Source organism: Cervus canadensis, chromosome 22 (assembly GCF_019320065.1).
Source record: "Cervus canadensis isolate Bull #8, Minnesota chromosome 22, ASM1932006v1, whole genome shotgun sequence".
Taxonomy (NCBI): domain Eukaryota; kingdom Metazoa; phylum Chordata; class Mammalia; order Artiodactyla; family Cervidae; genus Cervus; species Cervus canadensis.
Window position 1 is genome coordinate 47,194,176 of NC_057407.1, and position 120,188 is coordinate 47,314,363.

Consider the following 120,188-nt stretch of genomic DNA (forward strand, 5'->3'; position numbering starts at 1 on the left):
GTAGATGAAGCATGGAGTCTCTCTCAGCCCACCCCCGCAGCAGCCTCTGTTCTGTCTCCTGCTTGGCCCGACGTTCGTTTGCAAGTTTGAACCTTCATTCTGGGGCTCCAGAAGCCTGGTGGAAAACCTCAGGGAGGACCTAGGTTCTGCTGCCCTCTCCTTCCACCTAGGAGGCATGGGGTCAGGTGGTGCTAAAAATTGACATTGTCTGCACTTCCCTCTCTGGCCGCTAGTGGGAGATGCTGGCCTACCTGAGACCCATCAAGGGACCAGAAGCAGGAGGCCGGAATGGGGTTTATCTGTCTGGCGCCAGCCACCCTATCAGACCCAGGGCCAGAAAGGGTCCTGTGTCCTGAACTTTCCTACAGACTGACTTTCTGTAGGGACAGATAGCTCGTCAGTATATAGGTAAGGCACCCAGTGATCCCTGGAGCCCCACACTGAGGTCCCAAATGGAGGATGGCCCCCTGGTGATGTCTCCAAGATCCCAAAAATGGAGAGGCAAGTCACAGCTTCTAAGCTCCCAAACACAGCACCTGGGTGCCCTCTGAAAGCGCTATTTACATTTAGGAGCGTTGAAAAAAAATGTCAGGAGAGATTAGAAGGCTGCTGGGGAAGAAGACAAAGACTGTGTATCTCTGTGTGTGTTTATGTGTGTGCTCCTGTGTTGACTCTGGGCAATAGCCCAGTCCCTTTCCAAAGATGTTTCTGGCCTGTGGGCAAAACCTGGTGGCCTGTTTCTTTTAAACAAGGATGTGTGTGTGTTCCTGGGCGTGTGTGTGAATGACCATACTAGTCAGTGTGCGGGTCTCTGCATCCGTGTGAGAGACAGTCTGTCCCAGTGTCGGCATGTGAGTGCCTACGGGTGCATCAAGGTGGAAGTTTCCTGTGGATCAACAGGGTGAAGTGAGTGTGTCTGTTTCAGGGTGGGTGTCCCCGTGCTGGCTGTGTCTGTTGTGCTGGTCGTTTCCGGCCTGGGTGTGTTTCTGTCAGTACCAATGTGTCAGTGTAAGTGTCCCCCGTCGTGCAGACTTCTGTGCTGTGTGTGTGCGTGTGTCTCCAGGAGACTCTGGTTTTCTGTGTGTGTCTCTGTGTCACTGTGTCAGTGGATGTGTGTCTCTGAGTCACGCAGGTGTCCCTGAGTCTGTCACAGGGTGTCTGCCTCAGTGTCTGTGTGTGTCAGTGATGTGTCTGCCTGTGTCCGTGTGGGTGTCTGTGTGCGTTTATGACAGCGGGTGTCTGCGAATGTCAGCGTCTGTCCGTGTCCACAGAGGCGAGGGCTGTGGTAGGGTCCCAGGGTCAGTGAGCATGTGTGAGTGCGTACCTCGCCTGTGCCAGGGTATCTCTGCCTGTCCGCGTAGGCGTAGGTGGCGGTGGCAAAGCGTCTCCGGGAAGCTATGTGTGTACCCCAGCGTGTGCCGGGTCTGCGCGCGTCTGTCGTGTCCGCGTGGGCCGCTTTCTGTGGCGGGGCGCCCCCGGGTCAGCGCGGGGGTGTGCGCCCCGGCGGGTGCCCAGGACTTCACCCTCAGAGCAGGCGGAGCGCCACGTGCGGAGTCCGGGGCGCGTCGCTCTGGGGCGGAGCCAGCCTGGGGCCCCAAGCCCCAGGCCGAGCCCAGGCGGGGCCCGCCCCCGACCCCGCCCCCAGCCCGAGCCCGCGCCGCCCGCCGAGCCCCGGAGCCTGAGCCGAGCGGCGGAGCCGAGACGGCGGCGGCGCCGGTGGGATGCGGGGATCGCGCCCCCGGGGCCGCTGAGCCTGCGCCCGGTGCCCGGAGCCCCGCGCCGAGCGAGTCCGTGCCGAGTCGCTGCCGCCCATCCCGGGACCCGGGCCGGGGGACCAGCAGGTGAGCGAGCGCCTCCTCCAGCAGCCCCGGCCCGGCCGGAATCCCCTCTGCCTGCCGCCGCCCAACTTTCCTCCCCGAGGGTTGGAGCCTCCAACCCCTGCGCGCCCCCTCCCCAACCCCGGGTCCGCCGGCAGGCTCCCTCCCCCATCTCTGCCCCCGAGGGTAGGGGAGGGAGAAGAAGGGGCGCAGAGCAGCCTGGCTGGAGGGTATCCCCGGGGGGGGGGTGCGTCTCTAGCCGGCGCGCGCCCCCTCCCCTTCCCTTTCCTTCCGGGTTTCCCAGTTCGCTGTCGAGGGCCGGGGGAGGGGGAGCTGCGGCCCCGGCTTCCCGGCCGATCCTGGCGCAGACTCCGGGAGGGTCTGGGATTGGGACCCGGATTCCGGAGGCCGGAGACCCCAAGGTCAGAACAGCGACTAGGAGCGCAGTGAGTGTGACTCCAGAGAGCGGGGGAACTGACCGCGCAGGGCTGGGAATGAAGGGGCCATGCACTCCCCTTTCTCTGGGCCCTGCGGAGCAGTCCGCCGGGGCTGTCCTTTCTGGGGTGAGATCTCTGCGGGTCCTGGCCGGGGATAGATCTCTGTGCACCCCGAAAGGAAAAGATGTATGTCGTGTGTCCTATGTCTGCGCGCTCCGACCATAAAAAGATCTCTGTGCCCTCTTGACGCCCTAGCGGGGACACATCTGGTCTCTGTGAGCCCTGACTGCGGAGAGATCTCCGTGGGCTCTCTCCAGGGGAGACTGTGCGCTGGGATCGGGCGAGTTCCTTGCCCTCTTCGCTCTGACCGGGCAGACCCAAGCGCCCTGACGGAAGGCCGTTTTCTACTTGTTATTTGATCGCCTTTGGTGGCGCCCTGGGAGGAAGCAGAGGTTCCTAACCTTGTGGGGGCTGGATGTGTGGAGAGTGCTCGTAGTGAGGGGAATGCTGGGGACCAGGCGCTGGCCTTAGGCCCGCCTTGCAAACACCTGTTGGAGGTCAGCGCACAGCCGAATCCGGAAGCCATGGCCGAGGTTGTGGCAGGAGTCATCTCTCCTTAGTGCTTAAGACCAGCAGGGGTGATGGGATCAGTCTCCTCTTGGGGTTCTAGGCTGGTATTCCATTCCCTCAGCTGTCTCCTCCCATCCTGCTGAGACCCCAGGCACCTCCACAGACAGCTTAGACCTTCCAGTGGAGACAGGCACTGCATATGAGCCCACCATGCCACAGCACATCTCCCCTCTCCGTGATTCCCACAGCCCTTCAGGATCCAGAGGACCCTGAGCGGCAGAGGCCCCCGCCATCAGAAGCCCAGGCCCCTACTGCTGCCATCAGCGTTTCCCCGTTAGCACTGGGCAAGTGCAAGAGAGTGGGAGGTAATGGAGCCGGAAGGTGGGACAGACTGATAGCTCAAGCATTGCTGCAGTCACAGGAGTGAGGGTCGGGTCGGGTCAGAGAACTGCCAGAGTCGGGAACATAGCTTTTATACCAGAATGTCCAGTCCTGTGCGGAAATGAGCCTCAGTGAAGTTTTAATCCAACCCTATCATCATCACCACATCGTGCCAGGGTGGGGAGAAACTGAGGCCGAGAGTGGGTCAAGGACTAATCCAAGGTCACCTGGAAAGTCAGTGGATTGGGGGCCCCACTGAGGGTGAAGATACCTTGAGATCTACTTTCTGAGAGCCGAATTGATCTAGGACTGATCCCAGAGAATCTGAGCAGAAAGGGAACTGGCCCTGGGGTGCCAAGGCCAGTGTGGTGCAGCCAGCTGCTGTGGCTTTGGGGGACTTGGTCCTGACTCGGTGGTGCTTGAAGGGCCTCTGGAAGATTTCCAGGACTGACTCACTCAACATGAAGATGGAACTCGGAGTAGTGGTGGGAAGTGCCAGAGGCGGGTGGGAGTTGGGGAGCACAGGAGGCTGGTGCTCAGGGAATCCAAGGAGGAGGGAATTCTGGGGCCAGCCTGGGACAGTGTGGTAAACAGCAGTCTCGGTTCTGCTCATAGGAAGCTGATTCCTGCTGACCCTTGGGAAGCTTACTGGAAAAGTGTGCAGCCATAGAAGTGTATCCCCACTCCACTCAAAAGAGGAGTGATTATCTTTGGCCAGGAAAGTCAAGGGTATCTCTCTAACAAAAATAACTCTCCAGCTGGATTTTGAAGGATGAATAGGAGTTTCTAGGTGGGGAAGGTGCAGTCTAGCCATCAGGTCTAGCATGTATAAAAGCATAGAGATGTGAAACAGTGCAATTGTTCAGTGACCCTACGGGTCCCATGGTATGAAGAAGACAAGAGTGGAAGCTAAAGCCAAGGTCACAGTCACGGGGGCCCTTGTGAGCTCTGCTCAGGAATTGGGAATTTATCCTCAGTAATGGTACTAAAAATAGCTAACATTCACTGAGTGCTTTCTGCCAGCCAGGCACGGCACTAAGCGCTTTATAAGACTCATCTTGCTGAATCGTTGAATCAACCCTGGAGGCAGAGACCATAATAAGGACCAATTTGCAGATGGTGAAACTGAAGGCCCAGAAAGGTGAAGTAACGTGCTCACCATCACACATCTACCAAGTAGTGGGACTTGAGTGTGAGCCCAGGTGTTGGTCTAACAGCTTTGCATTGTACTACCTGTCCAGTGCAGACCGTGGGCACCGTCGGAAGTTTTTTAGCTGAAGGAGAGGGACAGGAAGATGACCACAGGTGATAGAACTTGTGGTGTTCTAACTTCCTTCCCTGTTAATGGATATGCCACTCTCCCACCCCTAGCTTCAGTTGCTCACTAATGAGGTTCACTGTTGCCATATCACACTGTCAGGGGAGGATGGGTGAGTAGAATTTGGGTTGATCTGCCTGATGTAGAACCAAGGAGAAGGTGATGAATGTTTCAGGGTCCTGATCTGAACCTGTAGTACTTCCAGGGAGCTGCCAACATCCTACAGTCAGTTGGAGGGAAAGGTTGAGGGTCTAGGAAAAAAGATTTGGGCTGGAGGCAGAAACTTGGAATCATCCACAGAGGCTGGTCGTTGGGGCCGTGGCAGTATTAATTAGATTTTGTCCAGTGAGAATGCAGACCAGTGGTTCTCAACTCTGATGATATTAACATCACTTTGAAAGCTTTTTAAACAAAATCAATCTATGCCCAGGCTCCATCCCCAGAAATTTTAGTTCATTCCACTTAGAGGTGAGGCCCAGGCATCAGTAATTTTGGAAGCACCAGGGCAATCCTAATGTGGAGAAGAGGGTGGGAGAAAAGAGAGTTGAGTCCAGAGAGCCCTGAGGCCCTGCAACAGTTGAGGCTGGAGAAGTCTGCAGAGGAGGCTGGGACGGAGCAGTCAGAGAGGTGGGAGGGGAGCCAGCAGTGGGAGGTGTCACAGAAAGCGCGGAGGGCACATGTCCCGGGAGTCTCCTGATTCTGCCAGGGAGAGTTAAGATGCATTCTGAGAAGCTCGTGGATAGATGAAAAAGAATGCATAATTTAAAAACGGGTGTCCATTGGATTGAGCGACTGTGAGGGTGCTGGTGACCTTGACCACAGAAATGTCCCTCTTGGCACCCAGCGAATGTGGTGCTGGGTATGTTGTTGATGAGTGAATAAATGAATGAATGAATGAATGAATTGGTGAGAATGGAATTCAGTCTGGAGTAGGTTGAGGAGCAAGCAGAAGGTGAGGACGTGGAGAGAGCATGTGTAGACAGCTCTTTCAAAGAGTTTGATGGTTTAAGAGGGAGGAGATAGAGGGAACTGGCCCCGGGGGAGGTGGGCTCGGGGGAGGGCTGTGGGAGGGCCTGGAGTGGACGGGTAGGCGTGTGCGTCCGTGTGGCATGTCCGCATGCGCGAGCTTATGGGGAAGATGCCTGTCCCTCGCAGGGAGGGCGGGAGGTCTGTGAGTTGAAAGTGTGCCCATTGTGTTCTCAGTTGCTCTGGTTTGTCAGTGGGCTGATCAGGAAGGCCTAGGTGAAGTGATTCTTCCCATGCAGTTCTGAGAGGGTGATTTTAATGGCAGGAACTGTGATTCCTGCTGGGGGCAAGGGGCAGGAAGGAGAGGAAGATTTGCTGTGAGGAGAGAAAAGGGTTCCAGAAAGCCGATGTCTGGGGGATAAGATGAGGTTGTCGAGAGCAGATTTCCAGAAGTAGAGGGGCTGGGCTGAAAGTCTTATGGCTAAATGCACAAAGTAGACAGAGTCAAGAAGATGAAGCCAGGGCAGCCTGTGGAGAGAGGTTGGACGGTGCAGGGCACAGTCACAGGGAGGGTGGGGCTTCGAAGCGAGCCCGGGATTCGAAGCCCACTGCCCTCTGCCAGCCCAGACTTGCCCGTGGTGGTGGTCTGAGGCCTCAGGTGGTCGGAGAGTGCCTGGTTCGGGTGTCCAACACATAATCTCTGCCAGGGAACATTCTAGAAGCTGTACAATTCAGATATAATAACTGCTCTCATAAAATTTACATACTGTTGGAAAAGACAGGCTGGGTACCATGAAACAAATAGATACCAAAGATAATTTTAGACTGTGACCAGTGCTACGTGTATGTGTGTTAGTCACTCAGTCGTGTCCAATTCTTTGCAACCCTATGGGTTAGTTGTTCAGTTGTGTCTGATTTTCTGCAACCCTATGGAGCCCACCAGGCTCCTCTGTCCGTGGAATTCTCCAGGCCAGAATACTGGAGTGGGTAGCCTTTCCCTTCTCCAGGGGATCTTCCCAACCCAGGGATCGAACCCAGGTCTCCTGCATTGCAGGCAGATTCTTTACCGTCTGAGCCCCCAGGGAAGCCCAACCAGTGCTATAAAGGAAATAAAACTGGATGAGGTGGTGGAGAGATGGGAGTGACTCTAGACTGGCTGGTCAGGGAAGGCATCTTGAAGGAGGAGACTGAACTGAGATCTGAATAACATGAAAGAAGCAATCCTGAGGAGATCTGGGGCAAGAGTGTCTTGTAAAGAGAAGGCTGCCAGTGCAAAGGCCCGGGGGCAGGACGAAACTTCTGAGCAGGGTTGGCTTCTGTGCTGTAGCAGAGAGACTGGTGTGGGGATGGAGAAGTCCCTTGTGTCTGTCCCCCCACCCTTCCCAGTTCTCAGCCCCCTCAGACCGCCCCTGTGTTTATGCGCGGCTTATACCACTCACCTCGGAAAGGCAGCAGTTCCTGGGGATGACACTATATTTAGACTTTTCTCCTCTCTGTGGACCTGGAACATACTGTGTGTTTTTAAGATGATCAATATGGGATGGGTGCTATTTATAGAGACCCCAAGTCAATTCCTGGGACCTGGGGCCCTTAAATGGTGGAGGAGATCCAGGACTAGGCTTTTTGGGGCCGGCCACCACCGCTGGCAGAGTGTTGGAGCCATCTGATTCATGGGCTCTGAAAGTGGCATCACCTCTCGTGGCAGCCCCACTTCACTCATCTCTGCAGAGTCACCACAGCCTTGGTGTGGGGAGCTTGGATGTCCATAGTCTATCCATCTCCAACTCTGTTTTCTTTAAAAAAAAAAAAATATGGAAATGCTTCATGAATTTGTGTGTCCTCCTTGGGCAGGGGCCATGCTAATCTCTGTAGCGTTCCAATTTTAGTATATGTGCTGCCGACACAAGCACTCAACTCTTTTTTCTGGAGGAGTACCTGGTGTGCCCCAGGCCCAACAGAAAATTTTACTGTGATTGTCGAAACCAGAGTCTGGTGGAACAGCCTGTCAATCTCTTGTTCATTCCTCATTCTGTTTACTACTCTGGGTGAGCAGAAAAGGACCCTCGGGGCCTCCCAGGTTCACCCCCCAAGCCAGAGAGAGGTCTGCCCAGGAGTAACTGCCCGGTTGGAGTTGGGAGCTTAAGTCTCTCCAGCCGGAGGTCACTGTGGCCAAGAACAGCCAGGGGAGGCTGCCTGGAGAAGGTGGAATTGGAGCCCAGCCATGGAAAGCGCACAGCATTTGGAGAGGCAAAATAGAGCAGGTCAAGTTTTCAGCCTGTTTTCAGAAGAATGTTTATGGTCTGAGGCTGGAGTTCTTTCTCTTTCTCTCCTCTTCAGTTCTTCTCCTGATTAAATCTCCCAGGGAGACAGTGGAAAGTCACGTCCCCACAGAGATATTAGCTGAGTGGAAGGACAAAGCTGCTCTCACGGAGTCTGTGTGGGCTCGAGAAGATGCCTCACCCACTTGGAGATCCCGCTGCCCGTCATCTCCAAGGGCATTCACTTCCCTCCTTACAGCCCCAGAAGGCCAGGGCCGCTGCTGGTTACCCCCTAGACTCAAGGTCACACGGGCAGGCAGGTGGCTCTAAGCCCAGAGCGGTGTCTCCCTGGCCCCACCCAGGCCTTGCCCAGGCAGTCCCCGTGCTTTCTGGGAATGGATTTTGAACAGTAGAAAGGCTCTTGCTGGCATCAGGAGGGTAGGAAACACCTTTCTGGCTGGTATTGATTCCTCGAAGGCCTGTGTGAAGGAAGAACCTGGCTCAGGAGGCAGTTTTCAGAGGGACAGCAGGGTGGGGGGCAGGGTAATCTGGCTTGAAGTGCCAACTCAGTTCTCAGGCTACATTAGCATCCTTCCATCTGGACCGCGAGGTGCCCAGGAGGATCTAAGATGGGAGCAGGGGGAGATCAGACCATGGGAGGGACCAGCCCATCCCAGTCAATACCTCTCGCGTGGCCATCAAAGCCCCAGCCTCATCAACCTGGGCCGAGAGCAGGGAAGTGGTCCAGAGAGCCTCTAAGAGCCAAGGTGCCTGCTCTCTGCTGCCCAGCACTGCTGCCTGCTTCTGGGCCTCTTCCTGGGAAAAATCCCAGCCCTGGGCCCATTCCCTTTAGGGCCCAGGGCCCCACCCAAGGGACACCCAACTGGTGTAGCGGTGCAGAGAGGGTGAGCGACAGAGGCCTGCCCACCATGGCTAGACTTGAGCAGAAGAAGGCCCAGGAGCTCAGAAGCCCATTCCGGTGCCAGCCCTGCCACCGTGCTGGGTCACAGGCAGTGCAGACTGCCAGTTAAATAATGCGACAGCTAGTTGATAACGAAACTGGAAATGCAGGGGAAAGCCCCCACTCACCTGCTGGGCCTGGATGCTTATTATATGTGTAACTGCTGAGCTTCCATTTCAGGAAATGTCTGAGGGAAGGAGGGGAAAAAAAAAAAAAGCTCCATAAGAATCCCCCGGGGCCGATCATCCCCAGAGACAGCTGGACTTCGGGCCCCTTCCAGCCCTTGTGCTTTATGATTGAATTAAGGACTTGTCCCCAGATGGGTCACTTGTGTTCCTGTGAATTGCACAAGTAATTTAAATGGCACTCACCAGCAAATAAAACATAGAAGTCTCAAAAGCATTATGTTAAGCAAGAACACAACACAAGAGTCCATACATTGTGATCCCACGTATAAGAGGTCCTAGAACAGGCAAAGCTAATCTGCGGTGATAGAGGTCAGAGAAGCTGACTGGAAAGGGACAGTGGGGAACCATCTTCACTGGGGTAGCAGTTACACGTGCATGCCTGCTAACTCTCTTCCGTTGTGTCTGACTTTACGACTCTATGGACTGTAGCCCGCCTGGCTGCTCTGTCCATGGGATTCTCCAGGCAAGAATCCTGGAGTGGGATGCCATGTCCTTCTCCAGGGGATCTTCCTGACCCAGGGATCAAACCCAGGTCTCCTGCATTGGGGAAAGATTCTTTACCACTAGCGCCACCTGGGAAGCCCCCAGTAGTTACACAGGCATATATATACATTTGTTAAAGCTCAACCAACTGTACACCTAAAATCTGTGCATTTTTTGGTGTATATTATGCCTCAATTTCAAAGAGTGTCAAGAATCAAGGGTCGCATATTTGGCTCTGCTGGTTCCTGGACACTTTTGTGGCGTGAACTTTGTGGATTAGTGGATTGGCTTCTCCCTCTGGGGACTCCTAGGTTTCTCTGGGGGAATTTGTGTTTTCTTCAGTGCACACAGTAGGTGCCCCCATAAATGCCTAGGTTGCCATGGCATCTGTACACAGTTCCCCTGTGGAGCCTTTTTTTTTGACCTAGGTATTGAGGAAAGTGAGTTGGAAGGAACCGGGTCAGAGAGAGACTTGGGATGCTGATTGCTGTCTCGGGGGCACCTCTATGCCAGGAGGGCGTTTCCCGAGCCACAGTTGGGCACCTTTCTGGCCCAGTTGTATGTATTGTGTGGGTGTAGCTGCTACAGGGTCTGGGGCCGAAGTGCCCAGGGTGACTGAGCCAGCTCTCCAACTTCTGGTCTCTGAATAGTGGATGATCCAGGTCTCCACCCAGGAGACACAGGGCCGGAGGCAGTGCTGGGCCTTGAGTGAGAGCTCAGAGCTGCCCAGCACATTATGGATCCTTAGTCATGGGCATTGGAGGGGAGCTGGAGGAGGAGACTTGAGCTTGGGGCGAGGGGGTGCCGTGTGCCCAGTGGAGGGTTTGCGCTTCCCCTGACCTGTCACCAAAATACCACAGAACACTCAGATGAGATGAACTGCCACTTCCTAGCCCCCAGGCCCCACCCTTACTGTGGGGAAGGGGGGATGAAAAGGCAGGAGGCTTGGGCTGAATCCAGGGCTCGGCTCAAAAGTGCCCCTTTTGGACCTGAGCTCTCCCCACAGCTCCCAATCCAGAAGGGGGCCTGGTCTCAAGGATCCCCTTTTCATCCCTGCCTGGGGAATCACTTGGGCAGAGCAAGCTGGTGAGGTTTTGCTGTCAGCTGAATTAGCCTCAGCTTCTGCCTGAGTGTTGGAATAAATGAGATGCAAATGTATGTAAATGAGGGCATCCCCGGCTTCTGGGGTGGGCGTGTTCACCTCGGAGAGAGATGAGGATGATTCTGCAGGACTTCCCCAGATTGCTGGGGGCTGGGAGGGCAGCTGGGGAAGGAAAGCCCCTTCGAGACGCGCCACCCCTCCCCCCCTTCCCAAGGACCCAGCTCCAGACTGGACAGGGTTAATGCCTGTGCAGCCTCAACAGAATGGAGCCTGCAGGGAGCCGGTTAGCTGAGGCCCCGGCACGCACAAGGACGTGCCAATGTGCCTTTGATCTGGGAGCAGGGACCTGAATGCACAGGCCACGAGCACCAGCTGACACCCCCGCTGAGCCTTTGTCCAAGCTGTTACCCCGGGAGAGCCAGGACTGTGCAGATAATTGCCCGGGCAGGAGGGCTGGCCCGAAACACGCTGTTGACCCCTCCCCTTCTCCCTCCCCTCTCCCATCCCAACCTGTGGCTGGAGCCAGCACAGCCACCCACAGCCAAGACCAGAAACCCAGGTGGCCACTACCTGCTCCGCCTAGGATGGCTCGCTTCCCACCCATCCCCCGCCCCTCCATCCCTCCTCCCCTTCATTTCCAGCTCCCTCCCCTCCCCCACCCACAGGCCAAACAGAGGCCCAGCCCCAAAGCAGGTGGAGTTCTGTAAGGGTTTAGGGTCCCTTGGCTGGAACTCTATTGGGTGACAGTGCCTGCCACCCAATAGAGATATAATTTGAGCTACAAATGCGAAGTCCCAGAGGCAAGTAAAAATTTTCTAGTAGCTACATTTTCAAAAGTAAACAAGTGAAATTAATTTTAATATGTTTTATTTCCCCCAGTACATATATGCAACATATGATCAGTTTAAGTCATAATAGATGTTTTAAAGTTAATAATGAAATAGTTGACATTCTTTATCGTGCTAATCAGCTTTCCACACCGGTGTGGATGTAACAACAGCACATCTGGACAAGCACCAGGCACATGCCAAGTGCTCACGAGCCACGGGGTGGGGTGGCTTCCCCGTGGGACCAAGCAGCTCCACCGTGCCTGAGCTGAAGAGAAAACCGCTGTCAGAGAAAATGCTGACTCTGGTCAACGGCAGAAATCAGCCAGGTCTCCCTGGCCACGTGGGGGCACCTGGGGGGCCTGGCCATCTGGGCTGCGCCGGAGGAGGACCAGCCTCAGAGGAGGCTGATGGGCTGGCTCTTAGCTTTGGAGCCAGGATCACAGACATGCTCAGTCCAGAGGGGCAGGCCACAGATAGCCCTGACCCTTCCTCCCTGCTCTCCATGCCGCCAGAGGCAGGATGCAATGTCGTGCAATGGTTAGTCTCACGGGCCTGGCTTCACCACAGATGGCAGCAGCAGCTCTCCCATCTGTAAAATGGGGATAATAACCTCCTCTCGTCCTAGGAGTGTTTTAAGTGTGAAATTACTCCCAGGAAGGTAATGAGCAGGTGACGCTGCTGGGATGACCCACCTCAGCTCATGGCTGGGGAAACTGAGGTCCAGAAAGAATGAGGTGGGTAACATTGTCCAGGGTACAGTGTGGTGAGTGACTGGGCAATAGGAAGGTTACTCTGGCACTTATTCATTCACGCATCCAATCCGTCATTCACCAGGCCCTTATAGGCTCCTCTTGGGGGCCAGACTGTGCTTTGGGAGAGGGAGAGGCAGATGTGGAAGCAAATTATTCCACCCTGTGATGAAGCCAAGTATGGGAATGCAGTATGCCAGGAACACAGGGAAGGGAGGGTCCAGCCAGGCAGGGAGGACAGGTGTGGGACACAAGAAGGTTTTTCAGAGAGGGGTCTTCTGAGCTGGACTTCTTGGGAGAAAAAAGAATGGCAACAATAACCACAATGATTATAGCAAATGACACTCACTGAACGCTTTCTGTGGGCTGAGCATGTGCAAATATTAATATACTTATGCCTCAGAATGGCCCCGTGAAATAGGTACTGTTATTAACCCCACTTTACCTATGGGAAAAGTGAGGTAGAGAACCATCAATTGATGGTTGCCCAAGAACTTGCCCAAGAACATACAAGTGGCCAGGACCCAGGTTCACACGGGCAGTCTTGCTTCCAAGCCACAGCCCTGACTTTGCTACTGTCCCGCATTGGACTTGGAAGTCTTTCAGAGAGAGGCAACAGACCTGGATGCAAGGCTGGGTTCTCTGGCCCAGGGCATTTCCTCATGCCAGTCTCAACAACACCCAGTGGAAATATCCTTACAAGCTACCACAGTGGGTAGTCACCAGCTGGTGACTCTTCTCCCTTTCTCATCATTGCACCTGTTGATTTGGAATCCATCACCTGAGGAAGAAGAGTATTCTAAGAAGTCATTTGTACAGTGGGTGCCGATTAAATGTTCACTGAGTCATTCAGTTAATAAAATGAGTCTGTGTTGAGGTATTGATTAGTTTCAACAGATTCTCCTCAAGGAAGAAATGAAGTGGCTCCTGGTACCCCTACCTCTGCCTAGGAGTGAGCTCCTACCTCCTGAGCTCGCTGGGCCCCCGGGACTGAGGGGCAGGCATAGGTCAGGGGTGAAACTAGTGCCCAGGGCGATGGGTGCTCCGGCCTGAGGTCACCTGGGCTGCAGGGCAGGAAGGAGGCGCCCAGAGCCAAGGAAGCCAGCGGAGATTTTCTAGGAAGCCAGGGAACCACTTCCACAGAGCACTTTGCATAAATTTACATGGCAAAGGATACTCTTTGCCTGTTGTGTTCCAGAGGCTTCGATTCCAAGGCGACCAAAACGCCAGACGTGACTCAGGAACTGCCTTCAGGATCCCGGAGGAGAGTGGGCAGGAAGGGCTGCAAGGAGGGGTTAGGCTGGAGTCGGGTCCCTCCTCACCCCAGGGAACGGCCAGCTGGCCGAATTTTCCCAGGACTGAGGGGCATCTGGGGATTCAGGAATTTCAGTGCTGACACCCTGCATGTCTGCGTGTCCCTCCACCCCGATACTACGCGGCTGCACTGCGGGCTGCCAGGCTGTCGTGTCCCATGTCCTGGCATCATAACCACCATTGACTGAGCACCAGCTGTGTGCCCTGTGCATCCAGGAAACCTTTCAGGAGGTGTAGAAGGATGAGATCGTCTAGGGAGGTCCCGCTTCTGGTGTGAACAGTCAGTACTCGCCCCCTACAGCATCTCCTCCCTGATGTGAATTCCTGTACCTACAGGCCAGTGACTCAGAGGAGGGAGGGACCCAGCCTTGCCCTAAGAAGAGGTTTCCAACACGCCTGGGGAGACCGGACCCGCTCCACCGACTGTCAGAGGGCAGCTGAGGCCAGAAAGGGCTCCAGGACAGGATGCGGGCTCAGCCTCCTGGCCCAGAGGAGGGAGGTCAGTGTGGGTGGGGACAGTCAGAGAGGGCCTCCTGGAGGACGTGGGGCAGTGAGAGGAGCCTGCGGTGACTCATGCTCAGACCATCGCACAGGCCAGCAGCAGTGCTGGGAATGTCTGAGCCAAGGAGTGGTGGGAGCCACACGTGGCGGGTGGAAGGAAAGAGGGAGGAGGCGGTGGCAGTGGGATCAGACGAGTCCCAGTTGGAGCCAGGAAGCCCATCCCAGGGCAGTGGCTGTGGAGATGGAGGCCTGATGCTTGGTGGAGCTAGGGGATTGTGGCCAGTGTCCGAGGAAATGATGTCAGGAGGAGCCGGTTTGAGAACCCCCAAGAACTCTCAGGAGCCAGCAGAACTTAGGGAGAGATGCACGTGGTAATCTGCTGATGGACTTGGAACAGGGTGGAGTAAGGGCTCCTTAGAGCTTAAGTGACAGGACAGCAGAAACTGGCCCAGGAAGAGGGATCAACTGGAAGAGGCTGACCCAGCCTAGGGAGCAGGTGAAGATGTTGGTGCAGATGGAGAATTTGGTACAAATGGAGAAGCTGGTATAAACAGAGTTGTTGTTATTGTTTAGTCTCTCTTGTCATGTCCACCTCTTTGAGACCCCGTGAACTACAGCATGGCAGGCCTCCCTGTCCTTTACCATATCCCAGAGCTTGCTCAAACTTATGTCCATTGAGTCGGTGATGCCATCCAACCATCTCATCCTCTGTCATCCCCTTCTCCTCCTGCCTTCAGTCTTTCCCAGCATCAGGGTCTTTTCCAGTTGAGTCGGCTCTTTGCATCAGGCGACTGAAGTATTGGAGCTTCGGCTGTGGTCCTTCCAATGAATATTCAGGATTGATTTCCTTTAGGATTGACTGATGTTATCTCCTGGCAGTCCAAAATGGAGAGACTGGTTCAAGCAGAGAGACGAGTACAGGTGGAGAGACTGTTGCCAGGGGAGAAGTTGGTGCAGATGGAGAGGCTGTCCTGGGTGAGGGTGCAAGTCATGAAATGCTGGCATCTAGAAGAGTACGACCTTTGTGTAATCTTTGAATCAAATCTGGCACCGGCCTCCCCACATGATGGAGTTGTGAGAGAGGCCCCCTGTACTTCCCCAGCCAGAGGTGGGTTCTTCCCACAAAGCTGAGGGCCTGTGCACCTATGCCAGAAGGGTATGGATTCTGGGGTGTCCTCAGATCTACCCTCACGTCTCCTTACCCTGGTGTCACCAGAAAGCTTGCAGCCAGGGCTCAGCCAGCTCAGCCTCAGGCTCAGCAGGGCGTGGGCCCCGAGCTTCTGAGGGAAGGGCAGGGCCAGAGGCAGGTGCGGGCAGTGGAGAACAAGGGAGAAAACGGATCCCACCCGCCCACAGTGGGCCGCCTGTGGGGACCCAGAGACAAAGCACGCTCTTGGCAGGTTTACTTTGGAACCTGAAGCTTCCCTGCTGCTTGGGAGCCGGGAACTTCCTCTGGAATCTGGTTTCACAAACCACCAAGCTCCAGGGGTTTGGTTCCCTGCTGGAAGCCAGCTGGGGAAAGATCCTTCCCAGGACCCAGGGCCCCGTTGCTGGGGCTTCGTGGTTACTTTATTAGATGATATCTAACAATGGTTCGAATACATGTGCATGCTCAGTTGCTCAGTCGTGTCTGATTCTTTGCGACCCCATGGACTGTAACCAGGCTGTCTGTCCATGGGATTGCCCAAGCAAGAATACTGGAGTGGATTGCCATGCCCTCCTCCAGGGGATCTTCCGACCCAGGAATCGAACACGCATCTCTTGCATTGCAGGTGAATTCTTTACCACCGAACCACCTGGGAAGCCTCAGTTTTAAAGTGGCTATGGCAGTAATGATATTTGAGATATTGCAGCCCCTGTCATGGACAGGGAAATAGCTGCATTTCTGTTGGTCACTGGTAATGCTGGTCCTTCCATTTTGCTGCCTATATTCATAATGGAAGGAGATGTTAAGTTTCAGGTAGAGGTTAATTTGAGAATGAGATGCAATCCCCTCCCCCGAATTTTTTCCCCACCACTCCAAGAGGTCTGTTAGGTGCCTCTGAACACAGAGACAGAGCTGGTCTCCTGACTGTTAGCAGTTGGTTATTCAGTTGGGGAGTGAAGGGGAACTAGAAATTACCTATTTCAGAGAAACTAGAAATTACCTATTTCCTGACCTGATGCTAGATACTGGGTGAGTTCACTTTGTGGAAATTCATCCACATGTGTGTACTCTTAGGATATGGACACCAATCTGTACGAAAAGTTGATTTCAATACAAATTTTACAAACACTTTTACTGGAACAGATGTATATGCAGGTGCAAGCTTGCACGCACACACACACACACACACATACACGGGTATGTGCTGGTAAAGACTCCATAGGTCCATGGGCATCCACGTGTCTCCAGAAACCTTGCAGGCGTGTGGACACAGATGGATACAGTGAGACAGAGAACACTATTTTTAGGAAATAATTCCAGGCAAGAAAGGAGGTTTCCTGATTTACAGGACTAGGGATTGCTCAGAGTGAAGAGGATTGCCCTGCAAGGAAGGGCTGCTGGCATCCAGGCTGGCTTCTTTTTTTAAAAAAATAAAAAGAATAATGAGTTTATTGTTTTTGTAAAAGTAGCACAGAATCATCATAAATATTTCAAGAACTGAAGAAGAGCACAAAGAAGAAAGTTTAAAATTACCTAAATTCCCACCAGCCAGGGGAAAAAAATCACCATTCACGTTTGGTGATAAGTATTACATACAGTTGCCTGTCTTTGTGCTTGCAAAGACGGAGGTAGAGAGGGACGGCCTTTGATTAAAGGGGGACCTACTCCTTCACCTGCTCTTTTCAACAAGGACGTTCCTTTAACTTTACTGGAGGGAAAGAGAAGAGCAAGTAGCTGAAGGACGGATGGTTCTGACAGTATCCTGGGACCTCTCTCCTCTGGCTTCCCTTCACACATTCCACGCCATGCCTCCCCCGGGACCAGAGGCGCCCTTTTGAGACCTGGCTGTGTTGTGTTTGCTCACTGTTTACCTGTCACCTGGCCAGGCGCCTACTTCACGGTGCATGGGGCCCCGGCCCTCGGCGGGGTATGCGCAGGGGTCAGGGTGGCGGCCGCTCGTTGGGGTCAGCAGTGACGTGTGTCAGGAGTCAGATCAAGGCCAAGCCGATCTTTGACGGAAAGGGATTTTGTCCTGGCAGAGACCTCCAACAGGTGCCCGGCCCTGCCTGGGTTTGATGTGGTCATTAGCGACGCGGCCTCCCCTGCCCATTGGCTGAGGTGTCCCCCTGGGGAGCTGGGCTGACCACATCCTGTTTTGGTGGGGCGGTCGGGCACACTTTGTCCAGCCTTGGTGTCGGAGTCAGAGCCTGTTCACACCAGCTCCTGGATCATCTGAGGCCACTGGGGGCCACATTCTCCCCCCATGGCGTCACATGCTGGACATCCTAGCAGAGGCGGGGTCACCGTTTTCTGGTTCTGCTATCTCTCGGGGTTTGTTCAGACTCAGGGGGAGGGGAGCGAGTGGAGGCGTGGGGGAGTCTGGGATGCTCCGTCAGCATTTCCCACCTTTGAAAGGCTGTCTCCCTCGGGGATTTCCTTGAGATCCTCTGGGGGGGTGGGCTCTGAGGCAGCTGTGTACGCCAGGTTGCCAACATCTGGATGGCAGCTGCCAAATTGTTACCCAGCTGTTTCCCCAAACCTGCAGGACTTTCCTGGGCCTCGGTCAGCAGATCCAGATGCCCCAGCCATTGCCAGATGTTGGCACCTCCGTGCCCCAGGTGAAGTCTGGGCACCCTCCCCCGCACAGGTACACGGTGGGAAGACCAGACAAACTGCCCCCCGCCCTCTGGTCCCACCACTCAGGCCAGAGAGCTGCCCGGAAAAGAAGCCCAGAGTCTGTACACTGGCCCGGAAGGCTTCTAATCACTCTCGCAGGGCCCCAGGGTGTCCTGTAGAAGAGGCAAACTGAGGAAGGGCAGCACCGGGTACCTCTAATGCACCTGCCCTTCGCCTGCATATTCATCATTCATTCCCTCATTCATTTGTTCAGGACCAGTCCTGCCAGAGATCTGGGAGGAAAAGATGACCAGCCCCTTCCCGTGGAGTGCACCCCTCAGCCCAGAGTGTTGGGGGGCACCAGTTGTGAGAAGCGTGTCAAAGTGGGCTTGGTCAGGGAACCCACAGGTGTGAGGGTTTCCTTTTGTATTGAATAGGGCAGAATGAAGGGTCACTGGTGACCCAGTTTCTCATGAGTACTTGCTTTCAAAGTTGCTCCTTGGGATGGGGAAGGGACGAGTGCCCCTCCTGCAGATCCCCTTGCATTCCCTGCAGCCCGGAGGATTCCGGGTTTCCCCTGGTCGGCATCTGCCGGGTGTGCCTGTGGAGAGGTGGGGGGCATCTCTGCAAGCATGCGGGTCCTTGCCTCCAGCAGGCCCAGACGCTCCCCCCAGGTCTGACCACCGTGCCCCCAGGCCCTGGGTGCAGCATCAGCCCCATGTCTGTGTGTCTTTCAGCTTCCCTACAGGCAGCGTGAGGACAGCCTGTGCCCCAGAAGCAGGATGAGAAGATGGCAGACTTCCTGTTACCTCGGGGCACCAGCAGCTTCCGCAGGTTCACCCGGGAGTCTCTGTCGGCCATCGAGAAGCGCATGGCGGAGAAGCAGGCCCGGAGCTCCGCCGCCTCGCAGGAGAGCCGCGACGGGCTGCCCGAGGAGGAGGCTCCCCGGCCCCAGCTGGACCTGCAGGCCTCCAAAAAGCTGCCGGATCTCTACGGCAACCCACCCCGAGAGCTCATCGGGGAGCCCCTGGAGGACCTGGACCCCTTCTATAGCACTCAAAAGGTGACTGCCACCCACCCCCACCCCGCCTCCCCGCAGCATCTCAGTCGACCAGGCAGACAGGGAGAGGGTCTCGCCTGCATACGGGGCTCTCTTTGGGGCTAGCTCCTTTGGGCCTCGGGGAAGTAAGTCATTAGTAATCTATATTCCAATCGCCTTAACTTTGGAGTTCCAGAAAAAAAAGCCCAGAATTATGCAGCCTGAGATGGTTCGGTGCTATGAAGGAAAGAGCAGGCAACCACTCTGGAAATCTTGCCTCCTGGTGGAGTGTCTACTCAGGGACTAGTCCGTGGTCAGATTTCCAGCCCTGGAGGACTCCTGATCCCATGGTGTGTGTGCCACTCGGAGTCGGGCCCTGAGTCCTGTCCTGAGTTGAGTTTGGGCCCCAGAGCACAGCATGGGATCCCTCCCCCAACCAGGGACAGCATGTAGCCCCCGCCGCCCCGCCCCAGAGAATTTGCTGGGCATTGGCTGTGCCAGCGCGGCTCGGGCTGGGGGCCGCAGCAGCAGCATCTGGGCCTTGTGGACTGGTGATGGGACTGTGGGAAATCTGAGAGGAGTGGGAAGCCGGTGGCTCTGCCATTGTCCCTTCAGAGTGTAGGGAGAGGAAGGGACTTTGGTCCACTGTTTGTGTGTCTTGGTCACTCAGTCATGTCCGACCCCATGGACTGTAGCCCGCCAGGCTCCTCCATTCATGGAATTCTCCAGGCAAGAATACTGGAGTGGATTGCCATTCCCTTCTCCAGGGGATCTTCCCGACCCAGGGATTAAACCTGGGTTTCCCACATTGCAGGCAGATTCTTTACCATCAGAGCCACCAGGGAAGCCCTTTGTCCACGTGGATGGGGTAACTCAAGCTTCCTCCAGCATGAATTTCTACCCAGGAGATAAATTCCCCCATCTGGGGCCCCTGCCCTGGCCTCACCTCTCAAGACCGTGTGCCCAGGCCTGTACCTGGCCAGACCGTGGGCACCCAGGGCTCCTGCAGAGGCCTGAATCCCACCCCAGCTGCCCACACTTTGGGCTACATGGCCAGGGGAAGGTGGGTTTCAATTTGGTGGAGGCCTCTCCCCAGAAGGCTGGGTGCCGAGGAAGATGGGTCCTGCGCACGTCACTGCAGTCATCCCCGGGCTGAGGAAGCACTGGGGGCAGACAGGTTGGTGCTCCCAGGGCAAGCGTCAGCACCTGGTATTTGTGAGTGTTGTGGTCAGTGTTACCAGGCATCTGACGGGGTGTCACTCTGCACTGAGACTGCGTTCAGGAGACCAGGGGTCTGAGAGTGGGAGTGATGCACGACTGTCTCCCTGTGTGCACACACGTGTGCATGGGTGGAGGTAAAGCCCACCCAGGCTATGTGCACATGTGGGAGAAGAGACCTTGAATTTGGTCTCACTCCCCACCCCCCAATTCAGGTGACTCAGGCTGGGTGAAGGTGAGGGCTGTGGCTGCATTGGGATTAGTCAGGTGGGAGGGCCTAGATCCTGGTTGGTCCGAGCTGGAATTAGGGCTGGGGTTAAGGCCACAGCTGGGACAAGTCATGGTTTGAGTGGTGCATCAAAGTAGTGATGGAGTTGGAGTTCGAGCCTGGAGTCATGGCAGAGGGACCCAGCTGAGAGTGGGCCAGAGCTGGGCTGGGCTTTGGGGGCTGGTGGCAGCTGAGCCTGGGGGCAGTCAGGGGCTCTCTCCTGTCCCTGTGACCGGGGGCACTTGAGCAGTGGCCCCAGGTAGGATTCTGGTCTCTAACCTCCTGTCTTGCCTTGCTGATGCCTGGTCACACTGCCTGCAACCCCATGGGGTGACGCAGGTACCACAGCAGAACTTTCAGTCCCGATCTTTCTGGACAGCTTGTCTCCCTAGCCCAGATTAAATAGAACCTTATCTCACCAGCTCAGCCCTTGGGAGAAGCCCAGCCCTAGGCCTTGCCACCTCCGCAGTGCCTGCTGTAGCCAACGGGGATGGGCCGCTGTCCTCAAAGACGGCATTGGGCCCAGATGCCCACTCCATGTGCTATGGTGCAGCCTCCAGCACCCGTTGTCCACTCCCATGCCTCATTGTGCTGTGTAGATAGAATCTTCCGGAAACGTGAAGTTTACCCTGGGCAACACATGACCCTCGTGAGGAAGACTCCAGGTCGTGGCCTTTGGTGTCAGCTGGGGCTGCCATCTGCCTGGACTCCAGGAGACAGGGTCCCAGGGAAAGATTCTATCTCCTGGGCTGAGTTCTGCATTTTCCTCGTCCCTCTTTGGTTGTCCCTGCTGACCCAGCTCCCTCATCGCACGCTCAGTCTTCAGTGGGCCCAGTGGGGAAGCACAGAGGGGTGAGAGGGAGAGGGGAACCGGGGGCATCAGCTGGGTCCTGGCCTCTGCTATGATGGCAGCTCAGCTAGGATCATGAAAGGCCCCTTCTCATTGAAACGAAACTAAATCTACCCAACCTGACAATCCCCTGAACTTGATCTTGTCCCAGCCCAGCCGTAGGTATGAGGGTCCACTTACCTTCCAGCCGCTGGTACCCCTACCCCTCTGTCAGGCCCTCTCCTCTTCCTCTCACCCTACCCGTCTGCCAGACTTCTAGGCCTCTGAGCCCACAGCTGCCCCCCAAGAGCTCCTCTCCATAAGGACCTAGGGCTGCCACCCTACCTAAAGTGGCTCTCTGTCCACAGACCTTCATCGTCCTGAACAAAGGCAAGACCATCTTCCGGTTCAGTGCCACCAACGCCTTGTATGTCCTCAGCCCCTTCCACCCCATCCGGAGAGCGGCTGTGAAGATCTTGGTTCATTCATATCCTTTGCAATCCATCCCTGCTGTGTGGGCCCCACCCGGGGAAAGAGGGTGGACAGGGCGTTTAGGACTGAGGGCGATGTTGATTCCTGGTCAGTCCTCACCTGGGAGCCGGTTGGACATCAGTCTCTCAGACCCCACCCTAGACCTACCGATTCAGCATCTGCATTTTAACAAGATCCTGGGGGATAGTGGACACATGAAGGCTTGGGAGATTCGGCTGATTCTTCAGGAGAGAAGCGTCCTAGAAGCTGAGCTATCAAGGAAACCAGAAGAAATGAGGCCGGTCAGTGTCCCCTGATTCTGGTCTTGGCTCCCCATGTCCCCTCGCATTGCACCCCACCCCACCCCACCCTGCCACGCCCTGCACCTCCCCACCCACTGGCAGGGACCTCCGGCAGGTCACCAGGGCTCAGCCAAGGAGAAACTGCTTCCCAATCAGGAGGCCTCTGGTTTAGTCACATGTGGGCCTCTTTCAAGGGAGGCAACACTTGCTTTTTGATTAGGTGTTGACAAAACGTTTGCAGTTTCAGAGTATCTCAGAGAACTCTGGTTAGCGTTAAACTATGTAAACCACAGCCTGAAAAAGCTTCAGGCTGTGGAGGAGACCGATGGGTGGGCTGTGGTGTGATGAGGGATGGGTAGTGGTCTTTGAGTCCTAGAAGGGTCCCATTCAGACCGAGCATGGAACAGGGAAATGACTGTTCTTTGGACTTCAGAAAAGGGATCCCACACGCAGAGCCTCTTGGGGAGGGCGGGTGTCTGGTTATGAAGTCAGAGGCACCTAACGTTTCAGCATGAGGGCCGGGGCAGCTTTGCTTTAGCTGCAGCTGGCTTGGCTGTTAATTGATCAACGCCGCTGGGCTCAGCAGTGTGATTAGTTGTGGGGTTGGCAGGTTGGGCCCGAGGGAGCTCCCCAAAGTCCCCTCTCCATTCCCCTTCTGGATGGAAGGCCAAGGCCTCTGGGCAGGGCAGGAGGCTTGGGGAAAATGGCTGTCTAGTGGGGAACTGAGTCACCAAATGCTGACTACTCAGGGGGCCTTTCCTATCCAGGCAGGGATGAGAGGCGCTCCTTCCTGGCTCCGCGGTCTGCCCACCTGTGCCCCAACGCTGATCCCAAACTCAGGGGCCACTCAGAGGGCCTTAGGGCCCGTTCGTTTTCTGCGGGCAGATGCTCTCTGGCCCCCTCCAGCTTGCTCTGGCCTTTCTCCTGGGGATCCTGAGACGTGTACATCCAGGGAACTCCAGCCCCCCATTTAGGCGTGGCTGTGGCATCAGCAGGGCGGTCTCCAGGGTGGGCAGACACTGTGGGGAGGGACTATATCCATGGAGCAGCCTACTACTCACAGCTGCATCCTACTTTGTGAGGCATGGGTGGTTCTGGATTTAATTTTGAGCTGTTCCCAAGCTCCCTGGAGGTGCTACACACTTTGCCTGGCACTCTGGGGTGCTTATCAAACTGGATAAGTCCCTGTCCTTGCCCCCTTGGGAATTTTACATCCCACCCCCCCAGCCCCCGCCCAAGAGTGATTAGACAACCACATGAGGAGTTGTCATTCCTGCCGGCGTGTGGGCATAGCCTGGTGAGAGCAGTGCGGTAGGAGGCAACGCCAGCCGTCTTGCGCTGAGCCTCTCTCCGGGCTCACTGCAAGGGCGTGGCCTCTCTGCGCTCTGGCTCCCTCCTGGGGCTTCTCCTCCAGGTATCTAACCAACCAGCTCTCTCTAGCAGTCAGCTCAGCCCCTGCGGATGCACCTGCAGCGCCGGGGTCCCTGCAAGGCTGGGCCATGGGGCGGCTGAGGCCAGGGAGGCAGGTGGGCCAGGGGGACAGCAGGGACAATGCAGTCCCCAAACTGGCCAGAGGGTCCGCCAAGTGCTGGCTCCGAGGCTGTGAGGAGCTGGCTCCGCCCGGCAGGGCTGGCCCTGAGGGCTCCAAGGGAGGCCTCGTCTCCCAGGGCAGCTGCCCTAGGGAAGCGGCTCAGCAGCTGGGAGGCCCCGTGCTGGGCTCTTAGCGGCTCCTTGATGCTCTGCTACCTGGGGATGGAAGCGCCCCTTAGCGGGCTCGGGAGGCACTGAGGGAGACGAGGGGCCTGGGTTGTGGGGTTGGGGAGCAGCCCTCCTGTGTCCTTGGGTCTTGCCCTCAAAATGTGGCCCAGAACCTCTGTTTTAGGAAAGTCTCTGTGATCTGTAGCTTCCCTGGTGGCTCACTGGTAAGGAATCTGCAGTGCAGAAGATGGGGGTTCAATCCCTGGGTCAGGAAGATCCCCTGGAGAAGGAAGTGGCAACTCACTTCCAGTATTTTTGCTTGCGAAAGCCCATGGACGGAGGAGCCTGGCGGGCTACAGTCCACGGGGTTGCAAAGGGTCAGGCACAGCAGCAATAAACAACTATGATTTGTGCCCTCACTGCTCAAAGGCAGTCACTTCTAAATGTCAGTCTGAGCGGCACCAGGGAAGTTTGTTAAAAATGAAGACTCCTAACCCCTTCCAGACCAGAACCACCAGTGTGAGACCTCAAATCTACAAGCTCTTCATGCATTTTTCAATCAAGATAAAATTCACATACCATAAAATTTACCATTTAAAGTGTACAGTTCAGTACACTGTATATTCAGTACAGTATATTCATAAGTTTGTGCAACCATTACCACTAGTTCCAAAACATTTTTATCACCAAAAAGGAGCCCCATGCCCATCAGCAGTCACCATGCATTTCTAAGGCATACTGATTTCAGGTCTTGAATTACAAAATTTCCCCCTCTCTCTCTGTGTATAGATAGATAGATTTACAAAATTTCCCCCTCTCTCTCTGTGTATAGATAGATAGATATGACTGTATATAGATAGGCTTCCCTGGTAGCTCAGCTGGTAAAGAATTCACCTGCAATGCCAAAGTCCCTGGTTCTATTCCTGGGTTGGGAAGATCCCCTAGAGAAGGGATAGGCTACCGACTCCAGTGTTCTTGAGCTTCCCTGGTGACTCAGAGAGTTAAGAATCCGCCTGCAGTGCGGGACCTGGGTTCAGTCCTGGGTTGGGAAGATCCCCTGGCGGAGGGCATGGTAACCCACTGGAGAATCCCCAAGAACATAGGAACCTGATGGGCTACAGTCCATGGGGTCACAGAGTCGGACATGACTGAGTGACTCAGCACAACACAGAATATACGTATGTATACGCACACATGCGCCGGCGTCCCTGGTGGCTCAGCAGCAAGGAATCTGCCTGCAGGGCAAGAGACACAGGAGATGTGGGATTGATCCCTGGACTGGAAAAATCCCCTGGAGAAGGAGATGGCAAACCACTCCAGTGTTCTTGGCTGGAGACTCTCATGGACAGAAGAGCCTGGTGGGCCGCAGTCCATGGGGTCACAGAGTCAGACAGGACTGAAGTGACTGAGTGCACGCGCACGCACACACACACACACACACACACACTTTGTGTGGTAGAAAACATATAACATGAAATTGACCATCTTAACCATTCTTAAGTGTCCAGAGCAGTCATGCTGTGCCACAGATCTCTAGTAACTTTTTCATGTTGCAAAACTGAAGCTAATTGTCTGCTTACATTTCTAAAAATATTCAAACATCTCAGCCCCCAATGTGCAAAGTTTTGTGCCAGGCCCTTTGGAAAGGGCAGTAGGGACAAAGACTGACTTGAAAGGGGGCAGGAACACAGGCCCTGCTCTCCAGAAAGAAATTCCTCTCACTTGTGACAATCCAGGCATTCCCAGTGACAGGCTGGCAAGCGCACCGTAACTCCGTTCAGCTTTGCTCTGGGCTCCACGCTCGCAGTGCGTCCCTGGGAAGTTGCCTAAAAAGTAAATATGGGCATGGAGAACTTTTTTTCCCGATGTATTTTTGTTATAATCCTGCAGAATGTGTTCCTGCCAGGATTAAATAAAAGAAACCAACAGAACTCCAAATTCCACTGCAGTCACATTCAGAGACGCTGCACGTTCATGGCGAGCAGCATTTTGCCTTCCTGGGTGCACAGGATCTGTTCACAAAATCCTCCCACGTTCTTCTAGATTCAAATGGGCAATCAAACCGTGTGTGTGTGTGTGTGTGTGTGTGTGTGTGTGGTGTGTTCATTTAATAGAACAAATATATGAAAATACGCCAACTGTTAATTCCCTTCTCATTGGGAGTTTTTTGACTCCTTAGCATCTGAAGACAGGCAGCCCCAGTTTTAGGCATTCCCCACAACCCAGGCTGGCAGTCCTTGCTGGCGTTTTAATTATGAGGCTGGGAGTGGGTGTTTAGGGACAATGACATGACAGGATTGAAGATGTTCGGCTCAGCTCAGCCCTGGAGAACTGGCCTCTGCCACTGCCCACGCATGAAACCAGCTCCGTCATCGGCCTGAAGCCACCAGGCAGTGCCAACAGCTGTGCCCTGGCCAGGAGCACACCTGACTTCTCCGGGATTGGCTGTGTGGTGGCTCCGTGGGAACTCAGGGATGCCTGGGCAGAGTCACGTGGACCAGAGGCTCCGTCTGCGTAGGAAAAGATCACACACACACACCTCCCCGAACATGACTGAGAGCAATGGAAGGGCCGTCCTCAAGAACTGGAGAGCCAGGCAGGGTTTTGAGCAGTCAAGTGGCAGAGACTGGAGTCCAGGCAACTCACGCTAAGGCACTGCTGTGTCTAGAGAAGCCAAAATTACTTTCCTTCCCCCCTGTGCAGTGCAGGCCGTGGCTGGCAGGGCTCAGAAGACTTGTCTGCTCTGGCTGTTCCCGAGGTCTTGATATTAGACTGCAGTTCACCTCTGTCTGTGTCCAGCCAAGTCCTCTGGTCCAAGGCAGCCTGTCCACACTGCTGCTCTCTGCCAAGCTGCCTTTTCTCCGCTCTGATGAGAGCCGTGAGTGGTAAGACCACAGCGGGGAGAGGCGTGGCTCCTCAGACAGGCATCTCTCTAGTCCTGAGCTTCCCCAGGAACAGCTGGACTGACTGTTTGCTGGAGGAACCCTAACCAGCCTCCAGGGCCTATGTGAATGCCTCCTCCAGGAAGCCTCCCTGCTCAGCGTTGCCAGAGACAAGTCTGATTTCTCATAATCTCCTATCTCGGAGCAGCTCAATGGCTTGGAGGTCTCCCTATCTCCCACACAGAGCCATGCCCATGTGCTCATGTGAGGTGGGTTCTTAAAAATGACAAAGAATTCAGTTCGTCTTCCTGGATGGCTGTCTGCGCACAATTTACAGAGCCCTTCACCCCGTGGTTTTCATCGTGCCGTGTAGGTGTCAGAGTCCAAGTGTGGTACAGCACTCCCACTTGGCAGCTGAGGGCCTGAAACAATGTGACTCCCACAGGCCCTTCAATCTGGAGGTGAGGGAAGGGGCCAGGGGACTTTGCTGTCATCGTGTAGAGATGGTGAGGCAGCAGCAGATGGTGAGTTCAGAGTGGAGCCTGCATCAGGACGGCCAGGTCTCAGATCTGGGCTCTGCCATTGACCAGGGTCGGACCCACAGTCATTTTCTGCGGCTACTACAACAAATTACCAGAGACTTAGCAGCTTGAAACAATGCAGACTTGTCATCTTATGGTTCTTTTTTTTTTTTTCATCTTATGGTTCTTGAGGTCAGAAGTCCAAAAAAGATCTCACTGGGCTAAAAACAAGGTATCCGCAGGGCCGCAGTTCTTTCTGGAGGTTCTCAGAGAGAATCCATTTTCTAGGTTTTTCTGTTTTCCAGGGGCTGCGGAAAATCCTCAGCTCTGGCCCCCTTCCATTTCCAAAGTCAGCAACAGCTGGTGGAGTCTTTCTCACGAACATCATGCTGATGCCTGCCTCTTTCTCTTTTATAAGGACCCTGTGATGACATTGGGCCCACCCAGATAATCCAGGATAATCTCCCGATCCTTAATTTAATCACATCTGCAAAGTCCCCTTTGCCATCTACATGCGTGTTTATATCCAGGGATTAGGACTTGATTTTCTCTGCTGGGGGGCATTATTCTACCTACTAGAGTATCCTTCAAGGTAACCTCTTTGTGCCTCAGTCTTCTCATCTCTAGAATGGAGAAGAAGTTTCCACCTCCTGCATTCTTGGGAGAAGAGAAATAGTCAGTGGATGCAGAGAGCAGAGCCTGACACCTAAGAAGGGCTCAATAAATACTTGCTGTTAGCATCAGTACTTTCACATGTCAGGAATCATCTGATCCTCAGTAGGCAGTTAAGCAATGGATCTTTGGGGATGAATAAAGGCTGGTTAAGGGGCTTGTTAACTCCCTGCCCAGTGAGGAAAGCCTTGTCAGGGAGCCGGGGTGTGAGGAATGTGTGTGTGTGTGTAGGGGAGACGGGCTATTGAGATGATTATCTAACCTGCCCTTGAATGCTGGAGAAGGAGCTAGGCCCAGTGGTGAAGACCCTCCCCCAGGCAGAGGGAGGGACCCCAGTGTCTGGGGAGGCACCCCCTAGCTGGGGAGAAGTCAGGGCTCCCTGCAGCCCCGGCCTCTGAGCTGAGCTACCAGCTTTCCAGAAGTCGTATGACTTTCCAGTGGTCATGTATGGATGTGAGAGTTGGGCTATCAAGAAAGCTGAGTGCCAAAGAATTGATGCTTTTGGACTGTCGTGTTGGAGAAGACTCTTGAGAGTCCCTTGGACTGCAAAGAGATCCAACCAGTCAATCCTAAAGGAAATCAGTCCTGAATATTCATTGGAAGGACTGATGCTGAAGCTGAAACTCCAAAACTTTGGGTACCTTATGCGAAGAACTGACTCCTTGGAAAAGACCCTGATGCTGGGAAAGATTGAAGGCAGGAGGAGAAGATGATGACAGAGGATGAGACAGTTGGATGGCATCACCAACTTGATGGACCTGAGTTTGAGCAAGCTCCGGGAGTTGGTGATGGACAGGGAAGCCTGATGTGCTAGAGTCCATGGGGTCACAAAGAGTCGGACATGACTGAGCAACTGAACTGAACTTAACCCTGGTTTGACTAAGGGTGAGGGTCCCCAAACCTGACCCCTGTCATCTCAGATGAGAAATTGGAGAATTCGCTATAAAACTGGGGGCTGGATCTGACATGCTATTGCCTGATTCCCTGGATTCTCTCGAAGGAGCACTGGAGGTGTGGAAGACATCCCACCTCTCTCCCCAGCTGGGCCAGCCCCCCCCTTTAGAAATCAAAACCCTAGCTCAGCCCCATCTCCGGTCTGACTGCACCGGACTCCGCACTGGGCCTGAGGTTGGGCAGGCCATGCGAAAGGGTGGAACTGTGATGGGGAGGGAAAAGGCAGGCCCCGGAGTTCAATTACTGCAGCACCTGGGGCGTCCATGCGAGTCGCCCCACGGGCCGATGCCAAGGCAAGATGGTGACCCTGGGAGCAGCTGCAGGGGGCGGGAGGCCCAATTTCCCCAGTCGAACTTGGGAGAAGATTCCTGAGGGCAGCAGAGTGTCCTTGTTCAGGGCCGGGACTCTCAGGGGTGTCCCCGCCCACAGGAGGCCCAGGGTCTGACCTGTGTTCCTCCGCAGTTCTGGTAGAAGTGAGGGAGGCCATGGCGGTCAGTCAGAGCTTCATCCAGTCTGAAGCAGCGTCTGGGACTTGGAGCCAAGGAGTCAGGGATCAGACAAGGCCTGGAGCAGTTCGGTTCGAGGCCAAGGGCCCCAAAGATGCCCAAGACACAGTCGTGGCATTTAAAGAGCTCCCCTTGTGGTGGGAACAGAGGGACGCTGTCATTCAGGGAGGCAGCCATGCTAACAGAGGGGTGCCTGGTGCCCTGGGGATGCAACAAGCAAGGAGTCGGGGCAGACCGCCCTGAGGGGGAGCTCCTTGAAGGAGAGGAGCAGGGTGCTAGGTGGAGCAGAGGCCAAGAGTGAAGAGCCTGCGCAAAAGAAGCAACGGCCAGAGAAGTGGTGTCCTGCTTCCCCCAGCTCACTGTGTCCTGACAGGGCATATACGTTTTGGCAGAAGTCCTGACTCAAAGGTCAGCCTGGGCCACTCCCGTAGAAGTGGAGGAGGGCACTCAGAGCCCTGCCATCATGACCTCCCTCTCCCCAAAACAGTGGCCTCCGAGCAGCCGTTTATAAATGCCCGTCTCCCTCCAATGTGGCCATGGGTAAAAACCTCTGAGGTCTGGGAGGTTCCTACCTTCCATCCATCCCTGTGGGATGGGCCCTACAAGGGACTCTGCTAATAGCTCAGACTCAAGGGTCTGGTCCCTGTCAGAGGCTGTGGAGCAGGGCAGGTGTCCGGCCCCAAAGGGGAGGGATTGGCAAGGACTAGGCAGAGCCCCGGTGTGTCTCCTGGGAGCCCTCGTCTCGTCGACCTGGCAGCCTTGGCCTGGTGGTGTGGAGCCCAGGGGTGGGCCCGCTGGTGGTGGCCCCTGCAGGTGACTTTCCTTGACACTGCGCCACGCTCTTCAGCATGCTCATCATGTGTACCATCCTGACCAACTGCGTGTTCATGACCCAGCACGACCCTCCACCCTGGACCAAATATGTCGAGTGAGTATCCCCAGGGCCTCTCCAGCAGGCCCTGCCCCCTCTGCCTTTCCCATTCGAGACTCTGGGCCTCAAGGTCACCTGAGCAGAGCCCCAGGTCTCACCCACCTGGGGCGCCCTTGGCCCAGCCCTTCCCTCTCTTGCTGCTTCCAGTCCTGCCAAATTTGTGCTTTGATTTGTGGCCTCAGGAGAGGAAGCTCTCTGGGTTGGCAAAGGAGGGCTTTCTCCCTGACCCACCCGATGGTTTTGGAGAAGACACAGAGATGATACTAATAATTGAATGAACACTTAGTGCACGCCAGGCACTGTCCTAGAACTGTATGCATCATGTCCTGTAACCCTCACGGCAACCCCATAGGGCAGGCACAGCCTCTGGGCCCATTTGACAGATGAGAGAGAACTGGAGAAGTAACCGCTTCAAACTGTGCAGCTGGGGGCTGTGGGCACCACGAAAGGCCCCGGACTCTCCCTAGCTCAGTACCACACTCTGCTGCCTTTTTTCTCTTAAGTCCTACTTTCTATAACCAGTTTTAGAAAGCTGCCTAGCTCTTCCTTCCCAAATGAAAGTACCTGACCCATGGGCTCTAGGAGGACCCAACACCCCTGGTGCGTTTGGCCCTCAACAAAAGGCTAGGGAAGCCTCTCTTCCCTAGGCAGCTTGCCTTGTTCATGCAGGACCCAGCAGCATCACTGATGCTGCGCTCTGCATCCAACTGCTAAGACCCGGGGAGCAGCAGGGCTGTGACCCTTTCCTCGTCTGGCCCTGTGGGCTGCAGTCCCAGCATCCGAGCATTTGGGATTGCTCAGCTGGCCCTGAGCACAGAGATAGCCCTTTTCTAGTCTCAGGTGTTAGAACATCAACCCCCTTTCAAAGCCCAAGGTAGACACCTGTACCCACCTACCTGTAGGTGGTTGACGATAGACCAGGCTATCCTCTGAGAAACCACAAAGAAAAGTGCAGGGCCGTGACTCTGAGTGTCCTGACAGTCCTACAGTGGCCGCAGCGGTACCTCAACCCCCAGGGCTGAGGGGAGGAGATAGGTGGAGGGTCTTCTTACATCAAGACAACCGAGAGATAGAAGATAGAGAGTTCACATGGGAACGTGCGAGCCCTGTGCACGATGCTGAGTAAACAGGATGATGCATTAGCCTACCAGGTTTTTGGAACAAAGCTCCAGCTCCCAACTCCAGCTCTGCCGTGGGGGCTTTGCAGAGAGCCTGGCGTGAGGGCCCTCGAGAGGGGGAAAGATGCATAGGGCTCATGCCAACCTGGCCTGCAGGCTTCACCCTCCCGCTGATCTCTCCTCCCCAGGTACACCTTCACTGCCATCTACACCTTTGAGTCTCTGGTCAAGATTCTGGCTCGAGGCTTCTGCCTGCACGCGTTCACCTTCCTTCGGGACCCGTGGAACTGGCTGGACTTCAGTGTGATCATCATGGCGTAAGTACCTTGTCGCTGCGCTGTTCTGGGAGAGGCCACGCTGAGGGGCGTGGGCGCCTCCTGGCCCCAGGCTGAGGCCACGTCAACTCTGCACGTGGCTAGAGAGCAACCCACTTTCCTGCTATGGAGGCGGGAGATGGCATGGAGGCCCTCGGCTCATCCTGGTGGGGAGAGATGGGTTCAGAGTAGCTCAGGCTTGCTTAGGGGTCAGGGCCACTGGCTCACCTGTGGCTCCATGGCAGCCTTGTGCTCAAAGGGGGCTTCATTAAGATTCTGGTTTCGCATCCTCTGCACTTTCCATCAAGGGAAACCAGTGTTACAACCTGGAATCTCTGGACCACTATGAAAAGTGACCTGGATCCCAAGGTGACTTAAACTGCAGGAGAGAGAGCAAAGGAGCCCAGAGAAGTGGCCAAACACCCCCAGGAGCTCCTGCCAGGCACCCTGGCGTGGCTCCAGTCTCCACTCACAGACCCCACGCCTGGCACATTGCGAGACCCCTAGTCACCGACACGATCCACTGGGTCCTCACACCAGCCAGAGAGGTAGACGGGATTGGGGTCCCTTATCTCCATTTCACAGATGAGCAGACATGACCCTAGGCCTGCTGCTCCACCGGCTGAAGCCCCACTTCCTTGCCTGGGAGGAGACCTCTTGCTGAGGGGTTGGACTGAGGCATGCCACTCTGGATATCTCAGACAACGGATGCTGGGTTCTGGCGGGGTTGAGGGATCAGGGCAGGCCTCTCATGCAGGAGCTGTGGTCAGGGGCTTAGCCGTCAAACCCTTTCTGAAAGACCGATGTGTGTGGAGAGCCCAGGGTGTGCAGGGCTGGGCACTACACCTTGGCCACAGCAGAGCCCGTGTGGATTATGCTCCCTGCCCCTTCAGAGCCTCGCTTTCCCCACTGGTGAAGGGGTGGTGTTGAACTGGGTGCTATCTGAGGTGCAGTTCTGCTGCTGCTTTCTAGGTTTCTCAGATTGACTAAATCCGCCTGTTCATGACAAAGTCTTTATTGGCCCTTGGCTGTGAGCGGCTCTGAGCTCAGCCATACGCTGGAGGACAGAGGGAAAGAGAGAAGCTGGACCTTGATGATGGGGCGCTTTCTGTCTGCCGGTCAGAACAGGCAGCAGAGCCCCTGTTTCTAGGCACACTACTGGTCAGCTGACTCCAGCCCACCCTTTTACAGGTGGGGAAACTGAGGCTCGGAGAGGGGCTACCACTCGCCCGGGGTCCAGTGTCGATTTAGGCCTGGACAGAGCTGAGCTAACAAGGGCAAGAGCCCTGGGCTGTGGGAGACAGACTTCACCCTACAGGCTGAGAAAAGAGTCGAGTGTGATGAGAACTGATGGGGGTTAAAAGCAGGGCGGGGCGCACTCTGCTTTACCTTCGAGGAGGTGGCCTGGCTGCTCTGTGGGTGGGACTCTGGGGAAGGGTAAGCGCAGGTGCTGTTTTGGTAGCCAGGAGAGAGAGGATGGTGGCTGGGACCAGGGTCCCCGTGGAGAAGGTGTGAGATACGGTCAGATTCTGGGGGTATTTGAAAGTAGGGCTGACAGGAGACCTCGAGGCAGCTTTTGGCGTGAGCAGCTGGGTGGCTGCTGTGACCATGTGTCGGCCTGGAGAACGGAGGGAGGAGAAGACTCGAATATCCGGTCTGGAATATGTTAAGTATGAAAGCATCCAGGGTGAGATACCGAATCAGCAACTGGATCTTCCAGCCTGGAGTTCAGGAAAGAGGTCCACTCGGAGGTATAAATTTAGAAGCCATCGGGATACGGATGGTATTTAAAGCCAGGAGACCGGATGAGATCATCTGGGAGAGTCGCCAGGGAAGGGAAGCCGCCTGGGGACTGTACCCTGGGACGCTCCGACATCGTGAAGTCAGGAAGAAGGAGGATGGAGCAGAGAGACTGGCAGGAACCCCCGGGGAGGGCTGAGGAAAACCAGGAGAGAGCAGTGTCCTGAAAGCCAACGAGGGGACGTGACTCGAAGGAAACCACAAGGAGGCTCGTGAGACCCGAGGTGCACTGTTGGAGTCAACAACATAAAAATGGCAGATGCCCTTGACCTTAACAAGACGGGGGACACACACCTGATTAGAGAGGGCTCGAGGGAGGGTGGGAGGAGAGTGGAGGAGGGCAGGTGTACCCATCTGGTCTGTGGGGTTTACTCTAAAAGAAGACCCAAGGTAAGATGGTGATCAGAGGGGAGGATGGGTGAAGGGAGGACCCTTAAAGAAGGGAGCATCTGTGCAGGTTGATGGGAGCGATCCAGGAGAGAGGGCAAGTCGGTGATGGTGAAAGGGGCCGACTGCAGGAGCAAGGCCCTTGAGCTGGCCCCGAGGTGTCGGGAACCCAGGATCTGGGGGGAGTGTTGGCCGTAAGAGCAGGGAAGACAGAATTCCCAGTGGCAGTGGGGGTGGATTGATAGAGCCGATGATGAGAGCAAGAATTTCTCTTCTGATTGCTTCTGTTTTCTCTGTGGTGAGAGGCAGGGTCATCAACTGAGAACCCAGAGCTGGGAGGTGAGTCCAAGGTGTGAGGAGGGAGGTAGCGTTCTCTGTGTCTCATCATCCAGGATTGATGAGAGCGGGGTAGGATCGCTAGGCCCCGGCTCTCAGGTGCCTGCGGGAGGTGGGCGGTGATCCACAGACCCCTGAGGGCCTGAAGTCACAGGAGGAGGATACAGCGTCTGCCTCAGCCTCCCCTACCTTCCCGTCCTGGAGCCTGAGCAGAGAACTGGGTTATTGCAACAACATGCCCAGAACCCTGGGCCCCTTGTCTGATGTCAGGAGCCAAGTTTTAACTTGTCTTCAGCCCGTGACTCTGGGCGGTGCTCTGAGTCCTCTCCATCTCACTCCTAGGAAGTCCTCCTGTCCTGTCTCGTGAGAGAATCCCAGTCAGCCACCCCACGGAATCCCAAGGGAAACTACTCCCTTCATTCAGAATCGCAGAGCAGGAGTGCCTTGCTCACCAAGGCCTCCTGTCCTCATTCTATACTGACCCTGGGCTGAAAAAGCAGAGCAAAACCTCCAAGGCCACCAGACTGCTTCCACGTTTCTGAGTGTCTCACAAGAAATGGCCTGCTCACTTCCCCTGGGGCTGCCTGGAATGCCAGATTTGCTCTCTGGGCTAGATTGGCCCAGCACGTTGATTGACAGTGCTCCTGCTTTGTGAAAACAATGAATTACTGCTGTGGTGATGCAGTGAAAAGCGTTCTGCTATAACCAAAGTGATTCAGTAATGTGGGGCTCCTAGGATAATCAAAGTGGCAGGAAAGTTCTGTTCAGTGACATTCCCCCACCTCCCCTCAGTTTTAACGACGGAGAAACTGAGGCTCAAAGAGAGCCTACTCCTTGCCTCAAATTGTAGGATGAATCAGCAGCAACGCAGGGACTCAAACCAGGTCTCCTAACTCGTAACCTTGAGAAGCACCCCTAATCTGATGTTTCTGACTTAGGCTTCCACCTGATCCCCAGTCCCACCCACTTTAGAGATTGTGGAGGGTCAGAGGAGGGTGCCAGGAAGCCTGTCAGGCTCCACTTGCAACCCTCCAGCCAGAGCTCTTCCTGTGGCCCCCCTTTCAGCTGGGCATTACCAGCTGCCTCCCACCTTCTGGGGTTGTTATGGAAACCAAACCTGGAGGGGAAGGGAGGGAGGGCAGAGAGGAGAGGGTGGCAATCACTGCAGTAGCTAACGTGCTGGCTGCACCTCTGCCTCGCAGCCCAGGAGGGGCCGTCTGCCTGGAATGGGCTGCATGCCCGGATGGGGGCCGAGCAGGAGGAAGGCCGGGCTCTGCCTTCCTCACGGCTCCTCAGCCTCCAGAAGCCTTCCTCTCGCACTGGGGCTGGTGTGATGGGGTAGAACTCTACCCCACCACCGTCTGCTCTTTCTGTGTCAGGGCCCGCGATCCCACCCCAGCTGTCTGCCCCTGCCCTGAGACTTGGCCACTGCAGAAAGAGTAGAACGGCTTGATGGAGCATTTGGGCAGCACGGATCTCTGCTCCACCCCACTCTGGGCCACTGTTGAAGCTGCCCCTTTGCTAGATATAGGGTCTCTCCTGCCTTGCCGTACCCCAGGGCCCCACGAGAGGCTTCGCTGAGGGTCTCGGGCCCCGAGATGGGAAGCAGCCAGGCACCAGGTGCTGGGCTGAGTGAAAGAGGCAGCAGGCCCCCATGTCACAGACGTGCTCACAGACACACCTTGCCCTCACCCTTTCCTGCACCCACCTTCCAGGCTTCTTCCTCCTCAGTATTTTGACCGCTGGCCCCGCCCCGTTCTCAGCCACGCCACTGGCCTGGAAGGCTATGGGGCGCATACCCCTTGGGGTCTTGGCTTCCCTGTGCCCAGCAGGTGTTGACTAGGGACCCTGAGGGGATGGAGGAGGCAGGGTCTACGCTGGGATGGGCACAGACTGGCTAAATCCAAGCAGGAGATGGGCAGGGCTTCCCTGGAGACCCAAGGGGACAGGCAGGGCCTGGAAGGGATAAGAGACTGAAGTAGTGGGATCCCTCTCTGGCACAGCTCTCTGCCCATTCCCTATACCCAGGAGACACAGCCTTGACGCCAGCGTCCTCAGCAAGAAAACTCTGTTCTGGGGCACACCCACTGGAGTAGCCACAGAAAATGGACCCAGAGCCTCCTGCAGGCTAGAACCATGGCTTCCATGTAACAGCGACATTGGCAATGGCCCAGGCTCCTCCTGACAATCCCATGGCCACACCATGTCAGGACAGAGTCCAAGCCTGAGAGGAGAATGTGTGACCCTCAGAGGCCTAAGGGTCAGAGCCCTCACAGAAAGTGGACTAGCCATCCAAAGTTGAGAGGGAGCTTCAACCAAATCAACAGATGAGGTGATGTTTACCTCCCATCGGAAGCCAAGGCTGTATCTGACTGTTGCGCCCAAGAAAGATTTTCAGGCTGCCGTGAGTCCAGTGGAAGAAATGGAAGAAATGGACCACACCATAGAAAGGACCTGGGGTAGACAGAAGTAAAGCTCTGCTGAGAATGAGTCTGCTGACTTCCCATCCCTGAAGGGATATGGAGAATGAGGAGGGAGCAGGCTTGGTCCACAGCGCCCCATGAGGATGGAGGAGCCCCACGAGTGGACGGACAGGAAGCTGGTGTCAGCGCTGGACCAGGCTGGACCCGACCAACCTCAGGTCACCGAGTCCCTTGGTGCAGCCTGCCAGGTCCCTCCCTGAAGACCCCCAGAGCTTGAAGGCAGATTCAGAAGCTCTAAGCAGAGTGGAAGGGCCTGGAGGGCCACAATGACTGGCAGAGTGAGTCCATCAGCCCTGTCAACCCACCCTCAACACTCACCCAGTGTCCCTGGGCTGACGTCACTCAGACACCGGGTCAGACACACTTGGTTACACATGAGCCATCCAGAGTCCGCTGTTCTTTGTCAAACATCAGACACCTTCGGTTAAATGTCAGACACCCTGGATGTGAAACCTTTGATTAAATATCACCAGTCACTTGCCACTCTCCCAACGGCCCCGGGCACACACTATCCATCCATGCTCAGACATCCTGGTCATGGGACCCATCCACGCGTGTCCTTGTGTTCTGCTTGGGTGGGCCCAGCCCCCCAGAGACCAACGCCTTCCTTCTGGGCCTATGGAATCTGTTGTCCAAGTTGTGCCCATGGCCACTCAGCCCAGCTAAGCACCACTCAGGCCTGAGAAGGACACATCCCCAGGAGGGCTGCTCACTTCCCAAGGCGACTCCTCCCATGGAGACCCATCATAAGGGGACACCAAGACAGAGGTGGACTCATGGGAGAGGGGTTGGCACATGCCTAGGACTCCACAACCTGCTTTTTTCCTCTTCTTGTGTTGGTCATTGCCTGTGGTCAAAGAGCTCACTGTCTGGGCAAGCTCCCGTCTCACCTTCCAAAGCATCTTCTTGGGAAGTCTTCTCCCTCTGAGTTCTCAGGTCACCGCCACCCTCTGACTTCAGGGACTCCTGAATCAGCCCTTGCACAGAGATTTGTGGTTGGAAGGAGCAAGCAGGCTGCCTTCAGACACCCCGCCTTGCCTCCACAGTGGTCTCTGGGGCTTCTGAGTCCCACAGGTCAGAGCTTCAAGGCATGAGCCCGTGACACTGCAGAAAATGCAGAGCACAGCTAGGACCAGACACCCGCTTGCTTCCTTTATCACTTTCCCCCTGGAAAATGGAGTTTCCCTCTTGGCCATGTCCCCAGCCTCAGACCCCACCATGTGGCCGTGCATCACAGTCTCCAGTGGCGTGGAGCATGTGGCAGGGTAGCCACCTCTTAGCGCCGGTTGTTCACGGGACCGTCACCAAGAGAGCTGCCTGGGAGCTTGCTCTGTGGACCCTCTTAAGGCATCCTCGCTGAGGTCCCCATGGCAGGAGGGATTGAGAGCAGGAATAAGACCTGGGGGAGGCCGTGGGTCATGACCAGCCCTCCCGTGGGAGCGGGAGGAGAGAGAGGGCTGGTCGGGGAGGGTGGGCTGAGGTGCTGCTTTGTAATTCCCAATAACTGTGGTTTGATTCTGCAGGTATGTATCAGAAAATATAAAACTAGGCAATTTGTCGGCTCTTCGAACTTTCAGAGTCCTGAGAGCTCTAAAAACTATTTCAGTTATCCCAGGTAAGATGCTCAGGTTTGCCTCCCAGATCTCAGCTACAAGTGACTCTCTCTCTGTTTCCCCCACCCCCCTCCTCTGACCGTGTGTCCTCCTGGTGTGTTGTCACTGTTTTGTGTGTGAATTTCCCCTGTTACAGATACACCACTGAATTTGTGGACCTGGGCAATGTCTCAGCTTTACGTACCTTCCGAGTCCTCCGGGCCCTGAAAACTATATCAGTCATTTCAGGTGAAAATCAGGTTAAACGCCAAGGCTGGAGGGATACGCTTGGGCCTTTCCAGCCACCTGGGGGCCAAGGCAACCCTTGGAAAGGTCCCCCCGAATATGCCTGTCCCCAGAGTACCTTTCCCAGAGCTCAGATGTGGGGGCTATTGGCAGTGGACACGGTTGTCCCCTCAGTGCCTTGAAGGGGCTCCAGACCCACCCCAGCAAAGCCCACCACTGCAGACCCCTGGGGGCCCAGAGGACACCGTGGAAGGGCCTGGGTTGGACCCAAATTCTTCCCAGGACAGTGATTGCTTTCCCAAACTGAACTCAACTGTCGGAAGAGGTGAAAGCTTATGTGTGTGTGGCTTCCCCTCGAAGCATCATCCTGCAACCAGAAAACTAAAAGAACTGTTTGTAGGGAAACCACCCCCTCGGGTGACACAGGTATGGCTGGCACTCCCGCCCCATTCTGTGATAGAGTGTACTCTGTGGACAGGTGTCGCCGGGCCTTGGCGTCTAACAGCCCTCGCTGCATGTGCGGTAGACGTTTAGCAAACCGTGCATGGTAGCCTCGGGAAGAAATTCTCCTTGGCAACATGTTGGCAATTGTCCCCGGGAAACCTGCCGAGGCCCAAGTGGCCTCTCTAGAAAGCCAGCTGACCCCATCCGCCTAGGAAAGTTCTCTAAGACTTCTGACGTTGTCCGAGCCCAGAGGCCCCTCCCAGCACATCCACACTCAGAACCGGAGCAGGCACTTCTTTTGAACAGGCAGCTGGAAACAGGTTGTACGCCAACCAGTCTGGAGAGGTGGCAGAACCAGATGGTGGTACCCACTCCTGATGCGGAAAGTGGATGGGTCCTGGGCCCTCTGCCTGCTTCTGGCTGTTGCTGCCTCCAGGGAGCCAGGGGCCCTGCTCTGAGCTCCCTGAAGTTCTGCCTCCCCTGGTGGGGCTCACTTACCATTTAAGGGGAGCCCCCATTCATGCTGACTTCACCCTGAGCCTCAGAATGCCCCTTTCTGGCTCTGATCCCACCATGGGCTGATCACAGGAGCCACTTGCAGCCACACTTCCCACAAGGGGCCCAGGCCTGCTAAGAGGTCACAGCGAGTGAGACAGGACGCTCCAGTTCCCATGAAGCCTTCCCCAGCCCACAGTCGCAACAGGTGTCATTGGCCTTGGTACACACCCATCCTCAGATCCCTCGGGGTCTGTCCTCTAGGGCCCCGGGGACCTCACAGCACACACCCGGCAAAGGTAGGCATGCACATTGACCAGAGCCATCAGGAAAAGGCATGTGCCAGTTTGTTTTATTTAAAAAAAGGCTGACAAGAAACGCCTTCTCTGTCTGGAGTTAAAGGAGAGGGAGCCCGCCATTCCCAGCCCAGTCCCACTGGGTCTCTTCAAAGCTGCCAGACAGCAGCTCTTGAAAGTGAGCATCAGGAAAATGCTGTGGTCAGCATTACAGAAGTCTCCCTGGAGGAGGTGTCCCCTGCACTGAGGCTTAATAGCCGTGGCTCTCTCCAGACCTCAGTCTCCTTTCCTTTAAAATGGGAAGGAATCAGAATTTTGATCCGCCAGGACCCAGCCCTTCCTGGGTCTTTTCAGAGAGAACCCCTCTCCCTAGTTGGAATCCTCCTGGCCAGAAGCAGACTCTGTCATCAATCTGAGAAATGGTTAAAGGGATGGGTCACCAACTGATTGTTCCCAAGAACACTATCCCCATAGATTAGGAGGTGTTCAGAGCCTTGAACTGAGTGCCTCAGGCCAAAGATGCTGTGGAGGCAGAGTCCAGTTTGGAATTGTGAGCTGCTGCCCACTGCCCCTCACTTTGCCCCCTTCCCCATGCCTCTTTCAGTGGGCATGGTGAGGAGAACCAGAAGGCTACCACAGGGTCCCAGAAGCTCCGCTAGCGATGAAGCATAGTCCTGGACTAGAGGGCTCGTGAATCCCATCCCCACCACCTCTCCGGGCCCAGACCCCTGCGAGGTGCTCTCACTGCCCAGGCAGTTGCCAACATCTGCCAGGACGATTTCAGAGAGGACGCTGAGTGCCTCCGAGCCCCGGGCAGGCAGCAGCGTTGCTGGCGCTGTGGGGAGGACTTCCTCTCCCCTCTCCCGGGTTTGCCCAGCGCTGCCTCCTTGTCTCTGAGTCATGGGCACTGCCACGCGGGTGCTCCTAACACATTAACCGGCTGGACGATGGATGGATGGGGCTTAATCTGAGATCTGGCGGCTCTGATGGAGGGAGGAGGGCGGGGAGGAGGAGGGGTGGGGGGGTGAGTCCCCGCTGCTGGCAGAGAGGTTCCCTTGCTCCCCATGCTCTGCTCGAACTTGTGAACTTGTCACAGGACCGCAGCCAAGTGTCACACCCAAGGTGTCTACACGTGCTGTTCTGTGTGGTGCTGGCTTCTGCAGGGAACTGGGCCGTGCAACTAACACATCACGGCCTCTCAGCTCTGGGGCGCAGAATGGACGGGGACGAGTCCCCAGGGTGCAGGGCAGAGGAGGAAAATGCAAAATAGGTGCCCCTGAGCCTTTCCCAAAAGGTGTGACCTGAGGCAGAACAGGCTCCGTGGGACATCACCCACCACGGCCTTGCCGGATCCTACACGCCCCCACACACACCTCCCTGGCACACACATTCCCCTGCTGAGAATGGCTGTGTCTCTTCCCATCTCAGGATCAAGGCCAAGGCTCTCCATTGCCCTGGAACGGGCCTGGCCCTCTGTCTCCTTCCCAGGGGCTGCATTTAAAGGGACCAGTGAGAGAGGGACAAGCTTTGAGTGTTCTGTCCCTCAAGGAAACAGCACTTTCCAGACTTATATCAGGTATCTGGCTGCGGGAGAGCTAAGAGAATGAGGCCCCTCTGAAAATACACAGAGGCACTCCAGGCTGGACTCCCGCTGCAGGGGATCAGGACAGAATCTCGGCAGCAGAGGAAAGGGGGAGCTTTGGTCTGAAAAACCCAAGAGAGGCCGCCCTCCCCTGCCCCCAGCTCATGATCGCCCACCCAGTCCAGCACCCCTCAGGCCCAGCCCCTGCTCACCGGAGCAGGGGACATGGTGCCGTGGGTGACCCTGCGCTCCGCCTCACCTCCCCCAGGCCTGAAGACCATCGTGGGGGCCCTGATCCAGTCTGTGAAGAAGCTGGCCGACGTGATGGTCCTCACGGTCTTCTGCCTCAGCGTCTTCGCCCTCATCGGCCTGCAGCTCTTCATGGGCAACCTGAGGCACAAGTGCGTTCGCAACTTCACGATGCTCAACGGCACCAACGGCACCAGTGGCTCCGTGGAGGCCGACGGCCTGATCTGGGAATCGCTGGACCGCTACCTCAACGCCCCAGGTGCCAACTTGGCCCTGTGGCCCCCGGCAGGGTTCTGACATCCCCACCAGGGCTGGGCGTCTCCCACCCAGGGCCAGGCATCTCCCACAGAAGCCTCCTTCCGGGGACATCCAAGACCTACCTGCAGCACCCCCCGAGACCTGGCTGGGTGTCAGGGATCCCCGCCCCTGCCCTCTGGGGCTCTGGGAGAGAGGTCAGGAGAGGAGCAGTCTTAGCACTGAGTTCTCAGGCTGAGTTCTCCTGAGGTCTCAGGCTGTACGGGGAGATGACCCTTGAAGGACAGGAGGATGGAGAGGTAGATAGGGGAACAGCAGTTACAATGTTTGCAGGGTCGGGAGTGATGAAGAAACCAGCCTGCCTGCTGGTTTCCAGGGGGAGGGGTTTCCCTTGGGAATGGGTCGGGGAACAGAGCTGGGACAGTTTTTGAGGCTTCGGAGTGGAGAGCCCATCTGCTTGGCCTGGGCTTTGTCACTTGACGTCAGTGATCCTTGTCAGGACGTTAATTCCATCCGCGTGCAGCCCAGGACAAGTTCTGTGATGGTGCAAAGCCATACAGGCCCCTCAGGTTCTTTCACTGCCCTGTGGGTTACACTTCCATCCTCCAGGCTGATGGCCAGCACCCTCCTTGTCTAGAGCGATCAGTCTGGACCAAAGGTTGATGGTAGATGCTGGTACAAGGCCACGTGCTAGTCGACAAGGGCCCCGATGGCCATTCTGAAGTCAAGGCCTCTAACCTACACCAGCAGTCCACTTTAGAAAAATGAAATAGATGGAAACTCTGTGAGTGAATCTGCTTGTGATTCAGCTGTGGCCATGTAGCAGCAGTTCTAAAACTTTCATGCTTGCAAGAGTCACCTGGAAGGTTCCGGGAAACACAGACTGCTAGGCTGCACCTCCCGGGTTTCTGAGTCAGTATCTCTGGGAAGTTGCCTTTCTAACCAGCTCCCAGCTGGTGCTTGATGCTGCTGGTCTTGGAAAACTGCTGCCTAAGACTGAGGCAGGTAGTGGGGCGGGAGGGGGACTGATAGATGGCCACAGATGGAGGCGACATGATTGGTGCCCCATGTCTCACCTGGTCCAACCCTAGCCCTGTCTGAACAGACCCCTGCCTCCTAGTTCGTGGCCTCTCATGACCGAGGTTGGCCCCTGAGTGACTGGAGCAGGTGTAGAAGTTCCCTGTGGGGACTTCCTGAGTCCACTGGGGACACTGACAGCTGACTGTCTGAGGAGGGGCAAGCGGAAGGCCAGAGAAGTGGCCAGCTTCTCAAACCTGGCCAGGCAGAGGGCAGAGGTCAGGGCCGGGGTAGAGAAGCGGACGGAAGACACCCAGCGGTGCCTCTTACCCCTCCCCACGCCCAGGATGTAGGTTGGAAACCCCAGGAGTCTGGGCCCCACATGCCCCTCATTATCAGATGCTTCTCTTCCAGAAAATTACCTACTCAAGAATGGCACCTCTGACGTGTTACTCTGTGGGAACAGCTCCGACGCTGGGTACGTACCACCCACCACCCCAGGGCCGCCTCACCCAGCCAGGGGGATCTCCTTCCAATGCTTTCTGTTTATGCCCTGATGCCAGGGACCACAAGACCTTTCCCTGGCTCTCTTCCCTGCCAGGTCTCTGGAAGATGCCCCCCTACCCCCACAGGGATACACCTGGGAGAGGTAAAGAAAGAGAAGGGGGCTCACCTCTGCAGGGAGGGCAGACAGAATGATGAAGAGAGGACCCAGGAAGCACTGCAGGGCCCCCCACCAGTCCAACCCTGGCTCCATTCCCTTCCCAAAGCCCCCCAGGGTGGCACCCTCCCCTTCCTGTCTTCGCTTTCTCCATCTTGAACTGTCCATCAGGTTAAGAGTAAGTATGGCCTCCCCTGGCAGCCTAGACTCTCCTCCAGGGCAAGCAGGGTGCGGTTCCCAGAGATGCCCAGTCGCCACGTGCATCTTCCAGGGCCCGTGCACACCGCACCTGGGTCAGGGTACCTGTCCCGCAGGGTCACACAGGCTCCCCGAGGGGAGGTGCTCTGCGGGACAACAGGCCTGCATGTCTGAATATGAAGTTCCGGAGCCCTTCCTGTTGCCAAAGAGAAAGTCTTCTTTTCTTAATTTAGCACATTAGCAAGGTGCAGAGGCCCCTTGGTTGCATCCTCCTACTTGCCAAGTTTCCCTTGTCTCCATCCTCTGTCTCACACTCCTCTCATGGCTCCAGCCCAGTGCTCCCTTTTGGAAGAGAGACTGTCCCCTCCAGACATGGCCGGCCCCCAGACTGTCTCCCCCAGAATCATCCCACAACCCCATGGTCTGGCCTTTGCCCGGGTCTCTTCTATTCAACTCAGCCTCAGTGCTCCCCCACGGTGTCTGCCTTATGCCCAGCTCCCCTGGGGTAGGCAGACAGGGAAGAAACCTGAGCCAGGCCCTTGACACTTCCCCTGGGAGGGGAGAGGCAATGCAGACACCAGCTGGGATGGCATGTCGTGTGGACAGAGGGAGCTGGATTTAGGCCTCACAGCAGACAGATGAAGGGAAAAGGAGAAGACAGTGTCCCGGGTGGGAGGCACAACATGAAAAATCAGCACAGCAGGACCCCGCTGTGTGGGGCTAGAGTCTCGGGGACAGAGGCCCCCTCACAGCATGGAACAGAGTCGGTGTGTCTGGCCACAGGACATGTCCCGAGGGCTATACGTGCCTGAAGGCAGGCGAGAACCCTGACCATGGCTACACCAGCTTCGACTCCTTCGCCTGGGCCTTCCTTGCCCTCTTCCGACTGATGACGCAAGATTGCTGGGAGCGCCTCTACCAGCAGGTACGTGGGTGCGCAAGGCCACCAGGAGGGGCTGAGAGCCCAGCGCCAGCGCCCAGGCTGCACAGGTGACCAGCCACGGGCGGCCCCAGCAGCCTCCCCACTGGCCAGAGCAGAGTGGGCACAGAGGGGCAGGGGCCCAGCAAGCAAAGAAACTTTCCTTTTGTTGGTGACCAAGGACCCAGCCCTCTATATAAGACACTCTGTGCTCTGTGAGTGGGACCCTAGTTCACCCTATGTGATGCAACACTTTCTCTGTCAACTGGAGGATTCTGCCTCCTCCCATGAGTGGGGCACCGCCCCACGCATGTAGGTCCCTCTCTTCTGTAGGTTAAGATGCTTCTGTCTATAGGCGGGACATGTTCTACTGCCGCCCCACGCTGTGGCCATTTGAACCCCTGGCGCAGCCAGGCTGGGCAGTGTGGAATCTACGACCATGCGTGACCCAGAAGGAACCCCAGTGAAGATGACCTCTGCCCCCTTGCTCCTCCAGACCCTGAGGTCTGCAGGGAAGATCTACATGATCTTCTTCATGCTGGTCATCTTCCTGGGCTCCTTCTACTTGGTGAACTTGATCCTGGCTGTGGTCGCCATGGCCTACGAGGAGCAAAACCAAGCCACCATCGCGGAGACAGAGGAGAAGGAAAAGCGATTCCAGGAAGCCATGGAGTTGCTCAAGAAAGAGCAGGAGGTGAGTGAGCAGTACAGCCAAGGAACCTCCAGAACAAGCCTTCACCTGACCATGGGTGCCTACAAGCGTGAGACCTGCTGGGTCACACTGGTATCTGGGGGTGTGGTGCATGCTGGGTAAAGCTGGTACCTGCTGTGTAAAACCAGTGTCTGGAGGTATGGTGCATGTTGGGTACAGCTGGTGGCTGTAAGTGATGCATGCTGGGTAAAGCTGGTACGTGCTGGATAAAGCAAGTGCCTGGTGGGTTATATTTCCTGTAAATGCATTGTCATCTGCTGAATAAAAATTTGTTAGCTGCTGAGTGAAGACAGAGCTTGTTCATGAGGTGGGTATAAGTGGTGCCTTCTGAGTAAAGGTGGGCCTTGTGAGGATGGTGCCTGCTGGGGAAAGCTCTTCCCTATGACCGTGGTATCTTCCGGGTGATGGTGGTGCCAGGTGGATAAAGGTGGTGGCTCCTGGCTAAAAGTAGTCACTGTGAGCCCAGTGCATGCTGGGTAAAAGAGAATCTTGTGTCCATAGGCATAGTTTATCCTGGTCAAGGGATACCTTCTGTTGGGATAGGGAGACCCCAGGTCAAAGGCTCAGGCTCAGCAAGCGAGGACTGGTATCGCTGCCGTGGCGGTCCCCACAGTCCCACACATGGGTGCTGGCAGCTAACTGCAGAACAAACCTTTTAGAAGCCAGGCCAAGGACATCCACTTCCTTCTCACTGCCCAATGTCACCTCCTCCAGCACCCATTTTGGCCAGCCAAACCTTCTAGACGGTCCCCTGCCCTCTAGTTCTATCACTTCTGCTCATCATCACCCCCAGTTGCACCTACCCAACACTCTACTCTTTCGTGAGCTGTCCACTTTAGCCACTACTTTCCCCCTCCCTGGATCTGGATCTTTCTCAAAACATCCGGGGTCTGTCTGTGCACCCCTCTCCATGATGCCCTCCTTTGGGGTGAGTGGGCAAGTCCACTTACTGTTGGGGAAAACCAAGGTGCTGACAGTTGCCTGGACGGCCTTGGCCTGAGTCTGCACCCTGTCTCCATGACCATGACATCCCTTCTTCCACCGTTTTTTAGGCCCTCGCCATCAGGGGTGTGGACACCGTGTCCCGCAGCTCCTTGGAGATGTCCCCATTGGCCCCAGTAACCACCCACGAGAGAAGGAGCAAGAGAAGAAAACGAATGTCTTCAGGGATGGAGGAGTGTGGGGATGACAAGTTCCCCAAGTCCGACTCGGAGGATGGTCCCCGAGCAGTGGTAACCCCCAGCTGCGGCTCTGCCCCTTTCAGGATGGATCTGGCATCAAAAAGCCGTCATGATAAGCCTGGTGCTGTCAGAGCCCCCACGGTTGCTCCCCAAGGAAAATATTCCTTGAGCCCCCTCCCAGTCCCTCCTGTCTCCCATGGCCACTCTTAGAGTGGAGAATCCCTGGGCAGAGGGATAGGGTAGGTTTGGGTGTTAGCATATCCCCAACCTCAGCTAAGTCCCCAGCAGTGGAGCTGGGGGGCACCCCCATCGTGTGGATTGGTAGGAGCTCACAGACATGCCCAGATGAGCAAGGGACATGGCTGATTGCCGAGGTCCTGCTCGGGCCAGGCCTGTCTATACCATCAGGAGCCTTCTGCCTGCTTCTTTCACATATAAGCGTCAATCTCAGAGCCCCAGGAGCAGAGGCCTCAGGTGCGCAGAGATCCCAGAAAATGCAGGATTGCCTCTAATCCTGCACCCCTCTTCGGAGCACCCCTAGTTCAGCCCACTCAGTTCCTGTGTGGCAGACAGAAGCCCTCAGTGCTCCAAGTTGAGCCGGGGCTGATACCGTGAGTGACAGGCCGGGAGCATGTGAAACGCTGTCCCAGTCACGTTCTCTCTCCGTGCCTTCAGAATCGTTTCAGCATCACCCACAGCCTCAGCAGGACCTCCATGAAGCCGCGCTCCAGCCACGGGAGCATTTTCACCTTCCGCCGACGGGACCTGGGCTCCGAGACAGATTTTGCGGACGATGAAAACAGCACCGCCGGGGACAGCGAGAGCCACCGCACATCCCTGCTGGTGCCTTGGCCCCTGCGGCGGCCTAGTACCCAGGGACAGCCCAGTCCTGGAACCTCAACTCCCGGCCACGTGCTCAACGGCAAGAGGAACAGCACTGTGGACTGTAACGGGGTGGTCTCCTTGTTGGGGGCAGGCGACCCTGAGGCCACCTCCCCCGGGAGTCACCTCCTCCACCCTATGAAGCTGGAGCGCCCCCCGGACACGGTGAGCCCGCCCCACCACTCAGCACCAGGCACATCCCATCTCCCAGGCTGCTCGCCACAGCCAGGTCTAAAACCACTTGCCAAGTATTTACTGAGCACCTACTGTGTGCTGGGCTCAGGGATAAATAAGCCTACCAAAAAAAATCTCTCCTTCCTAGACTTCCCAGACAGACACAAATCAAAGAAAGAAGAAGAAGAAGAAGGGGCGGGGGAATATATATATATATATATATATATATACACACACACATGCATATCAGGGCTTCCCTGATGGCTCAGTGGTAAAGAATCTGCCTGCCAAAGCAGGAGACCTGGGTTTGATCCCCGGGTCGGGAAGATCCCTTGGAGGAGGAAATGGCAACCCACTCCAGTATTCTTGCCTGGACAATCCCATGGACAGAGGAGCCTGGTGGGCTACAGTCCAGGGGGTCGCGAAAGAGTCGGACACTACTTAGTGACTAAACAACAAACGAATGAATATATGCATATAATGGTGATAAACAGGGATGATAGTTAAATATTTAGCAACTAGTAAGGCACTGAGGCTCTAGTGGCCAAGGACCAGTGCTCTGGAGGCCCTGTGTGTGCTCGGGGCGGGCCCTGCAGGGTTGTGGATCTTGGACAGTCTGCAGAAGGGCCAGAGTGGCAAGGGAACATTTCTGAGGTTCTCGGCAACAAGAACCTCATCAAGTTTGAAATATTTTGGCACTTTACAAACCAGTAAATGTCGGGGAATGCTAGCCCAAACTCTGAGTATTATGGGAGAACAAAGGTAGGAAAGAGAGAACAGGAAACCTCCTTACTACAGGGTGTTAAAACAACAGCCTGAAGGAGGCAAGTGGAGGGGGTATTATGGCAAACAGGTTAGCACTCAGATTCTGGAGACAAACTGGGTTTGAATCTCGCCTCATTGCTTACCAGCTGCATGGCTGTGAGCAAGTATTTTATATCTCTGTGCCTCAGATCTCTTGTCTGTAAAATGGATTTAAAACAGCCACCTCAGGGACTTCCCTGGTGGTCCAGTGGTTAAGACTCCAGGCTTCCATTGCAGGGGGAATGAGTTTGATTCCTGCTGGGGGACTAAGGTCCTCATGCTGCACGGTTTGGCCGAAAATAAATAAAATACCCACCTCAGGGTTGACGTCCGGATGAAGGGCTAATATGCGTAATCAGGACATGCACTCATATGTTGATGTGGTGATAACGACATAGTAACATACTGCCTTTGCTTCATCTGGGGGAAGCATGTTCTAGGCCTAAAGAACAGCAAGTGCCAAGGCCCTGAGGCAGAAGCATGCCTAGTGTATTGGAGGACATATGAGGGCAGTGTCCTGGAAACCAGGGCGTAAAGGGAAGAGGTGTTGGAGCAACTGTCAGAAAGGTGACGGGGAGGGAGGTGCCAGATAGTGAGAGGCTAGTCAGAGCTTTGATCAGTCAGCTGGTCCCATGACAGGCTGGTGACCGCCCAACCAGTCATTGAGTGCCCTTGCTGACCGCTGCCCCCCAACAAAGGCCTCGGAGCAGCCCACCCAGGAAAAGGGCAAACGTGCGGCTCAGACCCTGAGGCCGGCAGGAGGTAGAGGAGGGCAGACTTTCTGAGGAAGCAGGACGAGACGGGGAACCCTGAGCAGGAAGGTGAGGGCAGGCTGAAGAGAGAGACTGTGTTGCTCCAGCTCAGATAGGCGCTGCAGCTGTGGGACTTTGCATGGGTTAATGAATTTCTCTGTGCCTCCGTGTCCTCACCTACTGGTGGTGATGGTTTAGTCGCCAAGTCATGTCCCACTCTTGCGACCCCATGGGCTATAGCCTGCCAAGCTCCTCTTGCCATGGGATTCTCCAGGCAACAATACTGGAGTGGGTTGCCATTTCCTTCTCCAGGGAATCTTCCCAACCCAGGAATCGAACCGAGGTCTCCTGCATTGCAGGCAGATTCTTTACCGACTGAGCTACTAGGGAAGCCCTGTCACCTGTTACAGAAATAAAGTTAATATCCACATCAGCAGGTTTTGGTGAGCTGAGTATGTACCATCCAGATGAAGAAATAGAAACTTTACCAACACCTCAGATGCTCCCCCAGCATCCCTCTTCCCAGTTTCCTCCCACCGTCCCACCCAAAGTTAACCATTATCCCAACTTCTAACACCAGAATTTCATTTGGCCTGTTTTTTGTATGTTATATAAATGGAATCATAGAGCATTAAAAAAAAAAAAAAGTTGTGGCAAGGACTGAAAGAGTTAAAACCTGTCTGGTGCTTAGACCAGTACTTGCCTCATATTCAAGGAATTATTATTATTAGCTATTATTGTTATTAGAGAGCAAGAAGGAGTGAAGACTCCAGGAGCACCTCCCGAGTGCCTTGGGCCCTCACACTGCTCTGGAGTGGGGAGTCAAGGAGAGGGTCCTGGGAACACACTGGGGGAGACCGTAGCTTCTGGGTGGGTCTGGGGAGGCCCCTGGCCATCACCTGGAGGTTGGGGTGTCCGACTTCCCAGGAACACAGATTTCCAGGGCCATGGGTCCAGCCCTGGAGCCTCAGCCTTGTGGAATCAGGTCAGCAGCTGGAGCGCTAATAGAATTTCCTAATCTCATTAGGGAGAAAATCATCTCATTGTACTGCACATGTCGGGAGGAATCCAAGTTCAAACACTTCATTACCAGGAACTCTGACTTCACCCATTCTCACTTCTGTGGGGCCCATTTGTAACCTTAAAGGGATTAGCAGGCCAAGGGGGTTATTTGAAAAGTTAAAGAGATTAGCGGGCTGTAGGCCCCTGAGGAGGCCCTCCCTGTTTCTGCTGGGCCCCTGGTAACACTCCTGCCCAGTTTTAGTCTGAAAAAAAGGGCACAGTGTCGGACACATAGTGGGTGCTTCATCAACAGGGAGAGAGCTGACCCGACCGACAGCTGGCTTTAATTGGGAGCAGAGGGTGAAGGTTTGCTTTGCTTGCTATCTGAATATGTGCCTGGCCCCAAAGGCAGAGGGGGTGTTAGAGGCACCTTGAACAGACTCTTCTCCCTCCTCCCCTCCCCACCCCCACAGTCATCTTAAGGACAGAGCTAGAATTTAACCCAGGCCCCTGGCTGCCAAGTGTTTATCCATCCATCCAACATCTACCCAGGACCAGCCCTCTGTGTTGAGTGCCAACCAGTGTTTAAGGCACCAAGGGTATGAACAGGGCAGACAAGAGCTCTGACCTCGTGGAGTTGGCATCAGAGTCAGAAAGACAGAGAGTAAACTGATCATTATTTCTAGGGGCCAATAAGGGTCATGTGATAGAAAGTTGCTAGGGGGAGGGCTGGGAATGGGAAGCTATAGGTTAGAATACACAGGGAAGTCCTTCCCGTGAAGGTAATATTAAAATCGACCAGTAGAAGATTTTAGGGAGCCAGCCACAGATATGTTGAAGAATAGTGTTTTAGGCAGAGGAAACAGAGAGTGTAAAGGCATTGAAGGAAAATAAGCTTGACATGTTTAAGGGATGAGAGGGCTGGGCAGGGCTAGTTGTGGTGGAAACAGAAAGGAATATAAAATAAGTTGGAGCAGTTAGGGTGTAGACCGTGCAGGGCCTTGTAAGCTATAGAGAAGTTTGGATTTGCTACGAATAAGATGGGGGAGAGTTGTTATTCAAAGGATTATCATGAACTGATTTACTTTTTAAGGGTATCTTTTTCAGCTGTGTAGAGAATAGAGGAGAGAGAAGAGTCCAGTTAGGAGGCTGTTGTAGTATTTTGGGGAAAGAGATGATGATAGCATGCACTAGAACAGTGTGTTAGTCAGGTTATTTCCACAATACTGCTGTGTAACAGACTACCCCCAAAGCCAATGACTAACAGCGAGTGAGAATTCACGCTCACTTCTCTGCAGGTCGACCACGGTTTGCCTGGTCGAGGTTGACCTTGGCCAGACAGCTGTGCCTCAGACTGCACATGGCCTGGCTCCATACTATGGGTTAGGCTCAGGGATGCTCCCCTTGTATTTGTCCTGAGCTGAAAGGGTGACAGCTACTTGGGGAAACTGTTTTCCTGGAGGATTACTGGAACACAAGAGCAAGGTGAATGGCACAAGGACAATTAAAGCTTCTGTTCACATCATATCCGCTGACATTCCCTTGGCCAAAAGCAAATGTGTCACCAACAGGACAGGGAATTTTGCTTCAGTCACAGTGGGAGAGGAAAGAGTAAAATCTGCTGAATGAAAACCCGAACTATCACAGATGGTAGAGGAGAGAAGTTGGGAAAATTTAAGACATGTTTGTGAGTTAAGCTGGCAGGATTTGTGGATGCACTGGACCCAGGTTACTGCTGTTCCACCAGCTATGCCAACCCTCTCAGGCACCTCTGCTTGAAGACTTCCATGACTGGGAGCTCACTGCCTCCCTAGGCAACACTTTAGGGCAATTCCACGGATCACAAAAGCTGACCTTAACTTGAGCTCAGATCAATTTATTACCCCACCCCAGGCCCTGACCCTCCCACCCTGCGCTGTGATGCCTAGGCCCATCTTCCCTCTGACCCACAGAGATTGTAGTGCCTCACTCTTGCACGCTGAACAGCCCAGTGTCTTCATCAGCCCGACCTTGGGCTCACAGACTGTGGCCATGTGCGGCCATGCTGAAATGAAGCCTTTGTGAGCCCTGCTTGTTTCTGTGGGAGGCTCTGAGTAAGCCCAGGGATGTATGTTGCCCCTCTTTTCATCAGGACACACGCCATCTCCATTCACAGGCCTGGTCCTTTTACTTACAAAATTGGTGTAAGCTTGTTGAAAACAAATCTAACAGTGCAGAAGTCAAAGTCCCTGCCCTCCCCACACAATCCGATTCCCCGGATATAGCCACTTTAACAATTTAGTGTGTTATCTTCCAGATCTTTTTCCTGTTTTCTCATCAAACTGTCCTGGAAGTGCTCCCGCGGGGACACGCATGCAAAACGCTTGCTCTCCTTATTGTCTGTGTCAGAGTCCAGAGTTGGATTGTGTCCCTAACTGATTTTAACATTCTTCCTATTGATCAGTTGTTTTGTTTTTATGGTATTAGGAACAATGCTGCAGTGAGCGGCGTTGCATGCGTATTTTTGGTTGCATGTGTATAATTATTTATGAAGTTCGATTATTAGGCAAGAAACTCAGAGCCAATTGAAAATTTTCTTAGTAGATATAGCTAAGTTACCTCCACAAAAGCTCCGACCAGCTATGTCAAAGCATTGTACTTTATGCTTCCATTAATGTCACCTTAGAGCATGGTACATATTTTTTTTCAGCTTCTTTATGCTCTTGACTCTAGGGAGCTTGGGATCAATTAAGACTCCCAGATCGTTTTCATATGTACTAATGTATATGACAGCATCTGGTTAAAGAACTCGGTACATGTAGTCTCCCACCCAGGAGTCACCACTCATGAGAGATAGTGCAGGAAGAAAGAAAACGAAGGAGATAATGATTGGCCAGAGGGAAAGTGTTAACTGGGAGGGAGCTGGGAGCAGAGAAGCCCAGTGCCCAGTGTCACATCAAGACCCCTGTGGTGGCCCCCTGGGACCTCCCCAGCCTGAGTCTGGGGCAACTGCCCCAGGTCCAGGTGGACCCCCATCCATCCCCAGGCTGATGCAGATCTCCTGGTTACACCCAGACCACGCCATCGGAGGAGCCAGGCAGGCCCCAGACGCTGACGCCGCAGGCTCCATGTGTGGACGGCTTTGAGGAGCCAGGAGAGCGGCAGCGAGCCCTCAGTGCAGTGAGCGTCCTCACCAGTGCCCTGGAAGGTCAGCACCCCAGCGTCATCCAAACACCCTCCCCACCCTGCTTCTGGTCTCAGCCATTATCCGGACCTGAGCCTGGCTCGCCCCAGCTGCTGAGCCTGCCTTGAACATCCCCACAGCTGTCCCAGACTTTTCAGTCTCTGTCGCCTGTCCTGGGTGTCTGTTCATCTGTGCCAGCTTGTTTTGTCCTGGGCATCATCACGAGCCATGCCCGTGTTTCTTCCAAACGTCCTTGCAGCTGCCCTGGCCCATCCCAGGTGATCACTGGTCTCATCCTGTCCTCTGCCGAGTATCCCCAGGTCTTCTGGGGCCATCCCCACCCCAAGCAGGCCTGTTCTAGCCTATTCCCCATCATTCCCCAGGCTAGTCCAAGCATCCCACATCTGTCTCAGCTAGTCCCACTTTAGGCAAGCCCACATCTCTTTCATCCTGAGCCCCCTGATTTGTTCCCTCCTGTCCCATATGACTCCTGTCCCAGGCACCACCCCCGCCCCACATCTGTCGTGACACGTCCCAGATATCTGCATCTATTCCTACCTCTTGGGTCCTGAGTGTCCTTATATCTGCACTTGCCCATCTCAGATGTTGTCTCTGCCTGACCTCCCCCGAGGGGCCCCACATCTGTGTGGCAGTGTTGTCTCCAGAGAGCTCACACCTGTCCTAAGCTGTCTTGTCCCCATTTTCCCCATACCCATCCTGGCTTTCTGTCCCCGTGGCTCCCTTTTCCCACATTCCAAGAGGAAGAAGTCAGGACGCGGCCCCGCTTCCCCTTAGCCTTCCCTGGCCCGTTCTCTGTCCCCCTGTCATGTAACAGCCCTGTCATCTGCTGGGTACGTCATACAGCTTTTCTGGAAAGTTATGTGACGCAGTCAACAGAAACAAGCCAGCTCACTGGCTCTCCCCACCCCCTGCCCCCAGAGTTGGAGGAGTCTCAGCGCAAGTGTCCACCGTGCTGGATCCGTTTCACCCAGCACTACCTGATCTGGGAGTGCTGCCCGCTGTGGATGTCCATTAAGCAGAAAGTGAAGTTCATGGTCATGGACCCATTTGCTGACCTCGCCATCACCATGTGCATCGTGCTTAACACGCTCTTCATGGCCCTGGAGCACTACAACATGACGACCGAATTTGAGGAGATGCTGCAGGTGGGGAACCTGGTGAGTACCGCTGGCAGCTCCCTCTCAAATGGGCATCGTGGCGTCAAGGGCTCTTGGCCAGCCCGCACAGCCTTCGTGGGTGAGGGAGGGGGGACTCCGAGCACAAAAGCGTCTTCTGAAGATAGACATCTTTATGGAAGGCATTCTGGTAGGAGCCTCAGGATCAGTTTTCGAGGAGCTGGGCGATGCAGTTGGGAGTGAGAGGTTAGGGATAAAGATGCCCAAAGGCTAGAAAACAAAAGCGAGTTGAGGGGAACCTGAAATGTGTGGGGACATGGGGTGTGGCAGTAATGGAGGAGGAGAATGTGCCAAAAAGAGGCAGTTCTCTTAGGGAAAGGATGGATGGATGGTAGGGTGGAGAGAAAGGAGGAAGGGAAGGATAGAGATGGATGGCTGGCTGGCTGGGTGAATGGAGTGAGTGACTAAATCAGGCAGAGACAGATTTGATTTCTGACTCAGTCTTACTATATGACCTCAAGCAAATTACTTAGTCTCAGTAACTGGTACAGTAAGTATTTGTTGAATTTAATAAATGTAAAATTAGTATGACAATATCAAACTCAGGAAGCTAATGAGGATTGAATAAGATAATGTGTGTAATGTGCTTGGCTCAGAGTTTGGTAAACAATAAGCACTCAAAATAAATGATGGCTGTGGTTATTATCTTTGTTGTTATTGAAGAGACTATCCCTGGAAGTCAGAATGTGTCAGTTCTAATTCTGATTTTTTTTTTCTTTACACCAAATCAAGTCCTAGCTCTTCACTCTAAACATGGAAAACTGAGGCCAGAGAGGTGACATAGTGGTGGCAGGGCTGGGCGTGTGGCTATTGTCTCCTGACCCTAGGGTCCTGCTGGCTCTGTCCAGGTAAATGCAGGGTTGGCCCTTCTGCAGCAGATCCCAGGGCAGGGCTGCAGAGAGCCCGCTGGCTTCTGGAAGGAGCTCCTGGGGTCATTGCTGAGGTCGAGTGGGCAGAGGGCTCATTCAGTCCAAGCTCTCTCCTCTTGCAGACCCAGCCCAGTCTGTCTCAGTCCCAGCTCCACAGTGGCCCCCACGGGCAGGGAGGTCTCCTACACTGTGGAGTGTGAGGCTCGTTTTCCCTCATTACTTTCCATATCCAGGGCTCTAGGTAATTCTCTACAGGGTCTATTCACATTTTTTCACAAATGTGAGTCTGTTCTACTTTCCTTTCCTTCTTCTGTATATAAACAGAAGGAAAAGCTAGCTCTCAGTCTGTAGGAGTCTCTTTGCACAATTGTGCCTGCCTTGTATTGGGTGGTCTCCAAGTGGTGGTTATGTAGGGTTTCAGCTGAATGCAGTTTTAATGGAATGTGACCATTGGGTTGGACTGAGCCATAAGTCAAAGTGATGAAGAGCACCGGTGGCTTCCCTGGACCACTAAGTTGTGATTGAATTGCGATTGTGTTAAACTTGTGGTTAGTTTATTAGTAATAGGCCATGTCTTTGGATTACAGCTATTCTTTTCTGTTTGGATAGCTTTATTATTAGTATGTAAGGTTTTAATTGTCTTGCAGTTAATATATTCTAGATGGTTTAAATATTCAATATAAAGGGAAAAAACCACAAATATAAGCATGAGTAAATAATCTTGGTGTGAAAAAAGCCTTTCTAAGCATGTCGCTAAAGACAAATTCCATAAAGGAGAAGATTGATAGATTTAACTAGCCCATGATATAAACAAAGGTAAAAGGCAAATGAAACATCTGTTTTTAGCAATACTGTGGACAAGAAAACCTGAGATGTCTCCAACTACAAAACAATTTAAAATATAGCAAATATTCTTTGACACGCATAGCAAAGTTCATGAGAAAGAAACAAAAATCCCCAAGTGCCAAAAACAAAGAGGGACTTAAAAACCGTAGCAGTAAACATGTGAGATCGTTATGTAGTTTGCTTTAGGGGGTGGGACAGGTGCTGATCGAGTAATTTTGGGAGCTTGGATTTCAGTAATCATGCAGAGGCAAGACTTGTGTTTGGGACAGTGCAAGTAGGGTTTGGAACCGAGTAGCCCCATAGGAATATGACCCTACATTCAATACAATGGTGAACTATTAAAAATTGACATGCTGGCCCTGGGAAATGATAAAGAAGGAAGGTTGTCAGTCTCAGGCAGGGCTGGAGAGAGGGGCTGAAAAAAGTAACCCTTGGAAGCTTGTGACTATGAATTTGGCTTTATACAGATTTGGGAGTTCAAATTTATACCTGACTGTTCCTGGAACCTGTTTAAAAAATTAACACACAAAGAGATTCTAGTAAGCATAGTTAACACTTGTTGAACACCTAATTTTTTATAACAACCAGTAAGGGAAGTGCTATTATTATTACCCCTATTTTACTGATGGGGCTTCCCAAGTGGCTCAGTGGTAAAGAACCCACCTGCCAATGCAGGAGACGCGGGTTCAATCCCTGGGTCAGGAAGATCCCCTGGAGAAGAAAGTGGCTACCCACTCCAGTATTCTTGCCTGGGAAATCCCATGAATGAGGGGGCCTGGCAGGATACAGTCCATGGGGTCGCAAAAGAATTGGACACGACTCAGTGACTAAACAAAAACAACATTTTACTGATAAGGTAACAGAGGCACAGAGTGGTCACACAGCCGGGAAGTGAAAGCCCCAAGTTTAAACCCAAGCCTTTCGTTTCTAGAGCCCATGCTTTTCCCTAGTAGCTTACACGGCTGTGCCGCGGCTCTGGCTTTGTTCCCGTCTCCCTGCTTCCAGTCCAAATTATACTGGAGTCCTTATCAGTGTAGTAAGAGAAGAAAAAGAAGAAAGAATGGAAGAAAACAGATCCAATGTTATTTCCTAGATTATGTTGTCGTCTAGAGAAATAATCCAAGAAAATCTACAGAAAGAATATTAGAACTAGTAAGAGAGTTCAACAATGCTGGTAGGTACAGACTCAGTTCAGTTCAGTTCAGTTCAGTTGCTCAGTCGTGTCCGACTCTTTGCGACCCCATGAATCGCAGCTCAATATATTAAAATTAATTATGCTCCAAGCCACCATGAGTGATCATTTGGAGAGAGGAATTTATGAGTTAACACAATAGCAATAAAAACTGAGGGATATAGGAATAAACATAGCAGAAGATTATAAATTTGATATGAAAAATTATAAAACCATTGAAAAACAGTTCATTTAGTGCAGCAATATGCGATTTTCATGGAGGAAAGTCTGAATATTGTAGAAATATAAGTTCTTACCAAATTACACCTAGATGCTTGGTGTAATTCTGATAAAACTCCTAACATACTTTTACCCGTGGTATTTGACAAGGCAATCCTATAATTCATATGGAAAAGTAAAGTCTGTCAAGATAAATTTAGGAATTAGGTGAGGAGTTTACCCTGCATGCGTGCATGCTAAGTTGCTTTAGTCGTGTCCGACTCTCTGTGACCCTATGTACTGTAGCCTGCTAGGCTCCTCTGTCCATGGGGATTTTCCATGCAAGAATAGTGGAGTGAGTTGCCGTGTCCTCCTCCAGGGGATCTTCCTGAACCAGGTATCAAACCCACATCTCCCACATTGCAGGCAGATTCTTTATTGCTGAGCTACCGGGGAAGCCTGAGCTTACCTCCCATGTATAAAATATATTGTGGTATTTTCATGCAGTGAAACACTATGCACAATTAGAAGGAATACATATATGTCTTTCAATATGGATAAATCTCACAAACATGATGTGAAGAATAAAAGGAACTTGCAAAAAAAAGAACACATATGGCATGGCCCCTTTATATAAACCTTAAAACCAGGCAAAAATACTACATATCAAAACTGTAGAAACACGCATGATAGCGATTACCTTGGAGTCAGTGTAGTTCTGTGGAGTGGGTTGCCATTTCCTTCTCCAGGGGATTTTCCCGACCCAGGGATTGAACTCAGGTCTCTCGCATTGCAGGCAGACGCTTGACCATCTGAGCCCCCAGGGAAGCCCACATAGATACCTGCAAGACTCAGTTAGGTGTTTGGCTTTGTTGCTCTAGAAGTGAAGTGAAGTTGCTCAGTTGCGTCTGACTCTGTGTGACCCCATGGACTAGCCTACCAGGCTCCTTAGCTTTACCATCTGAGCCACCAGGGAAGCCCTTCCCGTGACTAACGATGCAGCAAAGAAGCTTCCTTGGACATGCCTCCTTGTACAGACATGTGAGACTTTCTTAAGAATATACATATCTGACATTGATACAGCTTAGGGTATGCATAGCTGTGACTTACCAGATACTGTACAACTGTTCCCTAAAACGGTTGTACCAAATCCATGCTCTTACAGGGTGTGAGTTCCCACTGTTTCGTATCGTTGCCAACACACAGTTTATTTTTGATTCTCTTATGGGTGAGAAATAGTAACTCAATGTTGATTTAATTTGCATTCTTCTGTGTTTTATTTGTTTATAACCACCTGAATTTCCTCTTCTGTCATTTCCTCCATCCATTCTTGTGGTTGTGTTTTTGCCACTGAGTTGTCCCTCTTCTCCTTACTGATGTGTAAACATTCAGTATATATTCTGGATTCCATGTCTTTCCAGTTAAATACTTTTCATAACTTCAACTTCCAGTTTGTGGTAGTGATTTCACTTTGTTTACTGTATCATTTATTATACAGATATAAATTTTAATATATGTAAATTTAGCAGTCTTTTCTTTCATGGTACAAACTTTCTGTGTTGTTAGAGAAAGCCTTCCCAACCTCCAAATTTTAAATATATCCCCCCATTTTTATTCTAGAAAGTTTAAATTTTTATTCTATTTAGGTACTGAATCCATTTCCCTGCAACTAATTAATTAATATAGTGTGAGGTAGGAATCTAAACTTATTTTCTTCCATAGAGGTAACCATTCTTCTCAACATTGTTTACTGAATAGTCTGTCCTTTTCTTACTGATTTAAAATGTCATCTCTGTTATTTATCAAGCCTCCAAATATGCATTTCCTATTTCTGAGTTCTTAATTCTTTAGCTCTAGTCTGTTTTTCTATATTTGCACCAATATTATAAGAAAATCACAATGTATACAATGCATTTATTGCAAGGCATAAAGTACATTTATTTATGAACAACACCCAAAAAAGGCAAACACCCTAACAGGAAAATAAGTAAAGGATACAAAGAGGTAACTTTTACAAAAGGAGAAATTTAAAAAATTGAAGAAATGTCCAACAAAACAACAATAAAAAATGGCCTTTGTCCTGTTGGACTGGAGAGGTGAGTGAGACAGGAATTAGCATCTTTATAAGGAAAACAGTTTTCCCACGTGGTTCATGGAATTGGTTAAAACCTATCTCTGAGGATCATTTAGCACCTATGTGTCAGAATCTCTAAAAATGCTTGTTGACTGTGCAATTCCGTTTCCAGAAATTTACAACAAGAAATGAATTGGACCAAGGATCATCGCTGGTATTGTAAGAGTGTGGAAGCAAAGCTGGATAGTTTAAGATGTGCAGAGAACAGCAGCCAGGCCTGGGTTCCAAAGCAGGGTCTGCCATGGGGGAATCTTGGGCCAGTTTCTGCATCTCTCTGAGCCTTGAGTGTCCTCATATGTAAAATGGGGAGAATAATAACTCCATAGGCTGTTTATAAGAGTTAGAGTTCACAGTTGTCAACTGGATGCTACTTATGAGAGAGTGGTTATTGTTCTCTTTGGCCTCATTTATTATGACTGCTGAGATCTCCAGGCCCCAGCAGGGGCTTGAGATACAAACAGCTCTTCATGTTTTACAAGCTCACTGGGATCTGACAGACAGGCTGTGAGTGTGGGCACCCACCTCCCCTGACTCCCAGCAGATGGTTCACAGAGCCCTCAGTGCTAATAGTGGCTTCCCAGAAAGTGGGAATATTTTGCCTACAAAGGTGTGTCTAGTCAAAGCTATGGTTTTTCCAATAGTCATGTAAGGATGTGAGAGCTGGACAATAAAAAAGACTGCGTGCTGAAGAACTGATGCCTTCAAACTGTGGTGCTGGAGAAGACTCTTGAGAGTCCCTTGGACTGCAAGGAGATCAAACCAGTCAACCTTAAAGGAAATCAACCCTGAATATTCATTAGAAGGACTGATGCTAAAGCAGAAGCTCCAATACTTTGGCCACCTGATGTGAGGAGCCGACTCATTGGAAAAGACCCTGATGCTGGGAAAGATTGAAGGCAGGAAGAGAAGCAGATGACAGAGAATGAGATGGTGGGAGGGCATCACTGATTCAATGGACATGAGTTTGAGCAAACTCTGGGAGATGGTGAAGGACAGGGAAGCCTGGCGCGCTGCAGTCAATGGGGTCGCAAAGAGTCGGACACAACTGAGTGAGTGAACAACAACAAAACTCTCTAACTTTGGCTTATGTCTATAATGGGATCATTCTGTACGCATTATAGACTTACTTTTGAAACATAACACCTTGTGAATGTCCTTCCATGCCAATTAAACATCATCTACAGCATCTTTTTTTTTCCTGTAAGAAAAATATTTGTGGGATATTCTACTGTACAGATGAGCCATAAGGAGTTTAACCATTTCCTTGTGATGGACATTCTTTTGTCCCTATTAAAAACGTTGCCATAATGTTCTTCTCCTGGTTCTCAAATTTATGAGCTACTTGACTCCAAGCACATTACTTAACCTCTCAGTGCCTCAATTTCCTTACCTGTAAAATGGGTTTAATGCTACTTTTCTTGCCAGGTTGTTAGGCAGGTTAAAAGAAACGACTTAGTCTAAGCATTCTAGCCCAGCTCTAGGCACATAGTCAAGCCCAGGAAATGGTGGCTGATTGTTGTTACAGTGAGAAAAGTCATCACATGGACAGGGAGGAAGTAGGAACAGCATGGGCAAAGGTGCTGAGCCATGGAAGCATGAGTGCTTGTGGAAATGTGTGAATTTGGTGTGTGTGAAGCCGGGAAAATTTCCTGTGGCAACATGGGCTTGAACAAGTCTGGAGCTGGGTGGTGTCGAGGTCCACCCCAGCCTCCCCTGATCCCAGGTGCCTCCCAGAACTGTCAGTCTTTCAAGCCGGCAGTGGGCTTGGCTGTTTTTGAGGCCCAGGCTGGTGGGTCATGTCTGGGAAACAGCAGAGTTGGCTGGAGGCATCGGGTTGGAGGTGTCCTCAAGGAAGTGGGCCAGGCCCAAGCAAGCACCCACTGGGATTCTGGGCACAGTCAGAGCTGGCAGCCCTGGAGGGGGACCCTCCTGGAACAAGAGTTAGGAGGTAGGGAGACCCTGCTGCCAGAGGTTCTTGCCAGCCTAAAATGTTGGGAACTCCTCATTCCCACTCCTTCCCAGGTCTTCACAGGGATCTTCACAGCAGAGATGACCTTCAAGATCATCGCCTTGGACCCCTACTACTACTTCCAGCAGGGCTGGAACATCTTCGACAGCATCATCGTCATCCTCAGCCTCATGGAGCTGGGCCTGTCCCGCATGGGCAACCTGTCGGTGCTTCGCTCCTTCCGCCTGGTACCCGCCTGGGCCTGGCAGGGATGGGTGGGTGGGGCCCTGGGGCCACTGAGGCATGTCCTCTCTGAGGCCATCATCAGTCACCCCTGCTCTGATCCTTCATACCTTCACCCAGAGGCTGTTCGCTAGGTACAGCGTAGGCTAGTGTGGGCAATGTGGGAGACACAGAGGTGGGCGAGGGAGATATCCCTCCCTCCAGAGGGCCATTTGGGGTGGTATCCATCCTGATGAGTTGCAAAGCCCTTTGTGGTTCACCATGCTCCCTTTAGTCCTCACAGCATCCCAGGAGAGGAGCTAGTGTTACTGCATTCCCATTCTACACATGAGGAGACTAACACTGAAGGGCCAGACGGTTTTCCAAAGCCGCATGGCAGGTAACAGGTGGAACCAAGTCTCCTGACAGCTCACCTGGGGCTCTACCTGCTGGTTTTAAAATCTGCATTTTTGAAACTTTATTGTGCACACAAATTGCCTGGTGATCTTGCTAAAGTTCCAATGTGGATTCAGCAGGTCTCAGATAATGTCAAAGCCATGAGTCTCTGGACCATGCTCTGAGTTCACACTGTCTAAGAGGTCCAGGCATGGGGCCGGAAATAGGTCAGGGAAGGCTTCCTGGAGGAGGTGGCTTCAACTTGGGCCAGGAAAGCAGAATGGTTGGGGCAAAGGAGGAAGCCCAGGCTGTGGATTCTAATCCCAACTCCACTGCCAAGATCCAAGGGATTTAGACAAGTTACTCCACCTCTGAGGTTGACTTCTTCACCTGTCAAATAAGATAATAATAGCGCCATCTTCATGTAGTTATTTAGAGTTCCTAATTAGCTGATCCAAGCATTAGGCCTGGCACAGCAGGTGTTCAATAACTGCTAAGCACTGGCTACCTTTCTGTATGATGACTGAGAGGAGGGATATATGGAGTTGACTGGGCAAGTCAGGGATGGTTTGAGCTTGCTTGGAAGGACCCCTGATGAGGAAAGTTCTGGAAGGGGGACATTCCATGATGGGAGAATCTACTGGGTGGTTCCTGGAAGTGAGACCAAGATGAGTAGAAGGCTGGTGTGGGGACAAATAGAAGGGGCGGTTGGGGAGGAGTCTGGAGCTGTTGGCCTGACTCCCAGATCAGAGCCCAGTGAAACTGCCCTCAGGCTCTGGAGAGAAACAGTAGTGTGTGCTCTTGGAGAAAGGGGAGAAACAGGTGTTGGTGACCTCCAGGGGAGCCCTGGGTTTTCAGGCAGGAGCCAGGGGCATGAGGGTGTCCATGGGCAGTGGGAGCCAGAGGCCCTCACAAGGACCCCTCCCTCCCTAGCTTCGGGTCTTCAAGCTGGCCAAATCCTGGCCCACCCTGAACACACTCATCAAGATCATTGGGAACTCGGTGGGCGCGCTGGGCAACCTGACGCTGGTGCTGGCCATCATCGTGTTCATCTTCGCTGTGGTGGGCATGCAGCTCTTCGGCAAGAACTACTCAGAGCTGAGGCACCGCATCAGTGACTCAGGCCTCCTGCCGCGCTGGCACATGATGGACTTCTTCCACGCCTTCCTCATCATCTTCCGCATCCTCTGTGGAGAGTGGATCGAGACCATGTGGGACTGCATGGAGGTGTCTGGGCAGTCACTATGCCTGCTGGTCTTCCTGCTTGTTATGGTCATTGGTAACCTTGTGGTAAGTTGGCCAGAGGCCTCTCTCATACTCACTCACCTACCCGTCCATTCATCTACCTAGCCACCCATCCACCCAATCATCCATCTGTCCATTCACTTACCCTTCCTTCCATCCATCCACTCCCTCTGTCGGTTTTCTATCAAATCACCCATCCACCCATCAATGTCATCCATCCATCTACTCATTTACCCATCCTTCCACCTCTTCATTCATTCATGGGCTTCCTTGGTGGCTCAGTGATAAAGAATCTGCATGCCAATGCAGGAGACACACAATCAATCCCTGGGTTAGGAAGATCCCCTGGAGAAGGAAATGGCAACCCACTCCAGTATTCTTGCCTGGGAAATCCCATGGACAGAGAGCCTGGTGGGCTATAGTCCATGTGGTCACAAAAGAGTCAGACATGACTTAGCAACTAAACAACAACAGCAATACTCATTCATTCACCCATTTACCCATCCATGTATGTATCCATGTATTACCCATTCATTCTTTTCCTCTCTCTACTCATCCATTTACTCTACCTATCTAGCTATCTATCCACTCATCAATAACCCACCCGTGCATCTGTCTACCTCTCTTAACAATCTATTAAGTTACCAATCTGCCTATCCATTTATCCACCCCCTCACCCAGCCATCCACCCATCAACCCCATCTACTCATTCACTTACCCACCCATTCATCTATCCATCAGCTATCCATCTATCAATTCCCATTCATTCACACACACGTGCACCTGTTCACCCATCCATTTGTCCATCTATCTACACACCCATTCACTCACCCACGCATCCATCCATTCATTCATCCATCACCCATCTTTCCAGTCACTCATCTATCCCTCCGCTCATTCATCCATCTCTACATCCATCTATCAATCCGCTCATCTATTCATTCATTTGTCAATCCCATCCATCTACTCATTTATCCAGCCAGTTATCACTCATTAAGCTATCCATTCATCCACATCACTCTTTATTTGCTCATTTATTCATTTACCCATCTATTTACCTATTTATTCTTTATGTATTCAGTTTATATCCATTAATTAATTATTTGCTCAGCTACTCATTACTTTATTAGCTATTCACTATCTGATTTATCACCTGATTCAATTCAGCTTAACAAACATTTGCTGAGCCCCTGGTGCATGCAAAATATTGTGCCAGATGCTGTTGGGTATACAGAGGTGAATGTGGCCCTGACTTTGCTCGTCACCTTCAGAGAGTGAGCAGGTGGAGAGTTCAAACAGGCCTGAATGAAGCTGGTCAGAATGATCAGAACCATTAAGGGGGAGACCATGGGTACTGATTCCTTTCAGCTAGGGAAATCAAGGAGGCCTTTCTGGTAGAGGAGACCTGCTGACCTGAAAGACAAGTGCTGCTAGAGAGGGAAGAAGCAGGTTAAGCAAAGCATAGGTGCAGGCAGGTGGTGGTCCAGGTGAGGTGGGGCCTGAGGGAGCCTTGTATGTCACCCTGGGTAGCTGTGGTGAGAGGCCCTGCCGTCCTGTCCTAAGGAGCCAGGTCTTTGCCCTCTTGGTCACCTGTCTGTCCCAGGGCGAGTGCATCTTGCCTTGTGTCTTTACAACGTGGGAAATTTTTATAGTTGAGAGAGATCAAAATCTAAATGCCAGAGATGGAGCCTTTGGAAGAAGCAAGGTTGAGAGGGGTGAGTGGTTCAGGGAGAAGTCAGTGTCCACTGCGGACATGCAGCCTTCTTCCTGGGCGTACAGCGGGACCACACACGGTCCACCGTCACAGCTGCAGGGTCTGGCTCCCACTGCCCATGGTGTAGGCAGCGCAGGCTCCGCAGCAGCTCACAAAGAGGTTTTGGGTGATGTGAGTACCATGGGCTGCAGGTTCCAAAGCCCTTCTCAGGCTTGCCTGCTTTCTCCTCCCATGTGCCTTAAGCAGGCCAGGGTGGGCTCAGGCTGAGTTGAGGTCCATCTCCCTCGGGCTCAGTGGGTGGAGCCCAGAGAGAAGCAGGGTGCTCAGTGCCCATGGAATCCATCTCTTTCTTTGGCTGGCCCCGCAACCCCCTCCCATCCCTTCAAACCCGCTGCCGCCACTCGGGGTGCCCCTCACTCAGCTCCCGGCCCAGCCCCAGGGTGCCAGACTCTTGTGTGTTCCAAGGAAGATGTGAGTGCACAGAGCTATCAGTCCAGGGCCAGGCTGAGCTGCCCTCACGCACACACAGCCTGCGATTTCCAAGCGGATCTGCCTGGGGATGAGAAGATTAGAGGCTGCTGGAGGAGGGAAGCAAACGCAGCCCACGCGGCCCCCTCCCTGGCCGCCTCAGGAATTGGGCCGCTGCCTGGCGTGGGTGGAAGCAAGATTGCCATTGAAATGGGAAGTGATGATCAGGCAGGGGCCAGGGAGCAGCAGCGTGTGATTGACGGGGAAAGCACCGGAAGCTGCTGAACTTCCGAAGCCGGCAGCAAGGAAGGCCCTGGCACACTCTGTGGGCGGAGGAGGCTACCCAGGCACCCCCTGCCCCACCCCCAGCCTGGCCCCAGACGCCTGGTGATCAGGTGTTAAGCCAGGCGTGAGCGAGGGCTGTGGTGGGTGTATCCAGGGTGGGCTACCAGGAACAGAGGCAGGTCAGGTCTGGGCCAGTGTGGACAGAGGCCAGGGGCCTGGCCAGGGGTCAGTGTAGACAGCAGCTCTGAATCCCATCACATGCTTCACCGCCCCAGTGACGACATAAAAAAAAAAAAAAAAAAGGCTGCCAGGTGTCACAAGCGATCATCTCTCTGTGGATATAGGACAGGAGAGACCACTTCTTAACCTTTTCATACTGTCCACATGAATGAGTGTTACTTTTGAAACCAAAGGCAGCTTTCTGAGACCTGGCACGCCAGTCTTGCCCACTGCCTTCGCCAGAATTCTCCTTCCCAGCTTGCTGACAGGTGTGTCTCAGGGGCTTGTAAGAAGCCAGGGCAGGAGGGATTCAGATTGGGTGTCCACCTTCACACACCACCCTGCTTATAGGCCCCCATCCGACTGGACTCCCTTCTGGGAGTGGCTGGGGGGGAGAACAAGCCCAAGGTGGGGGAGGTTGCTTCTCTAGCCCATTGGCCTGGTGGTGCCCGGGAGCCAGTCTGCCCCCTGTGTGGAACAAGCCCGCTGCCATCTTCAGTTACCCTCCCCAAGACCCAAGCCCAGTCGCTTGTCACTCAACAGAAGTTTGCTTTTTCAACCAAAACTAAAGCTTCAGACTTGCAGGATGGTTTAGCAACAAGCAGTAGTTGAGAACCATCCAAAGACAGAGGGATTGTGCAACCCCTCCTTAGGGATCTCAGATCCATAACAGTAAGTCTGTGTCTTTTGGCACCTCTGAGGCCTCAGCGCCTCCCCTGACTCCCTGCAGCATATGGGCACTGGAGCCAAGGCTGGCCCCTGGCACCAGCCCCAGGTCTCTCCACTCCATCCCAGTGGTCTAGTGTTACACAGCACCCACCCAAGCACCCTTCACCACCTGGACACGACAACCCCCTCTCAGTGGCTTGGCCCTGCAGTTAGTCCCGAGAGCTGCCACCTGGCCTCTTCTCCTGCCGTCGCCCTCTTCTATGCTCGGTATCCCATGTCCTTCCCCTGGGGAGCATCGTAAGATCGGGGTACACCAGTGGAGTGTGCTCCACAGCAGGAGCCCCCAGACGTTTGAGTGGGGAACTAGCTTCAGTGGGGAACTCAGAGGCACATCACGGTCCCTCCTTCACCAACAGATGCACAGGCCCCTTCCCAGGAGGGCCCCAAGAGCAGAGGAGCGATGGATGGGTGGGCAGATGAATGGATGCCCTGGGTTGCTTCTGGGTTGGGAGTCTGTCTTTTCCCTGGTAATCCCAGCTTGGATCCCGCTTCCCAGGGAGCCGTCCTGTGCTCACCATGACTGTGTGTGTACATGCTAAGCTGCTTCAGTCATGTCTGACTCTTTGCAACCCCATGGACTGTAGCCCCTCCAGGCTCCTCTGTCCATGGGACTTTCCAGGCAAGAATACTGGAGTGGGTTGCAATGTCCTCCTCTAGGGGATCTTCCCAACCCAGAGATAGAACCCCTCTCTCCTGCACCGCAGGCGGGTTCTTTACTGCCGAGCCACTAGGGAAGCCCTAGTGGCCATGACTACATGGCCCCCCATTATTCCCAAGACAGCATGGCAGTATCTGAAGGCTTTGACATCAGAGGAACCCACGGTTCTCCCATTGAATGTGCACCAACACCCAAGAAACCTGGGTCTGAATGCCCTCAATTCAGACTGTATCTGAACCCTTGGGAGGAGGGGTTGATTCTGGTGGTGAAAAGCTGGAAGAAGGACCTCGGTTCTTCTTTGAAGAGAGGATTCAGCAAAGAGACCAAGACTGTGAAAAAGATAAAAGCATTTATTAGAAGCAAAGTGCGTGTGGAAGAGCAGACAGGCAAGTTAGGAGGGAGCAGCTTAGGTTGCTTAAATCGGGCAGTTTTCCATTGTATTTTTTTTCTAGCCAGTCATCTCCACATCTGTCCCTAGTGTGGACACGCGTCTCTCAGCCAAGATGCAGTCTAGCTGGCCTATTCTCACTCCTTCTGTCCTTCCCTTAGATCGAGGGCCTTCTCTGCCCGCGTGTTGGGCGGGGACCCCCATGAGAACACACCCAGTCAGGACCCAGCGCTCCTGCTGGTCTCCCAGCTCACAGCATCAGCAGGAGACCAGCCGCAGCTGCTCAGTCCAGGGTCTGTGTATCTCCCACCTCAGGAGGAGAACTCGTCTTTCCTTTTAAAGCCACGCTCTCTATACTGAAGGGAGTGGGTGCTCAGAATGAGGCCCCGGTCCGAGCCTGGCACTCTTTGCCTCCGGCCCTCCTCGAGCGCTCTCCGTTCTGAGCGCCCCGGGCTTGGCGTTGCCTCCGCAGGTCCTAAACCTCTTCCTGGCTCTACTGCTCAGCTCCTTCAGCGCCGACAACCTCACAGCCCCCGACGACGACGGGGAGATGAACAACCTCCAGCTGGCCCTGGCCCGCATCCAGCGGGGCCTGCGCTTCGTCAAGCGGACCACCTGGGACTTCTGCTGCGGGCTCTTGCAGCGGCCGCCTCAGAAGCCCGCGGCCCTCGCCTCCCAGGGCCAGCTGCCGGGCTGCATCGCCACCTCCAGCCCCCCGCCCCCACCAGAGGCCGAGAAGGCGCCCCCAGCCCGCAAGGAGACGCGGTTTGAGGAAGGCCAGCGGCCAGGTCAGGGCGCGTCCGGGGAGGCCGCGCCCGTGTGTGTGCCCATCGCCGTGGCCGAGTCAGACACGGAGGACCCCGAGGAGGATGAGAACAGCCTGAGCACAGAGGAAGAGTCCAGCAAGCAGGTGAGCCCCCAAGCCCCGCCCCTCGTGCGCGTGAGCGCCACCTCCTGTCGGGGGGGCCCAACTTCACTGGAGGGAGAACTCAGGCCATCCCCCCAGAACCAGCCTCTTGGAGGCATGCTGAGCCAGCCCTCAATGCTGTCTCCCCAGCCCCGCCCAGGAGGGCATCTTCAGAGGGACTGCTGTCTATCTTTCAGCCCCTGGCTGCTCACGGGCAGCCAGTTGTTCAGAGAGGGAAACCAAGGCACGACAAGAGAGACAGACGTGCTAGGAGTTCCTCACACGTCTAGGACAGAGCCAGGAACCCTGGCTCCCAGACCCAACCCTGACCTTATCCCCTCCAAGACTAACAAGGAGGAATATCTTGGTGAGTGGGGGAGTGCGGCCTCCTGACCTCACCACGGCCCCCTCCCCTCCCCCCAGGCCCAGGGCTCATTCTGAGGTTTAAAAATAAGCATCCCTAAGATGGCAGGTGTCAGAGACAGCTCTATCTTATCTCCCAACCTGTTATTTTTAACACTTAGGACAGGAGTCTGAACAAAAGGGACAGCGCACCCCACCCCCACCCCGGCTCCCTCAGTGTTCTCACGGCCTGAGCCCAGCTCAGGTGGCGTCTCCCAAGGTCCTTGACAGTGAGGACTGGGTCTCTCGGTTTCATTGGGCCCATGCTGGCCACCTCCTTGGGGCCTGCACTGGGTGGGTCTGGCTGAGAAGAGCAGCTGCTCCCCTGCACGGAATTTGATCTGCGGCTCCAGGCTTGATTCCACAAACTCCTGCCTTCCTGTTGTCCCAGAGGCCAGCTCCTGCCCTTTCAGGCAGGCGGCGGGACAGCCACCGTGTCGGTTGGGGGAGGAGAAGGGTTGGTGTTGCCAGAACCACGGCTTAGAATTAGCCCCAGGACGCTTCCAGCATAGGAGTGCAATTCCGGCTGCCCCTCCTTGTCCTCCTCCTTTCCTTCTCTTGAGCCTGTTGGCCCTGAGACCTGTGTGTGTCTATGTGTGTGTGTGTGTTTATAAGCAAGCAAGCAAGCTGAGGTGCCATGGGAACTCCTGGGGAAAGCCTGTCCTTCCGAAGTGGAGCTGCCAGCACCTGGGAGCTGGACATCACGGCCCACTGACACCTTTCAGGAAGTGAGAGGAGGGGGAGATTTGTGCCAGCCAGGCCAGGGGCTTTGTTTAGCCTCAGGCCCTTTGCCTGGTCCTCCCAGGAGCTTCCGCCAGCCTTAGAATGCCTGAGGGAGGGTCTTCAGTGAGCTGACGCCTCACGAAGAGAGTCGTGAAGCAGAGCCAGGATCCTGGAAACACTGGCTGGGCAGCTCACGGGCTGGGGGTCTCTTCAGCAGGAATCCCAGCCTGCGTCCGGCAGCCCAGAGGCCCTCCCGGAGCCAAGGGTCTGGAGCCAGGTGTCAGAGACCACCTCCTCTGGGGCCGAGGCCAGTGAGGCTCAGGCAGACTTGCGGCAGCAGCAGCGAGCAGAGGCCCCGGCCCCAGGGCGCAGTGAGGTAACGCACACCTTTGTCCCCGAAGCCGCGAGAGGCCAGGACACCAACCTGCTGCTGCCGGCGGAGGCCACAGCCGCCGTCACAGCCAGTGTGGGAGACCCGTCTGCGGAGTGGCCCCATCCTGACAGGGGAGGGATGGCTTGGGGCCCAGAGCCACATGGAAATTCAGGAAGCAGCCCCCCAGGAGCATGCCACAGGACTAACCCCAAACCCCTGCGTGTTCACCCCTTCCTCACTGGGCTCCTGTGCTTTGGTCCTTTTGGTGAACGTCTGTCCTATGAGTCAGCCCATCCTGGGGGACTGGGGGAGCTCTGAGCGCAGGCTCTCAACACACGAGCCACTAGCCGCGTCTCACCTGGACAGAAGCTGAGGCGGCGAATACAAGGCCTGTCAGAGGAATTTGTTCTGGAAACAAAAGAGTTTTAATTTGAGCTCATTACCAATACTTTGGCCACTTGATGTGAGGAGCCGACTCATTGGAAAAGACCCTGATGCTGGGAAAGATTGAAGGCAGGAGAAGGGGATGACAGAGGATGAGATGGCTGGATGGCATCACTCAATGGATATGAGTTTGAGCAAGCTCCAGGAGATGGTGAAGGACAGGGAAGCCTGGTGTGCTGCAGTCCATGGGGTCGCAGAGTCAGACACAACTGAGCTGCTGAATAACAAAACAACAACGACCAACATTTAAAACCCAGAGGCTTTTCTGTAAAAAGTCTGCATTCTGGCTTGTCTTGAAAAAAAAACATTGGAAGAAGCATTTGGGCTTGCAGGCCCTGAGCTAACCGGACTGTGGCACTACTGGCTACACCCCACCCCTGCTCCGCCAAGCACCCAGGAAGGTGGAGGTCATGTGCTCAGAGGCCGTGCCCAGGGCCCTTGTCCTGCAGCCTGACTGCGGCTGCTGTCTAGCAGCTGTGACTTGCTCCAAGGCGACATTTCTCCTTTGTCTTGTTCCTTTCATGGGGTGGGCCCATGGGAAGCTTTGTTTTCACGGCCAGTTTGAGGGTACAAGGGCCTAGTGGAATCATCGCCCTGACTGTGCAGGTTACACTTGTCCTCTTGGACGGTTTCACACACCAAGGAGGGGGGAACAGGAAGACATGGGAGGGACAGAAGGTCACGGACAGAAGGGGCTCCCGTACTGGAATGCTGACCTTTGAGCAAGTCTGGTACCTTCATCACCTTTTCAGATCAAGTCACATGGGAAATGAGGAGACAGCCAGGTGGGCTGGGACTTTCCTAGGAGAAGGACCCCTGATCTCACTTGCCCGGGGAATCCTGAAAACTTGTCGTCCCGTGGGAAAGCCCTAGTGTCTGAAAAGAGAAGGCTCACAGAGACCCTTGACTGTGCCTTTCCCAGTTCAGCACTGCACAACGAACCTGGAGTAAGGACGTGACCCTCAAAGCCACAGAAACTGCCCTGCACCCAGGAGCACTCTACATTTTCACCGGGATCCATTCACTCCTTACGGCCAGCCTCAAGGTTAAAGAGGACTCTGAGACAGCAGTGGATTGAGTTGTGGTAGGAAGAGAAAAGAAGGCAGCTTTGAGAGTCAAGGCTCAAAACAGCTCTCCCCAAAGTGGAGTGGAGCCTGAGCAGCGTGAGGTGGACTGAACTTGGTGTGGCAGACGTGATCGGAAGCAAATGAAGGCCGCCCTCCTCCCCAGAACCCTCTTCCCTGCCATACTTGTCATTAAGGTGGATTCCCAGAGGCAGAGCCAGAGCCTGGCTTCCTGTGCAAATGATTCATTGAGAGGGTGCCCTCAGGAGAGACCCATAAGGAAGTGAGAAAAACAGGATAAGGCAAAAGCAGCAGGTCCAGACGTTATGCTGGCTGGATTCCAGCCTCAGCTGGGTCTCTCCCATATCAGTCAGTCACTGGGTGTCAGCCACCCTGGACTTGGGTTGTAACCCCCAAACTATTTCCAAGGATGGGCAGGTCCCTGGCTAAAGACACTTTTCTGGAGATGGGGTCAGAGAAACAGTATTCGCAGCAGCTGGAGACAGGTGCCCTGGCCCAAGGAGGGAAACTGGGCAGAACTACAGCACACCTATACACTGGTACCCACACATGACACCCAGAGATGCTCATAAGGGCACCTGCACATACCTGTCATAATCAGATTATGCGGGATCAGGGCAGCAGAAACCTGCGTGGCCAGGCAGGGACGGTTCCAGCACCTTCTTGCGCTAGGCTGTATGCCTCACACCCGCGCCCGTATGAACTGAGTGAGCAGTGTGGGCTGAGGTCACTGGCCTGTTCGCTGCATGTCTGACCCGTGCCTCTGTGTGCCTCTGAGCCTGGCGCTGACGCTGCTCTGGGTGTGGCCTGCCTGTTTCCTCCGCGTGTGCTGGGCTGCCACTGTGTGTCCATGTCCCACTGTGTGTCCCTGTTGCACCTCATGCCTGTTTTACTTCCACCTGGATGCCTTCCCCATTCCTGGGGTTTTTCCAGAACCCTTGTCCCACCCCTGCACCCCTTCCCTAGACACCAGCAGCCCAGAATCACAGACCCAGGGGCCCTGAGTTCCAGTCTCGGTGACCTTCGTGGTAGGCTCCCACGCCCCTGGGCTCAGATTCCCCAGGTGTGCCGTGGGGGATGGCCTAGGCACCCCCACTCTGGGAGCCCCAGGCTGGAGGCTGCTACAGAGACCACACTCATGCGCTCACCCACCCACCTCACGATCCTGCCTGCAGCTGCCCGAAGACAGTTACTCTGAGGGGAGCACAGCAGATATGACCAACACCGCTGACCTCCTGGAGCAGATCCCTGACCTCGGAGAGGACGTCAAAGATCCGGAGGACTGCTTCACTGAAGGTACGGCCCCGGCTGGCACTGCGGCCCAGCCTCAGCCCTGCGCAGAGGGGCAGGGGGACCCACAGCTCCTGTGTCACATCCCGCTCTGACCCGCATGCGTGTTATCCTTTCCCCATTCCTCAAGACCCTGGGGGCCTCCCCCCATGCCGTGACGTGAGTTACGGCAGGTGTGCCTTCAGACGTGTTTGGCTGGACCGCTGTGGGTCGGCTGCATTTGTGGAGTGGTACTATGACTGGGGGCCCCCAGAGCGGCAGGGGCTGGCCTAATTCCCCCATCCCCGCGGGCTATGGCACAGCGCTTGGCAGGTAGTAGGCCCTCTGTAAACAGTCAAGGTGGCTGTGACATGCGGCCATGTTGGTGACAGCATCTGGAGCTTTTACGAGTCCATGCTATATTTGGAGGGCAGCTGGGGATAGAATGAGGGTTTGCCCTCCGTGTGGCACACCCTTTGGGACTGTCAGTGAGGCGTCTGCCCTTCCCAAGGCTCAGAAACTGCAAACATGGAGAAAGTCCAGGGACCGAGCACCCCAGGGGATTCTGGAGCATTCCCCCAGGGGGTGAGTTGCCCAGGTGAGCGCGGGACAAGCTGGAGCCCAAGCCAACCCCAGCGTTGCCCCGGCCCAGACCTGCCAGGCCCTTCATCTACTTACTGGTAGCCTAGTCCATCCACCCTCTCCACGGAGTACCTGCTGCGTGTAGCCTCCTGAGGGCGGTTCCCGCAGTCATCACCCTGCACCACGGCCCCAGCCACCCCATGGCCCAGCCCATTATCCATCACGCTAACCTCCTTCAGTCATTCCTTCGAGTGTCCAGCTTCTTGCTATCAGATGTGGGCATTGGCGGGTGCCGGGCTGGGTCTGAGCCCTCCCCCTCCCCCACAGGCTGTGTCCGACGCTGTCCCTGCTGTACTGTGGACACCACCCAGGCCCCCGGGAAGGTCTGGTGGAGGCTGCGCAAGACCTGCTACCGCATCGTGGAGCACAGCTGGTTCGAGACGTTCATCATCTTCATGATCCTGCTCAGCAGTGGCGCGCTGGTACCCTCCTGGGGATACAGGGTGGGCAGGGAGGCATGAAGGAGAAGGGGTAGGCAGAGAAAGGTGATCTCCAGCTGGAAAGCCAGGTTAGAAACTGGGGCAGAGCCCTCTGCTGAAAATGAACCCCCCCCCACCGACAGGGCCCCAGATGAGGACCAACTCACAAACTGTCAACGCCCAGAGCACATACGGAGGTCAGAGCAGAAAGGGATCATGGCAGAGGTCATCTGTCCAGGCCTCCTTGTTCCACAAAGGGAAGCGATTTTCCCAGATCCCAGTGCTCAGCTGGTGTAGGTCTCGGGTCACCAGCTACCTACACCTAAGCCCCGGTGACATACCCACCTGCACACAGCATCAGACACTCCATCAGACTGGGTCAAAGCAGTTAACAATGCAGGCTGATAGTACACTGGTAGCTCCACTCATTCCATGTCTTCTAGGGCTAGAGGCCAAGCTATGTAGTTCACACATTATCACGTTTAATCCCCATAGCAACCCTTTGTAGAAACATTAAGTAACTTGCCCAAAGCCCCACCACTCACAAGCAGCAGATGTGGCATTTGAGCCCAGGGAGTCAGATTCCAAGTCCTTTGTCTTCACTTTCCATTTGTTCAATAGATCTTTACTAAGCTCTCCTTGTATCTACTGGTCCTGTGATGCGTGGAGGAGCAATAGAAGGAAGAGACCCTGGCTCTGGCCTCAGGGACTCCTAGTCTAGTTGGGGAAACCAGATTCAGCAGGTTTGAGATAGTCAGACGAGATCAGCTCCAAAGAGAGGAGAACAAGAATGGAGTAGATGACTCAGAGTGATGGAAGGTCAGGGGAACTGGAACAATCAGGAAGACTCCTTAAAGGAAGCAGATGGAGCCGGACTGTGGAAAACAGGGAGGTTTGGTGAGGCCAGGAGGAGCAGCGAGGCCCTCTGGAGATGCCCCAGCCGGTTCCCAAGCACTCTACTCATGTCTCGGAGCCCTTCTAGAAGGAGATGAAACAGCCCTGGAGAGGGCTGTAAAGGGTACTTGTGAACAGGGAGAGGGGTGATCAAGAAGGCAGAAGAAACATAAACTTCACTAGCCCAGAAGGAGCAAGAACCCAATATTGTTGGGGAGATGAGGGCCCCATGAATGAGCGACTAACAAGGAATGCTTTGGACTTAAGACAGGGAGAATGAGAGGGCTACTCTGATCCCAGGCTGTCTGCCTCCAGCTCATGCTGCCTCTGAGACTTCCCTGTAGCTCAAATTGTAAAAAATCTGCCTGCGAGGTAGGAGACCCATGTTCAATCCCCGGGCTGGGAAGTTCCCCTGGAGAAGGGAATGGCAATCCACTCCAGTATTCTTGCCTGGAGAATTCCATGGACAGAGAAGCCTGGCGGGCTACAGTCCGTGGGGTCGCAAAGAGTCGGACACAACCCAGCAACTAACACAGTCCACAGTCCACATGCTGCCTCCGATGGGGCCAGGCCATGGGGAGACACTGCAGCTGTCACTTCTAAACCTCTGGGCCTCCCGCCCGCTCTGTGCTATCCTGCCCCTGTTCCAGAGTGGGCCTGGAGTGGCTGCTTGCAGGCTACATGCTGTTTTACCATCGGCTAGAGCCAAATCTCTGTAGGCTTCAGAGGAGGATTTGACAATATGTTAACAAGTTTTGTTTTTAAACAGCCACAAACAAGGGCAGCCAGAGCCATTTAGTCTGGGCTGTGGAGGAAAAGCTCAGCCTGGCATAAGTGAGGAGGTGTTTTGGCAAGCAAATGGTGAATCTCATCAGGGTAGACAGCCAAGCACTGTTTAAAAAAAAAAAAAAAAACAGAAACCCACATCAATGATATATTGAGAAAAATAAGTCAGAGAGGTGTTATTTAAAGTTATAAACTCGTTTAACAGAAAGCAGACTATGTATCACTTTGAAATTGCTGAAGGGAAAAAAATTTATTTTGAGAACACAGATTTTATAGCAAAAGATAGGGAGAAAAGAAGGAACCAGGAAGCATTAAATCAGGAAACAAAATAATATGGCAAAGGCAAGATCAGACATGTGTTTTACTAATAAATGTAATTGGATAAAATTCATCATTTTAAAAGGAAAGGATTTAAGTGGATCAGAAAAAAATAAAACTACAGCTGTGTGTTCTCAAAGGACAACCCTGAAACTCTGTGACTCAGAAATATTAAAAGTGAAATAATAAGATATAGCAGGAAAGTGTAAACAGTGACAACAAAAATCAGAGTGCTTTTATTTATGTTAAACAAGGTTGAACTCAAGGTAAAAATCTTGAGCTAAAAAAAGAAGGTCCAACCTATAAGAAAAACACAACTATTATGAATATATTTACTTGGGCACTTTATAAAGTAAAATCAGAAAAAAAGTAGCAACAGTACAATAATACAGTGAGATTTTACCTCATTTGTTTAGTACTTGGCCAATCAAGTATTAATAGAAAGAATAAGACTATAAGATATCTTAAAAGATACAGTTAATAAATTTGATCTAACCTAATACGGACAGGGAGCCCCGGCATGCTGCAGTCCATGGGGTCACAAAGAGTTGGACACAACTGAGTGACTGAACTGAGCTGAACTGAATAATAATAATAGCTAACACTTAAATAGTACTGACTATGTGCTAGGCTCTGTTACTGTAACATTTTACAAGCATTAATACATTTAGTTCGCATAATAGCCCTGTGAGGTAGGTACTATATTACAGATAAGAAAACTGCTGGATGTAGCAAAAATAGAAAGATTAACAACAAACCTGTAGAAACATAAAATGTATTCTTAAACTTTGGATTAAACAAAATAGTTTCATGGAGGGTTCATGGGTGTTCATTATATTATTAATAAGAAGTAAATAAGTAAAGAAATTATTCATGAAACAAATATGGCAGTGTGTCATAAATCAAAGATTATGATTCAGCCAGTTTTGTCCTGATATCTAGAAAAATAAGAAAGGAAAAATAGAGGTAGAGAAAAAACTTTGACTTGGGGCAGGGGAAGAAACTGGAAAGTAACAGTATTGCTAATACTTTATGTGGGATGTAGCCAAAGCTGTAATGACTAAAATTCATAGACATAAACATTTTATTTGTTAAATAGAAAGAATAAATTTATTAACTCAAGAAATTAGAAATATAACAACAAAATAATTGTAAAGAAAGCAAAGGATATAATTAATAAAGTAAAAACACAAATTAATGAATTAGAAAATAAATAGTAAAATTGATATAATTCCAAAGCTGATTCCTTGAAAAATTAAAGTGATTAATAAACCACTAGCTAATCTAATCTCTTACATCTCCAAGAGTGGATTCTTTCATACTTTCAAGGAAAAAAATAATTTAAATTCTGTTTTAAAATCTTCTGGAGTATGAAAAAGGATGGAAAATCTATAAATTATTTTTATGAAAGCTAACAGTGCTGATTTTTAAAACGTTAAGTATACCAAAAGTAAAACAACACACTAGTTTTCATACTCTATACTTGTGAGTAGTGATGCAAAAATATTAAAATACATGCAAATAGGATTCAGTAAAATATTTAAAAGATTAAATGAGTCACAGCGAGGTATATCCTAAAAAGTCAGAAGGATGCCCTCTTAGGAAATCTATTTATATGAATCAGACAAAGATGAAAAGCCATATAATTATCTCAGTGAATGTTTGATTTTTAAAACTTTGGTAAGAATAGAAATAAAATAGATTTCCTTTACTTAATGAAAAAATTTCAAGTTAACTTCTACATCGTCATTAGTAGTAAAGCACTAGAAACATTTTATTAAAGTCAAGAATAAGAAAAAGATGATTTAACTACCTTTTAGCTGTTTTTCATTATTTAGTAATAACTTTGAAGTACTAGCCTGTGCAGTTAATCAAGAAAACTAAACATACAGCATAAAAATAGGAAAATAGAAGAATTGAAGTTAATATGATCAAGTGTAAAATGAGTTTAAAATAATACAAGTATATCATTACTTGTAGATAATGATTGCTTAGAGAAAAATTTAAAACTCATTAAAAACATTTTATGGCTAGTTATAAAACAAATGTACGAATAATTGTTGCTGTTGTAATAGAAACATTAACATTTCTCCAATAGTCCTTAGATGCCAGGCATTGTAACCATAAAATAACTGAGAATAAATATAACATGCAATGTATAATAGATACATGAAGAAAACTATTAAACTTTGCTTTGGAGTGTAAGGGAAGACAAACAGATAAACATACTACAAATATACTCCAGCCTTGAGCAGAAAGACTGTTATTAGTTCCTAAAACAGTTGATGAACTCAATGCAGTAATAAATTTCTAATGTTTTAAAGAGAATTTGACAAAACATTGTTTAAATGTATCTTAAAAATTATGAAAAGTGACCAGGAAAATTCGTGTGACACTAATTCAGGAATAGACCAGGAAAGCAGTAGGACCAGATTCTAGTGCAGATTCTAGTAGCAGATTCTAGTGTTCACTTCTACCCTGTGGATTTAGAGTGGGTTCTTTAATAAAGTGTTAGGACACTTGACAAGTCACTCTGCAAAAAATACTGAAATAGATATTTACTCCTTACCAAAATATATTAGATTTTTAAATTTCTGATATAAAACAATGAAACAAGAAGGAAAGAAATAGAAAGAAAAGAAAGGTCTTTTTTTTTCCCTAGCCTTTGGAATAGGCAAGGGCTTTCTTTTTTCTTTTACTTTCTTTCACATGTGCACCTCATTATTTTTGTTTTTAACTTTTTGCAGTCTTTTTAAAATTTTTATTTTATATTGGAATATAGTTCATTTACAATGTTGTGTTAGTTTCAGATGTACAGCAAAGTGATTCAGCTCTAAATGTACATATATCCGTATTCTTTTTCAGATTCTCTTCTCATGTAGCTTATTACAGAGCATTGAGTAGAGTCCCCTCTGCTCTACAGCTGGTTCTTGCTGATTATCTGTTTTTATGGAATAGTGTGTACATGTCAATCCCACACTCCTAATTTATCCCTCCCCGCCGCCTTTCCCTTTGGCAACATAAGTTCTTTTTTTGTGTCTGAATCTGTTTTGTAAATAATTGATTTGTATCATTTTTTTTTAGATTCCACATTTAAGTGATATTATATGATATTTGTCTTTCTCTGCCTTAACCTACTGTGATAATCTCCATGGTCCATCCATAATGCAAATAGAATCTTTATTCTTTTTTATGGCTAAGTAATATTCCATTGTATATATGTATTCCTCTGTCACTTAACATTTAGGTTGTTTCCATGTCTTGGCTGTTGTAAATAGTGCTGCAGTGAACGTTGGGGGTGCTTGCATCTTTTCAAATTACAGTTTTCTTCAGCTATATGCCCAAGAGTGGAATTGCTGGATTATGTGGTAGTTCTGCTGTTACTTTTTAAGTAACCTCAATACTGAATACATAGTTGTTGTACCAATTTATATTCCCACCAACAGCGTAGGAGGGTCCCCTTTCCTCTACACCCTCTCCAGCATTTATTGTTTGTAGACTTTTTGGTAATGGCCCTTCTGACCAGTGTGAGGTGATCCCTCACTGTGGTTTCTGTTTGCATTACTCTAATAATTAGTGATGTGGAGCCGCCTTTCATGTGCATTTTGGCCATCTGTGTGCTTTTTTTGGAAGTGTCTATTTCAGTCTTCTGCCCATTTTCCTTTGGGGTGTTTGGCTTTTTATTGGGTATTGAGCTACATGAGCTGTTTGTATATTTTGGAGATGAATCCCTTGTTGGTCACTTTGTTTGCAAATATTTTCTCCCATCCTGCGGGTTGCCTTTTTGCTTTGTTTATGGTTTCCTTTGCTGTGCAAATCCTTTTGTGTATAATTAGGTCCCATTTGTTTATTTTTGTTTTGTTTTCATTACTCTAAAAGGTGGATCCAAAAATATATTGCCATGATTTATGTCAAAAAGAGTTCAGCCTGTTATCCTCTAAGAGTTTTAATGTATCTGATCCTACATTTAGGTCTTTAATACATTTTTAGTTTATTTTTGTGCATGGTGTTAGAGAATGTTCTAAATTTCATTCTTTGACATGTCGCTGTCTGGTTTTCCCAGCATCACTTACGGAAGAGACTGTCTTTTCTCCATTGTATACTATTGCCTCTTTTGTCATAGATTAATTGACCACAGGTGTGTGAGTTTATTTCTGGGCTATATTGTTCTATTGATCTATATTCCTATTTTTGTGTTAGTACCATACCGTTTTGATTACTGTAGCTTTGTAATATAGCCTGAAGTCAGGCAGCTTGATTGCACCAGCTGTTTTTCTTTCTTAGATTGCTTTGGCTATCTGTTTTACACATGGTAGTGTATATATGTCAACGCTATATATGTATATATGTCTCCCAATTCATTCCACCGTTCCCTTACCCCCACCACCACCTGTCCACATGTCCATTCTCTACATCTGCATCTCTGTTACTGCCCTGCAAATAGTACTGCCCTGCACCATTTTTCTAGATTCCATACATATCGTTAATATATGACATTTGTTTTTCTGATTTAGTTCATTCTGTGTGACAGACGCAGGGTCCATCCACATCTCTACAGATGACCCAGTTTCATTCCTTTTTCTGAGTACTATCCTACTGTAAACATGCATCACATCTTTTTATATGCTCCTCTGTTGGACATTTAGGTTGTTTCTGTGTCTGGGCTGTTGTAAATAGTGCTGCTACACACATAGAGGGTACATTTATCTTTTTGGATTAGCGTTTTGTCTGGCTATTTGCCCGGGAGTGGGATTGCTGGATCCTATGACAGATCTATTTTTAGTTTTCTGAGGAACCTCTGCATTGTTCTCCACAGCGGCTGCACCAACTTATGGTCCCACCAAGGGTGTAGGAGGGTTTCCTTTTCTCCATACTCTCTCCAGCATTTGTTATTGGTACACTTTTTAATGATGGCCATTCTGATTGGTGTGAGGTGGTACCTCATTGTAGTTTTAATTTGCATTCTAACCAGTCCATCCTAAAGATCAGTCCTGGGTGTTCATTGGAAGGACTGATGCTAAAGCTGAAACTCCAATACTTTGGCCACCTCATGCAAAGAGTTGACTCATTGGAAAAGACCCTGATGCTGGGAGGGATTGGGGGCAGGAGGAGAAGGGGATGACAGAGAATGAGATGGCTGGATGGCTTCACCAACTTCATGGACATGAGTTTGAGTAGACTCCTGGAGTTGGTGATGGACAGGGAGGCCTGGCGTGCTGTGATCCATGGAGTTGCAAAGAGTCGGACACAACTGAGCAACTGAACTGAACTGAACTGAATAATGAGTGATGTTGAGCATCTTTTCAAGTATTTGTTAGCCTGTGGTATGTCTTCTTTGGAGAAATGTCTATTTATGTCTTCTGCCCATTTTTTGATTGGGTTGTTTGAGAGGGGGTTGTTATTGTTGTTTATTCTCTTTTTTATAATTTCTGTATTATTTTGTTTTTTTATAAAAGACATATATTATAATCAGAAAAAAAAAGCCTACTTTTTATCTTGAAGAATCCCCAAACTCCATCTGGGGACCTGATCCCAACCTTTTGTCCCATCTCCATAGACCAGGTTAACCACATGTTCCCTGGGCGGGGCGTCCTCGGGCGCTGCTGACAGCACTGGGCCCCTGGACCGCTGTAGCTCTCAGAGGCCCTGCAGTCACATGGGGAGGCCCAGAGTGAAAGGTGGAGGCACTCCCCAGGGCCCGCAGTGACGCGGTCAGTTGCCTAGACTGGGAGCCCCAGAGCACATCCTGGGGGAGGGGCAGATACATATTGGAAGCCTGGAGTTGGAGGAGGGCAGCGGAGGCCATCCGAGTCTCTCCCGGCCCAGGGATTTGGGTTGAGGCAGGAGTGAGGAGGTGGGGAAAGACCAACAGCTAGCTTGTTAGACATTCTGACTCCCAGATTCTGAGGAGTGCAGAAGGTTTGACTTCATCTAGTCCTGTGTTCCCTAATCTTCATATCTATAGACTGCCTTCACTATCACTTCTGTGAAATTTTGCATTAGATAAACACTCACTGGTTTTTTGTTTGTTTAAATAAATTTATTGTAAAGGGCAACTTTGAATGATTGTTGTCATTGGAAACCAATATTGTTTCCTATGAAAAGTAGGTAAGTGCCAGAGTAGAAAACACAGTGGAGGGGGGTAGGGGGGAGATAGATGTATGCTGTTTCCAACAATAGGCTGTGAGCTGTTTTAGAGAGATCTTAACGATGGATGCACTAGCTCTGAACTGAGACTTGCTCTTCAAAGTGAAGGTGGAAGCATTCTCACTACACATTCTTCCTTGTCCACACACCGCGTAACATCATTTCCTGACCCAGTAATGGTGCACACGGGGGGCTCAAAGAGCATGCCGAGGAAGCCTCTCCGCTATGCGGCCTCCTCCGCCCTGTCCTCCTGGGGGAGGGATGCTGTCAGGGATGAAGGCTCGTGCAGGCCGGGAGCAGCTGGGTCAGGACACCATGTCTGCCTTGTCCACCCTGGTCTGCAGGCCTTTGAGGATATCTACCTGGAGGAGCGGAAGACCATCAAGGTCCTGCTAGAGTACGCCGACAAGATGTTCACCTACGTCTTCGTGCTGGAGATGCTGCTCAAGTGGGTGGCCTACGGCTTCAAGAAGTACTTCACCAACGCCTGGTGCTGGCTTGATTTCCTCATCGTGGACGTAAGTGTGACCCCTGAAGGGAAGAGAGGAGAGGGGGCGCCCTTAGCCAGTGTGAGAAGGAGCTGAGGCTGAGGGACGGAAGGACGGAAGGACAGGGTGGTGGGAGTTCGGCAGGCTGAAGTGGAGGCTCTTGGCTGTGCTGCAAGGCAGGTGGAGGGCCAGGAGAGCCGAGTCTGCGGTCACGGAGGGGAGGCAATCAGAACCCCCGGCCAGGGACACAGGGAAATCTAGGCCCTGCTCCTGGGAGAAACTGGACTCACCATGGGGGTCAGTGCGTACAGTCCTGGCAGGGCTGTGAGCTGGGGCAGGAGTGAGTTCTCACCCGCTCAGGACAGCCAGAAGCAGGGTGCTGACGAGCCTGTATTACGGCCCTCACCACGGCACCTTGTGCAGTGTCCGTCAGGACCGCTACACACGTGGCCAGTTACGAGCCTACATGTGTGCACACGAGAGGGGGCCGTCTGTATAGGAGATGGAGTGAACCGAAGGCCAGAGGGCATGGGTTGGCGAAGGGGTGCTCGGCAGGTGGGAGATTGTCCTGGCTCAGGTAGAAGGTACCACGACGTGGAGGATGAGTTGGGTGGAGTCACCTGTGAAAAGGAGGAAAGCCGTGAACATGGGCTGGGTGGGTGTTCCGGCCAGCTGCCCTGGGTCATCTGGTAGCTGGCAGGCCATGCCAGTCTCTGATGTGTCCAGAAGGGCCTGGGGTAGGAGGTTGGCATGTCCTCTGGGCACCCGGTGGGCAGATGGAATGCAGCCCCTCCCCACACCTCCCCAGGCCCTGGAACCTTGTTGGGTCCATGCAGGTTGAGTTCAGGGTCTTGTGGGGCTCCTGAGTACAGTCAAGTGGAGAGTAACCAGAGGGTGATGGGGGCAGAATTGAGGCTCAGGGCATGGGGCAGCCTTGGATCTGTGCTCCCTGAGGGCAGCGGGAACACAGCGAAGGGCCCAAGTGAGGGCTCACCATCTGGCAGTGGTGCTTCTCCCACAACAGAACGTGGGTCAGGATGTGCAAGCTGGGAAGAGTTTTCCAGAAGACGCCCATGGCTTCTGGGCTTGGCGTCAGGCTCTGCCCACCTGCAGGGGCTGTCCTTCCTAGAGTTCTAGCTTAGGCCTGTGCTCAGTCCCTACAGCAGCCCCGGAGGCCCAAGGGAGGGACTCGACGGCCAGTGGACCTGGCCAGGCTCAGGCCTCGGTGGAAGGTTAAGCTTGAGTGGCCCCCTGAGCTAGAGCATGCATGCAGACACAGAGCCTCACAGCTGGGCCTCCTCACAGGTGACTCCAAGCCCCCACAAGTGGCTGAAAAGATGTTAATGCTGGATAAGGGGTGCTGGGGTGGCAGACAAGGAGGGGCTCTGGGTGCGCTTATAGCCTGGGGCCCTCAGAGCCTCCCTGAGATGACGGAAAGGACTCTGAGGCCTCCCTGCCGAGGGGCCATGGGAAGCCCTGGGAGCCTAGCCGCTCTGCCTGGGCCCCCTCACCCACCTGTTCCTGCAGCTTCGTGGGACTGACTCCCCCAGGGCAGGCCAGACAGAGTCTGCAAAGATGTCTGGGGAAGCCCACCCCCCTCCCACCCCCTGCCACTTTGGAGAACCTAGCTGAGGCCAGGCCTCAGGTCCTGAAATTCCCAAGATTGGAGAATTAGCCTGTGGAGAGGAAAACTGAGGGTCGCAGCAAAGGAGGGCCTGGCCCAAGGAAAAGGAGAAGGAAGTGGTGCTGGAATCCAGCTTTCCTGACTCTGGCCATGCCCCCCCGCCCCCATCCCCACACCCCATGGAAATAGTGGACTTCGGGCCTCAAGATCTGGAGAACGGTGTTTCCATGTTCAATTCATGCAGTTTTTAAAAACTGTCAAGCATCTACTATATGCAGGTACCCTAGCAGATGCTGGGGATCTCAGGGAACGAAATAGACAAAGTCGCTGCCTGTGTGGAGGAAGGTGACTGGGAACCAGAAACATAATACATGAGCCGACTTTATATAATATTACACTGGTGATTTACACATGGAGAAAAAGAAGTGGAAAAGGAAGGGGATTAGGCCTCAGGGAGAAGGGAAGACACAGATTACAACTTGCACAGATTACAAGCTGGCTAAAAATAGGCCAACTGTGGCGATGTTTGAAGGAAGTTGGGGCTAGCCAGGCAGATGTCCGCAGGGCACTCCCAGCAGAGGTTGGAGCGGCAGTGCAAAGGTCCTGCAGTGGGAGAGTGCCTGGGACACTTGAGGAACCTCAAGGAGGGCAGAGTGGCTGGGGCAGAGGAGAGGGGACGGGAAGTGCAGGAGTTGAGGCCAGACTGCATGGAGTAGAACCATGGGGCTTTATTTAGAATGAGATGGGAGGCGTTGGAGGGCTTTGGACAGACGAGTGACATCATCTGACTCGTTATGAAAGGATCACCCTGTCCAGGGGAGGGGAAGTGGAAGCAGAGGGAAGTTGGGAGGCTGTGGCAGTAATCCAGGGGAGAGAAGACGGTGGCCTGGCCAGGATGGCGGCAGTGGAAGCGGTGAGAAATATTTGGACTTCTGACGTATTTTGAAGGCAGAGCCAACAGGAAATCCTAATGGGTTAGATGTCGGGTGTGTGAGACAGAGAGAAGGCAGGGATGATGCCAAGGCTTGTGGCCTGGGCAGCTGGAAGGATGGAGCTGCCATCAGCTGAGATCGGGTGGAAAGGCGGGGCGAGCTTGGGAAGGAACAGACAAGGGCGGCCTGCTGGGGACTAGCTGGGGAGCCTGGCCAGACCTGGTCCCTGGGACCCTGGCCTTAGCAGCAGGTCCCTGAGAGATGACCCTCGTCCTCTCCAGAGTGGGGACCAGCGTCCTCGAGGGGTGAGTCAGGGCAGCACAGAAGTCCATCCTGGGAGTCCTTGGAGGCGGCAGCTCCTCCAAGCTCTTCTGCCCAGCCTTCTCCCAACCTGCGCTTCCAAGCCTGAGAGCAGGCTATGGGTGTCACGCCTACCCCCCACTCCCCACTCCCCATGGCCCCTCACCACCCCAGGCTGCCCTCAGAGCCTGGGTGGCGGTAATGGTGATAGCCGGCATGGTCAGGCAGGAGGCCACTTCCAACCTGTGATCACTGGCCAGCAGTGACATAAGACGGGATTGGATGCCCGTGGAGCTTTAGAAGGATAAAGTCCGAGGGGTAGAAATGTCCCGGTGGGAACAGGGCAGAGGAAGCAGAAAGCAGTTCGCAGGGGCTCCATCTGAGCCTCTCTTCTGTGAAGATGACAGAATGTTGCAAGGTTCAGCCTTGAGGAAATGCTCCAGGGTGGTCTGTCTGCTCATATCCAACTCAGGATGGTCCTTCTTCCCCCAAAGAGTCTACTCTGGGGGAGGGGAGGGGCCAGCCCAATAATCTGATTTGAAGGAAAGCACACAGGGACCTAAAGCCACCCAGGCTTTGTGGCCCTGCTCTTCCACGCTAGCAGGTGGCTTTGGAACTCCGTTTCCACATCTGTAGAATGGGGAGGTGCATTCCGAGGCCAGGGTGAGTGGAGCTGTCACAGACATGTCTGTGAAGTGCGCACAGCAGGCCGTTGGTGAAGGTCTGAAAGCTGGGACATGCCTGGCCTTGGCCCCAGCCTCTTGGGCCCGGGGAAGGCTGGCCCAGCACAGGACAGCCTGTGAAGACGATCCCACCAGAAATCATAAAGCCTGGACACAGGGCAGCCTGGACACACCCAGCCTGTGTTCGGTGGGCCAAGAGCCCTGCCACAGGTCTCGAGCTGGCCTCGTGACCCCATCCACCCGCCTCCCACAGGTCTCGCTGATCAGCCTGGTGGCCAACGCCCTGGGCTTTGCAGAGATGGGCCCCATCAAGTCACTGCGGACCTTGCGTGCGCTCCGACCCCTGCGAGCCCTGTCACGATTTGAGGGCATGAGGGTAAGAGGGGTGACTCTCCTCATGGGAGCAGTGGGCAGTGGCTCTGTAAAGGGGACCCCCAGACTTACTCGCTGTTCAGGCGGCCCTGACCTGCCGCAAACATGTGTGAGATCTCCGGGAGGTACGGCTGGGCTTAGAGGTGCCTGGAGGTGGAGAGCTGTAAGAACCTCCCCCCAGGCCTGACGCCCCAGCCTGGTGGGCTGCACAAGGGCCAGAGAGCACTGGACGAAGGAAAGGACGCAAGGGCTGGACCACGGGTGTCTCAGCTGCAGCCCAGCCTCACCAGCCCCTTCGGTTCCTGCTCTCCCGCGGGGCCTCGTGTCTGTGTGTGCCCCGCCTCCTGACAGACACAGCCTGCCGCCCCCCTGTCTAGGACGGGCAGTAGGGCAGGGCTACTGAGGATAAAGCAAGCAAGGAAGGCGCCAGTTGTAGTCCTGCCATCAGAGAGCAGTTCGGTTTGCTTACTAAACTCTTTGGCACTATTTTCTAAGTGCAGAGAGCTCTGCCTTTTTTCCAGTAACTAGATTTTACCGAAGAATGTGCACATTTAAGGAAAATTTAAAAGCCCACCAAGAAAAAACATTACCTGTGATATATAGCAAGAAAACAAGCCTATATGTTTGTGTGAGAATGTTCTTTGTTTTTTATTGTTTTTACGGAATGTGCACGGTTCTGTCCTGACTTTAGCAGACACCTCCGTGTGTCTCTCACTGACCCGGAAGACACCACTGTGCAGTCCCATTCCTTTGATGGTTGTGAACTTGGCCCACATCCCCAATCCATGGACAAACAAACAGCTTATTTCTGGGGGGAAGCCATTCACAAGTGAATAACCTAAATTAAATGCTCCCATTAACCTAAGTTAAATGTCCAATGAGAGAAAAAACCCTTGGTTCATGGGGCACGGAGACACAGGGGAGACACTAGTTACCAGGAACGCCTCTGCTGTGGCTATTGGCCACAGAGCCAGCCAAAGGCAAATGCGAGAGTTGGTTTCCCACCCTGTTCCCATGTTCATCGCATGCTGGGCCAGGGACACCCCCCCCCGCCACTTTTTTGCACGTGTCAGCATTACGCGTCCTGGCAGCATACCCACCACACAGCCCCACGCCAGCTCTGCTTCCAGAGCTGTGTGGCAAACATATCCCTGGCTCACAGACAGCTGGGGACTAGGTCTCTCCCTGGAGTGAAGTCCCCAGTTCTTTTTGCCAAGGATGCCTCTCCTGGGTGCTGTGAGTTTAAATGAAGAGAGCATGGGGCCATGGCTCCATGGGGTCAGAGGGCCGCTCTCTGGAGAGGGCAGAGGCAGAAAGTGCGCACAGACCGCCCTGCCAGCCCTGATCCCATCACAGCACCCTCCACACGTACCAGCCGGAGATCCCCCAGGCACACTTTACGGGAGAATACCCATCCATCTCGGGAGCAGCAGCCCCAAAATAAACCAGAAACTCAGAGAATGTGTCTCCAGAGACCCTTTCTTCCCCATCAGATTTCTGGTGTACTATCTAGCAGAGACCGTGCTGAAAGTTAAGTTTGAAGGTCATGGATTCCAGGCAGGGCTATGAAGGATAAGACCAGAGGCTCTGAGCTGTGTCAGACTATGGGATGCAGAGCAGAAGGCATGTGTGTTCTCTCTCACTGCCCACCAGAGCTTCCAGCCATGGGCTGTCCTTCCTTGGTGACAGGAAATGTTCCCCACCCCTACCCCCACAGGGACCTATACCCAGGGGGTTTAGTAGGTTTGGGGGGGGGGCGTCTTACAAAGAGTGTGCATTCTGAGCACCCCCAGAAACTGAGTCTGTTCTCTGCCCACTTGAGGTTGTGGTCAACGCCCTGGTGGGCGCCATCCCATCCATCATGAACGTCCTTCTCGTCTGCCTCATCTTCTGGCTCATCTTCAGCATCATGGGCGTGAACCTCTTCGCGGGGAAGTTTGGGAGATGCATCAACCAAACTGAGGGAGACATGCCCTTGAACTATACCATCGTGAACAACAAGAGCGACTGTGAGTCTTTCAACGTGACTGGCGAATTGTACTGGACCAAGGTGAAAGTCAACTTTGACAACGTGGGGGCCGGGTACCTGGCCCTTCTGCAGGTGGTGAGTCCCATGGTGGGCGGGTGGGGGGACTGCCTTCCTCCCACTGTTGTCCAGAAACAGGCACCTTCCCCTATGCTGTGGGCAGGAGGGGGACAGCGGGGCCGCTCTGGATCCTCACAATAGGGTTGTGTCGCCCAAAGGAGGGTCAGGATTCTCCAGAGACTTCTTGTCTGTTTGGGAAGGTGCCAAATGTTCCTTTCTAAGGAAGATGCTACACTTCCCAAACATGGCGTGGGACTCCAGGGCTGCGGCATTTTCCCCAGCTGTCCAGCCAGCAGTCAGGTTGGCTCCTCCACTGTCTGTTTGGCAGCGCGATAGCACAGGTTGCAAATGAATGACCATAGACACCCAGGGACTGAATCGCTAGCAAAATTGTGACTCTGGCCACCCCTCTGTTATACAAGGCAGTGATTCCTGCTGCATTGTTTAAAAGAATATATTTACTTTCATCTCTAATGTGCAAGATGTTCAAACACTCACGGCCCTACCGAAGTTTCTATTGATTTGTGAGGACGATGGCTTCAGTGACTATAACGCACAGCATGCAAATAGCCTTGACAGCAGAAATGCAAGCAGAACTGTAACACATAAAGCTGCAGCTTTTTCTTCTTGCAGTCCCAATGCGAAGCCCAGACACCTGTCTCTAGTGCTGAGCAGAAGGAAACTCGGCACATCCCCTCACACCTCCACTGTTGTTTTTGTTGTTTAGTTGCTCAGTTGTGTCCAACTCTTTGTGACCCCACGGACTGTAGCCCACCAGGTCCCTCTGTCCATGGGATTTCCTAGGCGAGATTACTGGAGTAGGTTGCCATTTCCTTCATCAGGGGATCTTCCTGACCCAGGGATCAAATCTTAGCCTCCTGCACATTTTCTGCATTGACAGGTGGGTTCTCTACTGCTGAGCCACCAGGGAAGCACCCCCACCCACCTCTTAAATCCCAGGAGTAGCTTTCTCCAGAGTCCCCGAAATACTTCATGGGGAACAGGACTAGAGCCCAACCCAGAGAGCCTTCCCTTCTGAATGTCAGCACTTGGAAGGAAAGCCCCCTGTTGTAGTCTGAGAGCTGCCTGCTGTTGCAGACACAACCGCACAGTGGCTAGAAGGAATTCGGTCATGGGCATCTCGTAACCTTGGGTGGTCCCCAGCAGGTCCCACCGCATCTCCAGGCCTCTCTGTGCGGGTAAGGCCCCATGGCACAGGAAGCTGAAGCAGCTGCCTTCTCTGCGGCTGCCTTGGTTTCCCCATCCACCATCCCTGACTCATAAAAACTCTCAGATGTGGGAAATCTGTGTAGACCAGCTTACACCCTGAAAAGATGCTCAGGACATGATAGGATTATGCCGAGCACACAAATGAGATCCGCTAGGTAGTCAGTCTCACCAGCAAGCATGTCCCTCAGTTCCGAATCATCCTAGCAGCCCCGTCTGGGGCCGTCCATGCAACCGGCGCCAGGACCCTGTCCTGTTCAGCCTCCTCTTTGCTGGCATGCCAGAACCAGCGAGTGTGGACTCGCAAGAGCCGGTTGTTATATTTTCCGATATTTTGTCAGCCATTATTAAAAATTAGATTTATAAACTTGTAATTAACTCAACGATATTGAAACAAAATAAAAACTTACCATTACCGCTTATTATCATCTATGCTCTTCAGGTTACTCACACCTATTATAGTCATACCATGGGAACACTACCAGGCTGTGGTCCTGTGCATCTCTTCCCAGCACTGAGTTCAGTAACGACACTTTGGCAACTCGAGGTTGGCCATGATGGGAATGTTTACACAGAGAAGTTGGCAAACACAACAGTCAGGGCTTTTTTTTAATGTATAATTTTATGTTATTTATTTTTGGCTGTGCTGGGTCTTCATTGCTGCACGGGTTTTTCTCTAGTTGCAGCAAGCGGAAGCTACTCTCTAGTTACCGTGCGTGGGCTTCTCATTGGCTTCTCTTGTTGCGGAGCACAGCCTCTAGGGTTCAAGGGCTTCCGTAGCTGTCGCTCCTGGGCTCTAGAGCACAGGTTCAATAGCTGTGGCAAACGGGCTTAGTTGCTTCTCAGTATATGGGATCTTCCTGGGTCAGGGATTGGACCCATGTCTCCTGCATTGGCAGGCAAATTCTTCACCACTGAGCCACCAGGAAGCCCCATCAGGGCTTTTATTTTTCCTTCTGGAAAGCCACTTGCTGTTAGTCATTTGCCAACACACCACTAGCAAAAGGACCCCCTTACATATGAGGGAACGTTAGGATGCCTGAGGGACGTCCTTGGAACGCTGTGGAGCGGAAGCCCCAAGGCTTATGACAGAGAGGGCCAGGTCAGCACTTGGGCCCACCTTGCCAGAGCAGAGAACCCTAGTGCCCCCTCTCTGTTCCCGACACCCCCTGTAGGCCTCTGTGTCATTTTAGAATCTGAAATGAATGCAGATCTGAAGGGTAGTCTCTTGGCCAACATCAAAATGCTTATTCCCCCACTAAATGACCTTCCTGGATTGTCTGCTTGGCTGGCTTCCCCTCCCCCTCAGCCCTGAACAAGAAGGCCTTTCCCCAACTGCCCAGCCATTTGGATACCACTGAAAGGGTGGAGCAGGCTGCCTGCTTCTGGTGGGAGGTTACTTCCTGGTCCCATCTGTCCAGATAGGAGCCTGAAGTAGCTCCATAGATGCAGAATTAAATTATTTCCTTACTCTTGTCTCTTCCTTCCAGGCAACATTTAAAGGCTGGATGGACATCATGTATGCAGCTGTAGACTCCAGGGGGGTAGGTTGTCACACTGGTCTTTCTCCTTGAATCAGTCAAGGTTCCAAGCACCCAAGGTTCCCAGCTGCTTAGCCACCACGGAAACAGGGTCTGCAGCCCATAAGGGCCAGGTCTCTTGTGTCAGCCCAGAGTCAAGCCTCTCTGGAATGCCCTTGGCTGCCCCTGGGACATGGTTGTACAGTCTCCCAGGGACTCCCCAGATTCTCAGATATCTTGTGAATTGCATTCATTGTAATTTAGCTGAACCAAACTCCTACCCCCAGAGGATGGGGAGGGAGCATCAGAGACACAAATCAAGTTTCTCTGTGGTCCTGTCCCTGCCCCACATACATACACCAGCCACCATATCACACGGACAGCTGAAGGCTGAGAGATGCCCCCATATACTCACACCTGACAGTGGCCCAGGGGCAGGGCCAGTGCCGAGTCCAGTGTGCCTGCCCTCGCTGCCCTCACCTGCCACCACCCACCCTCCTCAACTCCATCCCCACCCGCCCCTCACACACACGCAGACCCACACCCCGTGTGGTGATGCTCCTCTGACACACCCAGCCAGCCCACCCCCTGTTCCTGCCTGCCTGACCTCCTGTCCGCTTTCTCCCTTCTAGTACGAGGAGCAGCCCCAGTGGGAATACAACCTCTACATGTATATCTATTTTGTCGTCTTCATCATCTTTGGGTCTTTCTTCACCCTGAACCTGTTCATCGGTGTCATCATTGACAACTTCAACCAACAGAAGAAAAAGATACGTCGAGCATGGTCTCCGCGGGCTGCAGGGCAGGGCTGGGTGCCAGGCACCTGGCGGCCTCGCTGGCTCCTGGCCCCATTCTTCCTTCCTGTTGGGGACTAAGCTCCCACTGGGATGGGGTGTGAGAGGGGTGTATCCATGATGTGACCTGCTTAGGCCTGTAAGTGTGTGACAAGGGGCCCCACGCCTGCCCTAGTCTGAGAGATGAGGCTCCTGAGAGAAGCTGGGGTGAGAGTTGGGACTATTCACCTGGCCCATGATCAGGGATCATGGGGGTGGGGGTGGGGAGCCACTGCACAGAGGCCTGGGTCTTCCCAGAGTTCCATCCTAGAAGGTACGATTGGGTGGCGGGCAAGCCAAGTGGGCAGAGGGAACTTCCAGGATGGCTGAGCTGGGCAGGAGAGAGGATGGAGGTCGGGGCTGCATTTGCAAGTCCCAAAGTCAGAGAGAGCTCAAGGTGAATGGGGAAAGGGACCCTGGAGAAGCAGGTCTGGGATGGTGGTTGAGGGGGAATCTCTGATGTAGGATAAGGCATACCTTTTTCCTCCAGGAGAGGAAGTGAGGAGGCGGGCCACCCTGGCACCCTCACCAAGGAGGCTAGATCCCCGAGAACCCCCAAACGAGGCTGGTGCCTGTCTCTCTGCACTTAGGGGGCCAGGACATCTTCATGACAGAGGAGCAGAAGAAGTACTACAATGCCATGAAGAAGTTGGGCTCCAAGAAGCCCCAGAAGCCCATCCCACGGCCCCTGGTGAGTCAGGCTCTCAATTTGGTGGGAGTGGGGAAGATCTGCCCAAAGTGGGCGCTGGGAAGCCCCCACACCACAAGACCAACTACTGGGGCCTCTTCACAGTCTTTTGGTGCAACCTGGGGCCCTTGGCCTGTCCAGGGAAGGAGGGACCTCCAGTCATGCACAGGGGCCTCAGTCTCATGGAGGTAGAGGGGAAGGCATGAGACAGCTGTGGGAGCCCAGGAACTTCTGAATGAGGCCCCTCCTCCCCTACAGCACTGCAGGCTTTCCCCGGGGAGGGCTGGGCAGCCCCTGTGTAACCTCATCCTTGTAACTCCTGTAGAGTCCTGACCTGTAGAGTCCCCAGGTGGCCGGGGCCTGGGGGTGGGTGGTGCTGGGTTCTCTGCTAGGCTGACTCCCTTGGCCAAATCAGGCCAACACACACCCATGTGTGTGTATGTGTGTGTGTGTGCTAGAGCAGGATGGGGGCAATACTTAGGTTACTCAGGTGAAAGTGTTATTCACTCAGTCATGTCCAACTCTTTGTGACCCCACAGACTGTAGTCCACCAGGCTCCTCTGTCCATGGCATTCTCCAGGCAAGAATACTGGAGTGGGTTGCCATTTCCTCCTCCAGGGGATCTTCCTGACCCAGGGATCTGACCCAGGGATCAAACCCAGGTCTCCTGCATTGCAGGCAGATTCTTTACCACTGAACCGCCAGGGAAGCCCAGGTTATGCAGGTGATGGTACCTAAATCATTAGCTTGTAAGTGGCAACCCGTTTTTGCATCCAGTTCATCCATGTCATCTGACTCTTTCCTGTTCTCCATGCTCTGGTCTAGGTTAGAAGTGTGTGTGTGTTTTCAATTATTTATAATCATCTCTCTTCCCCAAAATGGGGCTCCCCTGGTGGATCAGATGGTAAAGAATCTGCCTGCAATGCGGGAGACCAGGGTTCAACCCCTGGGTTGGGAATATCCCCCAGAGAAGAGCATGGCAACCCACTCCAGTAGTCCTGCCTGGAGAATCCAATGGACAGAGGAGCCTGGCGGGCTACAGTTCATGAGGTTGCAAAGAGTCAGACATGATTGAGTGACTAACAGTTTCCCCAAAATAGTCTTACAATTCAAGACACATATATATATAGTCAATGGAATAAATAAAACAAATTCCATAGAAAGAATGAAGAAATTTTGTTAACCTGACGGCTGAGACAGTTTCTAGAGCTGAACTTTAGATCTGACCTTGAGCCTTCAGACAGTGGGAACAAAAAGAGAAGCTTGATGAACAATGGGCTGAGGAAACTTGGGGTAAGAGAAGTCCTTTCCTGAAGCGCCATGAGAGATGGCATCTGGGACAAGGAGCCCGGGGCTGGGCCTGGAAGCCCAGGGAGTTTTCAGCAGGGAACCAGGCTGGCCAGCCTCATGCCTTTTTCCTCTCCCCATGACAGTCTGCGGGCATTGGACGCCCCTGCCCCAGAGGGTGGAGTAGGAGGGTGGGTGGTCCGGGCTGAGAGGCAGCGAAGGAGGCCCACTAGCCTGTCTGAGGCCCCTGCTGAGCGCGTCCTTTGGCCTTCCTTTCAGAACAAGTACCAGGGCTTCATATTCGACATTGTGACCAAGCAGGCCTTCGACGTCACCATCATGTTTCTCATCTGCTTAAACATGGTGACCATGATGGTGGAGACAGACGACCAGAGCCCTGAGAAGGTCAACATCTTGGCCAAGATCAACCTGCTGTTCGTAGGCATCTTCACAGGCGAGTGCATCTTCAAGATGGTTGCCCTGCGCCACTATTACTTCACCAACAGCTGGAACATCTTCGACTTCGTGGTCGTCATCCTCTCCATCGTGGGTGGGTATGCACGGCAGCTGGGCAGAGAAGGCCTCCCAGGCCAGGCGTCTCGCTCCCTCCAGCCCCTGATGTGTACTCAGTGCCAAGTACGCCAGCTTCCTGCATTCTTTGCTCCCTACAGTCCTTCCTACCCCCACCCCACAATCACACACACACATCTGGGAAGGCCACTCAGGCCAAGGGGCCAGCTTGGCAGAGGAGCCAACAGCCCCTCCTGGTCCCACCCTCCCTGAGGCCCTAGAACACAGCTCTCTGTTTGGAGAGCTTCAAGGGTGAGTCTAGGAAAGGGAATGGGCCTTTGGGGGTTCCCCGCCTTCCCAAGGGAAAACCTTCAAGCCCAAGGAAGAGTCTCCAGAGTTGGGAGGCCGATGGGCCTCTAAAGTAGAAGTTAACCCTGGAGATGGACATTCTGGAGTTGAGAATCGCCACCTGGCCACCCTGGTGTGTGCCAGGCTTCTTCAGACATCACTTGCCTCATGCAATTCACCATATAAAGTCAGCACCAAGGCAGGGAAATCATTCAACTAGGGAGAAGCAGAGAGAGGAATCCCACATAGTCTACTCAGGCTGATACAACAAAAATAGCAGACTGGGTAACTCACAAACAACAGAAATCTACTTCTCACAGATCTGGATGCTGGAAGTCCAAGAGGAAAGCACCAGCATGATCAGGTTTTCTGCTGAGGGTCCTTTTCCTGGCTCACAACCCACACCTTCTTGCTGTGTCCTCACAAACTGGAAGGGGCCCGGGAGCTCCCCGAGCCGCTTCTCTAAGGGCACTAAGCCCATTCATTCGCGCTCCACCCTCATGAAACTAAGCCCCTCCCATGGCCCACCTCCCAAGACCATCATCTTTGAGGGGGGGAATTTCAACAGAGGAACTCAGGGGCAGGCAGAAACATTGAGAACAGAGCACACGCCCGTATCTGTTTGACCTCAGAGCCTTCCTTCTTTAAAGAACAGTTTTATTAAGATATACTTTACATAACACAACACCCACCCTTTCAAGTGTACAATTCAGTACTTTTAATTATAGTCACATGCCTGTGCAACCATCATTATGCTCTAATTTTAGAATATTTTCTTTACCCCCAAAAGAGACTCTGTACCCACTGAGCTCACCATTTTCTCTGTCCCTACCCGCTGGCAGCTCAGTTGGTAAAGAATCCGCCTGCATTGTAGGAGACCCTGGTTTGATTCCTGGGTCAGGTAGATCCACTGGAGAAGGGATAGGCTACCAACTCCAGTATTCTTGGACTTCCCTTGTGGCTCAGCTGGTAAAGAATCCACCCACAATGCAGGAGACCTGGGTTCGATCCCTGGGTTGGGAAGATCCCCTGGAGAAGGGAAAGGCTACCCACTCCAGTATTCTGGCCTGGAGAATTCCATGGAGTCAGTCTATACAGTCCATGGTCAGAACTATACAGTCCATGGAGTCAGAAAGAGCTGGACATGACTGAGCAACTTTCAGAGTCACAGCCAGGCACCCCCTGGCAGCCACTAATCTAAAATTTTGAGGGACTGCCAAACTATTTTCCAAAGTGACTGCACCACGTTACAATCCCAAATTCAATGTAGGAGGGTTCCAGTTACTCCATATCCTCACCAACACTTGTTCCTGTCTGTATTTTTTAATTACAGCCTTGCTAATTGGTATGTAGTGACATCTCATTGAGGTTTTGGTTTGCATTTCCCTGATGACTAATGATGATGAACATCTCTTCACATGTTTATTGGTCATTTTCCTTGGTATATCTTGGTATATAACAGGAGAAGTATCTTGGAGGAATGTCTGTTCCAATCCTTTGCTCGATTTTTTAATTGACTTATTTGTGTTTTTATTGAGTTGTAAGAATTCTTTATATATTCCGGAGGCCAGTCCCTTATCAGATACACAATTTGCAGATATTTTCTCCCATTCTGTAGGTTGTCTTTTCACTTTCATGGTTGTCACCTCTTGAAGCACAGAGGTTTTAAGTCCAATGTATCAATACTTTCTTTTGTCACTTGTGTTCAGAGCCCAATCTGGACCCTGCCCCCACAGACCTCTGCCGTGGGATAACTGGCTTTCATCTTTCTGCCATGTATAGACTCTTCAGTGACTCAGAGGGAAAGGCAGGGGCCAAGAGAGGGGTTGCTGTGGCTATAGTGATGTGCAGATGCTTAGAAGCTAGGAGTGCGGTCAGGAAATTCTCCAGGAGGTCTCAGGCGGGGATGAGGGTGAGACCATGCCTGGTGGGACTAGAGAGGAGCTTTTCTCTAAAGCAGGTGTCAGGAGCTGGAACGGAGCCCTGAGGGACAGTCTCAAAGATTCCAGGAAGTGTAGACTATATTCAGGAACTACTGGTCCCAGAGCTTGTGTACCAGAGAGGCATGGTTAACAGCTCAACTTGGAGCCAGAGTGTCTGAGTCAAATCCCCACTTCTCACCGACTAGGTGGCAACTTGGATAAGTTACCTCACCTCTCAGTTTCCGCTTCTGGAAAATGAGGATGATAGTATCAGCTTACCTCCTAGGGTAACTGGAAGGGGTAAATGGATGTGTGAATTGCTCAGCCCAGTGCTTTATTGACAGCGAACACTTGACACATGTTAGCGAGTGACATTATTATTAGGTTGGTACAAAAGTAATTGCGGTTTTGGACTGTGAATTCTAAACCATTATAACTAGGCTTGAGTACATCTTTATTCATCAAAATAGGAGCCATTACAATCAACACATTTTTGCCAATGAGAAATGAGTGTTTATTCCTGTTGCACAAAAATCCATGCCTTGGGATTCGACGAACTCTTGGAAAGCATTTTCTGCCTCCTGCTGGTTGTGGAAGCGTTTTCCCTGCAAAAAGTTGTCGAGATGCTTGAAGAAGTGATAGTGGGTTGGTGAGAGGTCAGGTGAATATGGCGGATGAGGCAAAACTTCGCAGCCCAAATCGTTCAACTTTTGAAGTGTTGGTTGTTCAGTGTGTGGTTGAGCACTGTCATGGAGAAGAACTGGGCCCTTTCTGTTGACCAATGCTGGCTGTAGGTGTTGCATTTTTCAGTGCATCTCATTGATTTGCTGAGCATACTTCTCACATGTAATGGTTTTGCAGAGATTCCAAAAGCTGTAGTAGATCAGATGGGCAGCAGACCTCCAAACAGTGACCATGACCTTTTTTGGTATAAATTTGGCTTTGAAGAGTGCTTTGGAGTTTCTTCTTGGTCCAGCCACTGAGCTGGTCATCACTGGTTGTGATATATAATCCAGTTTTCGTCGCACACCACAATCTGATTAAGAAATGGTTCATTGTTGTTGCATAGAATAAGAGAAAATGACATTTCAAAAGGATGATTTTTTTTATTTGAGGTCAACTTAAGAGGCACCCACTTATCGAGCTGTTTCACCTTTCCAATTTGCTTCAATGTTGAAAGACTGTAGACTGGTCAGCATTGAGTTTTGGCAGCTTCTCATGTGAGGATCAGCTTCAATGATCCTCTCAATTGGTCGTTGTCAACTTCCAATAGCCAGCCACTGTGCTCCTCATCTTCAAGGCTATCATGTCCTTTGCAAAACTTCTTGAACCACCACTGCACTGTACATTTGTTAGCAGCTCCTGAGCCAAATGTATTGTTGATGTTGCAAGTTATCTGTGCTGTTTTACAACCCATTTTGAACTCAAAAAAGAAAATCGCTCAAACATGTTTTTTGTCTAACATCATCTCCATAGTCTAAAATAAACATAAAATAAATAGCAGGTAATAAGTCATTAGCAAAAAAAAAAAAAAAAACAAAGCAAGAAATGCACATTAAAATGATGTAGAACCTAGCCACATTTATTTAAAATGTATTCCAATATCAAATGGCAAATTTCAACAATACAAAAACCACAATTTCTTTTGCACCAACCTAATATATGAGAAGTCTGGAAAGTTAACTTGGCCCAATAGGAGGCAAGTATATTCCATTCTTTCTTCTATAACTTACATCCGTGCTCCTTGAAACTTCAAACCCAGCGTAGTCAGTAGAGTCGGGGTAGGCAGGCCTTGCAGCTAGCAGGGGTGGGAAGGTCACAGGAAGCACCTCAGAGAGGCTGAGTTGTGACAGGTGAGGTGTGAGGAGTGCGCCAACGGCCTGGCCAGTGCCTCTTGTATTTCAGTGTGCACACGAACCACCTGGACTTGTTAAAACACAGGGGGTCTGGGGCGGAGCTGAGATTCTGCATTTCTGATGAGTGCCCAGGAAATCCCAAGGCTGTTGGTCCTCAGACCACACTCTGAGCATCAAGGAGCTAAAAGTTCTAGAGTTCTGGTCCAAGCTAGGCATCAGGGATGCTGAGCAAGTCCGCTGAGGCCCCCGAACCGCAATCTGGATAATGGGCCTAGTATGGCTGTACTGTGCAGGTAGGCTCAGGAGACTAAGGAGCTGAGGGCTGAGAAGACACTTTGCAAAGGATGCAGGAACTGTGGGTCCTTTTCTGGACCATAAATGCAGAAACGGAGACTCAGGTGGGTGAAGGCAGGGTCCTTCCAGGCCCCAGGTGACCCAGGCCTCCACTCCCAGGCTCCTTGCTGTGCAGAGACCCCTCCCAGAGAAGCTGGGCTGGAGGGAGGACAGTGATGCCATCGGTAGCCACAGTCTCCGCTGTTTCCCGCAGGCACTGTGCTCTCAGACATCATCCAGAAGTACTTCTTCTCCCCGACGCTCTTCCGCGTCATCCGCCTGGCCCGCATCGGCCGCATCCTCAGGCTGATCCGCGGGGCCAAGGGCATCCGCACGCTGCTCTTCGCCCTCATGATGTCCCTGCCCGCCCTCTTCAACATCGGGCTGCTGCTCTTCCTCGTCATGTTCATCTACTCCATCTTCGGCATGGCCAACTTCGCCTACGTCAAGTGGGAGGCCGGCATCGACGACATGTTCAACTTCCAGACCTTCGCCAACAGCATGCTGTGCCTCTTCCAGATCACCACGTCGGCGGGCTGGGACGGGCTCCTCAGCCCCATCCTCAACACGGGGCCCCCCTACTGCGACCCCAACCTGCCCAACAGCAACGGCTCCCGGGGCAACTGCGGGAGCCCCGCAGTGGGCATCCTCTTCTTCACCACCTACATCATCATCTCCTTCCTCATCGTGGTCAACATGTACATCGCCATCATCCTGGAGAACTTCAGCGTGGCCACGGAGGAGAGCACGGAGCCCCTGAGTGAGGACGACTTTGACATGTTCTACGAGATCTGGGAGAAGTTCGACCCGGAGGCCACCCAGTTCATCGAGTATTCGGCCCTGTCCGACTTCGCCGACGCCCTGTCGGAGCCGCTCCGGATCCCCAAGCCCAACCAGATAAGCCTCATCAATATGGACCTGCCCATGGTGAGCGGGGACCGCATCCACTGCATGGACATCCTCTTTGCCTTCACCAAGAGGGTCCTGGGCGAATCTGGGGAGATGGACGCCCTGAAGATCCAGATGGAGGAGAAGTTCATGGCGGCCAACCCGTCCAAGATCTCCTACGAGCCCATCACCACCACGCTGCGGCGGAAGCACGAGGAGGTGTCGGCCACGATCATCCAGCGGGCCTTCCGCCGGCACCTGCTGCAGCGCTCGGTCAAGCAGGCCTCCTTCCTCTACCGCCGGCAGGCGGGCAGCAGCGGCCTCTCGGACGAGGACGCCCCGGAGCAGGAGGGCCTCATCGCCTACATGATGAACGAGAACTTCTCCCGCCGCCCCGGCCCGCCCGGCAGCTCCTCCGTCTCCTCCACGTCCTTCCCGCCCTCCTACGACAGCGTCACCAGGGCCACCAGCGACAACCCCCAGGTGCGGGCGTCTGACTACAGCCCTAGCGAGGATCTCGCCGACTTCCCCCCAACCCCCGACAGGGACCGCGAGTCAGTCGTGTGAGCGCAGCCCAGGGAGGGGGGCGCCCGCGCAGAGCATCGTGGCAAACCCAAGGGCAGCCGCTGGGCCGTCCGACCTTTGCTTTGGGCTTCGGGAGTGAGAGAGGAGCCTCGCCCTGTGGACCGACCAGGCAGTCCTGTGCACCGCGCCGATGGCTGGGAGCACTTGGCCGAGCTGTCCATCTGGGGTTACCAGTCCTGGGGGCCGGGTCTGGTCCGGCAGCGCCCTGGGGCTCTGACCACCACCTCCGTCCCAGCTGCTGAGACAAAACGCGAAACCAAGACTATGTTGTGAATGGGCTTTCATACATTTATTATATTTGATATTTTTTTACTTGAGCAAAGAACTAACTTTTTTTTTTTTCATGGATGGATCGGCAGCGATTCACACTGCCTCTTCCTAACTCGGAACAAGAGTGTCTGTGGAGTTGCTGGGGCCCTGCTGTCAATGCAAAAGTGAGATCCTGTGTGGGTCCCGCGGGCCTTCACTGCCTAGGGGCGGGCAGAAAGGGGGTCCCCCGCCGCTTGGGCTGAGGTTCCAGGAGGGCTGAACCCCTTCCCACACAGACGTGCGTGCACTCTCACACTCACAGAGGCCAGACACAAGCCACATGTGGCCTGGACTCCCCAAGGCGAGCGGCACCCCCCAGGTGGGATTCTTGTCAGCCAGGGCTCACTCATTGCCCCATTTCCCCTGTATGTTTATGCAGGCCACCCTGGAGTCAGGCCTATAAATACAACAAGCTTCCAGAAGAGAGCGGCCCGGCTCCCAGGGCTTGTCCTCGGCACTGACGTTGCCTTTCTTCCCTGTAGAGCTTGGCCTCTGTTAGAGTATTAACATTAAGGGAAGGGCCTGAGGGAGGCACATACGTCCTGCCACCCAGCTTGTCCGTGCTGCCCAGCCTGGCTGGCCCTGCCCCAGCAAGAGAAGGCTGAGCCCGTGGGGTTGGGGTGAAGAACCCACTCCACAGCCCCCAGCACGGTGCCCTCCAGCCCGCGTGGAGAATGGAATCCGCTGTTATCACCCAGGCTCTGTCTCCAGACCTTTCTGCCTCTGCCCAGGGCTGAGGGGGTGCCCGTGTGGACCCCAGCTCCTCTCCAGCTGCGGCAGCACAGGAGTGGGGAGGGCTACCCAGGCCGCGTGCACGGAAGGGGCTGCAGGACGCTCAGGAGGGGAATGGACCCCAGGTCTCCTGGGAAGGGGAGTCGAGTGACCCTGGACCAGCGCCCCCCTCCCCGCCCGTTCAGCCCGGAGTCCCGGTGGCAGCGCACTCGGGACCTCCTGGGGCAGGGTCCAGGCTGCCCACGGGTCTTGTGAGCAGGCCTTTTCAGGGAAAAATACTTTTTCTAGTCCGATTACCACCACCCTCCCCACCCCCCACCCCCTCCCCCCTCGCCCCACGCCCCCTCCCCGCCACAGGGCCTCTTCAGCTGCTGACAATCCTACTGAGCATATGCAAATCTTTCAATGTAGAGAACTGTCACCCTGAGAGTGACAGTGGTGGCTGGTGGAGGCTGTGCAGGCAGGGGCTCGGCTGCCCAAGTCCACTCTCCAGCAAAGCCGCCCTCCACCCGGCGGCCACCTCACAGGCCGCCTCTCGGGGCAGCCCCGGAAGCCAGAAGCTGGCTGTCCTAACCTACCTCGCCGAGCCGTCGGGGGGCCGGCTGTGGGGAGCTGAGGGGGAACCGCCAGCGGCGAGTCAAGTATTACCGTTTCTTCCCGTCACTCGAGTTCCCTTGGTGGCAGCCCCAGCCGCCCCCCTGCCCCGTCCCCAGTGATTTCTCTTCTCTCATGTTCCCTTGAAGTCTGGCGTGGGACATGGTTTTAACTGTCCCAGCACCACTTCTCTGAGTGGAAATCTTATTTTTGTAGCTCTCTGTGCTGTGCTCTCAAGGCTGGGAGAGGTGTGTGCCCTCCGCGACGCCTGGCACCCTGCATGGGCAGGGAGGCCGGCCGGGCTGCAGGCCCGGCTGACTGGAAGGAGGCTGGGGTTGTGTGTGTGGGGACAGCCCGGGAGCCTGAGGCGGCTGCCGGGCCGGCCACTGAATGCAGCCCGTGTGGCCGAGGGCGGGGCCGAGCTAGACCGACTCCTTAGCTTGTACGTGTCTCTCATTGCTTTTTTCCAGAACTGCATAGTGACCAGCAGAGTGGGAGCAGGAGGGGAGGACACAGGAGGGAGGGAGAAGCACCAAGCGCCAGCCGTTGTCTGAACCACCCAAGCACTTCTCACCAAACTTCGTGCATAAATAAGATGCATATTTTTAAAACAAACCAATAAATGGCTTACATGACCTGGTCTGGACTCGGTCCATTTTTTTTTTTTTTAAGTATAGTTGATTTACAAATTGATAATATTGTGTTAGTTTCTGGTGTACAGAAAAGTGATTCAGTTGCACGTACACACATATATTTCAGGCGGGGGACAGATACCTGTAAAGTTGGTGTGTAAAGAGACATGACCCCCAATGTCATCACATCCAGCCTTTGTTTTTGCCTCTCCCTGTCCCCTTCAACTTTATTCAGTGGAGATAAACTTCCTTGACCCCAGATGAAAACCAGGCCAGCCCTGGGGCTTTTCCACTCAATTCTTGGTGAAACAGCAGCCTTCAGCCACCCTGCGTTGTAAATACCACCTTAGCTTCCTTCTGAGCATGTCCAGTCCCATGACAGCCAGAGATGGGGTGGCTGGACAGGCACCATGCGGGCATCTTCAGGCTTGCGGGGCCTTCTCCCGGTGGTCTCCCAGCCCTGGGGATGCACTCTTCCGGGTGCCCCGTGACCCCTTCTTTGCCCATGGGTACCCGTGGGTCCGTTCAGCCTCTTCCTGCCAAGCCCCTGGGCTCCCCCAGTAGCCCTGAGGTGGCGGCTCACACAGGCCCTCTCCGCCTGCTGCCTCTGCCCCACCCACACTGGCCCGCCGCCTGGCCCTGGCAGCCCCGCGCTCCACAGCCACCACCAGAGCAGCTGGCCCACAACCCTGCACCCAGATCCCAGAGCTGGACTCAGATCCCTGTCACTGGTCCACCTGAGTTTTCTCAGCCCCAGGGGGGCCCAGTCCTCACTTGGAAAACAAACTTACGGTCACCAAAGGGGAAAGGTGGGGGTGGGGAAGGATAAATTAAGAATCGAGGATTAACCTAGACACACTACTGGGCTTCCCTGGTCGCTCAGATGGTAAAGAATCCACCTGCAACGTGGGGAACCCGGGTTTGATCCCCGGGTTGGGAAGATTCCCCTGGAGGAGGGCATGGCAACCCACTCCAGTATTCTTGCCTGGAGAATCCCCATGGACAGAGGAGCTGGTGGGCTACAGTCCATGGGGTCGCAAACACTCAGACACGACTGAGTGACTCAGCACAGCACACTACTGTATATAAAATAGATGATCCACAGGGACCTGCCATAGAGCACAGGGAACTTTACCCAATACTCTGTATTAGCCTATATGAGCGAAGGATCTGACCAAGAATGGAGGTATGCACAAGTATAAACTGAATCACTTTGCTCTACACCTGCAACTAACAATAACCTAACGCAACACTGTAAATCACCTACCCCTCCCACAGAAGACACTGGCCTGGGAGGTGGCAGGCTGATCCAGAGGGAGGCAAGAGGGGGCCTTGCGGTCATGCACCACTGCAGCTGTCACCCGGCCGCTCTGGGGCGAGGCAGGGGTCCAGGCTCCACAAGGGACGGACGCCGGCTCCTGTGTCAGAGGGAAGGCATGCGGCCCGGGATCTCAGCCCTTGGCAGGGACAGAGATGCTCCTGGACAGACGTCAGCTCTCAGCCTGGGGCCGCGGCCCTGGCAGCTCCCTGCCCCGTGCCGGCCGCTCTTCCGCCTCAGCCCTGATGGCCACGGGACTCGGTGCCCGGAGGCTGGGAGGGGCAGGGAGACAGCCAGGCACTCAGTCCTCCAGGTGGAGATGGAGCGGGCAGCGGCCGAGAGCCAGGAGACGCCAAAGGCCACCTCTCCTGGGCTGGGGGTGCCACGGGACTGGACACCCTTCAGCGCTCTGTCCTGTGTGTGTGGGCTCCCTAAGGGCTGGGGAAGGCCAAGCCAGCACTTCCTACCACCCTCTCCAGCCCGGCCCGTGCCTGGCACAGACAGGAGCCCAGGGACGTTAAAACAAGAGACACCCCACCAACACAGCTCTTCAGTACCCACAAGGTTCGCCTGGACCCTCTCCTCCATTTGAACCCTTCCCGCCTTTCTGTCCTATGCGACCCTTGGCCCCGCTTCTCAGCCACATTTCTACCTTCCATTCCTTATTCTTCTGGAAGGAGGTCACCTACATGGAGGGCATGGGCAGATTCACACACAGGGTAGCCTTAAGACACAGTAGCCAGTGTCCGTGTGGAGGAGGGGGCAGGTGTGCCCACAGGGAGATGCCTGAAATCCTAAGACTGAACCTCAGGCTTCCTGTCCCAACCACCATGGACCACGATCCTTGGGATGGGGAGGCAGACAGAGCAGGGGTGGGGGACAAGGGCCTTGGTTTAGAAATGACACTCAAAGCCTGGCAGCTGCCACCCTCTGTCTGGGGGGGACCCCAAGAGGCCCCCACCCGAGGCACCTCTCTCCTGGGGGTGTCCCAAGTCAGCGTAAATGGCAGAGGAGGGGGCTGGGCCAGCCCAAACCCAGCACGTACAATCACCGCTCTCCCAAGTACTTCCTCCCATGCCAGCTCACGGGGCTGGCATCCACGGTCAGCTGCCAGGCACCTGCTGCCGGAGAGAAAAGGCCCATCACCCCAGCCTCCATGGCAGCATGAGCCAGCTCGGGTTCCAGAGAGGCATGCAAGTCGCAACAGAGCCCCCTTCCCCGGATGTGGGCCGAGCGGCGGCGGTCCATCCCGTCCTCCTGCCCCGCCGTCCTCTGTGTCTGGCCGCCGTGGGCTGAGCCTGCCTCCAGGATTTGCTCTTGGAGCCGTGTCTCCTGGGGACCATCTGTCTGCCACTCACCCTCTCGGGCTGCACTTCCTGGACAGCCAGGGGCCAGGCTGCTTCTGCGTGTGGGGCCAAGGGAGGTTCTGCAAGGACAGAGGGCAGGGAGGGCTTGACCAAGAGGAGAGGCCGGCTCGATGGAGATAATTGGGCCTCCTGTATCCTGTATCAATCCATCACATTTATAGTCTTCCCTCCAGACAGGAGACAACGAGGAAATGACAAAAGCCAATAAGGCCAATAAATGAAGGGTAATGGAATAACCAGTATGTGCAGCCCTGAGCCCCAGAGCCTGGAGCAGGCTGAGCCCCTCCCCTCCCCTCTCCTCCCCACCCCCCCACCCGCCCACCGCCGGTCTCTGTCCTGACTTCAGCCACAGGCCCCCGAGGGACAGGCGAAACCAGTCAACAGCCTCCACGGGGGTGTCCGGCTGGAGATCCGCTACTCAGTTCCAGCTGGCGTCCTCCCCGCCTCCTCTCTCTGTCTCTCTCACACCCCACATCCAATCCCGCAGGAAATCCTGTTGGCTCTGCCTTCAGAATACATCCCAAGTCTGACCACTTCTCAACACCTCCACGGCCACCATTGCTGGTCTGAGCCACACTGCCTCTCGCCTGGAATCTCCCGAAGGCCTCCTGCTTGGTCCTGGGCCCAGCCCATTCTCAACACAGCAGCCAGTGGGGTCTATTAAAAGTCATGCTATTGGCTCAGGCTGCTGCTTCACACAGAACCCCAGTGGCCCCCAGCCCACCCAGAGAACAGACAATGTTTTCTATCAACTAGTCAAGAATTTACATGACATATCCAGTTCCTCTTTTTTTTTTTTTTTTTTGAGGGATCTTCGGAGAAGGCAATGGCACCCCACTCCAGTACTCTTGCCTAGAAAATCCCATGGATGGAGGAGCCTGGTAGGCTGCAGGCCATGGGGTCGCGAAGAGTCGGACATGACTGAGCGACTTCCCTTTCACTTTTCCTTTCATGCATTGGAGAAGGAAATGGCAACCCACTCCAGTGTTCTTGCCTGGAGAATCCCAGGGACGGAGGAGCCTGGTGGGCTACCGTCTATGGGGTCGCACAGAATCGGACAGAACTGACGTGACTTAGCAGCAGCAGCAGAGGGATCTTCACTCTCTGCTTGAGTTGTTTACAAAACGAAATAGGGGCTGAGGTCTGACAGCGCTGCCATTTCACTGTTGAGGACACTTGGATACCTTGCAGGGTCCAGGCTCCCGAAAGGCAGTTGTTGTTTAGTCACTAAGTCATGTCCAACTCTTTGCAACCCCATGGACTGTAGCCCACCAGTTCCTCTGTCCCTGGGATTTTCCAGGCAAGAATACTGGAGTGGGCTGCCATTTCCTTCTCCAATGCATGAAAGTGAAAAGTGAAAGTGAAGTTGCTCAGTCGTGTCTGACTCTTAGCGACCCCATGGACTGCAGCCTACCAGGCTCCCCCATCCATGGGATTTTCCAGGCAAGAGTACTGGAGTGGGGTGCCATTGCCTTCTCCCCAGAAGGCAGCACCAGTCCTCAAAGACATGGGGAGCTGAATGGGTGAGCCCCACTTTGACTCTTCTCTAGGGGACATTTCTGTGGATAAATAATCATAGTCTCCAGTCAAGAGCACAAGCCCAGTTCAGCGCCTCCCAAAAGTGGCCTCACTCCACACTGAAGCCAGCCTTCCCCCCAAGAAACACAGGGGAGCCCTGCCACCACCACTGACTTCTGTTTCCCCAATCATCTCATTTCAGAAGCCCCTGGCCCAGGGCCTTTACTGTGGCCACTCCATTCCACTACAACTTCCTTCCCTCCCCATCTCAGGAAGCAGCAGGTGGATACTGGGTCCTTCTGGGAACTGACACAGTTCCTCCAGAAGCCAGCTTTGCATACCTCGGATTTCAGAGAGAGGAAGCCTTGGATCTTGTCTTGAAACAGTTAACTAACTTCAAGTGAGGGACCGGGAATACCCACCCATCCAACGCTTGCATAACTAACAAAGCCAGCCAAGTGGCCTTCACTGGACTCCGGGTACTTTCTTTTGAAGCCTGTACCTGCTCCCTGTGGACATGGCAAGTGGGCTGTGCTAGGCGTGTAACCATTCCTGCTGGTCCCCCGAGCCTTGCGGAGGCTCCAACAGCACCCCAGCCCTAACCTCAGCACAGGCTGTGTGCTTTCCGTGCAGGAAAAAGGAACATTTCCAGGTGGAAATCTTCCAAATGTGTCTTCCCCAATCACCCTGTCACCAGATTGTTCTAAGCAAAAACTTTCTCGTAAATTATCTTTGCCTTTGACTGTTCACACACAAAGGTCGCATAGTTGTCTGCCTCTGGTATCACACACGTAGCTGGGGAGATGGTTTCAGAGGTTCCCACAGCTGGAATCTCCAGAGGAATTCTGACCAAGAAAGGGAACATGAGGTCATGATGAAGAGGGAGAGAAGGTGGGGAGGACTCAGACAGCTAGAGAGGGGAGGGACTCTATCCAGCCCACCTTGCCCCTCCCATCTCCAAGCTGCCGTTTCTTTGGTGTTGCTCCCACCACCGCATCCAAATGAACAAATGATAAAATGCTCAACGAGGAACAATAATACAGTGGTATCAATGAGCACACATAGCACCTGAGTCTTGCTTCCTAAATACTATTCTGGGGACTTCCCTGGTGGTCCAGAGGCTAAGACACCGAACTCCCAGTGCAGGGGGCCTGGGTTTGATCTCTGGTCAGGGAGCTAGGTCCCACATGCCACAACTAAGAGTTTGCATGCTGCAACTAAGACCCAGCACAACTACACAAACAAATATTTTTTTAAAAGATTATAAATACCATTCTCCGTTCAAAGGAAATAGGATTCCTTGGTGAAACGGCTGGTTCATTGTTAGAGCAGAGAAAAAATACAAGATGAGCCCTGGACCATCCTGGAAAGTAAGAGAGTACTTAGGCTGATAGATACACATCAAAACACACAGGAGGCAGTTTGAATGGGCCAGTTCATAAGTTTAGAAGGAGGAGAGGAGTGACAAATCATCAATGGATGAAAATTAAGGTAAAAGTTTGATGAGCAACATAGTCTCAAAGTATCCTCCCACAATTGCTTTTTATAGCTTTCTTAATTTAACAGTGGGGAGGGGGAATTTGGTGCTCACCTCCTAAACCAGGTGATGGAAGACAACATTTCTAACAAATGAGAAAATGTACATTGCATGCCTCCTCATGTGATATCAGAGAGACACATCATAACCTATGTGGTAATCTTACCAAAAATGCACAACCTGAAAGTAATCATGAGGAAACAGCAGACTGGATTTGAGCAGCATCGTTCTACAGAATAACTGGCCTAAACCCTTCAGCAATGTCAAGTTCAAGTAATACAAGGAAAAGCTGAGGAACGCTTCCAGATTAAAGGAAATCAAAGGGACATGACAGCTAAATGCAACAGGTGATTCTGAAAAAGGAAAAAAAATAAACAAATAGAAGACAGGATTGAGACCACGAATGAAATTTGAATATAGCCTAAGGATTAGATAACACATTTTCTGATTTTGTTAACTGTGTTGTGGTTTTACAAAAGAATATCCTTGTCCTCATCAATATACTCTCAAGTATTTAGGAGTAAAAAGGCATCATGTCTTCAACTTACTCTCAAGTGATTCAGAGGAAGAAATGTGTATACTGTGCATAGTATATTACAATATAGAATATATACTGTATATATAGAATATATACAGTATAAATAAAAAAAAAGAATATATACAGTATAAATATACACTATTTATATTATATACATAATATATTGTATGTGTAGTATATACATATACTGTATAAAATATATTAAATACATACACTATATATACATATATATACTACATGTACAGTATATTATAGACACATATATGTAGAGAGAATTATAAAATAAATGAGCAAAACATAAATAACTGGTGACTCTGCATAAAGGATGTAAGTGAAGTTAAAGTAAAATTTACACAAATGATAATAATGGCCAAAACTCCATGGTGCATGCTGTGTGCCAGGCCCTGTCCAAATACTTTACATGTAGTAACTCATTTGATACTTGCAAGAGTCTTACAATGTATGCGCTACTATCATCCATGTTGTCTTCTTCTTTTGGAGATGGGGAAACTGAGGCCCAGAGCAGGTACAATGGCAGAGCTGGGATGTGACGGCAGGCTCCCTTAGACCGTGGGCTCTGAAGACTCAAGCCGTGCAGAGGCTGAGAAGGGAACCCAGGGACGGGAGCAGAGGATGCCCACACTCATGCCCGAATGCACACAGACCGGCTGCCCGATGCAGTGGGCTGCAGCCTGAGAATCAAAACAATCTCCAGCTCTGAACACACCGGCGAGCCTCTGAGAAAGCAGAAGGAAGCTCTGAGTTGAGTGCCTTAGGTGTGGGGGACAAAGACCGCCCTTCCCAGAGGGTCCCTGCAGCCCCTAGCCCAGACAGTTGGCCTTTCCTTTCCCCATCCCGAGAGCTCCAAGCTCCGGTTCTCCTCCTCCCTGACCCCCGGCCCACCACTCGGCCGTGAAGGGTTTCTGGCCTTGGCCTGCTGGTGATGATCACTGCCTGAGGCCGTGGAGGAAAGAAGGAGGCCCCTTTGGAACAGTGGCCCCAAAGTCAGAGCTGGGGGGTGGGGGGTGGGGATGACTGTAAGCTGGTGGGCACGCGGACTGCAGGAGACGGGGTGAGGGGACGAGGTCACTGTAGGAGCAGCTTGGCAGGGGCGGCCGTCCTCCTGGGCGCTTTGCCAGGAAGGATGGAGGGAGGTCTGCTCCCCGCACCCTGAGCAGGCTGGGCCTCGCTGCCCAGGGCAAAGTCTCCAGGCCGGGGCGGGAGGGGCTGCCCGCGCCTGTCCAGCCTGCCAGGGACGAGGGGAGGGGAGGAGGCCGCTGACGTCCAGGCTCGGTGGTGGATGGACCCCCCCACCCTTCCCCGCTGGAGGGCCTGTCACATGGCGGCCGCGGCTCACACCCGCTTATCGGGGCCGGGGTGTGGAGAGGGTGTCGTGGACGGGAGATAGCGCTGGGACAGAGCTGTCCACACCGGCCTGCTCTGCCTCCCTCATCCGCGCCTGCTCGGAGGCCCTTCGGCCCGTGCATCCCCGCGGCCTGCCCCCGCCCGCCTGCCCACAAGCCCCCTTGCAGGCTGCCTTTGAGAAGCAGAGGCCTGCCCTAGACACCCAGAACACTGGCTGCCGGGTGACCCTGGAGGGTTTCTGGCCCTCGTTGCACCTAGGGGACCAGGCAGATCTCACTCACCTGAAATCATACTGCAAGCAGGCCAAGGAGCAGAGCTAGGCTCTGACCCTGGACCAGAGCAGGTGAGGGTTCCAGCCTCAGCCTGGGACCCCGGAGGCAGGGTCCTGGGGCCAGAGTGAAGGAGCAGTGAGGGGCACGCTTGTCCCTGAGGACCCCAGGCCGTTCAAGTTTCAGCCTCACATGGGGAGTGAGGACACAGATACGTCATACCGTCCTGGACTCCACTGACCATGGAGAAGATCCAAGGTCTCGGCCTGTGTCTGAATGGCAATGATGGGAAGAGGGTGAAGGCCTCCTCTGCAGTGTGGGGGCTGGGGGACGGGGGGGTGCAGGGAGGTGAGAGGGGGCCCCCTGCACAGAAATCAGGAGGCCAGGGGAGAAGTCAGGGGCCCATCAGGAAAGGTGGTGGGAACGAAAACCTGTGCCCTACCTGACGGCCTTCCCGGCTGGCTTAGATGGTAAAGAACCCGCCTGCAATGTGGGAGGCCTGGGCTCAATCCCTGGGTGGGAAGATCCTCTGGAGAAGGGGAAGGCTACCCACACCAGTTTTCTTGCCTGGAGAATCCTCATGGACAGAAAAGTCTGGCAGGCTACAGTCCATGAGGCTGCAAAGAGTCAGACACAACTGGATGATTTTCACTTCACCTGATGAGCTAAGGTGGGCCCTTGACTGGGCCAACGTCTTGCAGGTGCGGGGGAGGCCTGGCAAATTCAAGGCCCTTGTCTGCCACTGTCCCTATCCCCAGAGCCTTAGGAGAAATTTGTGCAGAAAGGAGCCCTGGCATCAGCAGAGGGAGAGTGGTCCATCTTGTGCCTTTCAAGTAACTGAGGCTGGGGGAGGGAGAGTTTGGAAATAATCCCAAGATCCTGGCTGGGGGCGGGGGAGAGGGCAGGGCTCCACACCTGCACACAGCTGGAAGACCTAAATTTAACTCAGCTTCTCCCTGGGCCAAACACACCAAAACCCTGCTCAGCACACTCCGACTGGCACCCCCTTGCTCCCATGCTCCCACTGGGAAGGGCAGCTTCAGGACCAGACCGTGTGGAGCCTGATGAAGAGTGAGCGGGGAAAGCGCCCTGAGAACTGCAGCCAGCCCGAAGCAGTGCTGGGCACCCAGACATCCCAGACACGCTGGGACTCAAGCAGGATAACTTGCTGGTAACTCCACAACAAGTCCTGGGCACGTGCTATTTACAGAACCCTCTAGAGGCCCCAGAGAAGAGCCACCTCCACAATATGCCTGCCTCCAGGAAGTTAACAGGCCTTGGAGAGCTAAGGCGAGTCAATGATGAATGACTGGATTATGAAACAAAGTGAAATAACTGCAAAGGCCTTAGGGGGTGGAGGTCAAATGTTAGATGGGTGAGTGAGAAGATGGCTGGGCAGACAAGTGTGCCCCCCTGTGTCCAAAGCACTGACCCAGCTATGCTGTGTGCTCCCAGAGGTGAGCGGGCCACCTCCCTGCTTCAGAGTGCGAGCGTGTGTGCTAAGTCGCTTCAGTTGTGTCTGACTTTTTGCAACCCTATGGACTGCACCCGCAGGCTCCTCTGTCCATGGGATTCTCCAGCCAAGAATACTGGAGTGGGTTGCCACTTCCTTCTCCGGGGAATCTTCTCGACCCAGGAATCGAACCCACATCTCTTACGTCTCCTGCATTGGCAGGCGGGCTCTTTACCACTAGCAGCAAATTATCATCAAGACCTATTTTTGCATTGTGCGGTCAATTGAGTTTGTTTGGTTTTTTTTTTTTTAAGCCATAAAAGAGAAATGAACGGAAGTTCTGAAAACATCAGAGCCCATTATTATCACATGAAACTTGCTGGGTGAGTATGTGAAGGAGGTTGCTGTGTAAAATGAATTTTTTACCAAAAGGACCCTCCTTGGCTCTGCCTCCTTCAGTGTTTTCAACGGACACACTGGAGGCTTGTTTATCCAATCTGCGATCTCAGAGCTGGGAGACATAGCTAACATGTCAGATGGCCAAGTCAGGATCATAAAGAATGTGAACTCACCTGAAGATGGGCAGAAACTATAAGAAAACAGAATCTTAACAGTTGGGCATACATATGCCACATTTGTGTTCCAAAAATTGACTATGGAAGCACATGATGGGGAAATGATGTGACAGTAGATCATGTGGAAAAGACATGAAGCTGCTAGTTAAGAGTGAGTTCCACATGAACCAGTGGTATTGTGAGAAAAATGGGGTGTAAATCCCCTGACTTGATTCAGCATTACTATCACCTCACCCTGAAATCTTTCCCCAGATGTGGCCACCCACTGGGAGGGCATGTGAAATCATGCTGAAGGGTCTGAAATCCATGAATGCCTGGGCATGAAATGAGATGCACAGATGTCTCTAGGAGCTCCTCATCTCTAAAGGGCTATCAGGTGAGCGTGGGTACCCGCCGGTTCTGTGTAGCCCGGAACAGCTGTTAGGGTCTGTCATTGATAAGCAGAGTTACAGAGGAAGGTTTTGTCTTAATGTTATGAAGTTCTTCTACAAAGAAAATTGGGCACCTGGGGGTCCAAAGACATAGGAGATGTCTTTGATATCTTGATATCACAAAGTGAAAGGCACTCAGTCATGTCCAACTCTTTGCAACCCCATGGACTATACAGCCCATGGAATTCTCTAGGCCAGAATACCAGCATGGGTAGACTTTCCCTTCTCCAGGGGATCTTCCCAACCCAGGGATCAAACCCAGGTTTCCCACATTGCAGGCCGATTCTTTACCAGCTGGGTTACCAGGGAAGCCAAAAAATACTAGAGTGGGTAGCCTATCCCTTCTCCAGGGGATCTTCCTGACCCAGAAATTGAACCATGGTCTCCTGCATTGCAGGTGGATTCTTTACCAGCTGAGCCACCAGAATACTCACAAGATCAAGCTCAAAGACCTCCTGCTTGCCTGAACACTCCTGTCTAGGGGACATGTGCATAATGGGAGGCTGGGAGTAAAGGAGGGCCCAGTCTGGCTCCAAATCCTGGATTCTAATCAGGAACTCCAGTGTTGCTTGTTCACAAAATAGATTTTAGCTTCACGTGCATGCATGCACCCAGAGGTGAGCGGGCCACCTCCCTGTTTCAGAGTGCGAGCATGTGTGCTAAGTCACTTCAGTTGTGTCTGACTCTTTGCGACCCTGTGGACTATAGCCCACCAGGCTCCTCTGTCCATGGAATTCTCCAGGCAAGAATATTGGAGTGGGTTGCTGTGCCCTCCTCCAGGGGATCTTCCTGACCTAGGTATCGAATCTGGGTTTCCTGCATTGCAGGCAGATTCTTTACCACTGAGCCACCAGGGAAGACCTTCAGCTTCACATCAGATACTGAATCAAAATCTTCAAGTGTGGAGTTGGAGAATCTACGATATTTTTTGAAGCTTACAGGTGGACTATTCAAGATTGGGAGACTAGATATAATAACAAAATATATGAACCTTGATGGAAATTGACGCTTCAAAAAGTATAAAAAACATTTTGGGAACATGCAGGCAATCGTTGAGATTGTTATTAGATGATATTGAGTTCTTGATAATGTTCTTAGATGGGATAATAGTTATTTGGGGTATAGGGGCTTTTTTCCCCTGGGTAGTTCAGCCTGAAGTATTAAAAAGTGAAGTGCTGTGCATTATTCACAATAACCAAGGCATGGAAACAACTTAAATGTCCATCGACAGAGGAATGGATAAAGAAGATGTGGTACACAGATCCAGTGTAATGTTATTCAGCCATAGGAAAGAGTGAAACAATGCCACGTGCAGCAACATGGATGTAATTAGAGATGATCACGCTAAGTGAGGTCAGGAGAAAGACAAATACCATATGATATTAGTTACCTGTGGGATCTAAAATATGACACAACTGAACCCATGAAACAGAAACAGACTCACGGGCCGAGTACAGACTTGTGCTTTCCCAGGAAGAGGGTTTTGAGGGAGGGATGGAGTGGGACGTTAGACTTAGCAGATGTAAGCTTTTACATAGAGAGTGGATAAACAACAAGGTCCTACTGTATAGCACAGGGAGCTATATGCAATATCCTATGATAAACCATAATGGAAAAGAATATTTAAAAAGAATAATATAAAAAAAGATTTTAAAAAATATAAAAAAGAATATATATACACACATATATATCTATATATATAACTGAATCACTTTGCCGTACAGCAGAAATTAACACAACATTGTAAATCAACTATACTTCAATTAAAAAATAAAAAACAACAACAAAAGTGAAGCGCTGTGTCTACAACTTACTTTTTTTAGACAATGAGTTAATTTTAAGTAGTTCAAGAAAAGAAGAACACAAACGAGACGCAATATCGAGAGAGAGGGCTTTCAATGCACTTTCAACTTTTCTAAAGGCTGGAAATTATTCAAAACAAATCTGGGAGGAAAAGCTAAGCCTCCTAGGCTACTCTGATGTGAACCAAACACGAGGCGCGATGGACAACGGGACCCCTCCCGTCCCACCGGCCTGCTGACTGAGGCTCCGTGTTGGGGCCGGGTCCCGGCAGCGTGGCGTTACATCACAGTGACCCCTAGAGGTGCTGTGCGCTCAGGGTAGACTGGCCCTTGGCCGAACTGTCAACTCATGAACACAGAAGAAAAGCCCATCCAACTAGCCCATCTCCCCTGCCCCAAATTATACAGAGTGCAGGGCATCCGGTCAGCCCTCTGACCTAAGGGTCAGTCCCTGGAGGTGGGGGGCCTATGGTATCTCGTGACAGGTCGTCTCCATGACGACAACCAGCCCAGCAGGCCGGATGGAGAGGATGGGCATGGAGACAGGCAAGCGCAGGGGTCCCATGGCTGACGTGAGGCCAGCCCTCACCAGCTCCCCCAGAATGAATCAGAGAACCCATCAAGGAGGAGACTGAGGGCCCATAAAGGGGAAGGGCAGACACAGTGGACGTGGGATGAGCAGGGAACACACAGCAGGCCCCGGTCGGGCCAGGCTGCTGAGGGGAAATCAAGATTCACCACGCTGACACCAGCGACAGACATGGGCTCACGAGGATGAGGGCAGGGAGCACGCAGGATACTCACGGTCACTCCTAGAGCAGGGCTGCAGGCTGAGCCCGGCCCCGTAGGAAGCCACTCCCTCAAGATCAGACTCTGCCTCTCCTGCTGGGCTCCAGTCTAAGTCCTGAAGGAGGGACAGAGGTTTTCAGTGTGAAGATCGAGGCCCGAGGCCAGAGGCGCTGGCAGGTATTTAAGGGGCTCGCAGGCCCATCCTACCTTGGCCACTTGCATAAGGCCCCCCTTGTCACACCCGATACTGGTGAAACAGTCTCAATCCACAGACCAAAGAGCCTGAAGCCTCGAAATAAAGATGTCACTGTGAGTGGAGAGAGATTAGGGAGTGAGTCCGTCACCCCCGGGGGGTGCCCTCAGCAGCAGAGACCCCAGCCTGGTCCTTCTTCCCCAGCAGCACCAGGGGCTCCCTGGGTGTATCGGGGCGGAAGGCAGAGTCCCAGGTACAGGAGCCCAAAAACTCACAGGAGCCGAGGAGGGCTGGATGGTGATCGGTTTGGGGCAGTGGTGAGGTGGATGCGTCTGAGCCCCAGTTCTCAGCTGTCCCACGGGGCAGGCGGAAGTGATCTGATTCAGAGGCAAGTCCTGAGCTCTACCCAGCGCTTACGTTTCAAAGTTTGTCTTGGTGTTAGTTCAGTTGTGTCCAACTCTGTGACTCCATGGACCATTGTTCATCAGGCTCCTCTGTCCATGGGATTCTCCAGGCAAGAATACTGGAGTGGGTTGCCATTTCCTACTCCAGGGGATCTTCCAGACCCAGGGATTGGACCTGGGTCTCCTGCATTGCAGGCAGATTCTTTACCCTCTGACCCTTATCAGAAGTGCTGAGATAAAAATTCAAGCATCACCTGTCATACACCACCAAAACTTTTACATATAAAAATGAGGATTGGGAGATTGCACTTTTTTAAATTATAAGTAGTTATCTCTATTTTTCACAATGACCACGTAGCATTTTTACAGGAACTGAAAACATGTTAAGACTCTTTACCGACTTCCCCAGCGACCCAGTGGTTAAGAAGTCGCCTTCCAAGGCAGCGAGTATGTGTTCAATCCCTGGCTGGGAGCTAAGAGTCCACATGCCTCGTGGCCAAAAAACTAAAACAGAAAACAGAAACAATATTCTAACAAATTCAAAAAAGACTAAAAATGGACCACATCAGAAAAAAAAAAATCTTTTAAATAAGACTCTATAATTTACTGATCTAAAAATCAAGATTCTCGACCATACAGGTGGAGATGTAGGAGTGGAAACAGTATCGGAATAACCCCATATTTGCTGGAAATTCAGGTCAGGGGACCACGCAGATTGGGGACAGTAGACAGAGGCTCACCTCTGAAGATGGGTGGTAAGACCTCCCCCCGCCCAGAGCCACCCTCGGGCTCCTGGAGAAACACCCAGACCCCTCTGTCCCCTCTCCAACAAGGAGAGAGAGTAACAGGTGTTTTTTGGATTTTGGTTTTTTTTGGTCACAGTGACATTTTGGCTGTTTCTCCCTGAGAAGAAAAAGACTGGCGCAAGCTAATGGGGAACAGTGTGATAAGAGAGGCCATTATAATCAGGCTGCGGTGTTCTGACCCCACCAACTTCCCTCTTTGTTAACGACTGGCAGAATCAGGCCAGTCGTGACCATCTTAACTCTATCTCAAGCCGTGGCATTTCTGTTAGAGACAAACACAAAACACCATGACAATTGTTCTGGTAATACCACTTGGAACGACAGCAGTGATGGGACACGGACAAGTTCTATACCCTGTATCCTATTTTAAGATATTTTTACTTCCTACCCTGATGACAGCCCATGAAAGGATTCCACGGAAACCCAAACTAGAGAGCTGGCTGAGAAACACAGCCACTGCTTCCCTCAGATCTAACAGTTTTGGGGTCTTGGCCCAACCAGCCGTCCTGCGCCATACAGGTAGACAGACAGGCATATGGTGAGAGTGGGTGACTCTGCGGGCACAGACCCTTCTTAGGTTCCTCAGCGTCTGGAACAAAAGGCCCATCTGGAAAGCAAGCGACACCCAGGAATTTGGCACCAGCCAGTCACTAGAAGAGCCGCACTTCTGAAGGCAAGTAGGGACTCTGATCAACCCCAGGAAGCACTGACCTCTCACCTTCCATGACCGTTTCTTTTTTTTTTTTTTTAATTTATTTTTTCCTGCACTGGGTCTATGTTGCTGGGCAGGCTCTCTCCAGCTGGAGCGAGTGGGGGCCACTCCCATTTGCGGTGCACAGGCGTCTCTTGCTGTGGCCGCGGGCTCTAGCCGCACAGGCTCAGTAGCTGCAGTATGTGGGCCCAATAGTTGTGGCTCCCAGGCTTAGCTGTTCCTAGGTCTGCGGAATCCTCCTGGACCAGGGATCGAACCCACGTCCCCTTTACTGGCAGGCAGACTCTTAGCCACTGGACCACCAGGAAAGTCCCCCTGTGATTGTTTCTTCCCAAAGAACTAAGGAGGGTTCAAGTCAGAGAACATTCAAGTCTCTTTGGCTGGATGGCAGACAAGAAATCAGAACCTCTTACCAAGCGGGCCCCAGGGTCACAGACACCCATGGAAGTATGTCTTTCTGAGCCCAAAGCCTCTATATCGGGGAAGATTTTAATGTACCCCATGTTGGGTGCCTTGTTTCTCGTGGATTACTTCTTTGGGAAGATGAACTTTGGGCAAAACACTTAAGCTCTCCAAGCCTCAGCTTCCTCATGGGTAAAACAAGGACAGTGCCATCTCCCTCGGAGGGTAGTATCAGGATAATACATGGAAAGCACTGAGCTTTGAATACACGACCCACTAGGTGAGCAGAAAAAGTAGGTGCTGGGGCTTCTACATGACAGAAGAGGAGAAACAGCCGGTCCATGAGAGGAGGAACAAGAGAGAGAAATATACAACACATGTGGTCAGGATAATGCATAGAGGCATCAGACCAACTCAAGTCCTAATTACAGAAAACACAATATTGGGTTCCAAGAAGGCTGAATAAATACATGATTTGGAGACAGAAAACATAACACCTTCCTGTACAATCCATCCAAAGGGACATGCATCCCAAGGGATTTAAATTCACCGGCCAAAGGTAATAAGAAACCAAAACACAGATTCCCAGAGAAGATGAGCATTAACACATAGATTCTTATTGTCCTTAAAGTAAGGTCACCCCAAAGAGAAGCAGGCCCATCGTCTGCTCTGCTTGTAGGACAAAGAATGCCAGGAGTGAGTCCTAGGGTGGTTTTTGTTTTTGTTTTTGCCACACTATGAGGCATGTGGGATCCATGATCAGGGATCAAACCTGCGCCCCCGGCACTGGAAGCACAGAGTCTTAGCCACTGGACCGCCAGGTAAGTCCCCTGGGTTTTTCAATGGACAAGAAAAGCCAGCGCCTTCTCTGTCTCACAGTCAGAACTTCTGGTGCTCTAAACATTCAAAGGTCAAAACCGCCAGCTTGGGAACTCCCATCACTAAAAATAAAAATACGGCCTTAGTTTATCAGATTCACTAGGGAGCTAAACAAATAGCCTTTCAAGAAGCAGCCAGACACACCACATCAGGATGGCTAACAGCGGTGTCACCTAGACTGCGGCTCATTTGTAAAATCACATTAGGTAAATGTAAACGCCGTCTGCTCAGAGCTCTGCACACTCGGGGCTGCCATCAAACACACAACTCCTGAACGTGTCATCAAATCTAACACTTTGGAAAGGTGTCCACACAACGAAGCAGCCAGGGCCAGGGTCGGGCCTGGAAACATCTTGGTCGCCTGTGTAGGCTGGCTGTAATAATGAAATAACACTGTTATGAAACCTGTTCAAATTTCCTTCCAATTGGCCTAAGAGCCATTATCTGTTTTCTGAAGAAGAAAAAGTGAACATCCATTTCCTTAATGGCCTCCAATAAAATGACACAACCCCACAACACGATCGTGGAGCTCCTGTCCTCCCAGGCCCGCCCTTCCTCGGTAAGAGGCCTCCCTTCCCGACCAAAACCCCGACTCAGGCAGATCCCGTCAGGAGCCCAGCTAAGACAGAGGGACGACAGCTGGGGAGGATCCGCTTCTGCCTTCCCCAGCTCCTACCCACACGCACAGCCCCACAGCCCTGAGGCCTCTGCTTACACGCAGGGAGGCCCCGCCATGACCCACCACAGGGCGCGGGGAAGGCCCGCCCGAAGCAGCGAGCTCTGTGACGAGCCGTCCTGGAATCAGTACAGGCGGTTGGTCAGGGTGCGGCTTAGAGTAAGGTTTACGGAACTGCACAACCTACATGACCCCCTCCAACAAGTCACTGATGCACGTTCCTCACAGACCAGCACACACACCGCAGTGAACCCGATGGAGGACACAACCAGCCCACGGATCACCAGAGATGCTCACT

At 52.9% G+C, this 120,188-nt stretch overlaps 1 protein-coding gene and 1 non-coding gene across 9 annotated transcripts; one reads left to right on the forward strand and one right to left on the reverse strand.

The window, feature by feature from the left end:
• The first annotated feature begins 1,668 nt into the window (after positions 1-1,668).
• On the forward strand, positions 1,669-102,859 carry SCN5A (sodium voltage-gated channel alpha subunit 5). Of its 8 annotated transcripts, XM_043442306.1 has the most exons (29): positions 1,669-1,841; positions 17,568-17,669; positions 18,376-18,701; positions 21,361-21,479; positions 29,837-29,926; positions 31,236-31,364; positions 38,117-38,208; positions 41,291-41,530; positions 42,958-43,021; positions 44,186-44,327; positions 44,818-45,015; positions 46,086-46,265; positions 46,890-47,261; positions 52,883-53,015; positions 53,931-54,169; positions 61,449-61,622; positions 62,926-63,282; positions 68,171-68,608; positions 69,945-70,106; positions 72,808-72,928; positions 73,811-73,965; positions 82,452-82,625; positions 86,388-86,510; positions 88,329-88,610; positions 91,310-91,363; positions 91,972-92,109; positions 92,759-92,863; positions 94,427-94,697; positions 99,331-102,859. In XM_043442306.1, the coding sequence occupies exons 3-29, from the start codon at positions 18,429-18,431 to the stop codon at positions 100,569-100,571; spliced, it is 6,066 nt and encodes a 2,021-aa protein (XP_043298241.1). In that variant the 5' UTR covers positions 1,669-1,841; positions 17,568-17,669; positions 18,376-18,428; the 3' UTR covers positions 100,572-102,859. The 8 variants fall into 8 exon arrangements, with proteins under 8 accessions (XP_043298241.1, XP_043298240.1, XP_043298245.1 ...); XM_043442305.1 differs by lacking the exons at positions 17,568-17,669; positions 38,117-38,208 and adding an exon at positions 37,891-37,982; XM_043442310.1 differs by lacking the exons at positions 17,568-17,669; positions 38,117-38,208 and adding an exon at positions 37,891-37,982 and having other exon boundaries at positions 69,948-70,106.
• Positions 7,296-7,399, reverse strand: LOC122425200. Its single transcript, XR_006264749.1, has one exon. It is a non-coding gene; the product is annotated as a U6 spliceosomal RNA (small nuclear RNA).
• Positions 102,860-120,188: the final 17,329 nt, after the last annotated feature.

Excerpts from the sequence above, each read along its gene's own strand:
- SCN5A (XM_043442306.1), top strand. The coding sequence starts at position 18,429 with ATGGCAGACTTCCTGTTACCTCGGGGCACCAGCAGCTTCCGCAGGTTC. Across the intron at positions 68,609-69,944 it reads AGGAAGAGTCCAGCAAGCAG|CAGGAATCCCAGCCTGCGTC; the intron begins GTGAGCCCCCAA and ends GGGTCTCTTCAG. Across the intron at positions 94,698-99,330 it reads CGTCATCCTCTCCATCGTGG|GCACTGTGCTCTCAGACATC; the intron begins GTGGGTATGCAC and ends TGTTTCCCGCAG.